This window comes from Neofelis nebulosa, chromosome 11 (genome assembly GCF_028018385.1).
Source record: "Neofelis nebulosa isolate mNeoNeb1 chromosome 11, mNeoNeb1.pri, whole genome shotgun sequence".
Lineage (NCBI taxonomy): Eukaryota > Metazoa > Chordata > Mammalia > Carnivora > Felidae > Neofelis > Neofelis nebulosa.
The window spans coordinates 43,476,825-43,621,003 of record NC_080792.1 but is presented as its reverse complement, the minus strand read 5'-3'; the positions used below and the strand labels follow the sequence as shown (position 1 = coordinate 43,621,003).

The 144,179-nt window shown below is 35.8% G+C and overlaps 1 long non-coding RNA gene across 1 annotated transcript; it reads right to left on the bottom strand.

The window, feature by feature from the left end:
• Positions 1 to 43,975: 43,975 nt before the first annotated feature.
• Positions 43,976 to 138,141, bottom strand: LOC131490244 (uncharacterized). Its single transcript, XR_009251000.1, has 9 exons — positions 137,915 to 138,141; positions 132,194 to 132,339; positions 110,273 to 110,373; positions 85,141 to 85,191; positions 84,425 to 84,461; positions 57,748 to 57,788; positions 50,361 to 50,576; positions 46,730 to 46,813; positions 43,976 to 44,102 (listed from the first exon to the last, which is right to left on the bottom strand). It is a non-coding gene; the product is annotated as an uncharacterized LOC131490244 (long non-coding RNA).
• Between the last annotated feature and the right edge of the window lie 6,038 nt (positions 138,142 to 144,179).

Genomic DNA, 144,179 nt, shown 5'->3' with positions numbered 1-144,179 from the left:
ATTAATGAATGTTTGTTTTTCTTGTTTTTGGTTTTGCTCTGTTTTTTTTGGGGGGGGTGGGGATTAATTTTACATTTTCTGTAATATTTTATTTTTACTTAATTTCAAATGTACAGAGCAGCTGCAAGAATAGTGAAAAAAAATCCTAGATGCCCTGCTGAGAGTTTAACTAATCTACTCCATGGTATCGCTGCCTTGGCATCCATTTTGTTTGGCCAAGTGGCCTGAAGGGACCTTGAACTGACACTAGCCCCTCGAGCAACTGCATGCCCTAGATAGCAGTCTGCAGACTCACATGCAAATGCAAGTTCCTGTTGTGACTTCCTCAACAGCCCCTGGGATCAAGTCTCCCTCACCTCTCAGGGCCTTTCCCTTGTGTACCCCTAACATAAGACTTTTAAAGAGTTTACCAAAACCCTGCTCTTTTTGGTTTGAATCCATCATCCGGGACAGCCTAGGAACCCCAAAGCATTCTACCCACAGACCCTAATAAAGACATGTGCCCTCCCGTAGCCCCTCAACTGTGCCACGTACTTCCTCCAGGACCTGTGAATAATAAACTTCACTATTTTAATTTTTCTTGTAGTCTTTTGTTGAATGGATGATGACTATCTGGCACGCTGTGCTCTATTTAACGAATGTTAATTTAACAAAGTCATAACATACCCATTACCCAAAACCAGTAATTATTTATATGTTACCCTTGGTTTTATCATCTTTTTTTGTCTCTCTCTCTGTTTATGTGTGTGTCTGTAATCATATCATCTTTGGCCATATATTTGACATACATATAAACATACAGTATACATACAAACATGCATATAATTTTTGGCTATAAAGTTGACAGTTTAGATAAAATGGGAAAATCCCCAGAAGAGCAAAACTTACCCAAACTGAGTCACAAAGAAGTAGAAAATAAAAATATTCTTTAACTATTAAGGAAATTGAATCTGTAATTGAAAGAAGTCCAGCAATAAAATCTCTAGACTAGATAATGGCTGCAGTGATGAGATTTCCAAACATTTATGGAATACATAAAACAATATTACGCAAACTTGTCCAGAGAGTTAAAAAAGACGAAACACTATTCACCTTGTTTTATAAGGTTGCTCCAACTTTCATAGCAAATGACAAATTTAGCGTAATTATTTTTATAAACATAAAGGAGAATCTTAAGTAAATTAGTAAATTGACTTCTTAGGAAATATAATCAGCAATATACAAAAGATCATATATAAGACTGAGATGAGATTATTTCAAAAATGCAAGCTTTTATTTTTTTTTTTTTAATTTTATCTCATTTAATTCACTAGAGCAAAATGGAAGTCCTGAAACAAAATCCCCCTCCTTCTGGTTAGAAGGCAAACTTTATTTAGTTTTACTTTTTTTTAAGTTTGCATTTCTTTTCTAATGTTTAATTATTTTAGAGAGAGAGAGAGAGAGAGAGAGAGAGAGAGAGAGACAGTGGGAGAGGGGCAGAGAGATGGGGAGACAGAATCCCAAGCAGGCTCCATACTGTCAGCACAGAGACCAATGTTGGGCTCAAACTCAGAACTGTGAGATGATGGCCTGAGCAGAAATCAACAGTAGGACACTTAACTGACTGAGCCCCCCAGGTGCCCCTAAGCTTTATTTTTTTATTGAATGTAACATACATATAGAGAAGAGCACAAATTGACTCGTGCATTTTCACGAAGTGAACACACATGTGCACCTAGCACCGAAATCAGGAACCAGGACAGTACCAGTACCATGGAAGCTCCCCAATGTCTTCTCTCCCGGTAATCTGAAGGTAAACACAATCCCCCTCATTTATTTTCCCCTAGCCTCACTGAGATATTATTGACATATGTAACTATTGACATACGATCGTTTTTTAAATTGAGATATAATTGACATATAACATTGTATTAGTTTAGGTAATCAAAATGATTACCACATTAGTTAACATCCATCACTACTTACAGATACATATTTTTTCCTTGAGATTAGGAATTTTGAGATCTCTTTGCAACATTCGAATGTATAATACAGTATTGTTAACTATAGTCACAGTGTTGTACATTACATCCCTGGGACTTATTTGCCTTACAACTGGGAGTCTGTACCTATTGACTCTGTACAATTGTGGATTGTACCACATCCAACCATTTCTCCCACTTCACTTCCCATCCCCTCACCTCTGGCAACAACCAGTGTGTTCTCTGTTCTCAGTCTGTTGTCATTTTGTGTTTGTTTGCTTGTTTGTTTAGATTCCATATATAAATGAGATCATAAGGGGTTGTCTTTCTCTGGCTTATTTCACTTAACATAATGCCTTCAAAGTCTATCCAATTTTTTACAAATGCCTGGGTTTTCTTTATTTTTTATGGATGACTATATATACAATCACATTTTTTCCTATCCATTCATTGTCAATGTACACTTCAGTTATTTCCCGGTTTGGGCTACTGTAAACAATGCTGCAATGAACATGGGGTAGAGATATCTTTTTGAGAGAGTGAGTTTTTTATCCATCAAATAAATATCCAGAGGAAGAATTGCTGAATCATATGATGGGTTTATTTTTAATTTTTTGAGGAATCTCTATATGCTTTCCATAGTGACTGTAAATTAGTATTTATGTTCCTGCCAAGAGACACAAGGATTGGCTTTACTCCACAACCTCAGGAACACTTGTTATTTGTTTTTGGTAAAAGCCATTCTAACAAGTGTGAAGTTGCATTTTATTGTGAGTTTCATTTGCATTTTCCTGATGATTAGTGATGTTGAACATCATTTCACTTGTCTGCTGGCCAATTGTATGTCTTCTTTATAAAAATCTCTATTTAGATCCTATACAAATATTTATTTATTTATGTATTTATTTATTTAATTAAAAAATTTAATATGAAATTTATTGTCATATTGGTTTCCATACAAAACCAGTGCTCATCCCAACAGGTAGCCTCCTATACTAATTTTTAAATTAAATCTTGGTTTTTGTTTTTGTTTTGCTATTGAGCTGTATGAGTGTTTTAAATATATTTTCAGTATCAGTCCTTTATGAGATACATGAATTGAAAATACTTTCTCCCATTCAATAAGTTGTATTTTGCTGTGCAGAAACTTTTTGGTTTGATGTAGTTCCACTTACTTGTTTTTGCTGTTGTTGCAAGGATATTTTTTTTTAATAATTGAAAAAGTAATCAATATAATTCACCAAGTATGACCACCTGGGTGGCTCAGTGAGTTGAGAGTCCACTCTTGGTTGGGACTCAGGTCATGTTCTCATGGTTCACAAGATCAAGATTGAGCCCCACATCAGGCTCTGCATTGACAATGCAGATGCTGCCTGGGATTCTCTCTCTCTCTCTCTCTCTCCCTCTCTCTCTGCCCCTCCCTTGTGCACATATGAGTGCATGTGCTCTCTTGGTCTCTCTCTGTCTCTCTCAAAATAAATAAACTTTAAATATATATATATATATATATATATATATATATATACACACACACACACATATATACATATATATGTATATATGTATATGCAAGTATATATATGTGTATATATATGTATTTATATATATATACACATATGTATATATATATATATATGTATATAATTCACCAAATAATGAGAAAAATCATAATGAAATGTCAATAGATGTAGGACAAAAAAGTGATAACAGTTGAATATCCATTTATAATTTAAAATTACCTGGCACTAAGAATAGGAGGTAGTTTCTTAATCTAATAAGTATATATATCTTATGTATATATGGTATTTAATGATGAGATATTAAAAGCTTCTATCTGAGATCTTTAACAACACAGGTACTCATTATCACTGCTTCTATTTGTCTTGGGTCATAGCCAGTAAAATAAAACTTAAAAGTAAGATGAATTAAAAAGGTAGAAAGAAAACTCATTTAGTGTGTTTAGTGACTTCCTCCTAAAGAGTACAGTATGGGGGCACCTGGGTGACTCAGTCGGTTAAGCCTCCGACTTTGGCTCAGGTCATGATCTCACGGTTTGTGGGTTCGAGCCCCACGTCAGGCTCTGTGCTGACAGCTCAGAGCCTGGAACCTGCTTCAGATTCTGTGTCTCCCTCTCTCTCTGCCCCTCCCCAGGTTGCACTCTGTCTCTCTCTCTCTCTCAAAAATAAATAAAACATTTAAAACAAAATAAAATAAAATAAAATAAAATAGTACAGTATGGAAAGGGGCAAATAAAAGTAACTTTACATATGAAAAACATGGCAAACACTACCCAAGCCAGGTGATCAAGGTCAGTATCAATGGTCATAAATCATTTAGATAGTATGTACCCTTGATATGATGTGATGAAAATACCATTTTTATCTCTGTGGCTTTCCTTCACAAATCTGATAACCCCAATGTAATCATGAGGAAACCATCAGACAAATTCAAATAGAGAGTCATCTAACAAAATACTGTCTAGTACTTCTCAAAATTGTGAGACCTTAAAAACAAGAAAAATCTAAAGAAACTGTCACAGCGTAGAGGAACTTAAGGAGTCATAAAATTACTAAATGTAATATTGTATTTGGGATGGAGGTCCTGGAACAGATAACATACAGGTAAAAACTAAGAAAATCCTAATAAACTATGGACTTACATTAATCATAATGTATCAATATCGGTTCATTAATTATGTGAACTATACCATACTAAACTAAGATATTAATAATAAGAGACAATGCAGTGTATGCAAAACTCTCTGTATTATTTTAACACTTTTTTCTGTAAATCTAAAAGTGTTCTAAAATAAAAAGTTTATTTAAAAATATATGCATAAATTTTACTTACAAAAAAAGTTATGTATTAAAAGGTTGCTTTGTAAATGTAAAGGACATTTCCTCCAGAATAAATGTTATAAATCTAGCTGATCCAGGTATAAGTATATGGTATGAATAAAGCTAAAAACTCATGAAATTGTTGATAACACAACCCCAAAATTGTGAGCTATCCTCAGTCAGTTATACATGACACATCATGAAAAAAGGTATCTTTCAGAAAAGGTAAAATTAATTTTCCGTCATCATTTGTATTATTTAAACTAGAATGGCAATCTTCAAATGGAAACAAAACCATTTTTATCATGCTTGGAAGAGTTGGCTTTTAAAATGAGTTGCATTAAACAGATTTCATTGTTCATCCTCTGGGAGTTTATTTATAACATTATTTATATGTCAACTTGATGTTGTTCTTTCCTCATAAAGCCTACTTAATTTGGAGTTAATTGGGTCATAAAACAAAATACAAACCAAAAGGGAAAGCTTGTTATATTTAGGGATGAAGTTATTTCTAGCAGGTGTTGGTAGAGAAAATTGTTGGCCATAGAAAGTTCAAGCACAAATTGAAACAAGACCTTTTTGTGACATTTATAAAGCATAAATGTTACATAGATTGCAATGAAAATTTAATGAAGACATGTAGAATTACTTCAAAGATTAACAAACTTACATTACTTTGAATAATGACAAATATTACTTATGATCCTTAGCCAGTGTGGTACATGTTGCTATATATTTCTTCAGCTTATAATTTTTATTAATTCTAGCCTTAAATCTAAAACATACATATCATCATCTATCATTTATAACTGCTAAAACTATTTTTTCCTACATAAAAATATGGGACATCTTATTTATTCACATCTTATGACAAAATATAATTATTGGGTATTAGGAAAGGAAACTTCATGTCCTCTTATCATATTTCAGACATTTCCATTCTTTCTACAAGTGGGAAATTTTTGAGGGGACATTTTGTGTCTCTTAGGTCTCCTTATATTAGAAATGAGCTATCACCCACTCAGGTTTATTAGCTGCAGTACATTGTAGTTTATACCTTCCAGCACACAGTTCCACTTCTTCCTTTTAGAAAGACTCAGAATGTTCCAGTTCTGATATTTATTTTATTTTTGTTTTTATTTTTTGAGAGAGAGAGACCATGAGCATGTGTGGAAGAGCAAGCAGGGGAGAGGCAGAGGGAGAGGGAGATAGAGAATCTTAAGCAGGTTCCATGCCCAGTCTAGAGTCCCATGTGGGCTCAAGTGGGGGCTAGATCCCATGAACCATGAGATCATGACCTGGGCCAAAATCAAGAGTCTGACGCTGAACAGACTGAACTACCCCAACCAACGGAACCAGTTCTGATGTCTAAACGGGAGAGATCATTCAGTTATAAGGCTTACCCAATCAGTGTATTTCCAGACTGTTTTTCACAGCTTCTAGTCCAAGGTTGGACATGGTAACCAGATCTAAATAATGGCTTCTTCATAACCATAGTGATTCATTTAGTGATGGGAATGAAACATTGAGCAAAATGATTGTGTGAGAGGTGTGCGGTACCATGATTTTACATCTCTCTTTTGATCTTTGTCTCTCTGCTGCCTCTCTCACCTCTCTATCTGCATATGGATGGGGATCAGGTAGCTCCAAGAATTGTGGATGACCATGTTTCAACCACAAAAGAAGATAGTTGTGAGGTATAATTGAACCCACAAAAAATTGAGCAGAAGTAGGGAAATAAATTCCATTCTTAATGACATCATAGACCTATGGACTTATACCAATCCTGAAGTCCACATGATGCCTAGCCTTCCTAGTTGCATTAGTACTAAAATCCTTCCTGATAAGGTGGTTGATGTTATATACAGTGGTAAGAGATCCAGAGTTCTGATACATCAGTGAATGGATCACAATGAAATATCACTTATATATATGTGCTGTATTTCTCACTTAACCTGTCAGTGCTGAAACAGGGTGAACTCGATTCTCTGTTTCTGCTTCCATGTGTGAAGATTACATGGGCAGAGCCTCTACAGCGATGAGGGAGACCCACAATTTCTCTCCTTCTCTCTACTTTCTAGAAAACCAATATGTGATACAATGAGTTTGGTAAATCAAGTTCTGTCCTGTGCACCCAACTTGCCACAAAGCAGGGTGCACAAATGTAGATTTAGGCAGGGAGTAGGAGACTCCCATTTTAGCCTCAAATCTGAGTCACATGCTCAGATCCAGCTTTATCAGCCCCACCTCTACTTTGAGAATTCTGGTCACTTCCCCTTCTATCACCAATGTGTCTCATGACTCTCACGTGGTCATCAGTTCATTTTGTACAGTTTTTCCATAGTTTAAAACCTAAAGGAAAAAGGGCGTTCAGTTTAAGGCCCATTCCTACACAATAAATTTATTTTATAATTTTGTACTAAGCTCAAAGAACTAATAACTGCAAAGGTACATAATGTATCAGCTACAGTTTTGGGATGTAAGGGTGGCCAACCACATTTGTGGTTCCCCTCCTCTAATGTATCTCTTTTTCTATGCTGGATAACAGGGGAAGGATGAACAACCGAGAAGGTATTTCATAATAGTGACAGTTGGCCTCTTTGAGTGTCATCTACTAGGTAGACACAGTGCTCCAACCTATGCATATTTTCCTATCCTCACAGTAACTACTCCAGATTTGTTCAAAAAGGTTAAATAACTCGGTCAATAGCAAGGGAGTTTCACAGAGCTTGCCTCTCAGAACAAGCCTGAATTTCTACTGCGTTACTTGGAACAATAGAGACTTAAACATTTTTGTGCCTGCTGACTTTCTCATCCCCTAAGTATCATCAGTGAACGCCTTAGAACATATTGAATCTTTCACTTTCTTAAATTTCCCACAGCAACGCCCTAGTTATAACTCTCCTCATCTCTCATCTGAATTGCTGTTAGAACCTCCTTGAAGTTTTCATGCCTCTATAGGTTCCCTTCATCTATAAACTTCAATTCCATTCACTTACTGCTTGTATAACTTGGAGTAAAATACAAAACTCTTATGAATGCTTTTTCCCCAGATGTAAATTACATTTTACAGTTTTAACATAGGATTAGGGCCAGGTTTAAAAAAACAGAATTGCCAGGGACATTGATTGGCACTCAACAAATGTTATTTTGATTTTTTTCCTCTCCTTATACAAGAGTTCTAAAGCTTAACTGCTGAAGACTCGTCTTACTCAGAATACTTTGGCAAATCCATATAACATACAAAATAAAACGCATGCTCTTTAGATTGGCATTCATGATTCCCTGCCATGAATAATGATCCCTTTACAACCGTACTACTTGTGGTTCTCAGATCATACCACTCATGACATGCCTTATACAGTGAGAGGTATTTTTAAATCTGCCTGGAGTTTTGTTTTTCTCTTCCTGTTAAAATCCAACTTATCCTTCAATGTTTACCTTATATTTCTTTTCCTTCAAAGCCTTTCTTAACCTCTAGACTAATTATATCCTCTGTATCCCCAAAAAACTTGATTTTTTGGGTTCATTTTGATTTTGATTACATTTCCACTCCTAGAGTATATCTTCACTTTCCTCCTGTACATTGTTCCTAATAATTCCCTGATTAATATTTTTTGATTTCTGTTATGAAAAATATGCTTTAAAGAGTATGAAAAATTATCTGAATAATATTTAGCAGTCTTAAATGTGATGAAAATCAGATACAAGAAAATGTATCTTTCTGGAGAAGGAAAGACATCAACTAAGATCTCAGATTAAAGACTAATTTCCTTTACTGCGTTGTATGGAAGAAAAAGCTCATGATATGTTAATCTTCTTTTACACACAAATACCTGGACTTTGAATAATATTTTTTAAATGTTTTGAGAATTTTGGAAAACTTTCTGTACATTTGTGGGTCAGTGAGGACACAGCGTCTATAAGACTACTTCAGAACCACAGAGAAGCATGGAGACATCAAATTTATCTGACTGACAGTATCAGCCTCCTCTGAAGTTTGAGTATATAGCCACATGGAAAGAGTCTACTTATTTAATAAAATTATGAACATAAAAGCATTTTAAAATGCTGGTCTATACCCCATTTGAAGATAAAAATTATATCTGATACATTCCTCCACAGTATATGCACTGTAAGAAGTTAAACAACTGGCATGTAATATATTCATTCTCTTTATGAGGGGTAGGGTCCGGGGAAAGGAAAGAAAGAAAGGTCCTTGTCAGAACTTCAAGCAAATGTCCAATGCTATATTCTCAGAGGAAGAGACCTGATCTGTTGAACGCCTTTAACAGAACATCTCTGGGTAAAAGATTAACTAGATCCAGAATCTATAAGGCATAGCTCCTTGGAGAATCAGTAAGCTATATACTCTCTGGGGTATGAAAAGGAGATTTTTCATAATTTAAATGACTTCTGTGTGAAGTAACCACATGAAAATTACTTAGAAATCTCATTTATTATTCTGGGCCAGAGGTATATGTCCAATGCAAGAAGAATATTTTATTCACCATTTTAAATTGTTTTGTGAAGGAGAAATGTTATGATGTTTGATCTTCCATAGCATTGAAAATGAAAATCTTGATATTTTAATTTCTTCAGAAAAGATTAAAACTTTATGTAACTGACAATTCAGAAATAAAAATATAAGTTGATCCAGGAGCCACAAATCCTGAGGTAAATATTACCCTTTAAAAAAAATTTAACGTTTATTTTTGAGAGACAGCGAGAGAGAAACAGAATGTGAGCGGGGAAGAAGCAGAGAGAGAGAGGGAGACACAGAATCTGAAACAGGCTCCAGGCTCTGAGCTGTCAGCACAGAGCCCAATGCGGGGCTCAAATTCACAAACTGTGAGATCATGACCTGAGCCAAAGTCAGAGGCTTAACTGACTGAGCCACCCAGGTGCCCCTGCTGTTTTTTTGTTTTTTTTTTTTTGTTTTTTTGTTTTTTTGAGAGAGAGCGAGAGAGAGAGAGAGAGAGAGAGAGAGAGAGAGAGAGAGAGAAAGCATGAATGGGGGAGAGGGGCGGGGGGAGGGAGCATCTTAGACTCCTGCTCAACTTGGAGCCCAATCCAGGTCGATCTCATGACCTGACCTGAAATCAGGAGTGGGATGCCCAACTGAGCCACCCAGGCACCCAAATGTTACCATTTTTAAATTACTACTTACTAGGGACTGATTATAAAGTAGAACATGAGTTTGGACTTTTAAATTGGTCTGAAAATCACGTGTAGGAACACATCCAAAAATTTTTATTTTGCATTTCAAATTTACCTTTTTATTTTTTCCCAAGGAATTCAACAAGTCAATTTTTGCCTACAAGGACTCTATGAGCCTACCTGACTCCTGGGGATAGTACTATTTCTTCTAAATAAAACATGTGGCTTAGCTTTTTTTTTTCTTTAACATGTTTATAATACCTCCTGATTTATTTTACTAGGAAAATATCTTTAATTAACAATAAAAATATAATATTTCCCCAAACATTATGCATTTTGAATGAAACATGAATAACATGTACATGAGTTAGACCTATTGATAATATTTCACATAGACCATCACATCCTAATGAGTGAGTATATCCACTTACGGTAAAGGTAAATCAATGCCTCCAGCAAAGGTATGCATATATGTCAGCCCACTTGAATTATGCATTTAGTATATAACTCAAGAGTTTCCTAAACCCTTCATCAAAACTGGCACGGGAGAAAAATTGGCTCAGTATTTCTGTTGAAACTGGAAAAACAAAAGCCTACTTTCCACCAATAATAAAGTGAGATCAGGTGAAGTAGGTAATATTTTATATTTTGTATCTACTTTGACATTTTTATTTAAGAAATGGCATATCATCATAGGAATTTAAACATTAAAATACACTATAGAGATTAAGCCTTGTGAGAAGGAGAGTACGGTTTAGGATCCACTTATAAGAAATATAAAAAGTGGATTGTGACTTCTGCTTCAGAGTAAGGTATAGAAACAAGGATTGGATGTACTCTTCCCCTGAAGCAACTTAGAAAAATAAGACAAATTATATGAAACAATGGTTTTTAATACACTAAACATCATGCGACTAACAGTGTTCCTTGAAAGAGCAGAAACAAGGGAGGCGGGCCCTGTGATTGCTAGAGTTTACTGCCTTCAGCGGGAAGGGCTTGAGGAAGGAAACCCAAGCATAGCCCATTGGACTCCCAAAGTTGAGAAGATGGGGCTGAAAGTCCAAGTGATCAAAGAGGCTAGAGTTTGCAGAAGCGAGAGCTGGAAAGGAGAAAGCTGTAGTGAGAGTTGTAAAGACAGAATCTGCCTTGAGTTTTCAGTAGAGTACTGATCAGTGCATACTTGTCCGGAAACTACCACAGGCTGGGAAAAGAATTTTACAACACAGACAGAAAGGTAGCTGGTGCTCATAAAGAGCTGGAAATAGTGCCTGTTTTCATCAGCCACTCTAGAAAACCTTATAATTCACTGGACATTGGACACAATATACACATTAGTATCTTACTTTAGTATTGGGGCATAATTAGCCCTAGACTTTATGTTGTTCTAGTCCTAATTAATGAGTCTTTAATTTTTTTTACATTTATTCACTTTTGAGAGGCAGAATGAGACAGAGCATGAGCGGGGGAAGGACAGAGAGTGAAGGAGACACAGAATCTGAAGCAGGCTCCAGGTTCTGAGCAAGCATTCAGCATAAAGCATGGGACTTGAACCCACAAACTGTGAGATGATGAGCTGAGCCGAAGTAAGATGCTCAATGGACTGAGCCACCCAGGTGTCCCAGGTCCTAATTAATGAATCTTAAAAGCAAAACCAGAAAGGAGGAAGCTACTTCCAAGTAACTTAACTGCATCCCAGAAAAAAACGCTCTAGAATATTTATAGGAATAAAAGAAACCAGCACTCAAGAAAGTAAAATTATCAGTATCTGCAAAGGAAAACACCTTTTTCTCTGTACAACTCACATTTCTGACACTAGATGTGTGGGTTTTTCCAAACCAAGTAATTCTCCAAATCTTGGTACAGAGTGAATGTCCTACCAATTTAACTCAATTTTGACACTAACTGCCTAGAATTAGTGCAGACCCCGTAGGTTAAGGTATTAGTCCTATAAGACTGCCCCCCTCCCCTCACTTCAGATGTTAATTGCAAGTCCCAGATTGTCATCTGTATTTTTAACAGACCAGCTATAAATTGGGGAGTTCCCACAACTAACTTCCTTAAGTTCAAGAATTTGCTAAAATGCCTCAGAGAACTCAGGGAAATGACTGACTTACTGTTACTGGATTATTATAAAGGATACATCCCAGAACAACCAGATAGAAGAAATGCATAAGACAAGGTATGGTTGCAGGGGGCAGGAATGATGGAACTTCCATGTATTCTCTGGGTGTGCCACCCTCACAGCACCTTGACATTTTCACTGAACTCCAGTAGCTCTTTGAACCCCTTCTATTAGGGTTTTTATTGAGGTTGCATTATGTAGGCACAATTAACTAAATCACTGGCAATTAGTGATTAACTCAAATTCCAGCCCCTCTCCCTTCTCTGGAGGGGCAGTGAGGAGGGCTGAGTATTTCAACCCTCTAACGACATGGCTGCTTCCCCAGACTGTCAGCACCTTTGTCATTAGGAGCTTTCCAAAAGTCACCTCATTACCTTATTGACATAAACTTAGGTGTGGTTGAAAGAGGCTTATTATGAAAAGCAAGAGGTGCTCCTCTCACTTTCATTACTCAGGAAATCCTAAGGATTTTAGGATCTCTATGCCAGGAACTGGATGTGAAGACCAAATATTTCTCATATCACCAAATATTTCTTGTATCACAACCTGGCATCCAATCAAAGATCATCAGGCTTATTAAGAAGCAGGAAAATACAAATATATTCTCTGTGACAGAATTATGCTAGAAATCAGTAATAATATCTGAAAAATCTCTAAAATATTTGGAAATAAAAAACATGCTTCTAATATTTCATGGATCAAGAAGTAAGTGACTCAGAAAATTAGATATATTTTCAATTGAATGAAAATAAAGACATAATTTATCAAAATTCCAAAGCTTTGGAAGCTCTTAGAAGGAAATTAATAGAATTAAATCATTAATTTATATGTGGATGTGGCATGTAGGTTAAGAAGAGACTTCACAGAAAGAATGTAGAAATACTCAACTGGTTTTGTTTCATCTCTTTTCACAAGTGTAAAAATTCTCCAAAGGATGAACAAATATCTATAAAAGAATATTCAATTTATAGGAAAACCTGTAACAGTTTAAATAATTTCAAGTCTTCAGACTCAGGATCAAAATATATGGAAAGAATATAATTTGAAGATGTCATTGAAAAATCACATTCTTAATCCTAGAGAATATTTGGAGAAAGGAAGAGATGATAAAAATAAATTAAGCTTTAAAACCTGACAATGTGTAAACTGTAGAGGCCAAGGGCAGGATGGTCCAAGATGGAGCATTTTGGTATGAACATTATTTTGAGTTAAAAGTAATCAAAACTCAGCAGATGCGAGAAAATCTCTCTTCTTGGTCCTCAACAAATTTACATCGGAAAGGAGAGCCTGTACCAGGAAGAGAGTTATTAACAGAGGCTCCTGTTCATCTAAGAAACTTATCTCTTCATGATAGGGGAATCTTTGTTTTTCAGAACATCTTTCTCCTGCTGGCATCCTTCCTCTCCTTTGCATCCTCTGACCCTACCCCTCTCCTTAGCTCAAATAAGGAGCCTCATTGTCTCTGGAATCTCGTGTCTGTGTGGATTCTCCATAGTACACTATTAAATTTGATTTTCTCCTGTTAAACTGTCTTGGGTAAATTTGATTCTAAGTCAAGCTGGAAGGGCCTTGAAAGGTAGAGGAAGGTCTTCCTTCTCAACAGGAAGGAATAACTAATCCTAAAGGAAGAAACAAAGATTCTAGAAGTAGAGGAAAGTAGACTATGCAAAAGCCTGGCAAATTTGAGAATGAATTAATTCTGAAATGATTATTTGTAAGTACTTTTACAAAAGAAGGTACAGAGTTCTTAATATGTCATTATTAACATACATTTCACTTTTTAATATGGGTAGCCAACATATAATTAAGGAAAGAACTTTAGAATATACATTTTCACTAAGTAATAATTCTTAAGAGCAGAAAATAAATGTGGATTATAATAATTACTATATTAAAAATATTAATGGTAAAAATATTTTCAGCCAATAAAGGTAATTCAATTTTCCACTTTACTGTGTTGTCTTTTGGTCAATCACTAAAGTGATGTTAACCTGAATGGAAGTCTCTATGGCATAATATATAAGGTTCAATATCAAATACCAGTCATGAGTTTTGGAATTTTTATCTATGTGACTTCTAATGTATTTATAAGCACCTTGTTTACAATAGTTTCCATTTAATTTCATAGCTCCTAATTTATACTAAGATAATATTAGAATCAATAATAGGTAAATAAATAAATGTGATATGAAATTGTGTTTACTCAAAATAGGTTAATATAAATTCTGAAATATTCATTTCTCTATTAGCATAATACAAAAAATTTTAATAATATTTGAAATTACCTCATTTTTCCCTCATGACATTACTTGAAAGCTCAGAATTTTAGAACAGCATTTTTGGGTTTCTCTGATGTGGTAGGATTATAGGAAGATTACTAAAATAACATAAATATACAATATTATTATATATGGATTTTTCTATGGTAACTTTTTAATAGAACATTATTATACATAACAAATTAAATATTCCTTGAAAGAGTAAGTTAACTTCAGGAAAGCAAATAATTTTTATTAAGAATAAAAATATACATTTTATATTTTATTATAAATAAATGTAAAAAATCCAAGCAAGTTTCTTATTTACCCTTATAATAATACATGACTTCTAAGGACATGTCATCATTTATATATTTAACTTTTTACTCAGTCACTCAAGTATTAAAAATATCTATTGGAAATGAAAATCAAAATACGAAGTTCACTTACTCTTTGTGCAAAATCCTCCTTCTAATATACTTACTTCACATGATCAGGTTTTCTGTAAGTCCTGAAAGACAAAGGTATAGAAAGCAAGAGAAATAACCAATTGGTACAGGTAATAATAGAGTCGCTTGTGCTGTTATTTACAGATACAAGCACTCTTGTAGTTGCCACCTTCCATGCTGACAAGAACACAGGTCTGCTGCTGGGATATAGTTATTGTTTTGTTCTTTAAATATAGCTATAACATCATTTCTGATACATATCCTTCTATGATTATAACAAAGAAGATATATGAGAAGCCATTTATCTATATCGTGACTCTGGTAACACTCTTGCCTGTTGCCACAGAAACCCAGATCATGGTCATTCATTTCTATGAAAATAGGAAATAGGAGAATATTAAGACTTGCAGCTCCATTCTTTAGTTCTTGTTTCATGTTGACACAAAATCAGATCATTACTTGTTTTGACTGCCTTGTTTACATTACTTATATCTGATAGCCAACCATCATTTGTGTTTTACTCCATAAAAAGTATGTCTTGGCAATTTGCACATCAGCAAATGTAATTGAGCACATAACGTATTGAATTTTCCTCTAAAAATACATGCTGGACAGTTTCTTGTAATTCTAATGACTGCATCATTATATTGTAAAAATTATGATGCGATCTGATATATATACATAACCATTCAAAGCTAATACCTTAGAAGTTTTTAAAAACTCTTCATTGACTGTACCTTCAACTAGATTAAATTCATTTTTACTCCCCTTGGCAATAGAGGGTTTGTGGGTCACGATAACTGGATAACTTTTTCTGATTGCTTTTATTGTGCTTCACATAACTAAAAAGTGTGAAAAGAAGGCTTGCATTCAGCTTGGCTTCGTATTTTAGAGAAGTTTGTATTTGTCAGCAAGTCTTTTTGCTGTCTATTGTTTGAAGGCTAAAACATAAATCTTTCAATAGAGATAAAAATTGTTTACATCGGTGACCCATTTTCTTTGTTGCTAATGATATAAAAGCTCCTGGAAATTAGCAATTAAGACAGGCTACATAACAGTGAGTATATACCATACTATACATATTGTTTTGATCATCTTGCATTTTTACTTAGGAAACGATGTGACCATAAACTAAAATAAAAGTAAATCTTACTAAAGCCCTTTGTGTAAGAAAATTTTAGTATGGAAAAAAATAGAATTTATACATTTTTAATTAATTTTTATTTTTTTTAAATGTTTATTTATTTTTGAGAGAGAGAGAAACAGGGTGCAAGCAGGGGAAGAGCAGAGGAGAGGGAGACAGATTCTGAAGCAGGCTCCAGACTCTGAGCTGTCAGCACAGAGCCCGACCCAGAGCTCAAACTCACAAACTGTGAGGTCAGGACCTGAGCTGAAGTCAGTCGGTTAACCACCCATACACCCTTTATACATTTTTAAAAATTACAACTTTATTTAGCTAATTTGATCTTCAAGTCACCTCAGTTGTTTAATTTTTTTTAATTGTTGCAAAATTATATCTAATGAAATGCACAGGTATTAAGAGTACAGTTTGATGGGTTTTGAGGAATGTACAGTCATGCAACCAGTATCTAATCAAAATATTGAATTCTACTATGACACTAAAAGTTCCTTCTGTGCCTTTCCAGTTAATCCTCATCCATGCTCCTGCCTAGACTCAACCACTGTTCCTATTTCTTCCCCACAAGTTAGTTTTGTTCTTCGATACTTTCATGAAAGTGGAATCATATACTAGGCACATGTTTTGCTCAACATGTTTTTGAGATTTGCATATGTTATGTGAAATCTTCTTTTGTTATTGCTGTATACTGTGCCTTTGTATAAATATACCAGAATGTATTGCTCTAATCATGTGTTAATATACATTTGTGTTGTGTTGTTTCCATTTTTTTCTTTTTTATTGCCATTACAAACAAAGCTGTATTGAACATTCTTGTTAAAAGTGTTTATGACAAATACAAATTTAATTTCCCTGGGAAATTATTACCTGGAAATTATTACTTTGGAAGTTAAATACCTGGAAGGCTCACCGGTTAGTTATTTATAGCCTCTCAGTTCCAAATTCGAAAATTTGGCCTGCTTTGTGAAAGTGGATCTGGGCCAATTAAATATTTTTCCTTGGTCATTTTTACCATGTTAAGTTTTGTCAATAGAGGGCGCTAGAGAAGCATTGCAGGAGGAAGGTTTGCCTCTGGGTTCCAGTTAGCTTCTCTGCCTGTTTCCGCAGTGTGGACAGTTTCTCCAGCCTTTGCCTTCTGCAACACACGGAGCTTCCCCAGCACCGGATTCCTGCTGAATGGCAGACAGAGGCAGTCAAACCGACTCCTCTGGTGGCACACGAACCTGGTCAGTTTCGTAGGACAGTGTCTCCAGTGAGATACCTTTCCATGAACAAGTTTCCTCAGAACTTTGTTAAAACAACTGTATTGAGGCATAATTTATATTAAAAAAAAAATCCTTCACATATTTAATATGTATAGTTTGAGGAGTTTGGAAATATGCATATACCTGTAATCCCATGACCCCAATCAAGGTCATACACAAAACCGTTATGCCAAGTGAAATAAGTCACAGAAGAACAGATATGGCATGATTCCACTTATGGTGAGACATCTAACGTAGTCAAACTTATAAAAGCAGAAAATAGAATGGTGGTTGCCAGGGGGTGGGGAGAGCAGGAAGTAGGAGATTGTCCAATGGGTATAAAATTGTACTTGTTATAAGATTGAATGAATTATAGAGAAATGCTGTACAACATATTGTCTAAGTTAACAATATGCTGTTGTGTTTTTACCCAAGACTCGTGAGGAGTCCGTTTCCACCAAGTTCCACTGACATGAAAGGGTAACACTCTTCTGCCATCCAGTGAGCACCCTACTGAGTCTTCCCCCGAGAGGTGGGCATCACGTTTTTCGGGTGCTTATCTAAGCCCTAGGAGTAGTGGCTGCTCCTTCCATGTGCTGTTCCTGTGTTCTTTGGAGTTGTCTTTACTTGTCTAGTCTCTAATCCCTTGATATATTTAATCATTTTCCATTACACTTTCCTCGTCCAAATTTCTCATGATTTCTTTCCTCTGCTTGAACCAAGACTGACACAGAGGAGAATAACCAGATCTGATAGTAAGTACAAGTTTATTAGAAACTGCCAAGTGATTTCCTAAATTGGTTGTATCATTTTATTTATTTTTTGTTTTTGTTTTTGTTTTTGTTTTTTTTTTTTTTTGGTTGTATCATTTTAAACGTCCATCAAAAATATAGGAGTTTTCTGGATACCCCATATCCTCTGTAGCATTAGGTATTTTGCTGTCTTTTAAATTTTAACCATTTTAATGTGTGTGTAATGGCTGTTGTAGTTTGACTTTGCAATCCCTGAAGACCAATAACATTGAATATGTTTTCCTGTGCTTGTTGATCATTTATTTATATGATATCCTTTGTGAAATGCTTTCCAAGTTCTTTTCTCATTTTAAAAAAATAGGTTACCTTTTTATTACTGGCTTATGGGAATCTTTATGCTAGGCCACTGTGAATATTTTCTGCTACTCTGTGTCTCGCTTTTTAAATTTCTCAGCTATCTTTTGAGAAGCAATTTTTTTTGAGAGAGAGAGAGGAAAAAAAAAGAGGGTGCACCTACAAGTGAGGGAGGGGCACAGGCAGAGAAAGAGAGAGAGAGAGACTCTTAAGCAAGCTCCACACCCATCGAGGAGCCCCCCTGGAGGCTTCATCTCAGGATGGTGAGATCATGACCTAAGCAGAAATGAAGAGTCTGACGCTTAACTGACTGAGCTACTCAGTTGTCCAGAGGAGCAGACATTTTTTTTTTTTAAGACACATTTATTCAGACTATTACGTTTAGCAATCAACAACATGGGTGCCAAAAAAATTAATTAATTAATTAAACCCTTTGTTGGAATGCTTTACACTTTCCACAGATTAAAAATTAAAATAACTTGTTACATAGTTAGTCATAAATACAGCCAAGTTCCTTGCCCATACACACAAGTGTTGTCTAAAACATGTCTCCTTGGTAGCAGCTAGTCCCTGCCACCATTGTGCTTGGCTGAGTTCACAAATCTGTTGTAACCTGTCGCTTCCGTGCCACTTCTCTGACTCTCCTCTCTCTTGCTAAGCTTTGTTTCCTGGCAGTAATTAAGACCTTCTGCCACTGCCACAGCTACTGCTGCTGTTGGAACCACCACAGCCACCTTGGTTTCATGGTCTGGCAAAGTATTGGCCTCCACCACCATAGGGGCCAGAGTTTCTGCCTCCAAAATTTCCTCCTTTCATGGGTCCAAAATGTGAAGATGGACTGCTGTAATTGCCAATATCATTATAGCTTCTGCTACCTCCAAAGTTGCTTACTACCAAATCCATTATAGCCATCCTCACTGCCACCATATTTACCAACACTTCAACTGCCGCCAAAGCCACCTTACCCACTGAAGTTTCCTTCATGACCCAAGTTGCCTTCCCGTGAAAACCACCTCCATGACCACCACTGAACTTTCCAGAACTACTTCAACCTCTTTGGCTGAATTAAACCCTAGCCATCTCTTGCTAGAGCTATTCTGGCTTTGCAGTTGTGGTCATTCACAGTATGGTATTTTTGAACGACAATCTTATCTACAGAGTCATGCTCATCAAATGTTACGAAAGCAAAGCCTCTCTTTTTGTCACTGCCTCTGTCAGTCATGATTTCAATCACTTTAATTTTCCCATACTGTTCAAAATAATCTCTTAGATGATGTTCTTCAGTGTCTTCTTTAATGCCACCAACAAAAATGTTTTTCACAGTTACTTGAGTACCGGGTCTTTGAGAATCTTCTCTTGAGACAGCCCTCTTTGGCTCTACAACTCTTCCATCCACCTTGTGTGGCCTTGCATTCATGGCTGCATCCACCTCTCCCACAGTGGCATATGTGACAAATCCAAAGAACTCTGGAGCACTTGGTGTTTGGATTTCTCATTACCACACAGTCAGCAAGCATTCCCCATTGCTTGGAATGGCTCCTTAGACTCTTATGGGTTGTTTCAAAGCTCAAACCTTCAGTGAAGAGCTTCCACAGCTGCTTATGCTCTTTGGTAAAGTTTGATTTAGACATGATGGTGGCGGGAAGGCAGACTTAACCATGCTTACTCAACGGTATCCATGTGCAGAAAGCCAAAAGCAGACATTATTAATATTACTGAAGAGCGGGGGGAGACTGCGTGGCTCAGTTGGCTAAGTGTCTGACTTCAGCTCAGGTTATGATCTTGCAGTTCACAGTCCGATCTCCACATCAGGCTCTGTGCTGACAGCTCAGAGCCTGGAGTCTGCTTCAGATTCTGTGTCTCCTTCTGTCTCTGTACCTCCCCCATTCATGCTCTCTCTCTCTCTCTTTCAAAAATAAATAAACTTTAAAAAAATTACAAAAATATTAATGAAGGGAAGTTTACAAATTTTTAAATTTTTAGTTAATTTTTTTTAGGTCATTTTCCTTAAGAAATTTTGCCTACAATGAGATCACAAAGCTATTCTACTATGTTTTCTTCCAGGTGCTTTATACTTCACCTTTTAAATTTTAGGACTACCTCAAATCAATTAATCTAATTAAGCACTCAACTGAATAAACCAATTGGTTAGATTAATTGATTAAGCTCTCTAAATTCATGCTTGTGTGCAGTGTAAATAATGGTCAAAATTTGGGTGTTTCCTCCATATTGCTGTCTAGTTGATCTAGCACGATGTAATGAAAAGACTTTGCTTTTTTCACTGAGTTGCATTGAGAACTTTTAATTCCTTTTCTTCCCTTATTGCCATTGGCTATATTAGCAGTGCAATTCTGAATAGAAGTCATAAGACTAGGCATCTTGTTTTAACCTCAATTTCAGGGTAAAAACATTCAATATTTTACTGTGAGTGTTTGGGTTGGTTTTTTTGTGTTTTTTTTTTTTTTTTGCTATATTATAATGAGGTATAAATGACATACTGTAAACTGCATATAATACAAGGTACCATGTGGTACCAAAGTACCATGGACATATGTATATAGCTGTGAGGTCTTTAGTAAACATATCCATCACCCTCAAAAGTGTCTATGTAATCCATCCCTTCTATATCTTCCATACTTACTCCTAAGCAACTATAGATCTATTTTCTGTCAGTATTCATAAATTTGCGCTTTCTAGAATTTTATATAACTGGGGCAGTATTGTATATGATCTTTTTTTGTCTGTATACTATCATTCAACACAATTATAGCTCCATCCACATTGTTGCATGTATCAATAGTTCGTTGTTTTATTGCTGAATAATATTCCATTATATGGATATACCATAATTTGTTCATCCATTGATCTTTTGATGAATATCCAGGTGCTTCCAATTTTGTTTTTATTATAAATAAAGCTGCTATGAACTTTCATGTATAAGTTTTGGTATGGATGTATGCTTTCTTTTCTCTTAGGTAAATGCCTAGTAGTTGAATGGTTAGGTCAGGTAGGTTTATGCTGAACTTCTTAAGAAACTTATCAGATCCTTATATCATCCCAATTTTATTATTATTTCCAAAAGGACTAAAGATTTGAATGTGGAATTATAACTTCAGAGGTTACAGAAGACAACATGGAGACTGTATAATCTTGGAGTGGGGAAATGACTTCTTTAAACAAGATATAGAGAGCCTAAAGCATAAAAGTTTGAGCCTTTTCCTTGCACTAAAATGAAAAACAATCTATTAATCAGAACACTAAAAGTTAATCACAAAGTTGAAGAAGATATCTGTGTAGTGTGCACATACACCCACACCCACGCAAATATATATCTACAATAGATTATAATCTATATCATATATAATAAATTATTACAGAAGATATAAAAATAATTCATACACATGGCAAAGCAAAAGATAAACCAACTAATGCTCAAAATATTTTGACAGGCACTTCAAAGAAGAGGATATATGAACGTCCTCCACCAAAAGTGTTAAAAAATATTAACTGGCAAATTGGTATTGAAAAACTACAATAAAATGAAATTTCATCATCAAATTGGCAAAAAATAAAATGTCAAGAATATAAAATTTTGATGAGGATGTAGAGAAACTAAGACTGCTAATGAGAATATAAATTAGAACAATCACTTTGAAAAATAAATTAGTACAGTCTCATAAAGCTGAAGATGTGCATAGACACTATTCCAGGAATCCATCCTAGGAATTTACCCTGGAGAAAACTTCAGCATGTGCACCAGAAGACATACCAAAGAATATTCATGGCAGCATTGTTTGTAAAAACAAATTGAAGCAAAACACAACACAAATTGAAGCAAAACACAACACAAATTGAAGCATTGTTTGTAAAAACAAATTGAAGCAAAACACAACACAAATTGAAGCAAAACAAGATGTTATCAATAGGAGAATAATGCATTTAACAGTAGTCCTACAAAGAATGCTACACAGAAATGAAAATAAATGAAATGCATCTATATACATAAAGGTCTGAGAAATATAAAATGTAGTAAAAATGCAAGCCACTTGGCTTATACAGCTAATACCATTTATAAAAATATCAGAAAAATAAAAAAAACTAAATAAGTGATAAAGTATACAAAGCCTTGTATCCTTGTATGTATTTAATATGTAATATGTATATGATATAAAACATATTATACTTTAATATAATATATAAAATGTTTAAGTAGTATGTAGTATAATATATATTATATAATTATTTGATATTATACACAAATTATATAATTTAATATATTAAATATAAATATATATTAAATTTATATATTTTTAATCTATATTTATTTATAGATTTACTTAATTTATATTTATTTAAATATAGATTAAAAATAGATTAAAAATAAAAATAGATTAAAATGAAGACAATGGAGTAATTTTTTTCAAAATTTCAAGGAAAATTTAAACATAGATTATTATATATGGCTAAATTCCTATGTAAATATGAGAGTGAAGTAAATATTCTCTGAGTGAAAATGCTTTAGAATTTTCATCACAAAAAAAGTCTGTTTTTGAAAATAGCAATCTTGAAGGAAGCGTTTCAACAATAAAGAAAGTTGTCTACATTAGGAATACTAAGCCATGGCGATTAAGCATGAATTAAAAGTAGAGAAATTTGTTACAAAATAAATGAAGTAGAATTATATGTAGAAAAACAAGTAAATTTCAAGTTCTTAACCCTAAGTGAAGCAAATTAAGACTAAGAATGATAAAGAATAGAATAATGAATATGCTCACCTAATACCACGTAAAAAGAGTGCATGATCTTCAAGTGTTAATATATATTGTGCTAACCATATGTAAGAATGTGCTAAATTCTTTAGTGTGTATGTCTGTTGGCATGAGAAAAATCAAGGAGGAAAAAAGCATCAAGATGGCAGGAGAGTATCACAGGTGTGGAAGACAGAGAAAAGGAAAGAAGTCTTGTGTGCCCGTGAAATGAGTTAATCACACTCAATTATGTGTATCTTAAGTTAAAAATAGCCAGTGGAATAATGAATCTATGGAGATGGACAATGAGCAAGTAAAAGAGAAGCAAGATATCACATGGAAAATTAATCAGGCCACATGATGAGAAGCCTTTCTTGCCTTAGGGCAAATGGGATTCAGTGGATTTTTTTGAAGGAGAAGTAAGGTGTAGAGTCTCATTTTAATAAAAATCACTCCTTTGTGACATGGAGAAAGTCTTATAAGATATGAGAAAAGAGCTTAGGGCACAACTCCGGGAACAACAAATTTAAAGGCTAGATGAGACAGAAGAGTCTTTGAGAAACAAAGAGAGGTGAGCGTAAAGGTCTGAGAGTGGGAGGAACAAAGGACAGGATGGGGTTCCCTGGGTTAAGGGTGCTTGCAGGGCAGAGAATGATCAACAATGTGCCTGGTGCCTCAGAAACATAAGGGCTGCTTTTGGACCTTCGGATTTTGTAGTTAGAAGGCTATGGGTGAATTCTTCCCCTGCAGTTTCACTGTTTTGATGTGGAAGCCTTATTTTGTGATTCAGTGTGTTAAAAAGGAAGAAAAGGTCCAAAATAGAGTCACTAGCGCTAAGCCCGCATCACCAAACCAAGGCTCAATACCTAACCTAATTCAGCTTCAGCTTTCCCCAGGAATGTACTCTTAACCTGTCAGTTTGGAATTTTCTGGTCAGCACCAGTGAGGCACTGCCTCATAGGCCCTCCCTATTCCCCAAAGGTAGCTGAGGTAATCTGCTCTTTCCTTATCCCTTCCAGTTTGTATAGCTCCTTGGAGTTCCTTCCAGCTTGCTAGATGAGATGCTGCCCACTTCCTGAGTTGTAGAATAAAGCCTATTAAATTATCCAATTTATTCAGCTGAATTTTATTTTTTAATAGATGGAAGTGGGATTTGAAGAAGTAGCCATGGTAAATAGAATAAATTTAGTTTTATCTGAAAGCAAGAGGCAGAGGGAGGAAGCGATTCAAGGGTAAAGGAAATTGAAGGTAATAACTTGCTGTTTTAAAATAGAATTTCCTACTTATTCCCAGAGTACATTTTTTAAAAGTCTGAAGGATTCATTGTGTTTGCCTTGCTAATGATAAATTTAAGTATTTATCTTTGGATGTAATCTCAACTAGCTGATGAGCTCTTGGAGGCCATGGATTATATTTTATTCATTATTTTAATCCCCATAGCATATGATTTCTACATGTCTAAAAATCAAGAACTTGAAAAATTTTAACTCATCACCATATAGTATTTCATCTTTAAAATGATTCTCAAGTATTTTATCTTCTCTTTGTTTTCAATGTTTATTTATTTTGAGGGGTAGCAAGTGAGGGAGGGGCAGAGAGAGAGAGAGAGAGAGAGAGAGAGAGAATCCCAAGTAGGCTCCATGCTGTCATGGGGCTTGATCTCATGAACCGTGAAATCATGACCTGAGCTGAAATCAAGAGTCCCCAAAGTAATAATTTCCAGGTGATAATTTCCAAAGAAAATTAAAATTTATATTTATTCATAAACACTTTTACCAAGGATGTTCAGCACACCTTTGTGTGTAATAACAGTAAAAGAAAAAAAAAAATGGAAACAACACAACACAAAATGTATATTAACACAAGATTAGGTCAATGCATTCTGGTATATTTATACAAAGGCACAGTATCCAGCAATAACTGAGCCACCCAGGTGTCCCTCAAGTATTTTACCTTGAGTAGCAAATCTTGTTGGTAGTAAAGTGTGGCCTACCCCAAGTACGTCTTTCCAATGAGAGGCAGCACAGTATAGAGCAGTGGTTTCCAAAGTGTGGTCCCCTCCTGGGAACCTGTTAGAAATGCAAACTCAGGGGGCCCTATCTAGACACAGTGAGTAGAAACTCTGGGGCCTGGGCCCAGCAGTCTGTTTTCTTTCAACCCCTGGAGTTGATTCTAATTCGCCCTACCATTTGAAGACCACCCATGAAAAGCAACAGCAACAACAAAAAATCCTTGGATTTAACCAAACCTGTTTGTCACATACAACCACATGCAGTCAGTGTGTTATTAAGAACTCTAGAATGGAGTTTCCTTAAGCAAGGGGTGAGGGGGGTGGGGGCACCTTGAAGAGTCATGATGAGAAGCCAGTGACACAGTGGGTGGAAGCATTTATCCTACTCTCTGCTACAATGTCGATATTCAATGTGTATTTTCCTTAAATGTGTATTTAAGATACAATGTATTGCTATTATGCAATTATGTTGTCCTAGAGAAATTTAGAAATAACATGGTTAAAAGTTGGGGCGGGGGGAGTATGGGAATTGATGTAAGCTGAGCATTTGCTTTCATCTGGCAATTGTCCTGGGTTTTTTCCTAGTGTCATCTACGTTTGAAACAAGGTCTGTTTCACTTCAAAGTCTATTTTATTTTTAGCATCAGTCCAGGTACCTTTGTGCCAAGAATGAGTTCATTAATTCCAAAAACAAACAAAACAAAAAGATTTCTATAAGGAATTCCAGATTTTCACTTCAAAATGTCAAATTATTTTTAAACAGGGGTGCATTTAGGGATGGGGACAGAAATATGCTATAGCAAATGCTCTAATAGCAAATTTCTAAATAAGGAAGATATATCTCATATTTGGGGAAAATAAAGGCACTGATGCTTGTTTGCCCTGTAAATGCGTTTTATTATCTGGATAGGAATCGAGAGATAAAGGGATCAATCACAGGGAAAGGCATGCATTTTTCAGAGCTTTGTCTCTTTCTATTGTTCAGCTTTAGCAAGAGTATTAAAACAGCTCCCTATAAACAGCACTTATTCATACTGTTCACACTTTCATATAGCTTTCTCCCATCCTCTATCTTTAAATGCAAGGTCAGCTCTGTACTGTTATGAAGAAAACTGTTTTGGAATCACACCTCCCCCTCTCTTTCATGCCTCAGATATAACTCTGAGCCCTGTTCTTGAATTGACATACATTTAAAAACAATTCAGTCATGGACTGATCAGCTGATCTAGTGACACAGACCACAGCTTGCTCTTGCCATTGTTTCTTTGTTGCTGGTGGGCTTTTGTTTGAATCCTGCAGCATCAGCCCTGACTGCAATAATTGATTGACTGAGCTATGCCACGGGGCACAACACAACAAAGGAAGAAAAATATGAACAGTTAGCGAAAGAAGCCCTGGGAAAAGACATAAATAAAGGTAGTGTACCCAAATACTGCAGTGTTTGTAGAATCCTCACCGAAGCAAGGAAACCAGGTGACGGTATCTTTATTTTAATGTTTGGGAGGTGAATTCAAGGAGAGACATTGTGTTCCAAGAGGCCTGGTAAGCCTTCAGATGATCATTTCCTAAACTAATGGGACAAACACACCCACATATAGATAAATTCTGAACCTCAATGGCCTTTACAGTTTGTACTTCTTAGATAATATGGTAAGGAATATTTTAGAAAAGTCTATGGTAGACAATAGCCATCAAGTCAATAAATACAGACTGGCTACATCTCTGGTAACATTAGCATATAAATCCATTTGTGTGAACCATTCAGAACTCAGCATTTAGCCTTTTCCATGAATTTGAATAAGACTTACTAAAATCCTTTAAACTTTCAGTGAGGTTTGTGTGTACCTGAGGAAATCACAGCCTTTTAAAAATCTCAGGATGGGAAAGCACCTTAAAGGTCAGATTACCCCGTTACCTTGTAATGAGTTGTTTGGGAAAACGCAGTGTTATCAAGTTATGTCTATGGTAAACTCACACACAGTTGCTAATTGGGCAGAAGCTTAGCATCTGAGGCACTTTAATTGATGACAATTCATAGAGCAAGTTTCAGACAAAATTATTTAAACAGTGAAAAAGATCATTTTGAGCTCTCTGCCTTTTGCAAGAGGACACAGAGTTTATATTGTATTGAATGAGGAGATTTCTTTAAAATGTTCTTGTTTATACCTAAGTGGGCTGGTTTCTGAAGACTTTTCTTCCATCCTCCCATTTTTCCTTCCTTTTTTCTATTCTCTCACTATCCCTCCTTCCTTCTTTTCTACAGGATAAAAGCCAGGTAAGAGCTAATTACGGAACTCATCTCAGGAATTGTTTAGAAACACACCTAATAAAGCTATTTAGTCTAAAATATGAGGAGAGAGAGTTGGCTGGGTAAGACTGCTTTACATAAGAATTTCACAGGATTTGTGTGTGGATATAGTCCACTGGGAGACTGAGAAGAGCCCGGAAAAATTGCTTTGAAATATCTACCTGTGAAGACCTGGGTCAATTAAGCATCTGACTCTTGATTTTGGCTCAGGTGATGATCTCATGGTTTGTGGGCTTGTTAGTTCGAGGCCCACATCAGGCTCTGTGCTGACAGAGCCTGCTTGGGATTTTCTCTTTCTTCCTCTCTCTCTGCCCCTCCCCCCCATCTTAAATAAATAAACTTAAAAAGGGGAGAGAAACGCCTACCTGTGAAAAATTCCCAAAGACTACGATAGTTACAGATTTTGACCAGTGATATTTCAAAATTTAAAAATGTTTGCTGTAATATAATGCCTATTTCATCAAGATTTTAATAAAGTATGAAATCATCTTTTGTTAAGTGGTTAAGTGGGGTTGAATGAAGAAAAAACAAACAAACAAAAATCTGGGCTTTATCTCTGTTAACACAGTGCAGAACCAAAACTCACAGATAATGAGAAATGATTGAGATCAAGATTTTAGCAGATTTTACATTTATTGAGGAAAAGGGTCAAACATTGTGTTATGGACTTCCATCAAGTTTTTCCTTATACTCTATAAAGAAGGATGATTATTTTTCTCATATTCTACAGTGAGAAATTAGAAACATAAAGAAATTAAGTCATATCCAGAAAGGCACATGGGTAGTAAGTAATGCGAATGTGCTTCAAGCCAGGGGAGTCTGACATCAAACACAAAAAATAGATAAAATGTTAAAAAATTTAGAATAGAAAGGAAAAGAAAAGAAAAGAAAAGAGAAGACAGAGAAGAGAAGAAGAGAAGAGAAGAAAAAAAAGAAAAGAAAAAAGAAAAAAAGAAAAGAAGAGAAGATAGAATAAATGAATGAATTGTGGACTAAATGTTTATGTTCTTGAGAGATTCATATGTTGAAACCATAGTTCTCTAACACATTAGACATTAGGCTTTAAGAAGTGGGGCCTCTGGGAGGTGATTAGGATTACAGGAGGTCTTGAGAGTAGAGGCCCAATAAATGGGGTTAGGGTCCTTAAAGGAGTCATTAAAGAGCTTGCTTCCCCTTTCTGCTCTCCACCTTGTGAGGACACAATGAGAAGTCAGCAGTCTGTATCCCAGAAGAATGCTGTCACCAAAATTCAACCCTGTTGAATTGATCTTGGACTTGATCTTGGACTTCCAAGAAATAAATTCTTGGAACTCCGGAACTCTGAGAACTCTGGGTTCTGAGAACCCTCGAACTGTGAGAAATAAATTTCTGTTGTTTATAAGCCACCTTGTCTACATTATTTTGTTATAGCATCCTAAACTTGGATAGATAATAAACAGATAGGTATTTGTTAAATATTTTTTCCAAATAAAATGTTATTCTGATTTCATAAAATTATGATTAATATGTGTTATAGATACATAATGCATTTTTAAAACATAGACATTATGTGCTCTGTAATATAACTGCTCCCACCTGGAGTGGTGGTTTAATGACTAACTTAATCTTTATAGTTCTGACATATTGTATTATTAATTCACAAAAAGAAGTGGTAATGCATTTAAAAGGCCTTTGTTTGCTAAATGAATCCAAACTGTGTAATAGTAAGAGGTACTATTTCTTCAATCTGTAGTATGTAACTTGGATCCTAATTACATGTCTGCCAATCTGTTTTGGTCCTAGGATGAGATTTCATTCCTTAAATGCTAAATTAATGATTACAAAAGGAATATGGAAATTGCAAAGACATGCATTTTTTTAAGTTTACTTATTTTTGAGAGAGAGAGCTCATGCACATGTGCAGTGGGGGAGGGGCAGAGAGAGAGGGAGAGAGAGAGGATCCCAACAGGCTCTGCACTGTCAGAGTGAAGCCCAATGTGGGGCTTAAACTCATGAACCTTGAGATCATGACCTAAGCTGAAATCAAGAGTTGGACACCTAACTGACTGAGCCACTCAGGCACCCCAGTATGTGCATTTATTGATCACGTGGCTCTCAGAAGTGTTTTGGTAGTCTAAAGTAAAAGGTTTATCTATTGACTTTTTCTTGGTTTTGTTTTTAATATCTTTTATTTTTCTGCTCCCAGGTGCTATACGCATTGAAAGTCTTAGCTTTTTACAAATTCATGTTCTTTACTAAAGGAATTAGAAATAGTTTACTTTAAGAATCAACTCCAAAAAAGTCAGTAGATACGATTTAACTTCAAAGAAATTTTATTAAAGTAAAAAGAGAGATGTAAAGTGGCATAAACAATGTAATCTTATTACTTGAAAATAAGTACTTAATTATGCTTCTAGCAGAGATGAAAATACAATAACTGGATTTATCTTCTTTCCTGAAACAATTAAGAAACAGGAATAAAATACATATAATAACATTCTCAAGCCATTGGACATCAAAAATGAAGGCCAGGAATTTCTGAGAGGACACAAACAAGGAGATACCTGTCATCTCCGCGGTTAAATGCCTATGAAAAGTGTCCAGGCCATGAAGTAGAGCCATTAGAGGTGAACAGAGCAGGCCAGAGTCAGAGACTAGCCATCTCCCTGAGTTGAAAGGACTAAGCTGGGTATTCAGGGAAGCCAAGAAGGCTAGAGTTCATTGGCCAGAGTATGGGAGAAGAGAGACTAAAATAGAAAGTGGAGATTTGCAGTGTTCTTTCCAGTATTTAGTTGAGTACTGATTAGCATTTACACATCAGGAAAGTGCCTGAGGCTGGGAAAGAACCACATGGAAAGACTGAGGGAATGCTAACTCCAGCTCATACAAAGCTGGGAATAGTGCCTGCTCCCTAAGCCACATTAGATGGACATTCTTATAATTCAGGAGGTGTTGGTTAGACTATTGAGAATGGTTTTGTCTGCTGGAAGAGAGTAGTTAGTCCTAGACTAATGTGTAATATGTAATTAGAAGGAGAGGCAGAAAAATATTAGAAGAAGTAATAGGCCACAATTTTTAACCTTTGATAAAAGTTGTTATGTGCATGTGAAGTAACACAGTATCACTTTCACATATATTCAGTTAACTTGCAAATGAATACAATAAATCCATGACAAATAAAATGAAATTTTATGAAAATTTATAATTAATGAGGAAAAAATGTTATAAAATTTAATCATAAAAATGGACAATCCAAAAGAAGAAAGGAAAAAAAGATATAGAAATATAGACAAATAGAAGAATGATAGATTTAAATACAATTATATCAATAATCATATTAAATATAAATGTCCTGAATATCTCAATTAAAAGGCAGAGATTATTAGATTGGATAGAAATGCAAGACCCAACTCTCCATGTATCCTACAACAAATCTAGTTTAAACATAAAGTATAGATAGTTGAAAAGGAAAGGAAACGAAAGGAAAGGAAATGAAAGGAAAGAAAGGAAAAAAAAATATGGACCATCCCAAAGCTGATCATGAACACTGGAGTGACTATATTGATATAGACATTGCCAATCTCAAAATAAAGACTATTCCAGGGTTAAAGAAAGAAATTTCGTAAGAGTATATAAGCATCCTAAATGTTTATGCACCAAATAACACAGCTTCAAAGTATATGAAGCAATAACCGATAGAATGTAAATAAATAAATAAAATCAAAGATTTAAAACCTCTCCCTAAGTAATCAAGAAAAGAGAGAAAAAAATAGTAAGATAACATAGACTTGACTACTATAGACCAACATGATCTGATGGGTATTATAGAATACTCCACTCAAAAAGAGCAGAATATACATCCTTTTAAATTGCCAGAAAGTATGTGTAAGTAGACCACATTTGGGACATAGAAAAATTCTCAGTAGATTTTTAAAAATTTAAGATATACGGGGGCACCTGGGTGGCTCAGTCAGTTAAGCTTCTGACTCTTGATTTTGGCTCATGTCATGACCTCATAGTTCCTGAAATCGAGCCCCACATTGGGCTCTGTGCTGATGGTGTGGGGTCTGCTTAGGATTCTCTCTCTCTCTCTCTCTGTCTCTCTCTTTTAAGCACACACTCCCTCTCTCCCTCTCAAAATAAATAAACACTTTGAAAAAATTTAAGACATAGTAAGTTGTCTGACCATAATAAACTTAATTAGAAATCAACAACAACATAAGATTTCTGAAAGTCCTCAAATGATTGGAAGTTTAATAACACCATTTTCTATAACCCATAAGTCAAAGAACTCAAAGGGAAGTTAGAAAGTATTTTTGAATGTAATGAAATTGAAAACACAACATATCAAAATTTATGTGATACAGGTAAAGTAGAAATTAGAGGGAAAATTATTTTTTTTATTTATTTAAAAAAAAATTTAATGTTTGTTTATTTTTGAGAGAGAAACACAGAGTGTGAGCAAGGGAGGGGCAGAGAGAGAGGGAGACACAGAATCGGAGGCAGGCTCCAGGCTGTGAAGTGTGCACCAAGCCCAACCCAGGACCAAACTCACGAACCACCAGATCGTGACCTGAACCAAAGTCTGATGCTTAAACAAACGAGCCACCCAGGCGCCCCTACTTTTTTAATTTTTTAAAAAATATGTATTTATTTTGAGAGAGAGAGATAGAGCATGAGTTGAGGAACGGCAGAGAGAGAGGGAGAGAACAAGTGCCAAGCTGGCACCTCACTGTCAGAGCAGAGCCTGACTCAGGGCTCAAACCCATGTATCGTGAGATCACGACCTGAACCAAAATGAAGAGTCAGACACTTAACTGACTGGGCCATTCAGATGCCGCTAGAGGGAAATTTATAACACTAAACACCTAACTGAATAAAAGAAGTCTCCAATCACTGACCTAGGCATCTAATTTAAAAGCAAGAAAAAAAAGAGTAAACAAAACCAAAATACTCAATACAATTAAATTGAAGATCAGAGTGAAAATCAGTGAAACTGAAAACAAAACCTACACAAAAAATAGAGAAACTTAATGAAATCAAAACTTGGTTCTTTAAAATAAAATCAATAATATTGATAACTGTCTGGCCAGACTGATCAAGAAAAAACAGAGAAAGTATATGAATCATCAATGTTAATAATGAAAGATGGGGTGCCTGGGTGGCTCAGTTGGTTGAGCATGGACTTTGGCTCAGGTCTCACAGTTTGTGAGTTCGAGCCCTGCATTGGGCGCACTGCTGTCAGTACAGAGCCTGCTTCGGGTCCTCTGTCCCCCTCTCTCTCTGACCTTCCCCTGCTTCTGCTCCCTCTCTCAAAAATAAATAAATCATTAAAAAAAAGAATGAAAGAAGTGATTTTACTACATATTCTAATATTACAAAGCATAATATAGAAATCTTTAAAAACATTCAAATACCTATATATATATATATTTTTATAAAATGGACAAATTTCTTGCAGGAGACAAATTACCAAAGTCCATCCAAGAATAAATCAGTAATCTGAATAGCACTATACCTATGAGATACACTGAATTTATAGCTTAAAATTTTTAACAACAACAGAAAAATAACAAAACCTCTTGGCTGAGGTGGTGTCTCACTACAATGTCTCCCAAATAGTACCAGTTTTAGCCAAACGCCCCCCCCACCCCGAATTGAAGAGGAAGCAATCTAACTCAATTCATTATGTGCAAACTGCATTACTTTCATACCAAAACGAGATGGAGATATTCTAAGAAAAATGTATATATCAAAATTCCTCATGTATATAAATGCAAAAAAAGGCGAAAACTTCAGACAATAAAATTCAACAATGTATAAAGCTGAAGAAAAAATCCTTTTCATGATAAAAAAAAATGTTTTAGCAAACTAAGAAGAAAAGTTTCTCAATCTTATAAAGGATGTCGAAAAATCCTACAGCTAATGTCATCCTTAATGAGGAAACATTAATTGTTTTCCTCCTAAGATTAGTGTGTTTGCTGTCTCCACTTGTAAAAATTGTACTGGGGCTTCTAGTCGGTATGATAAAGCAATTAACATAAATAAGTGTCATTCAGATTGGAAATAAAGAAGTAAACTTGTCTTTATGTACTTCAAAAGTGATCATTTATATAGAAAATCATATGGAATCTACAAAAGTACTAAGTAGGAAGTGACTTTAGGAAGGATGCAGTACGAAAGACTGATGGAGTTGTGACAGATAGCGAATCAGTAATTGGTTGTGCATGGCCGAGCAAGAAGCGATGGGAGAGAGAAACTCTGAGGGACGTGAGGCAACTTTGGAGGTGAGGGCATGTTTATTGTTTTGACTACATTGATGTTTTCAGAGGCATACATGTATGTGCAAACTAGTCAGATTGTTCAGTCCAAATATGTCCAGACTAAATTCAGAGGTTGCCACCATACTTAGATGGAGAGTTCTATGGCATCTACCCCTTAGTTCAGCATGTTTATTAAAACTTTAGGAAAGAGGGGTTGAGAGTACATTTCATTACCTTGCTAAGGGTAATTAACCTGTAATCCAGGAAAATATGTCTGGATTTGGTAAATGCAGGCATTGAGATATAGATATAGGTAGACTTTTGAAATAGGTTTAAACATAATATTCATGTCCCAAAGTTGTGAAAATTAAAGAAGTTAATGCCATTCAAGTATTTAGAATATTAGCTATCCCAAGGTCAGTCTTCAAATTCTAGATGTTATTTTTGATCAGCTTGGTTCCTTTATGTGTTCATAGCAATTTTTAAATATTTATAATAAATATTTTAAAGGATTTTTCATCTCCTCTTAATCCAACTTTATCCACTTGGTTGATAGTAGTCTTAACCGTCTGTCTCAAAATTAGTATTGTAATATACTAAATGTACCTAAGTAATCTGGAGAATGTATCTTTTATATTATCTATTGTTAATAAATTATTTTGATTGCTAAAAGTTTCCTTTGAGATTCTATTCACCTTATTGCCTTTCTACTTATAGAAGTTTCAAATTTCAAACGAGTTTTGGTATAAATTTAGAACCTTAGACTCTCTCAAGATAGTAGATAATTATATGGCTGAAGTTTAGTTTTTTTAATGGAGATATACTATATTCACAGTACAGTGAGAGAAGAGAAATTGATCCAGAAAACTTTACCAAACCTAGTTCAAAATATTGTTTCATCATTTTTGTTCCCTATTTGTCTTAATATTTTTCATTATGTGGTGTTGGAAGAGATCATCTGTAAATAATGCAAATATTTATTTATAATATATAACCAATCAGGAAGCAAGAGAATAAATATCTACAGCTTTAGTCACTACTTGAAAATTAAATGTTATATTGGTAAGATGATTATCTATAGGAAAGTTTGATAAGCGTCTTACTAAATGAAGAAATAAATATATTTTGCCTCTCTGCCTATTTTTCTTTCTCTCTCTCTCTCTGTGTATACATGCATATACCTACATATACACACATGTACTCATATATATATATGTATAAAAAGAATGTACAAACCAGATATATAAAAACTGCATATATTTAGCTATATACAAACTATAAATATATACAGACATATTAATGCACATTTTACATATGCATGTAATATATTACACTGCATTTGTGTACAAATTCTGATACATCAGTGCATATATACATGTACACATCCATATGTACAAATATGTATATGTACATGCCATAATTGGTGTAAGATGTAATAATAAAACAGTTTTAATTTACTGTCTACCGGCACGTAAACTGTCCTTGATTATTTTTTAACTACATAAGAAACTATATAGTTAGAACTGGTTGACAGGATAAAGGAGGTAAATATGAATTGATACATGTGGACTTGGTCAATGCAAATTTTGCAAGCTGCACATAAATTTTGTAAACCTAATGATTCTTGAAAACCGTTTCCAAGGCTGTTTATGTCTCATGTGGAAATCTAAATGGGATCTTACAGGAACTGGATTAAAGAATTTAGCTCTTGTCAAATATTGCTGGTCTCTGCTTTTTAATTTTTCTCCCCCTCATGCCTTTAATACATGCTTAGCCATACTAGGCCAAAAGTAGAACTCTCTAGCTGATATTTTTTTCTTCCTATTGTGCAAAGGAATTCTTCTTTAATGCTTACATGGTTATTTGAGTCTTGCTGTAGAATGCTGTGTACCGCAGTTTTGCTTTGAAATGAGTGATCTTTTTTTTGTTTCAAGGTAAACAATTTTCTGCACTACTTTTGTTGCTCATTGTTAGAAGTCATCCTATTGCTTAGTTGTAAAAGGAGATTTAAAAAAGAAATCACTGCGAACAACTAGCTGTTTGATCATCAACGCTTCCTTTTTTTTTTTCTTCCTCCTTTTGTATTGGTCTTAGCTCCTGTCTGTCCTCTATGACACGTCAGTGTATGACTAGCTGGTACCACTCACAGTGGACGCAACTTAATCTTTGTTAGAAAAGCACCCTGTTTCTCAGAAGTCACACAAACATCTTAGGACGAATGGTCGATTGAATTGTTTTTGCCAGCAGTTGTACATATCTGACCGCATGCTTTCTTTGTGAAGGATTTGGAATTTTTTTCCCCCTTTCAATTTAGAGGGTATAATCAGGCTTGATTTCTCCCTGTGTGAACACGCTTTGTTCTTTGGGTATTTTCTACAGAAAGAGTCAATTTCAGTCCCGAGTTTATCTTTTAGTAGGAAAACCTCGTTATCGTTCAGGATTTTACAAGCAGAGATAATACTCTTGCTTTCCACTTCCAACGGGAGCTTTGTCTTCTGGACACTGAATAAAATGATTGTATTTCATAGATGGCATTTCACCTTATTATTGACATCATTTCTTCCATTAGAGTCTGTATACGTATTAAAACTGGGGGAAGGATTTGGTAAGAGACTGGTATAAGCCAACTGAAAAGGCATGTAGTCCCCTGCTGAGAGCCTTGTCTAACACACTTCCTGTAACTTGAGAGAAAACTGGCAATTGTTGTTCTTTCGGAGCAAGTTTAAAGTAATCATTGATTAAGGATATTTCAATGACAGTGGGTGTTCTCCAAATACAAGGCAGGGATAGGATTAGAGGCATACAAAATATTTCATCTGTTGAGTAAATGAAAGTTTAAAGCAGGGACAAATATATAAGGACTTTTCATTATTATGGTTGAACTAAGTGTATGTTGGGAGGGCACCTGGGTGGCTTTGTCGGTTAAGTGTCCGACTTTGGCTCAGGTCATGATCTTGTGGTCTATGAGTTCAAGCCCCACATCGGACTCAGTACTGACACCTCAGAGCCTGAAGCCTACTTTGGATTCTGTGTCTCCTTCTCTCTCTGCCCCTCCCCCACTTGTGCTCTGTCTCTCTCCCCAAAATAAATAAACATTGAAAAAAATTTAAAAAAAGAAATAAGTGCATTTTTAAAGATTATTTATTTGGAGAGAGAGAGAGAGAGGAGAGAGAGAGAGGTGGGGGGGGAGGAGGCAGAGAGAATCTGAAGCAGGTTCCACAGTGTAACTGCAGAGCCTGACATGGGGCTCAAACTCATGAACTATGAGACCATGACCTGAGCTGAAATCAAGAGGTGGTCGTTTAACTGACTGAGCCACCCAGGTGCCCCCCAAATAAGTGTATTTTAGTCAAGCTATATGAATGGATAACATGGAAAAGAATATCCTTCTCTGATTAAGCATTAACCCTTATATGTATTTATAACTATTTTGAATATATTTTTATAGGACTCATAAGTTAGATTTATGTACTTGTGCTTAGAGATTGTTCAGTAAAATATAATGGTATTTATTTTTTACTAAAAAATTTAATTAAGGTATAGTTGACAATGTTACATCAGTTTCAAGTGCATAACATGGGGATTTGACAAGTCTACATGTTATGCTATGCTCAGCACAAGTATTGCTCCCATCTCTCAGCATACGGCACTATTACGATACTGTATTTTTTTTTTTTAATTTTTTTTTCAACGTTTTTTATTTATTTTTGGGACAGAGAGAGACAGAGCATGAACGGGGGAGGGGCAGAGAGAGAGGGAGACACAGAATCGGAAACAGGCTCCAGGCTCCGAGCCATCAGCCCAGAGCCTGACGCGGGGCTCGAACTCACGGACCGCGAGATCGTGACCTGGCTGAAGTCGGACGCTTAACCGACTGCGCCACCCAGGCGCCCCTACGATACTGTATTTTACAGTAGAGAATGGAAGGCCCAATGTTGACTTATTTAAAAACCCAAAATTAAAAAAATATATGAAAAAAATATTTGGAAATGGAGAAAATCTCAAATAGTTTTATGATATTTGGATTACTTTAACAAATGAACATAAACTTAACACAAAAATAAGAAAATAATACATTATTATGAAAAATGCCCGAGTTTTCTTGTGAGTTGGTTCCACTAGAAAGATTTAAAATGGCACCCCATGATAAAATTTTGGAATAGAGACTATTGAAAGGGGATGACAGAGGAAACCGCAAAGGTTTGATTTGCAATTGGCATGCTTTTAAAAGGATTAAAACATTCATAATCAGAATATTTGTTACAAATGTGTGCAAAGATATCACTCCATCTCTGTACTTAATGTTCAATTTGAGTAATGTTCTCTGTTTATGTGCTTTATCAGAAAATAACTATACCATTTTCATCACTAAACATCCATATTTAAATACACATTTGTTTCAATGCTACCATCATGGTTTTTTGCCAAAGATTATTTACATGACAACAAAAGAAAAATTCTTACTGTAGCCAAAGCATTTTCATTTTCTTTGCCATGTGCAGATGTCTATAATATTCCTTCAGATAAATGCTTTCTGTCAAAATGGTAATTTTGTGTTCTCTTAGTGAAAACTGCTTTGAAAAAAAAATGAATTTAATTTTACTTCTTTGGAACATGCGAGCAGGTTATTTCTGCATTTCTCCCACTTGGTATTCCCCACCAGTCCTTTCTGATGTCTTAACTGTGTTTTTGCACAATTTCTTTTTTTAGACATACTTCCTTATAAATCTGTTACCCATGACTCTCCATTACTGGGTTAAGTATTTGTTTTAATCTTCTACACTAATGGAGCGCCAACCATTTTTAGTAAGTTGTTAGTAATGTGTTTTTACAAATTATAAGAATGCTATACATTTTTGTTAGCTATAGCAAACAATTATCTATAATTTATTAATTTTATTAATATTGTTCATGTAGCTAAATTTATAAGAAGCCCCCATGAGATAGTAATATCATTTTTTCATTTGCAGTACTCTTAGACAAATTACATTTTCTGTCTGTAATATTAGCAGATGAAACAGAATTGAAAAAAAAACAGAATTGATATCTAGCTTGCAATAATACATGAAATAAAATGGAGGAAATTAGAAGAAGTTTTGAACCAGAGTAAGAGAAGAATCATATATCTTTGGGGTTCTGTCACTTTCTTTTTGGTAACTCTGAAAGTTCAGATAGATATAAAGCTAGGAGGGATATTTAAAAATACAAGACAGTGATTCTCTTCTCTCTCATTAAGTATAAATAATACATAATCAGTTACACATTTGCATGGATGGGGATAATTGAAAGTATGTGTAGTAAAGAATTTCTGACTGTAACCAAATTAACAAAATCTATTAGTAGGCCCTATGATATGAATTTAGCTTATTACAGAGTAAACTGTTTTTCTCTTTCTTTCTTTCTTTCCTTCTTTCTTTCTTTTGTTAATGTTTATTTTTGAGAGAGAGATAGAGAGATAATGAGCAGGGGAGTGGGGGAGAAAGAGGAAGACACAGAATCCGAAGCAGGCTCCAGGCTCCGAGCTGTCAGCACAGAGCCTGAGGTGGGGCTCGAACTCACCAACTGTGAGATCGTGACCTGAGGCGAAGTGGGATGTTTAACCAACTGAGCCACCCAGGTGCCCCCAGAGTAAACTGTTTCTGATAACACTCATTAGGTTGAGAGTTTTTAGACAATATATGAAACTATGTTTTCATTAATCCTGACTTAAACAATAAATACATTTTACCTAACGTTCAGTCTTCATTTTGGAAAAATTACCATGTTCATTATCATTTATAATTCAGATTCCTTGTTAAACTTTTTATTTTGAGGTAACTGTAGATTTACATCCACTTTCAGGAATTAAGACAGAGAGATTTCATGTATCCTTTACCCAGTTGCCCTGGATGGTAATATCTTGCAAAACTTTAGCATAATATTACAACCAATTCTGACATTGATACAGTCAGGATACACATGCCCATCACTATGATGATCCTTGTTGTTGTCCTTTTATAGCCACAACTACCTCCTAGACTCAACTCCTGGCAATTACTAATCTGTTCTCAACTTCTATTAATGTGTTATATCCAAAATGCTAAATAAATGGAATTTTACAAGGTGACATACATTCTGGCTTTTTTTTTTTTCACTCAGCATAATTTTTTGGAGATGTATCTAGGTTGTTGCATTAACATAAGTTTTCATTTTTCTGGGATAAATGCCCAGGAGTGTAATCCCTGGCTCATATGATAGCTGCATGTTTAATTTTTAAGCAAACTGCCAAACTGGTTTTTAGAGTGTACCATTTTCCATCACCGCAAGTAATGTATGAGTGATACACATCCTCTGCACTCTCAACAGCATTTGGTGTTGTCACTGGTGTTTATTTTAACCATTCTGATAGGTGTGTGGTCATAGCTCAGTGTGATTCAATTTGCATTTCTCTAATGGCTAACGATGTCAAACATCTTTTCGTGTATTTCTTTGCCATCTGCATACCTTCTTCAGTGAAACATCTCTTTTCATGTCCTTTGTCCTTTATCTACCTGGATTATTATTATTTTTTTAATGTGGTGTTTGGAAAATACTTTATTCTAGATTCTAGTCCTATGTTGGATATGTGGTTTGCAGATATTTTCTCTGGCTCTGTAGCTTGTCTTGTTATCCTCTTGAGAGCGTCTTTTGTGGAACAAAAGGTTTTAGTTTTGATGAAGTGCAATTTATCAAATTTTCCTTTAAAGGATCATACTTTGAGGGTCAAATCTGAGAATTCTTTGCCTTCACCTAGATCTCAGTGGTTTTCCCCTACAACCCCTCGAAAAGTTTTATAGCTTTATGAGTTAAATTTTGAATTAGTTTTGCAAGAGGTAAAGTTTTTTGTGTGTGATTTATTTATTTATTTATTTATTTATTTATTTATATTTGTCTAAAGAAGCCCAAATGTCTCAATACCATTTGTTGAAAAGGCTTCCCTTCCTCCATTGAATTAATTTTGCATTTTTATTAAAAATAAATTGGGCATATTTTTGCATCTTAATTCTGAGTTGTCTATTCTGTTCTACTGATCTGTGTCTATTTCTCACCAATACTACACAGTTTTGAATACAGTAGCTATATGATAAGTTTTGAAATTAGGTATATTTCTCTCTTTATTATTCTTTTTCAAAACTGTTCTAGACATCCTAGTTCATTTACCTTTCCACATATATTTTAGAATAATCTTATTTATATCTTTCAAAAATATTGCTTGGATTTTGGTAAGAATTTTGTGAAATGTATATAGCAATTCATGGAGAATTGGCATCTTTACTGTGTTGAGTTAAGCTTCTGACTCTTGACTTGGGCTCAGGTCATGATCTCACAGTTTGTGGGTTTGAGCCCCACATCTGGCTCTGTGCTGGCAGTTCAAAGACTGGTTGGGATTCTCCCTCTCTGCCTATCTCCGACTTATGCTCTGTCTCTCTCTCAAAATAAATAAATAAACTTCAAAACAAAACAAAACATAGTGTATCTTTCCACTTACTTAGGCCACCTTTCATTTACTTCAACAACATTTTAGAGTTTTTTTAAATATTTTAAATGTTTATTTATTTTTGAGAGAGAGACAGAGAGAGAGAGCACCAGTGCGGAGGGGCAGAGAGAGAGGGAGACAAAATCTGAAGCAACTTCCAGGCTCTGAGCTGTCAGCACAGAGCCCAACGCTGGCTCAAACTTACGAGCTCTGAGATCATGATGGAGCCGAAGTCGGATGTTTAACTGAATGAGCCACCCAGGAGCCCCTATAGTTTTTCGCATAAAATTCCTGTATGTGTTTTGTTAGATTTACATTTATTTCTGGTTTTTTTTTTTTTTGGAGATTATAAATGGCATTGTATTTTAATTTTGGTGTTCTTATATTCATTGCTAACATATAGATAATATAGTTGATTTCTATATTGATTTTGTATCCTGTGACATTGCTGAATATGATGCCTAGGGATATTAGTTCTAGGGATATGTTTCATTAGATTTCTTCAAAATTCCTGCACACACAATCATGTCATATGCAAATATGAATAATTTTTAAAATTCATATGTCTTTTGTTTAGTTTTATTGCATTTGCAAAATCTTCCATTACTATGTTGCATAAGATTAGTGAAAGTAGACATTTCATTAGTGAAAGTAGTATTCCTGTGCTTAGGGGGAAAGCATTCAGTGTTGCTTCTTTAAACATTTGGTAGCATTCTCCGGTGAAACCATCCAGAGAAAAGTCTGCAGACTTTTTTTCTGGAGTTTTTAATTTATGAATTCGATTTCTCAATTAAAAAAAATTAACATTTATTTATTATTGAGAGACAGAGACAGAGCATGAGCATGGGATGGGCAGAGAGAGGGGGAGACACAGAATCCGAAGCGGCTCCACGCTCCGAGCTCTCAACACAGAGCCAGATGCGGGGCCTGAACTCAAACAGCGAGATCATGACCTGAGCTGAAGTCGGATGCTTCACTGAGCCACTCAGGCGCCCCAATTTCTCAAATTTTAAAATGTTTTTATTTTAATTTTTGAGAGAGAGAGAGAGAGAGAGAGAGAGAGAGAGCAAACAGGGAGGGGGAGGAGGGGGGAGCCGAGAGGGAGACACAGAATCCAAAGGAGGCTCCAGGCTCTGAGCTGTTGGCATAGACACTGATGCGGGGCTGAATGCCCAGACCATGAGATCATGACCTGAGCTGAAGTCAGATGCTCAACCGACTGAGCCACCCAGGCGGCCCTATGAATTCAATTTCTGTACTAGCTGTGGATCTATTCAAATCATCTATTTTCTGTAAGGTGAGATTTGGTTGTGCTTTCAAGGAAATGACCCATTTCATCCACGTTGTCCAATTTATACATGTAGAATTGTTCACAGTATTGCCTCATTTCCCTTTTGAGGTTGGCAGAGACTATTGTGATATGCCTTGTTTCCTGATGTTAGTAGTTGTTTGTTACCTTCCTCTGAGATCTTTTTGATTTTTGGTATGACAAGTGATTTTTTTATTAAAACCTAGATATTTTCGGTAATGTATAATTAGCCTCTTCATTTTATTTAAACTTTTTATTTGGTATTCTCTGTATTCTTGCAGAGAAGGCCAGGAAGAGAGTGCCACCTTATTACATCCAGGTTGGGTACAATGCCAAGTTCCCCATTGATAACTGTTGACACTAGGGATGGGAAGGTTCTCCCTCCTGGTACTGGAGGGAGGCAAGAGTTCTGGCTTCCCACAGGGCTACTGCTGCATTATCCATGTTCACAGGTATGGAGTCCCCTATTACTGCTCCCCACATGGCCTCCATTGACACCATTAGGGGTGCAGCCTCATTACCACTGACCAGTGGTGAATGTTCTGACTCTCCACTGACTCTTAGAAAACATCACATACAAGGAAATGAAACAATCATGGGATACAAACCACCTATCAAAAAGAATCATGGAATTCAATGACCTATCAAAAAGAAAGCAGTAAGATAACAACACTGTTTTCAAAATAAAATCATAATGGAGGATTCAAGTGCACACTACACAAAGCTCATCAGATTTGAAGATAAATTAAGGAAATTTAGAGCAGAGATGAAATGGATATAAATTAAACAAACAAACAAACAAATAAAAACAGATCCGAGGGGCACAGTGAGAGATGGCTATGCATTAAATATGATTTCCAGGGGGAGCTGGAGGGCTGAAGGGGTAGTCGGAGTATATGGGAAAGAAGCAATAATCAATAAATAATGGTAATCGAAAATTTAAAGTTTAAAGAGTTTAACGAAAACTTGAAATTTTGGACTTTAAAATTCTATTTCACAAAGAACAAAAGGAAAATAATTTTAAGAATCCATAAAAGTTATGAATTTTAAAATTCACAAAGTATACATTAAGAGAAGTAAAATGTAAGAACATGTAAAAAAAGAAGGGAATTATAATCTACTACTTACAGACAATATACTTTTCTACTTAGAAACTCAAAAAGAATTAGTTCCAAAAATACTTCAATTGGTAAGCAAGTTAAAAGGCCAATCTCAAAATCCATAGAACATTATGTATTATTCATATAATAATAACAAAGATAAAAATCATGTGGTTCTTACTGAGTCCAGAATTTTTGAAGTACTTTATAAGGACTGTCATACAGCAACATTATGAGTTAGTTATTATTATTATTATTATTATTCTCACTTTATAGCTGAAAAATTGAGGCATAGAGAAAGAAAATAACCTCTTCATAGTCACACAGCTGGTAAATGGTACATAAATAGTACATAAAATTTCTTTCCCTATAAACAAGATTAAAATCCACTAGGATTTTGACTCATAGTAACATGAAAATATATTTTATTGGGAAGATGGTATTAATCACAGAAACTGAGAATAGAGAAGAGGAATAGGAACTTGCCGGGACATGTGGGTCTTGGCCCCAAAGACGGTCTTCAGATGCCTCCAGTTTTGCCCCATGAGTCTTTCTTCACAGCATCTGTGAGGAAAAGTCCATTGGTCCAGCTTGGCCCTGTGCCTGCTGCTGGGCTGGTGGTTGGGAGAGGAAGTAGGATAGAAGTCAGTTGATTAAAAGCTACACTACAAACATGCAGAGTTAGATGAGCAGAGTTCTGCAAGGATAAAGGGTGTAAGAAGACAAAAAGTATGTATACATTTGAGACCTGGTCTTTTGGGGGAGATGGCTAGTTGGGTTAGGCACCAGCAGGAGTGTATATCCGTTACGACAATAATGAAGGGATTGATTTCCTGCTGAAACCTGAACATAATATCTGCTTTAAAGATTACATGAGGGCACACTGAAGAGTCTTATGTTTGTAACTTTCTATCTAGGATTCATTTTAAGTGGCTTTTACTCTTTCTATCTTGAATCAAATCAAACAGATGACCCTGAATAGAAGTATACTCCAGAGAATTTGAGGGATCCAAATATTGTTTTTCACTCAGTCAAACAAGGGAATTTTGAAAGTACACTTCTTACAGTACCATCAGTCATGGCGCAGAAGTTTAAAAGTCATGGAAAGAACTGAATGCATAATTAAATTATTGTCAGATTACTGTCATCTGTTTTAATAGTGTTGGGATGCCTTTTGTTGGAGCTACTTTGATATTTATAGTGCCTTTAAAAAAGACCTTGAATTTAAAGATAAACTTCTGAAATAAATGGTTTTTTGTGTAAACTAGGATTTCTCAATCTTGGCACTATTGATATTTTGCGATAGATAATTCTTTGCTGTCTGTGGAGTCTGCCTTGTGCATTATAGGAATATACCAGAATTTCTAGCCTCTACTCATTAAATGCCAGGAGTACTGTTCCAGCTGAGATAATCACAGATGCTTCCAGACATTGTCAAATGTGTCCTTGGGAGCAAATAGTCCCTGGTTGAGAACTACTATTATAGGCAAAAAGAGAGAGAGAGAGACAGAGAGAGAGAGAGAGAGAGAATTCTGGGATCACCTGTTTGGCTCAGTTGGTAGAGCATGGCACTCTTCATCTCCGGGTTATAGGTTCAAGCCCCATGCTGGGGGTAGAGATTACATAAAAATAAATCTTAAAATAAAAAAGAAAGGGAGGCACCTGGGTGGCTCAGTCGGTTAAGTGTCTGACTTTGGCTCAGGTCATGATGTCTCAGTTCATGGGTTTGAGCCCCACATCGGGCTCTGTGCTGACAGCTCAGAGCCTGGAGCCTGTATCAGATTCTGTGTCTCTTTCTCTCTCTCTCTCTCTCTCTCTCTCTCTCTCTCTCTCTCTCTCTCTCCCTCCCTGGATCACTGTCTGTCTGTCTGTCTCTCTCTCTCAAAAATAAATAAATGTTAAAAAAATTATTAAAAAAAAAAGGAAAGGAAGAAATTCTGGACAATGCAATTAACAGAAGACCTTAACTATATATGGTAGAATATTGCCAGAGAAGGCTGAAAGGACAAAGTCTACTGTTCTCAAAAGTGCTAACCTTAATGTTTTGTAGGAACTTGGCATCACACTTTTTGATTTGAAAATCATCCCAGGAAGTGACTCTCAATGTGGATGCACAGTTAGAATAATCTGAAGGACTTAAAAAAATATACTGACACTTAGGCCACAATCTAGAAACATTATATTTGAAATTCTGGTGGTGGAACCAGAGATTTTTATTTTGGAGAAGGTCCCTCAAGAAATTTTAATATACAGCAATATAATATGCACTAATCTAAAGCAACTGTCCTTTAAAGTCCACCAGGACCAAGCCCAGGAATTTAGCACACTTGGATTTTTGCCCGATTATTCACAAGGGTCAAGGAATTGTAGCACATACAGAAGGTGCAAGGACAGAGTGTCTCAGGACACTGCTCCAGTGATTTAAAGTACTAAGAATCTGGTTGATCATTAAACTGCATAAAGGAAAGATACAATTAGCTAAGGTATTCTCTGATAAACTGGTCATCAAAATGCCAATATAATTTTATATGGGTCCAGGCATTGCACCAGTTTACTAGAAAGCTAGATATTACAATTTTACCATCATATAAGACATCCTTGGGAAAGTTTCAATTCTGTTGGTATACAGTTCTACACGAAGGACAGTATAAGTTCTACCAGGACAGTATACTGTTCTGGATTTAACAGCAGGCCTGATTCTATGTCCATCTATACTTAGCCTATGGATCTAACACCACCATATGTTTGGAATCACTTCTGATCATAGGAGGTTTTAAAATAAACAATCAGGAGAACGTATGAACTTTCGGCCAAAGGGACTTAAAATTTTTCAAAAATACTGCGAATGGATATTCTGGGTCAAGTTCCCCAGAAGTAGAGTTTTCCACGTGATTCTTGTTCCAGTGACCTTTTAGGGGCTACTTTCAGAAGACAAGGAGTGAGGAAAACAGGGCATTGCAGAGAAAAAAGACAACAAGCAAGAATGTGGTCTTAGGTGGAGACTTGCTTTAGTTTTATCCTAGAAGGGACACTCTGGGGACCAAATTACAGGGCAGATAAAGGCTCACCTTGAGGCAAGGGGAATCAATTTGTTGATTCCCTTTCAGTCAATCAATGGCTCATTTGTGGGGGGAGAAAAGTCTCCTGAGATTGTGTTTGGCTGAGCGCAATTCTCTGGAGAGTCATCTGGTTTGTTGTCAGCCACATGCACAGTAGCTAGGGGACCAGTGAACCCACTTACCAAGGGGATCTGGGCAGACTACCAGCAGCATTCACTGGTGTGTGCACCGTAATTACTTCTTTTGATGTTTTCTGATGCAGTATACTATTTTAAACATAACGGAATCAGGGAATTAAGACTGGCAATATAACATTAGGTTGTCTGTATTTTTTCATTACCTGAGCTATTTATAATCGAAGCTTCCCTATCATTTTCGGGGAGAATTTTTAGATATAGCCAATGAATGCTGGTGGTAATCAGCTCACTAAAATAAGACCTCCTGGTTCCAAAATAAGAGGTAAATTTTATATGGCTGATTCCTCCTCTTTTTACTGAGAAACAAAAATCCAAAAATGAATATTTCATAGAGCTTTTGTATTCATTTATTCAACAAATATTTATAGAGTACCCTGTATATACTTTATAATGTGATATAATTTGGGGGTATAGAAGTATGGAAAATAGATATTTTCTGGAGACAGTTCTCTTGGAGCTTTTATTATAATTAAGAGAAAAAGGCAACAAACAAATCAAAAGACAATACTTTATTTACCCAAAGACATAAAAACATTAATTCAAAAAAAAATATATACACCCCTAGTTTATTGAAACATTGTTTATAAAATCCAAGATATAAAAACAATATAAGTGTCCAGCAATAGACCAAAGGATACAAAAGATGTGGTGTGGAATATTATGTAGTCATAAAAAAGGATGAGATGGTACCATTTGTGATAATATGAATCGACCTAGAAAGTATTATGCTAAGTGAAATAAATCAGACTGAGAAAGGCAAATAACACATGATTTCACTCATGTGTGGAATCTAAAAAAAGCCAAGTGAATAAACAAAGAAACAAAAAAAGCATAATCAGACCTATAAATACAGAGAACAGACTGATGGTTGCCAGAGGAGAGAGAGGCGGAAGGATAGGCAAAATGGGTGCAGGGGAGTTAGAGACACAGGCTTCTAGTTATGGAATGAATAAGTCACAGGAATAAAAGGCATAGCGTTGGCAATATAGTCGATAATACTCTAACAGTGTTGTATGGTGACAGATGGTAGCTACACTTTTAATGAGCATACCATAATGTATGGAGAAGTCAAATCACCATGTTTTACACCTGAAATTAATGTAATATTGTATATCAACTATATTCAAATAAGAATTTTTTTTAAAAAGATAATACTTTTTAGGTGGCAATAAGCTATAGGGAAAAATAAAGTAGGTAAAAAAGGATGGATACTGGTGGAGATGGGACTGAATTAATGCTATTTTAGATGCTAAGGAAGGCTTTCTGTTAAGTTAACAACTACAGAGAGCTGAATGGAGTAAGCTCTGCAGATACAACATTGCCTGGCCTAGAAGTGTCCTGTTAAAAATACCTAACACAAGGGGCACCTGGGTGGCTCAGTTGGTTAAGCATCCGATCCCAGCTCAGGTCATCATCTCACAGCTCTTGAGTTCGAGCCCCGCATCGGACTCTGTGCTGACAGCTCGGAGCCTGGAGCCTGCTTCGGATTCTGTGCCTCCCTCTCTCTCTGCCCCTCCCCCACTGGTGCTCTGTCTGTCTCTCTCTCTCTCTCTCTCTCTCCCAAAAATAAGTAAGCATTAAAAAAATTAAAAAAATACATAACACAAAATGCCTCAATAAATTCAATGGTGGTTTTCTATCAACAAAATTTAAGGCATGGACAACTATTTTAGTAAACATGGTAAAATAGCAGTAGTTGTCTGTCACATCTGGTCACTAATAAGATGTGTCTGAGCTGTACCGAAGGCGTGGGGACATCAACATAGATATGGTGGTTATTTGAAAAACAAATATATTCACAATCTTTTGTAAGAAACCACCAACAGTATGCAGTAAAGTCTAGTGCATGCTTAATAAAATAAACCCCCTTTATTTAATTATAAATTTACAGGTTGAGTTTGATTAGAATTTAGTGTTTATAAAACAATTTTTTTTTTTGTTAAAGGTTTGGGAGCATAAAAGAGGCTGTTGATTCTAAAAAGCCTCACTTAGAAGGAAGGACATTACAGGTTTGACCTTAGGAAAACAGAAAACAACATGACTACATTTTATGATTATCAAAGGGATGAAGGAGGAAGTCAAATGAAACTGTTCCTAGTATCTCATAAAATGAATAACGCTTTGAATTAAACTGTGGGCAGTGAACTGAATATCAATTTAATTTATTAGTTATGTAGGAACTAAAATTTTAATGATTTACAGCACTTTTCCACTTACTGCCTTATAGACTCTTAAAGCTCCTAGAGCATCCTGATGGGGAAAAAAAGATTTTGGAACCTACTTAAACAAATTTTCAATATGGACAGCCTCAACTACTTAGCGAAGCTTTAAGAAACTCAGTCACCTCAAGAGAAGCTAGTCTTGATGCAGAAATCATAGTGCTATTTCTTTCCTTAATCATGTCTGCTAATGTCTAAAAATGTGTCACAAGCAATAGTATAAGTTGCATGTGGCAGTACTGAGGGATTGTTAGAAACCTTGACTGTTTACCAAAGAGCATAGTTTTGTCTTATTTCGAGAATAATATTAGACTAGCCTAATCATTAATGGAAAGCCAAGCCAAGTTCCTACTGCACTTTCCTTTGTCAAAATTTGAGATCCTTTTATTCCTCACCACCAGATTTCGGAGTGAAATAATGTCCTTGGGAATAAATGGACATATTTAGTTTCTAATAATATCATTTTGTGAGTCAATTATTTAGAGTGTTATGAACAGATGGTTTAATCAGAGAACTGAAGCAAGTAGACTTGCCCTAGTCCTATATCATTGATAATACGTGGCTTCACAGATCTAATGAGACTCCTTGAATTTTGACTTCTGAACCAGAAATTGCATGCTGCTGAAATGGTTACATTTGAAAAAGCTCAGATTGTGTGTGCTGCTGATAGTATATGGGCCTCTCCTCAGGGTTTACTTCAGTAATATGTGTTAAAATAGGTTAAAGAGAAATTGTGACATCTGAATTCTTTCCAGAATCTAAAATATTCCCGTAGGCTTGAAGAAACCTCAAAAAGTACTCTTAAACCAGTGGTCCCAGAATAAATATGTTCATATGCAATGGTAAGCATGCCTGTTATAAATAAACATTTTTTAATTATTGCAAAAAGAACTTTAGGACCTCGGTAGGGAACTCCACTTCACGTTCACATCCTCAAGTCAAATACGTGTGTCTTGAAACGAAATTCTTCTCTAAGTCAGACATATTACCGATGGGGATTCTATTCTACTTTATATTAAAAGTGTGAGTCTGCCCAACAGGATTTTTTTTTTGACAATTCTAGTGTGACTTTTTTGATATTAGAAATAAGTAGCTAAAAGGTCTTCTTGAAAACAATAACAATTGACTCCTGTGTTACTAATTCTAAGTAAGGTGTTCACAATCCTTAAATGAAAGTGTTGGTTAGAGAACATGAATTAGAATCCATGATACCTTTTTGATTGGTAAGTATGCTACTTTTTGTATATTTTTATACCAATTAATGAGATTCCTAAAAACAGATTAAAAGATAAAATAAAATGTGCAGACACCGTAAGCACATTTTTTTTGAGTCACTAAGACATGGTGAGTTTTCATTTTTCTTTCAAATGCTGAAAATCAGAAGGACTATGACTCACCTTTAAAGGATAGATGAGTTTTAAAAATTTGTGAGCAGTTTATGGGGTGCCGGCGTGGCTCAGTCAGTTAAGCATCTGACTTCGGCTCAGGTCATGATGTCACAGTCCGTGAGTTTGAGCCCAGTGACGGGTTCTGTGTTGACAGCTCAGAGCCTGGAGACTGCTTCGGATTCTGTGTCTCTCTCCCCTGCCCCTGCTTGTGCTCAGTCTCTCTTTCTTTCTCAAAAATAAAAAACATTAAACAAAATTAAATATTTATGAGGAGCTTATATAGAATGAAGGATATGACTCTATAGGCTTTTTCAAATTACACCAATTCAGTCTGAATCTATTCAGGCTTGAACATCTAACTACACAACCCTTTGTCAGGTGATACTACTTTTTTATGGGAAGAGAAATCCAAGTTCACTTAACCAGATATTCTGTAAGATATATTTATTAACACTGGGAATAGGGCCTCAGGGAAGTTAAGTTTCGCATCTATATTGAAAGTCAGACGTGTGTGACTAAGATGAGACCAGGAAGCAGGAGGAGGAAGATAAGTGTTTTTGGAGAATAAAGACTCATGTGCCTAATATTCTGAGAGTGTTGTATTTCCAAGTATTTCTAAAAAAAAGGTTAATTTTCAGAAACTTTAAGTGAACACATTAAGCCCTTGGCTAATAAACTCTCAGATAGGAAAAGTGTAAAGGAAAGAAATCAGAAACGTGACCAGGAAACATGGCAGGTGCAAGCTGATCGCTTTGACTACATTTTCAAATAATATTCCTTTGTAAAACTTTACATGCTAGCATAAAATTGGAGAAAGGAGTATGTGTAAAACAGGAGAGGAAAAGGTTAAAGATTAAATTATATATAATTTTCCCTAACGACTTGGATTCCCCTCCCTAGGCTCTCTTGCCCTGGTTTTTAAAACCTCACTATGCCCCTGATTGAAATAATTTGGTTTGAAAAACAGGGTTGAAGACTAAAAACAGCAAGCTTTAAGTGCAAGCAGATCCTATAGTTTTAAACACACTTGTTCATTGTTGTTACTATTGTTTTAACTAAAGACTAACTAAAAACAACAACAACAAAACTAAAGATACAGGGGACAATCCAGGAAAATGTCAGTTGCTCAATATTAGCTCAAGGTTTGGCATTTCCTCCTTCATACTCAGTTATGGCTCTTTTCTCCTTCCCCAAATCCTACACTCTGATATTGACCTTCTAGCTCTTCATACTCTACAGTCAGTGAGTAAAGGGGAAAGGGAAGGTCCTGTGCGTTACCTTCCCCCCACCCCCACCCCAAAGACCAAAGATGACCTTCCAGACAAGTGCATACTTTATTTTGGCTAAAGATTTGGCTTCCAATTCTCAGGCGGTATGTCACAGTGGTGAGCTGAATGGGGCCATATATTATTCCCCAAGGACATTTGCGATCGATCCTCTTGCCTAAGGCCCAAAGTAAAAAAAGCAAAGTGTCACCATTTATTACTTTCGCTAGCATGGTTGGTGTTTTTCAATATGTGATACACGGATCAAAGTTATCTGAATCCCCTAGGATGCAGGCTAAAAGCGCACACACTCAACTCTGTATCCTTCACTTCCACCCCATACACATATAATGAGTCAGAGTCTGTGGAGGTGGTTTCTGAAAGTTTGCAGATTCAACAGTCCATCGAGGTGATTCAGCACACTGAAGGCTGCTGGTAGCTCTGCTCCAAGAGCCCCTCGTTGTGGTGTTTAAGGTCTTGCCCTCAGGCATGAAGTGACCCAAAGACTTATCAAAGGAAAATGGGAGTATTTGTCTAAATCCACCAGCAGTTAAACTCACCTTACTGAGTTGTCACCTAGTGTTTCTTTGTTGTCTGCATCCTCAGGGAAGAATGGAGAAAATGAGTATCAGGCATCGACCTACTCTAAAATTCAAGGGGATACACATGCCCTGTGTCTAGATACTTAAAGATGATAAATGAAGCCAATAAGCTGTTAAATAAAATGTTTCACCTCCTTCTTTGGTAAACATTCCTTTATAATGTCCTGAAAGGTCAGGTCTAGTTCAGAGTTTTCAGATTCCTTGAAGTTGTACGTGGGGTACTTTGTGGCACAGGCAGAGCTGACGGCAGACACATAACCTCCAGCCCATAGCCCACCTTTTCCATCTCAGTCTGCCCAAAACTATACTTCGAGGGGTCTCGCACATATACCAGTGGATACCACATCCTGAAAATATAAGTGCCATTGTCTCTAACCACACGAAGAGCTACTCCATGGCCACGGCCAGTCTTCGGGCCTCACATTTGTCCTTGGAGGAAAAGGCCCTTGCGGCTTGTGGAAGTGAAATATGGGCTACTTTCTGTGGGCTTTCAGAGGTAGTGCAATGGGCTCTTGTAAGCATGTCCCCTTGGCCTCACACCTTCTCATCCTGTGAGAAAGGGGGTGGCTAGTGGAAGGCCAGACCAGGACTTGATAAAGCACAAGCTGCAAGGCAGGGACTCGGAGCTATCTTCTGTGCATGGTTGTTAAAATTTAAATAGTATCTGGTCTAAGTTTCTGACTGATTTATTCATTTATTCAAGTAATTTTTGAGCTGTACAAGTATTAGCTTAAACATTGGGATACATTAGTGAGTAAAACAGACTAAGCCTTTGCTCTTATGGAGCTTATTTTCTAATGGATTCTTGAGTCCCATGTACAAGATACCTAACATCTGCTGTCTGAAGACAGTCTGAACATATCCACTGATAGGCAGTTCAATTTCTTTCATTGTTGGCTACAGTTTTCACCTGACTTTTTTTTCAATTGGATATGTGGACACCTTCCCAAGATAGTAAAAATTCCAGCTGGGAAACCCTTTGTTGTATATGGAAGAAAACACAATTTCAAGGAGATAATACTTTTTCTAAAGCCGGGAAAAAAATAAAGAAAAATGATACTATATTTTGAACTGCTTCTTGATTATGATTCTGCTGTCCCAATTAATGTGATATGCTAAATTTTTTTTAATAAAAGGACAAACCGGGAGTTTTTTAAGAATTTCTAAACTCGTGTAATATTTTAAAAGTTTGTAAACTTAAGTTGGTGGACTCCAGTGATTTGTGAATTGAAAATACTTTAATCGTTGTTTAAAATATACCAAGATATGAGTTATCTATGCAAACAGCAATCACAGTATCCAATTTCATACGAGAAACTGAAGTTAAGATATTTTAAATATGGTAAATAAATCTTCTGGATTAATTGATAACTCTTAAAAAATATCACCAGGCAAACCTGTTGATCCAAAAAAAGCTAAGTTAGTGAGACTTAGTGCAGTAAAGGTAAATAGTCCCCCGGCGGTGTCTTCGCAGTGTTTCAGAAATGAGAACTCTGGGGAGGATATGTATCATGGTTAAGGCCTTGGGTTATTTTAGTAATTTTAAGAAGTTTAGGACCTGGGTTGGGTGAGTTTCAGGTGAGTCTTGCAAGATGGAATACTGGTTGGGATTAATAGAGTTTGTGACATAGTAGTTTTGATTGGCAGGCATACAACAAAAGGGTTTTTAAGTGCATACTGATGAGTAAGTTCATTATCATATTGTCCAGGAACAAGTACTTTTCCAGAAGGTGGTTAGGCTATTTTTACCAAATCCCTGAGTTGTTTAGATTGTTTAACACAAAACCAAGAATGTGTGCTTTGCACCAAAACAAATTAGCATGAAAACAGAAAAGTGTGGTGATTTCAGTTCTTAGTTGAACCTTAATTTTTTTCTTCTAATAAATCACTGTTGTAGAGAAGTTGAAAGTGATTTAGGTATATTTCATTTAGTAAGAAAGGAAACAACAGCCTAATCCTCTTCTCATTTATATGCAAACTATGCCTACACAGTCAAATAATCCAATTAATCTTCCATTTCTATCAGCCATACTGATATTTCATATTTCTATACACTGTTTTTTTTAACCAATATTTCTTTTTTTTTCTTGAATGTCTTGACCTCTAGATAAACCTATGAGTGAAGGAATAGCAAATTCAATAATAAAGAGCACAATCTTGAGAACTCGGATTTATGATTGATTTTGATTTTCTGCTTTTGACCAGGTCTAATCCTGCCATAAGAATGACTTCCTGTAAGTAAGGAAAATAAAGAATTCAAATTTCTTTGCCTCAGACTCTCAGCTTTAGGAAACTACCCAGAAGCTGCCCTTGAGCTAAAATTGATGTGCCAAGAACACCCTTGCACTTCCTTTATTTGACGCTAAAATAAATCTGCATTAGGTACACAAGAGCGGTTAGGAGAACTGGCTCAGCTCTAGCTGCTTTCGAATTCATGTGAACGCAACTTCCTCTGAGATTCATATCCTTCTGTTACTCTTGGTGAGCAATTATCAGTGTTAGGCTGGCTTGTAACAACTTTAAAAACAAGCATTTAGGAAATTGAATCTGGTATTAATCTATTAAGAATGATAAAACTTTCTGTGTTGCCTGGGTGGCTCAGTCAGTTAAACATGATTTTAACTCTAGTCATGATCTCACAGTTCATGAGTTCAAGTCCCACACCAGCTCCATGCTGTCAGCATGGGATTCTGGCTCTCCCTCTCTCTCTCTCTGCCCCTCCCCTGCTTGTGCTCCCTCTCTCTCTCTCTCTCAAAATAAATGAATAAGCTTTAAAAGAAAAGAATGATAAAACTTTCAGCTTGATCTCATTTTGTCACTTTATTTTTATAAACTGCAAACTTTAGTTGTATTTTTTTTTTTTTTGCATGTTTTCAGTAGTGTTGCTGCTTGTTTGGTTTTCCTTTTAAGTCCTTTAACCATAAATAGCTTTTTTTAAATTTTTTTATTTTTTTAATGTTTACACTTGCCTGTTCTAATTTTAATCTGTTCTAATGGTCATGTTAAGAGAATATTGGCATTCGTTTCTAAAATGGGACTATGAGTGTGTTGCAATGTAGTGAGAATTACAGTAGGAGTCAGGCAACCTGAGTTCTAGTCCTGGCAATCAAAAAAGCTAATTGTATAAGTTTGGGAAAACTCTATGGGACTAAAGTTGTTTATTTGAACAAATGAAGGTGTTGGGCTATATGATTGATAAAATTTTCCATGTCTAAAAGGTTTAATTTAGCTTAATTATAAAATATACATAGTAAATTAAATTGCATGTGGAAAAGAATGTTAAGAAACTAAACAGGTGAAATCATGATGCTTTTAGTTTATTATTGATTCTAGGATAATGTAATGGATTTATATACAAAATATGAATGAGAAACCAAACATCAAATTAAAATGAAAATTTTTAAGTTAAATTGAAGACATCAATAGAGATGTGCATATTTGAGAAAACACTTGAAGAAAAAGCTTTAGTTTGTAAAAAATGAATTTAACTCAGCAAATTTAATATACAGAAAAAAAAATGTAATGTTCCTAAATAAAACTCTGGCTTTTTTCTTGCCCTTCTGCTACTGGTGAACTGTACCTGAGCTCTGGAAAACAATGATGGTTAAGAGATCTCCCCAAGGTTTTGTTATCCAGAATCGCCCTTTTCGTGTTATTGGAAAAAGTTTACCTTAACTACTCATGTGAGTTAGATAAGACCTTCCGTCCATCCTTTCTCATGACCCCTCTAAGATGTCCAGATGACTCCCTTGTGTACCTGTGACAGGTCCCAAACAGACTTTTTCCCCTTTTGCCTGAACCTGCTGACTAAACCAGACATAGACCCTCCTCCTTCCCATTCCTTGTCTCATGAATGATTAGCTGAAATTAGAACTGTTTGTCCCCTGCGAAACTAGCTAGACACAAGGATAAACATTTCCATTTTAGCTAACTGACTGAGACTTCCTTGACTGAAAAGAAAACAAAACAAAAAACCAAATGTAGGTCACTCTACCTTGAGCTTTACTCCTCCCTTTAAAAGTCTAGGGTAAAACTCCACAGTTTAGACACTGGTGTTTGGATGTCTCTATTTCAATAGCCTGAATGAAATCAATCTCCTTACTGATTTGTCTTTGACATTGCCTTCTATTTTCTTCCTTTTCCTCATCTCTTTCTCTTTCTCTTGTCGTTATTGGATATCCATAGATGTTCTCAGATTTTATTAAAGGTGAGGTTTGAAGCACAAAGAAGACACTTCTCTTGCCTTCCTGAACAGTTAAGAATCATGAGTAGCAGATGTGCATGTGTCTTCTAAAATGAGAAAAGAAAAGATTAATTATATACTGAGAAGATAATGCTTCTGAACTGAATAGCATTTTAAGGATCACATAGTACTCAGTTATGATCGAATAATTTAGTTTGGATCCATCATTAAGAAAGTTTGGATTTAAGATTCCTGATTATAGGTCCTTTAGAATAGCTGATGTTCAAAATTATCAACTTAAATAAAAGTATTTATATGGGTTTGTGTGTGTGTTTACAACATATTTATTTCTGACTGTAATGTCCTGCGGATTAAAAAGACTCCAAATAGTGCAAAGTCAAATAAAAGGAAACACGTGTGTGTGTGTGTGTGTGTGTGTGTGTGTGTCTGTAATGTATACAATCATATGTAAAGTATTCTAACCATTTTATCAAATTGAGGAAAAAATCCCATATATTTAAATTATTAATAGGTTTACAGTTTTAATGAAGTTCTTCTAGCTTAAGAATTATTCTATTTTATATTTCTTTAATCTATAAAAGTAACCCAGTAATAAAGAAATGCTTATTCAGTTCCTAGAATTCTTGATTTCTATAAATTTAACTCTCCACATGCTACAACTCTATAGCATCTTTACTTCTACAAGATTTATGGATTAGCAGATCTCAAAAGATTTCATTTGAATTGGTAGCAGAAAGATATAAACATTTCTATACTCTTATTATAAAGACAGCCTGCTCTTTCTCCTTGTGAAGGCACATTACTCTAAGTGATGAGTTTCATGGCACTACACAGCATGCTTTCTTGGATCAACACCAGCTCTTCAATCCCAATGCATCTCAGAGTGTATTTTTGATGAATAAATTACCAAACTAATGAGACACACTAAGAGGTTAAGGATTGATCAAGTACTTAATCTTTTTAATGAAGGGCACAGCATGAAACACATTCCTCCAAATAGATACAATAAACAATCTTCTAAAACCTAATTAGAATAAAAATACAAAGAAAGGTGCAAAGTCTTAGGATTTGTCTACCAGATAATAACTTAGCATTTTCTGCAATAATGGAAAAGCTTTAAGTCATCAACCTTATTAATATTTGAATCAGGTGAGTGCCAGAAATGCACTGGGATACAATAACGTTTTGTTTTGTTTTGTTTTGTCTTGTTTTGTTTTGTTTTGTTTTCTGGGTCAGTCTGGAGATAGAAGTTGTGCTTGGCGAAATTGGTAATGATTTATTAGTAAAATAATAACAATAGAGGTGTACATATACTGAATACTTACAATTCTCCCAGCACTGTCATGTCTTACTTCAGTGAATTCTCCTAAAAATCATGAGAGTACAGATGAGAAAACTGAACTCTAGGTAACGTAAGTAGCTTGCCCAAGATCAATACATGGTAGGTGAGAGAAGCTGATTCCAACCCCACACGGTCCAGAGTCATAAACCATTAAAACAAGAAAACCATTAAACTATGTAAAAAAATTTTTTTGTCCTGGGTGTTTTTCCTGCAGAAATAAGTAAAATTACTTTAAGAATATTCCTTTCCTTAGTAATAAACAATTTGGAATGACAGTGATTTCAGTTTAACCCATATGACATTGTCAATGAAACTTCAAAAACATGGGTCAGCTATACCAATTCTGTTTACTCTGGATGTTTGTCATTCTTCAAAGACAGAGATTGTTTCTTATTTTGTTTTGTTTTTTTAAATTTTTTAAAATTTATTTGCTTTTATTACATTCATTTTTTTAAATGTTTACTTATTTTTGGGAGAAAGAGAGACAGAGTACGAACAGGGGAGGGGCGGAGAGAGAGGGAGACACAGAATCTGAAGCAGGCTCCAGGCTCTGAGCTGTCAGCACAGAGCCTGATGAGGGCCTCAGACTCACGAACCATGAGATCATGGCCTGAGCCTAAATTGAACACTTAACTGACTGAACCACCCAGGTGCCCCAAATTTATTTTTTATTAAGGTATAATGAACATACATTATATTAGTTTCAGATGTAAAATATAATGATGTGCTATTTGTATATATTGCAAAATGATCACCATAGTAAGTTTAGTTACCATCTGTCAAACATACATAGTTACAGAATTTTTTTCCTTGTGATGTGAACAATTTTACTCTCTTAGCAACTTTCAAATATGCAATACAGTGCTATTAACTATAGTCACCATGCTGTATATTACATCCCATTGACTTATTTTAAAACTGAAAGTTTGTATCTTTTGACTTCCTTCATCCATTTCAACTACTCTCTACCTCCAGCCTCTGGCAACCATCAATTGGTTCTCTGTATCTATGAACGTGGTTAGATTCCAGATATAAGTGAGATCATATAACATTTATCTTTTTTTTTTTTTTTTTTGTCTGACTTATTTCACTTAGCATTATGCCTTCAAGGTCCATCCATGTTATGGCAAATGGCAAAATTTCCTTCATTTTTATGGCTGAATAATACTCTATTATACACACACATATCATGTTTTCTTTATCCATTCATTTGTCAAAAAAAAAAAAACACAGGTTATTTCTATGTCTTGGCTATTGTAAATAATGCTGCAATGAGCATTAAGGTGCGTATACCTTTTCAAGTTAGTGTTTTTTGTTTTCTTTTTTATTTTTTTTTCCTTAAAAAATTTTTTTTGTTGTTAATTTTGAGAAAGAGAGAGACCGAGTGCAAGCAGGGGAGGGGTAGAGAAAGAGGGAGATCCAGAATCCGAAGCAGGCTCCAGGCTCTGAGCTGTCATCACATAGCCAGACGCAGGGCTCAAATTCGGGAACCGTGAGACCATGACCTGGGCCAAAGTCTCATGCTTAACCAACTGAGCCACCCAGGTGCCCCAAGTGTTTTTGTTTTCTTGAGATAAATACTCAGAAGTGGAATGGCTGGATCATATGGTATTTCTATTTTTACTTTCTTGAGGAACCTCCGTACTGTTTTCCACAGTGGTTACACCAATTTATATTCCCATCAAGGGTTTTCTTTTTTCCATATCCTCACCATTATTTATTATCTCTTGTCTCTTTGATAGTGTCCATTCTGACTGAGGTGAGGTGTTAGCTCCTTAGGAGTTTGATTTGCATTTCGTTGATGACTAATGATGTTGAATATCTTTTTTAAAAGTTTTTATTTATTTATTCACTTAAATAATCTCTACACACAACATGGGACTTGAACACAAGACTCTGAGATCAAAAGTCACATGCTCCTCTGTGCCAACCAGACACACCAATGATGTTGAATATCTTTTCATATATCTGCTGGCCATCTCTGTCTTCTTTGGAAAAATGTCTCTTCAGATCCTCTGCCCATTTTTTATATCAGATTGCTTGTTTTTTTTTTTTCTTTTTTGCTAGTGTATTGTATGACCTCTTTATATATTTAAGACATTAACTCCTTATCAGATATGTGACTTGCAAATATTTTCTTCCATTCACTATGTTGCTTTTTCATTTTATTGGTGGCTTCTTTTGTTGTGCTGAAGTTTTTTTAGTTTGATGTATTTCCACTCACTCATTTTTGCTTTTGTTGCCTTTGCTTTTGGTGTCAAATCCGAAAAATCATTGCCAAACCTAAGTCAAAAAGTTTACTGCTCATGTTTCCTTCTAGGAGTTTTATGGTTTTAGGTCTCACATTGAAGTTTTTAATCCATTTTGAATTAATTTTTGTGCATGGTGTAAGACAGTCCATTTATATTCTTTTGAATATGGTTGTCGTATTTTCCCTGCACCATTTATTGAAAAGATTATTCTCTCCCCACTGTATATTTTTGGCTTCTTTGTTGTAAATTCATTGGCCATGTATAGTTTATTTTGGGTTCTCTATTCTGTTCCATCAATCTCTGTGTCTGTTTAAAGGACAATGCCATATTGTTTTGATTACTATAGCTTTGCAATATAGTTTGAAATTAAGGAGCATGATGCCTCTAGCTTTGTTCTTCTTTCTCAAGATTGCTTTGGCTATTTGGGGTCATTTGTAGAATAATAGCTTTTTAATATATTTTAGTATGTCTTCATATCTTTTGGGTCCATGAAAATTCCTTCAAAATATGGCTTTGGAGCTTCTACAGAACTTGCTGGACTTTGAGAAGATTTAGCAAGTATTTTGGAAATCTTCTAAGTATATACTTACAGTGTGAATCAGTGAGGCATCTGTGACCTTGTGACCTGGATTTAGTCTTTTGGGTATCAGTTATTTTTGACATAATTTGGAATTTAATCAAATTTTTGAGTTCATAGTTACTTTCATTTGAATTTAAAATTATGCTGTATAACTTTATTGAGAGGCTTAGGGAAATATAAGGAATACATCATTTTTTTTCACAATACATCTTTAAACAATGGCAATAACTCAAGGGATCAAGTGACACATTCAATCAAGAAACCCATCTGGATTAAAAATATATATATACAGCAAAAGAGGTGGCACTTGAGAAGACTAAATCTAAATAAGAGCCTAACATTTGGGTTGGTGATGTACGAACTTACATAATGCTTCGTTTTTCAAGTACAGAGTAATAGATTATTACTTATTATTATCGTTAATTGTGCCGTGACACTGTTACATAATACACACCGAAGTCATAAACTCTTATGCTTTAAATTTCACACCATCTGCTTGAGTTGAAAACTTAGAGTATATTGCTAACCGGATCTGTTCCAGATATCACCATGGTATTTAACAAGTCACAATTGTGTAATTCAGTTTTCATTCCATAGACTGTGGAATATTTTGTAAATCAATTTAACAAAGGGCTGTGGCCTAATGGTGGGGGGCATCAGGGGTTTTGCTCACTACTGATAAAAAACACGTGAGATAGGCCATCCAACAGGTAACAGGCAGAGAAATTAAACTAAACTGGATTTACCCAAAGTTGTACTGATCTCAAATTCAAATTTTAAATGTGCCTTTTTAGGGGCACCTGGGTGGCTCTCAGCTGGTTAAATGTCCCACTTGGGCTCAGGTCACGATTTCACGATTTGTGGGTTCGAGCCCCCATCAGGCTCTGTGCTGACAGCTCAGAGCCTGGAGCCTGTTTCAGATTCTGTGTCTCTTTCACTCTCTCCCCTTCCCCCATTCATGCTCTGTCTCTGTCTCTCTCAAAAATAAATAAACATTACCAAAAAAAATTGATTAATTAAAATAAATTCATAAACAAATGTGTTTTTTTATAAAAAAAATCAGATCTCTATCCAGTGGACTGGTATCTTCCCAATACACCTTAAATCACTGATTAATGTTGAATTTCAATGGTGTGGTTCAAGGAATAAGGGCTGCAGTTTCAACTAGAAGTAACTGTGGTGTGCCCTTGCTGTCTTTGTTCTAGCAAGAGGCCACCAGGTGCTTAGAAAGAAATCTGCTTTTAGGAGAAAGATGGACCTAATTTATTATAGTTAAAAATACAATTAAATACATATTTCCAATAGTCTTGAAACAGCCATCACATTGCCTCAGAGACAAGTATTTGGTTTTCATGTAAAATAATTTGTTTCCATGGAGAATAATAATTCATACTCTTGGATACAAAATCTTATTTAGTGAGTCATTTTCTCTTGTTTGTGACTCTGTGCTTTGGAAGAGTTACATTAGAACTGCTAATCAGTTTATCGCCGTAGAATACTAGAATTCCAGCAATGACTTCTAGTGTAAACTTATTTTCAAACTGTGCTCTAAGAAGTACTAGTGATTCAGTGAGGACCATACTGAGACCGATGGACAAATAGCTGACCTGCCCCCGTCCATACTGGGCGGCCAAAGCAGACGCTCCTTGAACAGAAAGCTAAAATACCAAACCCGAACTCCAAGAAACTTTAAGCCCTCTGAGTTAGAATAGTAAGTAGAGGAACAGTCATGGTATAACCTATATTCATTTCATTATCTTAAAACATTTCTTTCTGGAAGCATATGAGTGTATTAGACAAGTTGTTAGAAGATTTGAGTTAAACATCTGGTTTTGTATTTATCTCGATGTATGAACTTTGAGGGCTAAGCCTCCACATCTGTGAAAAAAGAATGTTGGATCATTCAAATCACCTCTAGCTTTAATATGAAAAATTTTAATAAAGTTAACACCAATGATTACAAACAAGTTGCATTTGTCCTTTGGAGATTAGATTGTAACTCAGTTTTCCTTTATTACTAATAAATAATTACCTCACATGACACTGTTAGTCAACATGACATCTAATATCTGTATGTGAAATTAAAGCTTTCAATTATTCAGATATTTATAAATACCCTCATGTTTGTTTCCAGTGAATGGTATTTGTGACTAGAATTATTTCATTCTAAACTAAGAAGTTCTCGGGCCCACTGAACTATCAGTAGTGTCTGAAGCAGTTACTAGCTTCTGTAGAAGCCTGAAAGAACTTAAAGAATTCATAAACTTTTCAAAGGTGTCCAATTATCTTTGTAGAGCACTCCGCAATTAAAAACCAAATTTAATTATATATAATTTACAGTTTCATTAATTAACAAATTTATAATTGTTTTTGAAAAACTTCCTTGCACACAGTTATGGAAAACATAGATAATGTTTTCTTTTCTCAAAACATGTGACTATACTTATTAATTTGTGGATTTTTATGACTATAAAACTTAGCATTTTTTTCTTTCCCATTTTGCCTTTTAGGACTCTAAGTAATGAGAGGTAATGAGACTTGGCCATAAGTATGTTAAATCATTAAAACTCTAAATTTAGTATGTTTTCCTTTTAAAGGTCTACAATACTATTTTACAAAAAAAAAATTAACATTTGGTGTTAAATTTTCCCTTTTCCCTTTATCTGAAAATAGCACAAACCATAAGTGTATACAGTTCAGTGAATCTTTACCAAGTGAAGGCACCCCTATAAACATATCAGAAAATAGAATATTTCCAGGAGCATGGAAAACCTTGTCAGTGTTCCCACCAGTCACTGCCCATCTCCACGGGTGATCTCCATCAAAAATGTAATATCATAGAAGACTACCTTATTTTAAACTTTATAAAAACAGACTGTGCAGCAACCCTCTGTCGTGTGTGACCTCCCTGGCTCCGCAGTTTGTTTTTTAATTTGTCCATGAATTTGTCAATAAGTGTGAATTGTTGGTGTGTATCTTTTGATAGTCAATAATTGGAAAATAGTAGTTAAACTGTTTGGGGAAAAAATGTTCTTACAAGTGATACACAAATGTCTGTTCCTCATTGTTATATATTATCTCCATCTTAAACAGGATTTTCCATACTAATATAATAAAGCTTCACTGAAAATAAATGATGTATAATCTGAGAATAATCTATCCATAACTATATGTAACAGGGTTTCTCTTCCCACATCTTTCAATTTCAATCTTTATCTTAAAGATTTCACAAAATATAGTTTCTTTCCTCACATAAATAATAAGACATGCTGAATATTTGGGACCAAAAAGAATTTCATAGATGTGGCTTTTGAATTATAGAAGAAAGCTAATCAAATAGATGATATGTTATGCTAATTCCAGATTGGTATTTATACATGTTGTCTTTTTCACCTTGTATTTTGAATGTATGCCAATTTCATTTCCATTGCTTGACTCTGTCTAGGTTCTTTGGGTGGGGAGGCATCTATTTTTGTATCTCTCAATATTAGAATACCTGTAAAACAAAGTACACTCTTACTGTTTCTGTTTGAAATGTATAAAATGCCGACATCTCCATTTTTCCAAATCATGCAATAATAAGTAGTCAAAATCTCTATTTTTGCATTTAATCTATAAAAAGATACCTTTAATACTGATTTTTGCCCTTGATTTTAAATTCTATTATTTCTGAGGCATAAGAGTATTTTTTGTTCTGTGTAATATAATTACCTGTGTTATTCCCTTTAGAGTAAATGAACATTTTTGAAATATTCTTGAATTTTCAAACCAATAACCAAAGCTAAAGTACGAGATTTTCTTTTGCCAATAGGAAAAAGTCTAAGAGAAACTGGTAACTTTACCCTAATCTTTAAATCAATACAGAACCATAGCCTAAGATTACTGAATTCTGTTGGATTGATAGGTAATACTCCAGAATGCATCATGGCTGACAACTTTTGCCTTGGAAACAGAAAACAGGCCAATGGGCCAGAAAAAAGAAAAAAGAAAAAAAGGATAATCAACTAAGTAATTCCACCTCATAAGAGAAAATGATGAGATATATTAAATTCAATCTTTAGGCATTTTATTGCTAACTCTCAGAGTGTCAATATAACAAAGTAAATATAGTTTCTAGTTCTTTTTCTTTTTTTAATTTGGTGTAGTTCAGTCTATAGAATAAATTGGAGGAGAAAATAAAAGGAACTATCTCTCATTTCTTTTAGTCATAGTTGGTTTGAAATTGTTCCACGAGGCAGACAGACATTTTGTCGGTAGAATTGGATCTAAGTGACTCAGTAGTTTTTGTTCTACAAGGAGAATCTTTATTCAAATTCCCAGCCCTGTGTTTGTCTTTTTATATCACTTAGCTTAAAGGTATTTAACATCCTCCAAGCATCAGTGACCAGCATGTGCAAATACCATGTGTAAATTTCCCTTTCGGTCTGGGAAGTTATTGGTTAAAATCATCCAGGAAGTATGGTAGAGATTAGTTTCCTTGTCCAGTCTTTCTTCTAAATGGCAGCCATGCTTGAGCTGTGCAGCAGAGGAAAAAGCAGAAAAATCAGAGAAGCCAGCAAGCAGATGGCTTAATTGTCAAGTCCATCCTATCCATCACTGGACCATGTGCTATTTTGGCAGTCCAGGAAATGTTATTTCTAGGAACAGCGGGAGCTGCTGTTAAAGGCAGCAAATACATTTTTGTGGTAACGCCATTGGCCAGTAACATTTAATGTCACAGCTAGAGATAACAAAATTTTATACCACAGGTAGTAGTATTAGGTATTTAACATCACAGGTAATGGTATTAAATATCTGCTATCACATGTAGTGATACAGATACCTTTGCATCTTACTCCATCCTTAAGAAACGGTGGAACACCCACACATCCTTATGTGCCTTTAAAACCATTTTCAAAATGTAAGATATACTTATGGGTTTGATAAACATCATTATAACAATTATAGACACACTAAATTTCACTGGTAATTTCAATTTTTAACTTGAAAGCTATTAGTAATGTCTATTTTTTCCAGGATGATGGAAACTTACAATAGAGAACTATATTTGATCATAATCTGATAACATTCAAATATTCATGGTACATACCGGTTCACACAAAATGACTGATGGTAATCAGGTTGAAATGAAAGCTTCATTTTTGTCAATAATTGGATTTATATTGAGTAATAGGAAACCAAAGTGTTGAAGAGAGTAATATTATATCACTGAAAGAATCTATGTTTCATATATTTTTGCTGTTGTGCTTGAAGAAAGAGAGAGAATATATTAAGGATACTACTTTTAAAGTTCAGTTTGGCAAAGTAGTTACTATAAACACATTTGTTTTTAAAAAAGTAAGATTTAGGGGTGCCTAAGTGGCTCTGTAAGTTGGGCGTCTGACTTCAGCTTAGGTCATGATCTCACAGCCTGTGAGTTCGAGCCCCATGTCAGGCTCTGTGCTGACCACTCAGAGCCTGGAGCCTGCTTCAGATTCTGTGTCTCCCTCTCTCTCTGCCCTTCCCCTGCTCATGCTCTGTCTCTCACTTCTCTCAAAAATAAAACATTAAAAAAATTTTTTTAAATAAGGTTTACATATATAATTACTGCCTACAGATATTTAAGAGCTTTATAGAAGAGCTAGCCAACTTTTGGAAGGAGGGAAGAAAATATCTGTATATATGAATGGTATAGGGACACTTCGGTGGCTCAGTCAGTTATCATCAGACTCTTGATTTTGGTTTAGGTCATGACCTCATCATTCATGAGATCAAGCTCCTCGTTGGGCTTTGCGCTGATAGTGTGAAGTCTGCTTGGGATTCTCTCTCTCCTTCTCCTTCTGCTCCTTCCCCGCTCACGTGCTCTCTCTCAAAATAAATAAATAAATGAAATAAATTTTAGTATAGAATGGTGTATAAACTGTTGTGTCTATTTACTTGGCAAACATCACTTACTTTCCTCTAACAAGAATTTCATGTTTATATGGTTCCATAATCACCACACAGAGGAGGGCCATTATAATGAAAAATACGACTAGTATACAAAAATACCATTAAAAGGAGGTTTTAAAGTTTTTTACATTTTTTAAAGTTTATTTATTTATTTTGAGAGAGAGAAAGAGAGCAGAAGAGGGGCAGAGAGAGAGAGGGAGAGAGAGAATCCCAAGCAGGCACTGTGGTGTCAGAAGAGAGCCTGACTTGGGGCTCAATTTCATGAACGATGAGAACTAAATCAAAAGTCGGAAACTTAACGGATTGAGCCACCCAGGCACCCCAAGTTTTTACATTTTGAAAAACATTCTACCAATTCCTATTTCTGAAATATGAAGTCATATCTGCTAACTTAAATATAAATATTTCAATTTGTAAGTTTCCTTAATTTAAAAAGGTATCAGTTAAAAAAAAATTTTTTTTGCAGATAGTCTCCTTTGTTCCCTTAAAACAGTTAAGTTAGTCCAAAAGCTATGATGATTTTAGTGAGGAAGAACAGGGAATTGATTACTTTAAGCTTCCACACCTGAACTTGGAGGTCAAGGACAGTTGTGAAACAGAGGAGCAAGTGTTAGCTGTGTGTTAGGCATCTTTACGTAACTAAATCCAAGGTGCCTCATTCTCCAGGTAATGGGGTCTAACTTCCCTTCTCTTACCCAATCACGCTGAGCAGAGCCCTGTCTTCTATTCATCCTCCCAGAAGCAGTCCCTGAGGCAAGAATTCAGGTGCAAGTGATTTGTTAAGGAAATTCCCCTGGGAGGAAGCAGGAGAGGCATTTGCCTAAGCCTGTGGCATCAGTTGAACCCCAGATTCCGCCCCAGCCCTCAGGGAGCTCTGTAATGGTAATAACCCAGGGACTGTCCAGGCTTGAGGCAAAGGAGCAGAGCCTCTGTATTCTCATACTAGTCAGTCAGCCATACTGTTAGGGATGGTGGCTGGGCGGTGGGGGAATAATTTCCCCTGTACTTCTGGCTCCCCATAAGGGTAAGAGATCCTCAGCAAGTAGCAAATACAGTCAGCTGCAAAGTGCACTGAAGCTGGGACAAGGTTACAGAGATCGTCCACCAGTCCGATTAGGAGGGCGCCATCAGTGTCTGCTAGAGCTCCATCTTGCAGGAGTATGTAGGTCCAGCTCTCCCTCAATTATTTCTGAGGAATCCCAGTAAGAGCCTATCTCTTCCTGGCTGTCGCTTGTTTCCTGTCCCTTCACTGTACCTCCTCTGGTTATGCCAGTGTGCTCTCCTGACCATCTGGTGACTGCTGCTCCAAGCTGTAACCCTTCTTCCCTAGTTAGCTATGACTTGAGGGTGGACACAATCCCTTCTCTTTAATCACAACAACAGGGACTACAAGGCTGTGTGGTGAATAGACTTAAGTAAATATTTAAGATAAAGTAACAGAATTACAAAGCAGAAAAGGAAAACCTAACTGGTTCCTGTGTGCTATGGTTCTGCTGTTCCTTAGAGTGATGAGCCCTGGGCTTTCTCCCCGTTCTGCCTCTGAGTTCTTGAGATCTAACTTGCCCTCTATCCCCAAATAAGATAACAATACCCCTCTGACTTGGCACATTTAACAAACCATGCTTAAGGCACTATAAGAAGTTTTTTTTTAAGTTATAAATATTTTTTCATAGAAAAAAAAGATCATTATAACATCATTTATTAAACAGAAATCTGAGAGTCCAGTCTCAAGTATGTTTGTGTAGAATAATCGCTATATTCTTACTCTTTAAAGGAATAGTGGCTATAGCCTTGCCTTACCTCTGCACCACTAAATATTTGTGTGAAAGGCTTGCCTAAGACATTTTAGCTTAGACCCTAGAATGCAGAAACTGTTGCTTTTTAAATATTAGCTCTGGGGGCACCTACCTGGTTCAGTCGCTAGAGCATGCAACTAACTCTTGATCTCAGCTGCTTTCTCCCTGCCCTACTATACAGTACATTTAGTTTACATGTCATTGTAAATTATCTTATAGAAGAGGAAGGTAAGCCTGAAGACTTTAAGGAATTTTTAGAAGTCACATGATTATTACATGGCAGAACTAGTCTCCCATCATGCATCACTCATCTTGAAATACATCTTTTACACTATTCCGCTCTTTTATTTAAGAAAAGGTTTTATAGTGACAAATGTTGTCTTATGTTTGTATACCATCTTGTGGGGGCTTTAGAGATCATTTGACACACAGTGTGGCCTCTTAGGATGTTTTGAAACACCATTCTCTGGTAGAAGAATGTTTATGAATCCTGCCTTACTGAGCGACAGGAGCTAGACCTGGCCTTTCCAGGCTTCCTAATAGCTCGGGCACAAGAATACAATCCAGGAACCGGAAACTCACATTTGAGGCTTTGCTACAGAAGAACAATGTAAAGAAGCAAACAGGCCCCACAGGACCCACCTTTGATAGAGGGTGGTGGTAAAAGTGGCTGGCTTTTATGGGTAGCACAGGTGAAGATTCTGGCATTCAGTTCCAAGGGTCAATTCTGTAAGCAATGCATTCATTTCCAAATTATTAATTTGGGGATAAAATTCATGCTTACTTCGGTGGGTGTTTAAGAGAATTAAATGATAACGCATGGACAGTGCTTAAACTTATGCATAGCACAGAATATGCACTCAATATGTTAGCTTTTATGGAGATGATGATGATGATGATGGTCTCATTCTTCTTAAATCCTTCAATGGTTCCCCAGATTTCTCCAGATAGAGATCCAACTCCATAGCTTATGCCACAAAGCCCTTCAGGAGCAGGGCTTTGCCTCCTTTCTTTGCAAACCATTCCTTTCTCCACACAAGATATAGAGATTTTCATGAGTTACATCTACCTACTTCCAGTTTCTGAATATATGATATTTTTAAAAGTCTCAGTGCCTTCATGCATCTATCCTTTCCCAGAATTGCCCTATTCTGGCTATGAAATTGTTTTTCAAACAAAAACATTTCCAGGAAGATTTTGCTTACCAAATTTGAATTAATGCTCCTTCCACTCTCATAGTGTGGTATCTGTTTCTCCATCTCAGCATTTAATACAGTATAAAGCCCTTTGGACTTAAAGATTTGTCACACTCCTACTGTCAAGGAGAGTACAGAATATGTCTTACTTGAATGGTTCCCCATACCATTTAATCTTAGAGAACATTATTGAATCAAAACAGTTTAATTGGAGACTTTTGGTAGAACAAGTAGGGAGACCCTGAATCAAAACAGTTAAATTGATGAAGGCAACATCCACTCCCTTCTGAAATTATTGAATAACCTATTATTTACTGCTAAACGTGTGCAGATCTTCGCTTGTTAAACACAATAGTTGAATTCATCAACCTATCTCCACATAGCCACTGCTCTCTCCCTCCCTTTTCCATGAGTTTTCTATACTCACTGTGTCTACTTACTTCTTCATCTCCAATTATCCTTCAGCCCATTCTAATCTGGATTCACCATCATCTCCACCACAACACCAGGCAGTTGTCACCAAGGTCACCAATAATCTCCAGGTGAGTAAATCTAATGAACTTTATCCATATCTTTACTTGCTAGACTTTTTACCTACATTGAATAATGTTGAAGCATTCCCTTCCCTTTGTAACTATGTTCCAACACTCTCCTGGTATTTCCCCTCGCCTATTTGTACCCTACTTCCCAAGCTCAGCCTCTTCTATTGTCTTTAAAACTTAGAATTCTTTATGATATGATCTGAGGCCTGTATCTCTTTTTGTTTGTTATCCAAAGAAACCTCTTCTAAGACTATGCCTTTAATATGCTCCAGATACTGTTGATATCCGGAGCCTAGACCAGTGACACACTGTCAATTTTTCCTTGCTCAGTGTATGATTGAGTAAATGAGCAAACATCAGAAAACTAGATCGAGTGACTTTTTGTGGTGTACTGGGCCTTAGGATGAGCACAAAAGAGTCCAATAATGCTTTGGAAATAATGGAGAACCACTGTAACTATATGACTAGAATCTCTCATGAGTTTAGAGCTTGTGGTCTCTGAAAAATATTTATCTATGAGAGGTATATTATTTGATAGCTCATTCCATCAGGAAGCTCTGTTCATAGTTTAAAGCTCATGCTCTGTTTATGACCTCTTAGGCTGAGCTGAATTGGCCATGCATACTTATACAACAGAAATCCCGAGTTTTAATTTCAGGCCTACGGTGCAGAAAAGAAACAATAGGAAAGGCTTCCTATTGTTAGCAGAAGGTGGAATTTTCCCCAGGGAAGCAGTAGGTTTTGTGGTAAATGGGGACTCGTGGAAGAGTGTGGCATTTTGTGTAGGTTGGGCAATGTGCAAATCGGAGAAGGAAGGATCAAGAGCAAAAAGAATAAAGACACTTCTTTATAATGTCTGTTATGTAACACGTAGACATTATGCTATATTTTGTGCTAGAGAGCTCACACTTCAACTTTAAGGGCAGTGAATTGTCCTAAATGAGAATGTACACTTTAGGGGATCTCACTAGCAAAATATCAAAAAGTCCATACTCCAAAACTGTATATATACTATATGTAGGTGCTATATAAATATTGTATATATTTATACCTATACATATATGTTTATATATACATATAATATATAATATATACATATATATGTACATGTATAATACTTCAATATTATATAATGTAAGAGAACAGACACACATAAGAAACCAAATCTTCTGATTTCCCCAGAAATAACCAGAATCTCCTGTTTGTTGAGGACACAGTAGAATATAGAAATACTGAGGTTACATTACCCTAACATTTAGAACATGTCTAAGACCTAGAGGATGCCGTAAGCCTGGTATGTATTTGACAAACGCCTTTGGATGAACAGATGATGCATTTAGCTTTTAGTTTTTAAGATCAGTATTATTCCTTTTGTGAATTCTAACACAGAAGGGAGTCCTCACTAGTATTTCACCTGAGTGCTCAGGGCTGGCAATCGGGTGAGTGCTTAAATATGTTTACTGGGTATATGAATGTTTACTGGGAGAAAAAAAAATCAATGACTGAATAAATTAAAAAATAGCCACTAGTTTCTAAACACTAAAGTGCATAATGATGGGACAAAAAAAAAATACTATGCTGAACTGATGAAACATATATTCTTTAAGAAGCACACTTACGGCTTTTTGTATTGCTAAATAAGTTGGATTATAATAAAATAATGCATCTCAAAATTTCATATATATTATGCTTACACAATTAAGGTTGGGATAAATTTTAAAATATTGAAAAACAGTTAAGATCGAATTGCTAATGTGAAGCTAAGAGAGAAAAGGAAAGGTTTCTCCTCGGAAAGATTCATTTTATTATAGGTAGTGCCTTAGCCCAGGGATCCATGTAACAGTAATTTTAAATTTTTTTTTTTCAACATTTTTTATTTATTTTTGGGACAGAGAGAGACAGAGCATGAACGGGGGAGCGGCAGAGAGAGAGGGAGACACAGAATCGGAAACAGGCTCCAGGCTCCGAGCCATCAGCCCAGAGCCTGACGCGGGGCGCGAACTCACGGACCGCGAGATCGTGACCTGGCTGAAGTCGGACGCTTAACCGACTGCGCCACCCAGGCGCCCCGTCCATGTAACAGTAATTTTAAAGCTGTTGTTTTGATTGTGTACTGTTGAAGTCATTTACAAATAAAGTCGTTACCAGTCTCTTGAACAATGGAAGAGATAATACATTTAGAAAGTAAAGAGTTAGTTAGTGATGTCATCTATGGATACTAAGTGAACAGTGTAGATCATTCTTGAGCACTACCTTCCTTGGAGCATCAATTAGACTTAATATTCTAGACTAAGAGTCTAGAAAAATAATTATTGCCCAGAGGTTGAAAGTTGCTTAATATAATGGAATTAACACAAACTAATCTCACAGGAGACTCACATATAAAAAAGAATCCAATGAGTAGTTTCACATTACATCACTACACAGACTTGCCCAGTATTAGAAATTTTAGAAAACTTGAATTTGTTATAAAGGAGTTACTTGGTATATGTGAAAACACAACCGAGAAAGTAGAACTTACAAGGATGTCCTTTTTCTATCTAGGATGAATTATCCCCTGTTACAACAGAGGATATACCTGCAGTGATTAGAAAGTTCTTGTCCACCAGGTAAGGCAGGAAGGGATAGAAAGATTATGATACTAAGTATATATTTCAGTTTATATAGAGGATTGAAAAGGGAATGAGCTTAAATGGCATGCATTGTCTATATCCCTGTAATTGATGAAGTAGTCCATAGTTTGATTGGCTTAAGTTCCACTTCTAAATTTAGGAAACATATCACACTAATCAGAGAATTCATAGAGGTATATTTTATCTACCAAAAAACTCAGGGAGCACAATATAATTTCATTGTCATTGCTCTAGCGTGAAGACTCATTCTTAGACTTATGGCCCTTTTGGCTCTGTCATGGTTATATATGTTCTCCCTAACTAACGCCAATGACTCTTCCCTACAGAGATAACTTACCTGGAAATGTTTCTGAATGCTTCCGTTAAGTCAATCGATACATATAGTACATCGATTCTCTAACTTTGGTGAATATAAATATCATCCAAAATATGTAGTAGAATCTCCTAGTTCCTGAAGAAACTCCATAGTTTCTCATTCTAAAGTTCAGGAATCTGAACTTTTAACAAGCAACTCAAACAGTATTAGGTAAGTAGTCCAAGAAACAGGATTTGTGAAAATTCTCACGTAGTGATGTCACTGTATCCTGGAGTGTGTATCAATCCCACTGCCCTTTGATGTTGGCTGTGCTGGGAATCCCATGGATGGGTTGGCATCCCATTCCCATGAGATGCCTAACTGGGTTATGCTGGAGCTAATGATCCAGCCAGAAGGGTCAACTGGTGCCCACTGGTACAGTCACTGGTGTGTCAGACCAGCACATGTTCTGACAGGGAAGGCAACTATACTCATCAAGGCTGCCATGATGTACTGAGTGATTAGTATTTCAATATTTACCCCTGCTAATAGCACTTCTTGGTCTATTTCCTGAAGGAGAACCCTTTCTGACTTGCCTCTGAAGCAAACTTACTTTTTTCTCTCTCTGGGGAAATATTGCTACTCAGATATCCCAAGAAGCAAGGCAAATCTTTTTCCAAGTCAGTAATAGAGTCTTATGATTTCTTTATAGGTAGGGTTCACATATGTGTGGCTAAAGTTTGACGATCAAATAACTCAGTTTCTTCCAGAGGCCAAATGGCCAAAAAATATCATATATATGTATATATATATGATATGTATATATCATATATATATACATATATAATATATATATCATATCATATAAAAATATCATATATATATATATGATTTAGAATTTAAGAATTTTCCTAAATATGAATTGTCATAAAACAAGAAAACAAGAAATAGTATTAGGAGAGGCAGCAGATTGCTTTGTTCTTTTTGTGTTGTGTATCACAGAAAGAAAAAAGTTAAGCATTTACCTCTCTGAGATATATGAGATAATAGCTCATTGAGGGTGAAGCATGGTGGGAGTACATGGGTATCAAAAGCCCATCCAGCCTAGTGAACCTATTTATTTGTTCTTTTCCTGTGTTTAGATGTGGCAGTGATGAATGCTATTTTCACACAATACAATGCCTGTAGCTGGCACTGGGACCACATTTTTTAATGAGCTGGGAGCAGCCATCTACTTTCATATCTTGGCTACTGTTCTACTTAACACAGACCTTGAAAAAAGCACATTTAGTTAATAATTGTTTAATCACATTTCATAAATGTGGTTTGCGGAAAGCTGTGCTCAAAAAAGTCTAATTTAGGCTATAAATTGTGTGTATTTAACTTGATTTCAACAATCTATACTATTTTATTTTGTAATATCTGCTTCTGAACATATAAAGCTCCCCTCTTGTTTTCTTGCTTTTTAGATTTCAGCCTTTGATTTAGATTGTTACTTTAACCTGCTCCAACTACTTACCTAAAGTGATTATTTTTATGATACACATGGAACCACTTGTATATCCAAATGCTAATTAGGCATACCTATATATTTACATATATATTTATAAATATGTGTAGATATTTTATTTTTTTATTTTATTTTTTTTAATTTATTTTTGGGACAGAGAGAGACAGAGCATGAACGGGGGAGGGGCAGAGAGAGAGGGAGACACAGAATCGGAAACAGGCTCCAGGCTCCGAGCCATCAGCCCAGAGCCTGACGCGGGGCTCGAACTCACGGACCGCGAGATCGTGACCTGGCTGAAGTCGGACGCTTAACCGACTGCGCCACCCAGGCGCCCCATAGATATTTTAAATTGAGGTAAGATTGCTATATAACATTATACTGGTTTCAAGTGTATCACCTAAAATTTGATTTTTGTATACACTACAAAGAGATCACCACAATAAGTGTAGTTAACATTCGTCACCGTACAATTGACCCCTTTCTCCCATGTTGCTCAACCCCAACTCCCTTCCCTTCTGGTGACTGCCAATCTTCTCTGTATCTATGAGTTCTATTTGGATTGTTTTGTTTTTTATACTCTACATAATTGAAATTATATGGTATTTCTTCCTCTGTATCACTTATTTCACTTAAAATAATGCCCTCAAGTTCTATTCATATTGTCACAAATGACAAGACTTCATTCATTTTTATGGCTGAGTAGTATTCTGGTGTGTGTGTGTGTGTGTGTGTGTGTGTGTGAGTGTGTGAGTATAATCACATATCCTTTATTCATTCATCTATTGATCGACATTTATGTTGTTTCCATATCTTGGTTATTGTATATAATGCTACAGTAAACATAGGAGTGCATGTATCTTTTTAATTTCATGTTTTCATTTTGTTTGGACAAATATTCAGAAGTGTAATAAATGGATCATATGGTAATTCCACTTCTAATTTTTTGAGGAATGACCATACTGTTTTCCATAGTGGCTGCACCAGTTTACATTCTCACCAGCAATATACAAGGGATTTTTTTCTACAAATCCTCATCAACATTTGTTATTTCTTATCTTTTTGATAATAGCTATTCTAATAGTTATACGGTGATATCTCATTGTAGCTATATGTGGTTATGCATCTGTGATGATTAGAGATGTTGAACATCTTTTGTGTGCCTGTGACCACCTATATATTTTCTTTAGAAAAATGTCTATTTAGATCCTCTGCCCATTTTTAAGTTGGACTGTTTGCTTTTTCACTATTGTCTGCATTATTTATATATTTTGGATATTCACCTTTTTTATCAGATACATAGTTTGAAATTTTTTTCTCCCATTCAGTAGGTTGCCTTTCCATTTTGATGATTACTTTCTTTGGTATGCAAAAACTTTTTAGTTGGATGTAGTCTTATTTGTTTATGTTGTTGTTGTTGCCATTGTTTTTGTGTCAAATCAAAAAAAACTGTCATGAAGACAGATGTTAAGTAGTTTACTGCCTGTATTTTCTCCAAACAGTTTTATGGTTTCAGGTCTTACATTCAAGTGTAATCAATTTTGAGTCAACTTTTATGCATGGTGTAAGATAGTAATCAAATTTCATTCTTTTGTATGTATCTTTCCAGTTATCCCAACATTATTTATTGAAAATGCCATCCTTTCTTCATTATGTATTCTTGGCTCCAGGTAAGCATGGATTTATTTCTGGGCTCTCTTTTCTGTTCTATTGATCTATGTGTTTTTATCTCAATACCATATTATTTTGATTACTATAGCTTTGTAGTAAAGTTTGAAGTTAGGGAGCATAATGCCTCCACCTTTGTTCTTTCTCAAGACTGCTTTGGCTCTTTGTTGTATTTTGTGGTTCCATACAAATTTGAGAATTATTTGTTCTAGTTCTGTGAAAAATAGCATTGGAATTTTGATAGGGATTTCATTGAATCTGTAGATTGCTTGAGTAGTATGGACATTTTAACAATATTAATTCATTCAATCCATGAACGTGGAATATCTTTTCATTTATTTATCTTTTCTTCAATTTCTTTCATCATTAGGATCTGTCCTGGAGAATGTTCCATGTGCACTTGAGAAGACTGTGTATTCTGTTGCTTTCAGATATAATGTTCTGTATATATCTATTAAGTGCATATGATTTAATGTTTCAGTTAAAGCTGATATTTCTTTGTCAATTTTCTGTCTGGATGATCTATGCATTGATGTAAGTGGGGTATTAAAGTCCCCTATTATTATTTTACTGTTGTCAATTTCCCCCTTTAGGTCTATTAATATTTGTTTTATATATTTAGGTGCTTCTATCTTGGGTATGTAAAAATTTAAAGATGTTATTTATTCCTGTTGGATGGATCCCTTTATCATTATGCAATGCCCTTTTATTAAAATTTTTTTAAATGTTTATTTATTATTGAAGGAGAGACAGGGTGTGAGTGGGGGAGGGGCAGAGAGAGAAGGAGACACAGAATCTGAAGCAGGCTCCAGACTCTGAGCTGTCAGCACAGAGCTCAACGTGGGTCTCAAACTCATAAGCCATGAGATCATGACCTGAGTAAAGGTAGGTCACTTAGCTGACTGAGACACCCAGGTGCCCCCACAATCTTTTCTTTTTTAAAGTTTATTTTGTGTGATATAAGTATAGATATGTCTACTTTCTTTTTGTAAAGAAAATGTGTCCATTTGCATGGAATACCTTTTCCATCCCTACTTTTGTCTTTTAACCTTCATAGTAGTTGTATAAGTGGTTAATCTATTACCTTTACTAGATTTGCCTTTACCAGTGGCATTTTTATTTTCATTTTTTGTATGTTACTTGTTAGAGCTTCTTTTTCAGCTTAAAGAATTCCCTTTAATATCTCTTGCTAGACTGGTTTAGTGGTGATGAACTCCTTTAGCTTTTGCTTGTCTGGAAAACTCTTTATCTTTCTTTCAATTTTGAATGATAAACTTGCTGGGTAGAGTATTTTTGGTTGGAAGTTTTTGCTCTCAGCACTTTGAATATATTATGTCACTCTTTTCTGGCCTGCAATATCTGCTGAAAAACCAGCTGACAAACTTATTGGAGTTCCCTTGTATATAACAAGTTGTTTATCTCTTGCTGCTTTTAAGTGTCTCTCTTTTTCTTTAGACTTTGACATTTTAACTATAATGTGTCTTGGTGTGGACCTCTTTGGCTTTATCTAAGTAGGAACTTTTTGTACTCCTTGAAAATGAATGTCAGTCTTCTTCTCTAGGTTAGGGAAGTTTTCAGCCTTATTTCTTCAGATAAGTTCTCTACCACTTCTCTCTCTTCCTTGTGGTATCCCAATAATAATAATGTTATTTCATTTGATGTTGTCTTAAATGTTTCTTAAGCTAACTTCACTTTTTTTTTTAATGAGAGAGAGAGAGAGAGAGAATGGGGGAAGAGGAGAGGGAGAGAGCATGGAGCCCAATGTGGGGCTCAGTCCCACAACTCTGGGATCATGACCTAAGCCAAAATCAAAAGTCAGATACTCAACTGACTGAGCCACCCAAGTGCCCCAAACTACCTTCATTTTTTAAAATTCTTTTTTGTTTTCTGCTCTGTTTGGGTGAGCCCTATTGTTCTATCTTCCAGGCCACTGATCTATTCTTCTGCTTCATTTAGCCTGCTGTTGAAGCCCTCTACTGTATTTTGCAGTTCAGTTATTATATTCTTCAGCTCTGTGACTTCTGTATGATACTTTCTTGGTGTTTTGTTTTGTTTTGTTTTTGTCTTTTTCTTGAAGTTCTCACCATGTTCATCCATTCTCCTGAGATTGGTGAACCTCTTTATGACCATTGTTTTGAACTCTATTAGATAAATTACTCCATTTCATTGAGGGTTTTTCTTGGGGTTTCATCTTGTTTTTTCATTTGGAACATATTCCTCTGTTACCTTATTTTGCTTGACTCTTTCTCTCTGTTTCTATGTATTGGACAAAACAGCTACCTCTCCTCCATCTTGAAGAGTGGCCTTGTGTAGGCAATGAACTTTATCATTCAACCTTGCTGCAGCTCTTGGTTATCTTTCAAATCTTTGTGATTGTCTAAGCTGCCCGACTTATTCTGAATAGTTCCCAGTTGTTATAGGTGTGCCAAGCCTTGTCAGTGTTCCAAAGGGAGAGATCTCAGTCAGCATCTAGTTTCAAGCTTATTGGAAGCCAGACTCTCAGGCAGCAGTTTTTAAAGTATGCACACAGGAACACTTGGGTGGATCAGTTGGTTAAGCATCTGACTTCAGCTCAGGTCAAGATCTCAGGGTTCATGGGTTCAGGCCCTGCATCAGGCATTGTGCTGACAGCTCAGAGCCTGGAGCCTACTTTGCATTCTGTATCTCCCTCTCTCTCTACCCCTCCTCCACTCATGCTATGTCTCTCTCAAAAATAAAATAAACATTAAAAAAATAAAATATGCAAACATATATTGTCCGGTGAAACTACCATCATAACCTCTACTGGCCTTCAGACCAGGTGATTTGAATATATCTTCTTGGTTACAGTGCAAAAATTGGAGCTCCTGACAACTGGATAAGCTCTTTTCTGAGAGGTACCAGTGAGATCGACAGAGGCCCAGGGAGAGTGTGACAATGGTATCCCTTGGCCTATGTTCCCTGAGATCACCTCTGTTAGCCCCTAGATGTGTGGTAAATCTGTATTTGCCCTTCAGCCTGAAGCTCCAGGACAAATAGGCCTTTTTCACTGGAAGAATGGGAGTTCAGCCTGCTGTCTGTGTTGTGCCCTGGGGATGGTAGTTTGCCAAGAACTGTCTTTCTGATTGTTTTAGTCCAGACACATAACCCCTTCCCCTCCCCTAATCACTAGAGTCAGGTGACCAAGGGGTGTCCCCTGTGTGGACTACATAAATCTTCTGGCTTTAGCAAGCCCACTGGTGCTAGCAAGGGGGTAATGAAAAGGCAAAATTGGTGTCAACCAATGCCTTTGCATTCAGAGAAAGTCCCAACTGATCCCTGCACCCCTGGCAGATGCTTTGGGATTAGCTAAAAAATCTCCTTCATGTTTGGTCCAGGTGTTTTTCAAACTGTTGCTTTTGTACTGGTTCTCAGGGTGAGTGAATCTGTGCATAAGCCCTTTGAGAATGGACTTTCCATTCCCCACAGACTTTTGTGTCTCCTGGCCCCATTGGTTTTCTAAGCTGGATGTTTTAAGGGATAGCCCCTCCAGTGTGGGCCCCAAGGTTGAGCTGCCTGATGTAGGAAAAAAACTCCTTGGTCCTCAAGGATAAACTCCATAACTGTGATATCCTTCCTGGTTGTGGGTCACTACACCAGGGTAAGACTGTGTCTCTGGTTCTCCAACCCCTTTCAATGTGGTCTTGTTAATCTTTGTTGTGCATGAGCTGTTCTAGTAGTTTTCAGGTCTTTCTCAGAGGGAATTCATCCATATGAAGCTGTAGATTTGGTGTGTTTGTGGGAGGAGGTAAGTTCAGGATCTTTTTATTCTGCCATCTTGAGCCTCCCCTCTCCTTTCCATTTAATGAGACTTAATATTTATCTCTGTATTTTGTGGTTTAAAATTCTATCTGATAACAAAGAGGCACAGTGTAGGAATGCATGGTGAACATTCATATAGGGTGTATTGTTTTTCCTGGTGGCACATAACATTTTAAAGAGAGAGATAACTTGGGGCGCCTGGGTGGCGCAGTCGGTTAAGCGTCCGACTTCAGCCAGGTCACGATCTCGCGGTCTGTGAGTTCGAGCCCCGCGTCGGGCTCTGGGCTGATGGCTCGGAGCCTGTTTCCGATTCTGTGTCTCCCTCTCTCTCTGCCCCTCCCCCGTTCATGCTCTGTCTCTCTCTGTCCCAAAAATAAATAAAAACGTTGGAAAAAAAAAAATAAATTAAAGAGAGAGATAACTGTTAAAAAGGGGAAAAAAAAACAAAATAAAAAAGAAATCTACAACTCTTTTGTGCATTTTGAAAATCAAACAATAGTGCAAAATAAACATAAGAATAAAACTAAATTTTTTTTCTAGAAAAGTTTTTTTTTCCAGAAACTTCGTCCTCCTTTTATCTTCTATTCTAACAGTTCATTAGAGCATTGCAGTTTGTTTTTGCTCATTGGTTTGAAGCTGACAGAAATATTTTAAAGTCTTCCATTAGTGGGCTATACATTTTTCCTTTTTCACATATTCATCATCACAATTTTGAAGTCTGGGTATTGGAAGAGTTTTAGGACATAACTGAATGGGTCTCTTAAAATTTCCCTGAAGGCAATGTTGTTCTGACGTGGCTGATGGTAAACCTCGACTCATTGATATAATGGTATCTGTGCTGGGCAATAAACAATGACTTTAATCAAGATTCTAAATGTTCTTCAGATTAAATTGCTTTCCAGGGTTCTCTGATTTTATAGAGTGAGAGTGGGTGTATCTGTTTCTATTTTGTAGTTTCATTCCCCTAGATGGTATTTCTTTTAACTCTCAAAGCTGTAAAAGAAACTAAGACAAAAATCTTGCTATTTACCTAGTGATCGCTTTTTGTTTCTCAACCCGAAGTACATCAATGTTATTAATAGTAGAAAGGAAACAAATGTGCTCTAGTTTTTCCTTTTCATTATCATTTCTTTTGAACAGATAGGAGGAATATTACACAAAGGCAAATTTGGTTACTAGTCATGTGATAACTTATCTGAACAAATACATGTTGGTTGGTTGAATGGCGTCACCTTAAAAGACAAGGCTCTGATTTCACTCAGGCTGCAGTTGTCCTGTGTAGCTATGATCCAAAATTTTAGAATTGTTTTCAGAACCAGAGGTAGATTTTTATGCTTTCTTTTTATTTTTTTTTCCATTATTTCCTTCCTCCTTCCCACCATCCTTTCTTCTCCTTCTTTAAAAATCGACACCTCCTCACCAAGAGCAAGTTGTTAGATATTTTCCAGATGACCACTGATTTTATTTCTGAGTTAAAATTTTCACTCTGGAAAAGCATTGTCTGTATGTGATTGATTCCATAAAATACAAGTGTGCAAAATATAAAAATATTTTAGAAGTTTGCAAACCTCAACACATATTGGCATGAACCAGCCACTGGTGAAGTTAAATGAGATTACCACAGATTTTTCTTTTTTAATCTTATTGAGGTTGATGACAACATCAGTAAAACTCTAATTACTTAGTTTATTTCTTTCTTTGTTGAATATTAAGTTTAAATGTTTTTGAAGAATTTTTTCAATAACAAAATACAGTTAAGTGTTAAAAAAGGACCTTAATGAGTTCTTTGGACCTTTCAAATTTATAGCAACTGGACATTCTTAGACTTTTAAAAAACTGTGTTTCAGATTTAGCTAGTAGTTAAAAGGCTTTTATTTAAGAAACTTTATAAAGTTGAGAAACTTTTTTCAAAGAGCAGCAATTTTTTTAGCTAATATTTTTCTCTTTGACTATTATTAAACCATGACCTTAGAAAGACCAGTTTCTTTTTCTTTTGAGATCTACCAATGAAGAGGCAATCCTCTGTTTATGGTACAAAGGAAACAATGTCCTCTGGAGAACAGCAGGTGAGAGACTGTCATTTTCTGAGAGTCTAGTACAAATGAGTCATTAAGATGGAAGTCCTTATTATGGTATTTATACCTTCAATGAAAATAGCAAGTAGAAATTTTTTCATAAAAAAAAAAATTACACCTAAGTCACTCCTTGTCTACACATTGCTTTAAAATTTTTGTCTAGGTCAAGTGGATATCCTTAGAAAAGTTATCATTCATTTCCTTTTCACATCTTCAAGGTTTTTATTGTTCATCTATTTAATACCTCTTTGATTTTATCTAATATATCTCCAGGGCTTAGGACAATGTCTTATACATAGTAGGAGTTTAAAAATATATATTTGAATGCATGAATATATGTGTGTATCTATTTATAGATCTATCTTAATAAATTTATGACAGCATTCAGATATAGTATATGACAAAAAGAGAGTATCTAGAAATTAGGGACATTTAATCAGGACTAAACAAATCTCTTTTCTTATGCAAATTCAACTTTAACTTTGCTTTCTTTCACTGAAGTTCTTTTCCAACCCCATTTCTTGCATCCTTTCCTTTTGCCTGTTGCTGTTTTACTCACTAGCTTCTTATATTACTTCTTTATTCATACCACTTCTTTTCATAGGAATTGCTGAATAATACAGGCATGTGAAATACTGACCCAGTTCATTACCTTCATTCATATTGAAATGTATTACTGAGTTACAGGTCACAGAAATGATTGGTGAATAGAAGCTGTTGTATGGTTACATTTCTATGCATCGAAAGATAAATATAGCACATAGTACCAGAAAGCAGGGAAATATAATCAAGGATTTCATACATGGCCATTACTATTCAAGTGGAAAACCATTTCTGAAATGTAAAATGTTAGTCTGACTCTATCACTGATAAATAAATAATAAATGAATACTTCCTTCATCAAAATGGTTTATAAATCAATATTTTGAGTATCAAATATCAATATAAAGTATTCCATAATTTACACATGGGTATTTATTGAAATAATTAATAAATATTAACCTTGTTTTTTTTAAGGGTGTATATATTTTAACCTATTGAACTAAATGATACTTGCAGAAAGACTTCATTCTCTTTTAGTTAACGTAAGTTTATTCATTTTTTGTGTTTTAAACAAAGATCAATTATTATTCATGTGATATAAGGAAAATTTTCTTCAAATGAGTAAGAAAAAACACTTAACTATGTTTGATGTACAATATAATTAAGAATATCAACACAAATAAATTCAAATAATTTGTTTAGAAAGAAAAATATTGAATGTTTTAAAAAAACAGATGTGTTTACATATATAACATATACCACTTGACGATATATTTGGTTTGTAAGTATTCTGATCTCTTAGCAGAAGGTAGTTACTATATAAAGAGTTGTATTCATTTGAAAGGCAAGTAGAGCTGGTATTTAAATGCAATTAATCATATGTTGGCGAATGTATCAAATTCAAACCTCAAAGTCCATACAGCTTTCCACTGTAGGATTATGGAAAGAATGGGCACAGTGAACAGGGGGGAAATATCCCCTGTCTGTCTTGCTCTTTTGTCTAGAGACTCTGAACTCAAAGTTCCTTGCCTAATCAGGAAATTCCACACCTGAGCAGGTACCGTAAGATGGTTTTTAATGCAAGAATTGAACCCATTTACTTCCTTCCTTGATTCTATTTAAATTATATTGACCCAAGAGAGAAAGATGTAATTTGGTTAGGTTGTAATTATTTTTTTTTAATATTAATTCGAAAATTATGTGGCAATTACCTGTGGAAAATATGAAGTGTTTACATCTGTTAGTACTTTGGAGATTAAGCCTGAAGTTATTCTCCAGGGAAGAGTCGCCAAGAAGCTTTGGAGGATATTTTTTTTTCCCTTTAAATTTCTAACCCTTCACAGTCTTTCAAGACAGATTTCTGAAATAAATTTTAAGGCTCTGAAATGATTAGCAGAAATGCAAAAAATGATCATAATTCAGCAGTTGATCTGCTATGATCAAGGACATGGTGTCCATTTTGAACATTTCTTTTAGGGGGTGGGGTGTGGTAGTGCTGTTACTCATTCTTGATTAAAAAATACAAGAAAAAATAGAAAAGTTAGCATAACTCAGTGAGGTTTGTTTACTCAAAAGTGCAATACAACACACCGGTTTATTTGCAAAGTCATTCTCACATAATTAGATGATATTGCTTATATTCAAAATTCATAAACTCCTAGGGAGCTTTAAAATTTTTAAAACGTTGCTAACCTGAATATAAATTTTTCCCCCTTCACAGTCAGTTCTTCCCAAGGAATTTGAGGGAGAAGGTCACATTTGCCCAAAAAGGCTGATTTTACTTTAGTGGATGTAAAAACCTATCTCAAAAAGCTCTTGAGATGTAATTTAGAAGTTTTTAAGAAGCAGCAGAAAACACTTACCAATAATGTTGAAGGACCCATCTTTTCTTTTAACCACCTGAAATCAGAAGTCTTATTATAAAAAGGAATAGACACTAGGGTGATCATGTTCAGGGTGTGGGCAAAAACAAAATAATTTTTTTAATCTGTCCCAAAATATAAATTCTAAAGATAAAAGTAATCAGAGAGGGGTAACTGTTTCCAATATTCTGAACTGACTATAAAATTAGTACAAAGAAATCTTTCTTAAGATTTATGTGTTGTTTACAGACAAAAGAGGGAGGTAAGGAGTTTTGAATTGAATTCAAAGGTAAGGAGTATTGAATGTGACCTAGAGAAAGCAATCTTTCCTTTCCTCAGTAGCCTCCATGTGATCCTATCACTAAACACTGGTTTCAGGTTTCTGAAGTTAATTGCTTCCATTTATTTATTTCAGAAATACCTAGATTCTATAAAGCTTAAATAGTTATCAAATATGAAGATACTGAGTCAAATCAAGTCCAATTAATAGTTTTAGAATACAATGCATATAACAACCAAAAAGATTCCTATTTTCTGAGCTAATGATTACTAATCTAGGTCAACCTGGGATAGAGAAAAAAATAAATACACCACCAAAGATCAGTTAATGTAATACACATCAAACAAAATATTATAAGATAAGCAAAAGAAATAAAGAGCATACACTTGAGATTGGGAAAATCATATTTGAAATTCCAACCATTTCCCCCACTCACAATGTGGATTTTGAAATGCTTCATGTTCTTTCAAATGCTCATTTTCTTCATCTATAAAATAGGATATTAAAATAATGACAAACATTCAGTATGTTGAACCTTATAGCAATGGCTTTGCTTATAATTTCTTCATTTCAAAAGGATTAAAGTACTATAGTTATAATCTTACAAAGATTTTATCATCTTAATTTAATTCTATAAGCTAGCAAATAACTCACATTCTTAATGAGGGGTACAGATAACAGTTATTTTTATACATTTTGGATAAATCTTCCCTTAGAATTGCAGAATATATCCATATATATAGGTATGCACAGAAACATGCACACATACACATATGCATGCTTGTATTATAAATATAATTGTTCTTACAGGAGTTCTGGAAGTGACATCACAGTTGTATAATTTTATAATGTTTGATACATTCAGAAATTATTCCTCATGAGAAGAAGATGTATTTAGACTCAAATCCATAACATATTTGCTTCTGGAATATATCTCAAAATGACTCCTATAAACATACTCACTTTTTGGTTTTGGGGTTTTGGTTTTGGGGTTTTTTGTTTGGGTGGTTGGTTGTTTTTTGCCATATTTTCTTTGACTCTTTTGTTGTTTTTGTGGGGAAATGACAGCATTTTTCATCATTACGTTCATATCACAGTCTGACAAATCTCATTTCTACATCTACATTTTAATACACTGATTTTTAAAATGGACCTATACCTTTCCAATAGACACTACTTTTTTTTCTGTTTGATTTTTCTAGTTTTGCTGCTTACTTTTGCTACAAATTTATTGAGTCTGGCTCACAGATGTATTTTACCTGGTAAGGAGATTGGCATGTGTCTCTGTGTTCCTGTTTGCAAATATAAAGGTACAAATAAACACATATATGTGTAAGCCATGGTTAGTTGGGGCATGCATTGTCCAGGTCAACACGGGCCCTGCCTCTCTCTGTTACCTTATTGTGACATGCCTCACACTCTGTCTTCCAGAAGATAAGTTTCAGCTGCATCTTTAGAGGCCTCCAGATTAACAGAACCATTTCTTAAATCACTGCTGTTGCCACATTGGGACACAGTGGTTTTCGTGTTCTCCAACAATTTTTCTGCTTGCTTTTGCTGCTGAACTTATTGCTTAAATATGTGGCAGTTTTTATTTATGTATGCATTTATTTATTTAGTGTGTGTGTTTTCTTATTAATTTTTTTCTATATGCTAGTGATATGCATTTTTACTTCTCCTCTTCTTGGGGGTTCACAATCCTATTGTTCACACTTTTATTTTTAAATATAATTTATTGTCAAGTTAGCTAACATACAGCGTATACAGTGTGCTTTTGGTTTCAGGGGTAGATTCCGTGATTCATCACTTACATACAACATCCAGTGCTCATCCCAACAAGAGCCCTCCTCAATGCCCATCACCTATTTTCCTTTCTCCCCCACCCTCCCCATCAACCCTCAGTTTGTTCTCTGTATTTGAGTCTCTTACGGTTTGCCTCTCTCTATGTTTGAAACTATTTTTTCCCCTTCCATTCCCCCATGGTCTTCTGTTAAGTTTCTCAAGTTCCACATATGAGTGAAAACATATATCTGTCTTTCTCTAACTTATTTCACTTAGCATAATACCCTCCATTTCGGGGCGCCTGGGTGGCGCAGTCGGTTAAGCGTCCGACTTCAGCCAGGTCACGATCTCGCGGTCCGTGAGTTCGAGCCCCGCGTCAGGCTCTGGGCTGATGGCTCGGAGCCTGGAGCCTGTTTCCGACTCTGTGTCTCCCTCTCTCTCTGCCCCTCCCCCGTTCATGCTCTGTCTCTCTCTCTGTCCCAAAAATAAAAATAAAAAACGTTGAAAAAAAAAAAAAAAAAAAATAATACCCTCCATTTCCATCCACATTGTTGCAAATGGCAGAATTTCATTCTTTCTCATCGCCAAGTAGTAGTCCATTGTATATATAAACCAAATCTTCTTTATCCATTCATCAGTTGATGGACATTTGAGCTCTTTTCATAACTTGGCTATTGTTGAAGGCGCTGCTGTAAACATTGGCAGTTATTTATTTTTAAAACAATGCAGATTAGGGGCGCCTGGGTGGCGCAGTCGGTTAAGCGTCCGACTTCAGCCAGGTCACGATCTCGCAGTCCGTGAGTTCGAGCCCCGCGTCAGGCTCTGGGCGGATGGCTCGGAGCCTGGAGCCTGTTTCCGATTCTGTGTCTCCCTCTCTCTCTGCCCCTCCCCCGTTCATGCTCTGTCTCTCTCTGTCCCAAAAATAAATAAAAAACGTTGGAAAAAAAAATTAAAACAATGCAGATTAACTTCATGGACTAATAGAGATCTTGGGCTATGCAACATATAACTAAGTCTACGTAAAATAGTCAAGAGGCTTTTATTCTTATGACGTTGCATTTGTGAACAAAATAGTTAACCTTTGCCTTTAAAGTACTTTTATTTATTTTTTTTTTTTTTCAACGTTTTTTATTTATTTTTGGGACAGGGAGAGACAGAGCATGAACGGGGGAGGGGCAGAGAGAGAGGGAGACACAGAATCGGAAACAGGCTCCAGGCTCCGAGCCATCAGCCCAGAGCCTGACGCGGGGCTCGAACTCACGGACCGCGAGATCGTGATCTGGCTGAAGTCGGACGCTTAACCGACTGCGCCACCCAGGCGCCCCTTTAAAGTACTTTTAAAGGAGAAGTTACGGCATTTCGAAATTTTTATGTGTATCTAACATAAAAATGAAGAACTAAACTTCACAAATTTTGGACTAACCATTTTACATGTGTTTGCCCTTTGTGAAAATGTGCCATTATTGTCACCTTGCAAGAGCACATTCAATCAACTCTAGTTATTATAAAAATGACAAGCAGATAGCATTGGTTATTTCTATGCTTTGTGTGGACTTGTGCTTGGTCTCCTTCCAAGAACTCTTCTAAGGGTCAATAGATTTTTAAAATTGTTATTTATAAATCTTGGCTTTTTCTTAAATAGTAGTTATAGCACAATATATATCCTTTGAGTTTTAATGTGTAAGGAAAGAAAAGACTATATGCAAATATAAAAATATACGCATATGTGTATATATACAATATATGTATTTATATGTACATATGTGTATGAATATGTATATAGACATATACATGTATATATATATATGTATCTTTTGCATTGGATTGGAATTAAATATTGTTTCTAATGACTTGTTATAGAAGCATGGCAATTTGAAAAGTCTAGGAGGGTGGGTTGGAGGCGTTGGTGTTAGATCTGTCAAGAGATTGAGGGAATTGAAACTGATGCTGACAGTGGAATTTCAAACAAGTGAACACATGAATGGACTCTAATTTTTATAAAGTTTGGTCAATATAGAAGAAAATATTAGCTACAGCCTGATGGAAAAGCAGGGATTTCACACAGCATCAGAAATCTAGGTCATGCTATCATTTACTGCCTTCCAAGTAAACAGCCAAGAAATGTGTGCAAGGAAAAAAAGACTAAAGCTTAGGTTTCAAGGTAAAATATGAGTCTCTAGAGAAGGTGTTTGGCTACCAGGTAGGGTTTTAGTCCTCGTCAGAGGGTGGGATGGAAAATGGTAAGCATGTGGGCAGTTACTGAGGGCTCTATACTACATACTGTGCTCGATGCAGGTGATTGAGATTGAATTTGCAACAGGGGTTGAGAGAAAGTCTCAGCAAATGGGAGCCATGAGCTCCTCGGAAACGGAGAGCTGAGAGTCAGGGAGCCTTGTGCCCGAAAAACCACACACAGGATGGAGATGGAGGGGGCAGAATGCCAAGCCCTCTAAGTGAGATACTCATGTCCTGGGGCTGCTTCCTGCGTTAGTCAGTAAGAGTTCAGAAACTGAGTCCAAACTGGCCTACAAGTAGGGATTTTTTTTAATGTTTATTCATTTTTGAGAGAGAGAGCGCGCATTCATGGGCACACATGCAAGCAGGGGAGGGGCAGAGAGATGAAGAGAGAATCCCAAGTAGGCTCTGCACTGTCAGCACAGAGCCTGACTGGGGGCTCGAGCCCACAAACCAGGAGATCATGACCTGAGCCGAAATCAGAAGTTGGAAGCTTAACTGACTGAGCCATCCAGGTGCCCCGACAAGTAGGATATTAAGTGGAGCCTAATCATTGAGGAGCTGGAAAAAGCAACCTAATAAATATGTTTGATATTTAGTATCTAAAACAATGAGGTTTAAATTAGGAATGCTTTAGATTAATAAGTGCACATTTAAAAAAAATCATGAATATCAGTCTTTTATGTAATTTCAGTCATAACTCCTACCCTATGGAATAGATGTATGCCTAAAGTATATATGTAAATAATTAATGTTTTAATAAATTGATTTGTATTTTAAGTGAGCAAAGAAACTCACTGTTTAAAAAATATCAAGTGAGGGGTGGCTCAGTTGGTTAAGCAACCACCTCTTAATTTTGGCTCAGGTCACAATATCAGGGTTCATGAGTTTGAGGCCCACCCTGTCAGCACATAGTCTGGGATTCTCTGCCTCTTTGACCCTTCTCTGCCTATACATGTGCACATGCATGCTTGTGCATGTTCTCTCTCAAAAATAAATAAACATCAAAAAAATAAAATATATCAAATGAGGTCATTAGAAATTTGAACTTTGTTCTTCAATGACTTTATCTTTTTATAGCGGTTTGCAATTTACAATAAACATTTTCACTTCTGTTGTCAGCCTTGAATCCCATAGCTCCATAGATTACACAAGTGAGTGAATTAGGTGCAATTTTGGAAGGATCAGGGAGTGGGAAATATGCCCATTGTCACAAGCTTCTAAAAGTTAGCTCTGGACCTTGGGCTATCGTCCTCCCCTCCGCTCCCCTTTCATAAATAACACACTACCTCTATGCTTTGTAAAACTGTGTTTTTACTTCCCATGTTACAGTCAGTTGTTGGGATCTTATTAGTGAGAGAGGCCACCTCATTTGGTAACAGCAATGGTTTTGTCCACCCTCTGGTAAGTGGCACAGCTGCTTGGAGTTTGAGGTTCGACTCTTCCGTCTGTAACCTTTGTTACTCATGTTCTCACTCAATACTCTGACACTGATTCTGGGCTCTGGAGAACCCTCCCTTAAACTGTGTGTCAATTTTCCATGGAGCTTTAATCGTACATACTAGGGCACCCTGTAAAATTGCCCATGAATGGGTAGGGTTGGTGGACTTTTCCTCTCTTCCCATTCTAATTCTCTTGCTACCACATAGATTCCTTACATGCCATTATTTATATCTCCCTACCATTCTGAAATAATACACTTCCAAGCCTCTGTTCTTACACTGTCTCAACAGATGAGGATGGACTGTGCTACGTCTGGTTTTAGATGGGCCCATAGTCCTCCTTTTGCTAAGCTGCCCTGCTTGACTCAATGATTTCCACGTTCAATAAGCATGCCTCAAAGATAGGCTCTATGGCTTAAGTTTTATATATATATATATATATATATATATATATATACTATACAAAGTCACCAGCAAAATGGACCAACCTTAATCTTTTCCTTCAATATTAACCTTTAAGGTAAATAAGACAATTATTATTTTCTTGCTTTAATTTATTCACTAAATTTGTTACTGGACAACTTAAAAAAGTTTTATTATTGCTCTTTGAAATGTTACAGGGCTACTTTATAAAATAGGTTAAATGCAAACTGTGAGCTGATTTGCAGAAACAAGCTGCCACATACAAGAATGATTCCTTTGGAGAAATTCCTAACAGATTCCAAATAATTCAGTTCTAAATTCAAAAGGAAAATCAACCTATTCGCAGCTTCAAGATTCCTTGTATTTGGTTGTTTTGAAATGAAGCACACCTGCTTGACTCAAATTACTAGTACCATACTTATCATTTCTTTGGACTCTTGCAGCTGAGTTTACAAATACTACCTGTTCAGTGGAAGTCACTTATAGCACTGAGGTGGGTAAAGTGAAATACTGTCACCTTAGAAGGTTTTGTTGCTCCATCATGCTTTAGTTGAATTCACGTATTGTGTTTCAGAAAACGAGGCCTGACCTATGGAATCCCAGAATTCCCATAATAACCAAGAGTCATAATCTACCTTGAAGTAGAATGTATTTGAAAAGAAAATATGCCATTCAATTGAAATATTTTTACATTGAAATGGGGAAAAGATAGAGGAAAGAAATTAATGGGATTAAATTCAAACTACAGGCTATTTGAGAAAGCTATGTATATGACCAGCAATTTTAGAAAAAGGCTATTATGGAAAAGGAGACTAGTAGTTTTGGAGAAAATAATAGAAGAACATTAACAAGTCTGAATATTTGTTTAAAAATCCAGATGATAGAAGCAAATGGAGAAATTTGGGTGACAATGAAAGCGACATAAGTGTAGGAATAAGGGACAAAGTAGTAGACTAACAGAAAAGAACATGCACGATACTTCCTTAAGAGACAAGGTTTGACAGCGATTGAGGAAATCCATGCAGGAGCTTCATTTTTTTCTTTTTTGAAAGCAGACAATCTGACAAATTTTTGTCTTGTCAATTTTATCTCTTACAAGCAATGAGAAAATATATATGGACTGTCAGTGTTTAGATTGGAGAAGATTCAGAGGTATCATGATGCCTGTCTTTAAATAGAGGAAGATGTATTATGTGAAAAAGGGAGTACTTAGCCTAACACACACAAGTCCGGAGGCTATAAATAGAACCAATGTACAGAAATTCACAGGGAGTTAAATTTAACTTAATAAATGCATTTGCTGTTCTTTTTCTTTTTAATTTTTTTTAATGTTTATTTATTTTTGACAGAGAGAGAGAGAGAGAGCATGAACAGGGGAGGGGAAGAGAGAGAGGGAGACACAGAATCTGGAGCAGACTCCAGGCTCTGAGCTGTCAGCACAGAGCCCCACGCAGGGCTTGAATTCACAGACTGCAAGATCATAACCTGAGCTGAAGTGGGACGCCCAACCGACTGAGCCGCCCAGGCGCCCCGCAATTGCTGTTCTTGATTTATTTATTATTAATGAGTGGGAATATGTAACAATGGAATAGGCATTCCAGTGAGGAAGCAGGATGGTAGTCATGGATTTATTTGTGACTTGAAAGTCTAAATAGGTGAAGTGTCTGCGACTAAAGGACACTAATCTTTATTAAAAGGGAAGAAATTTCTGCTACTACTAATAATTATAACTAAAATTGATTGAATGCTCACTATAAATCACGCACTATTTTAAACTATTATTAACTTATTAGAGAAGAGCAATGGTCACCAAATATGTTGACAATAATCAAGAGAAAACTGGTACAGGATGCTACTTGAGAATGTCATGTTGAGAACTCTTGATGAGGGAAAAAAAGATAGCTGTCAATATTGGCTGCTTGAGCTACAAAAAGGAATGTGGAGTGGATACCTGTAATTTTAAGAAGATATTAGTAACTTCAAGAAGGCACTTTTGATATTAATATTGAAAAGAATCTAAACAAACCTAAAAGTCGGTAAGGACTCTGGATATAGTAATTATAATTCAGGATTTCAGATCAACAGTCAAAGATAGTAGAGAGTTGCAGGAAGATAATTAGGACATTGGAATTTTAAAAAAGCTTTTGGGGTTTAATAAACCCAGGTAGAATAAATGAACTCAATTGGCTTCTATCACACTCTATGTGTGTTTCCTTCTAACAAATACTACTATTTACATGTCTAAAATTAAAGTATGAGATATGACTATCTTAAGATCATGTTTGACTAGATACTATGCCATTATTTCCTCGCACGATCATTGAAAATGCATCTTCCATATATTTTTAATCTAAATAAGCATTCTGTTTCCATGGCACCATTAAAATCATATTTATATGGCAGATGATTTAGGTATTGTAAATGATGTTCTGCCTACAGCACTTTGCTTTACTTATAAGAAATAGAAACTTATTCTATCTCAAATTGAAAACCGAGGTGGGAATGTTGTAAACAATCAACGGGCATTATCAATGATATTCATGGGAAAGTAATCCAGTACAAGGGAATATCCTAGGAGCTGAATTAAGAAATCAAGTAGGTGGAAGCAAATTCTTTTTCTTTACCAAAAAATCTAATTTTTATTTGCTTTCATATAACTGACTAATTTGATTCTGCTTTATGAACATTTCAAACATAGAAATAACAACGGGAAATAACAGAAGTGCTTCTTGCTGTTTTCTAAAGAATCATCTTAATGGAAGTAGCTTTTGCTTATACATTTTTAAAGATATAAATTATAACATAATCACCACTTACATGATTAGTAGTTGCACATTCAAATATGCATTTTTTAACCAAGTAAATAGAATCTCTACTTCTCATAATCTGTACTTCTCATAATGTCTTTTCTTTAGAGATCACATATACTTAAGTTCTTCTTGAGGATCAAAAATTTTAATTTGAAATATTTTTTTTTCTTTCATTCGAATAGGTTGCACAGTCTTTGCATAATCTTAGGCTCTAAACTGCACCCAATATCTTGTAAATATTTAAACATAAAATTATGCCTTCACAGTATTTGTAATTAGTAGGTATATGAAATGTTAATTTCCGAAGGAGGATGTCAGAATTTGTGAGTAGCATACATTGCTGCTTTTCTGCATATTCTCAACTCTTATTATAGTGGTAGGACCCACCTACATAGAGGTAAGAATTTGAAATGCAAGAGATTAAATGATCTAACTTTGAACAGAAATAAATCATTATGAGGTTTTGACAAATGTTTTTTGGAAAATGTATTCAAGCCACTGTAACTTATACTGGGCAGTTATGCTCATTAGAGGTATGTCACCCCATTTAAGAAAAGAAATAATTAGAAGCTATAAGTAAAAGAATAGTTTTCAATAATCTATTGTTTAAAGTTGTAACTAGAGCAATTATATAGGTTTTATATACCTTTTCTCCTCTGGCAGAAATATGATTGTTCATAATTCATTGTTTGTTTTTTTAGCTTCTGTGTTACTTTGAAGAAATGTTTTAATACTTTACCCTTTAGTCTTATAAAGCTATCTACATAAAACACAGTAAACAAAATATGTCATGGTGAAATGTTGAAAGTATTTCCTTTAAAATTAGAAACAAGAAATAGGTTACTGTTATCACAACATTTTCAATTTTTGGTGTTCAGTGCAGAGAGGCAAAGAAAAAAACTGTATGTGGGCTGGGAAAAACAAACAAACAAACAAACAACACACAACCAAAAACCTGTCAATGTTGGCAGATCATGTCAATGTGAATTAAAAATAATGTCATAGAATACACAGATAAATTATCAGAATGTATAGCAAGGAATCAGAGTGTTGAATACAGATTTAATAACTAGAAATCAAAATCATTACATACAAATTTACCTGAAGTTAAAAAATAGTAAGAAAACTTAAATCCCACTTCAAATGAAAAAAAATACAAGCTATCTAGGAATTTATTGTACAAAAGCCAGACAAAAATTTATTGTATAAAAGTTGTATAATTCTTTTGAAAATAAAAAACAATTTAATTGAGAAAAAATTTAAATGTAATAAATCAGGAATATACCAGATTCATAGCTTAAAATACTCAATAATCCAAAAATATAAATTCTCTCAAAGTTGATCTATAGATGCAATGCAGTTCTAATCAAAATCCAATATGTGTGCATTTAACTTGATAATTTTATTTATTTTTTTAATTTCTAAATGTTTATTTAATTTTGAGAGAGAGAGACAGAGAGACAGAGAGAGACAAAGCATGTGTACAAGCAGGGGAGGGGCTGAGAGACAGAGAATTCAAACAGGCTCCATGCTGTCAAGTGCAGACCCCGATGCAGGGCTCAATTTCACAAACTATGTGATCATGACTTGAGCCAAAGTCAAGAGTTGGACATTTAACCAACTGAGTTACCCAGGCACTCCTAAATCGATAATTTTAATGCAAAGTTTATATGAAATGGAAAGAAAGTAGAGTATACGGGATGATTTTAAAGAACATATGGTGAGACTTGTCTTTCAAAGGTATCATGACTTAGGATAAAATCATCATGATCAAAAGAGTGTGGTATTTATGTAAAGATAGACAAAGCAGAAAACAGACATCAAAGATAATTGTGTGTGCATGCACGCACACACACACAACTTTATGTAAGTGGATCAAATGGAAAGAGTTACTTTTGCCATGTTCTGGAATGAGTGATTACATCAATGTAAGGGGAGGATTTAATTTTTTTTTACCATGACAAATATAAGTTCCAGGTAGACTGAAAACCTAAATATGAAAGAACAACCTGTATACAACCTATAGGAGAATATTTTCACTCACAACCTTCAAAAAGAAATGGATGTATTAACTGGGCAACAAAACAAAACAAAAATTCATGAGGAAAAGAATTACTGAAATCAAGTTAAAACAATTCCCCCCCAAAATAATTTCTATATATCAAAGCGTACAACAAAAGCAGTGTAAAGTCATACCATATTTGCAACACATACAAAACATTTTCAGAATATATGAACTTCAGTGAATCTGTATAAGAAAAAGGCAAAAATCTAATAGTATTGGGAAGAGTTTTGTCCAGACACTTCACAGAAGAGAAGGTCCAGTTGGGCCACAAGCAGATGAAGTATTAATCAAAGACATGAAAATATAATTATTTTCTTACACATATTTTCTTCATTAGAAAGACTGTGAGTGACACACTTTCTAAGTCCGTAGAAACTTGAAATTGTCCCATGTCTTCTAGCATTTACTTTTGTAGATAATTAGTCTTGAAGTATTTTCTCTTCAAAAACAACCTAATTTTTTTGTCTGGAAGATTGTACACTAATTTTTCTCACCCTTTAATTTGAAATGTTACAAGGCTATGACTTATTTTCCAGGTACTTAGTGAGGTGTTTCTACATATAAATTTGAGTCTCTTATACTGGGAATTTTTTAAAACATATTTTTCTTTATTTCTTCTGTTTTTTTTTTTTTTTCGTATTTACCCCATATGGACTCTTATATATAAGATTTCCCAAATTAGCTCTCCCCATCTCTTTTATTTAATTCCTAACTTCCATCTGTTCGCCTTTAATTATTCTTCTAAGTTCAGAGAATTTCCTGGGATTCTCTTTTGATGTAATAATTTTCTATCCTGGCTAATTCAATCTATTATTCACTTCTTTAAAAACAAAATAACAGCCTTGCAATATGATTTGCATCTCCAAGAACTCCCTCGTTTTGTTATTGCCCCATTTTTATAAGAGCCAGTTCTAGATTTACAGATGCAACATGCTTTCTAATTTTTCCCAAAAGAATTCTTTTCTTTTTCTTATAATGACTGTTTTTATAAAGCATTATTTGCTCTCAATTCTCATTTTATCCTATTCTTTCCCATGCTGAGTGTTTTTATATTACTGATTTTTTCCCCTTTTCTTCCTTGCCCTTATATGGAAAGGTCTGCATATGTTGGCACTGTGAGAGAGTTGAGTCCTTATCCAACATTGTTATTACTGATCAATTCCTTAGTTTTGGATATAAATCTAATTATTTGGATACATTGTAAAATTTCTTTTTTATGTTAAGTATTAAATTTTCTGGACAGTGTTTGGCTTTGGGCAGAGAGAGATAGTTTTGGAACAGAGAGTTTATTCCTGTTTTAGAAACTGCCTTCTTACGTATGCGTTGGCAGTCCAAAGACAGATAAAGCGCAGAGTCCCCCTCTCTACCTGGCCACCTGGCTTATGTGAGTTTTCTCGTTTTCCCCATTCCACCCAACAAACCGCCTCCATAAATTCATTCCCTGATCCATGCAGATTAAGGATGACTTGTGGGCTCAAGCAGGGTCACAATGTATCCTTATGCCTTGATATCCTGTTTTTATCTCCTTCGGATATATACCCAAAAGTGGGATTGCTGAATCAATCATATGGTGGTTTTATTTTTGATTTTTTGATGAACCTCCGTACTATTTTCCATAGGGTAGTCTAAGTTACATTCACAACAACGGTGCACAATGGTTCCCTTTTCTCCATATCCTCTCCTATACTTGTTATCCTTTTGTCTTCTTAATGATGGGCATTCTAGCAGGTATGAGGTGATATCACATTGTGGCTTTGATTTGCATTTCCCCAATGATTAGTGATTCTGAGCACCTTTTAACGTACATGTCACCATTTGGAAGTATTCTTTTGGAAAAATTTGTATTCAGATTCTCTGCCCATTTTTTTTTTTTGAATCAAATTATTTGCAGTTTTGCAATTGAGTTGTATGAGGTTTTTTTTATATATATATATATTTTGGATATTAAAACCCCTTATCGGATATGTGATTTGTAAATATTTTTTCCCATTCTATACACTGACTCTTCTTTTTGTTGATTGTGACTTTTACTATGTAGAAGCTTTTTTGTATGATGTAGTGCCATTTACTAATTTTTGCTTTTGCTGCTTGTGCTTTTAGTGTCATATCCAAAAGGTTGTTGCCAAGATAAATGTCAAGGAACTTATTTCCTATGTTTTCTTCTAGAATTTCAGTTTCAGATCTTATGTTTAAGTCTTTAATCCACTTCAAGTTAATTTTTGTAAGTGGGGTAAGGTATGGGTCCAACTTCATTCCTCTGCCTGTGTTGTCTAGTTTTCCCAACACAATTTATTGGAGAGAACTATCCTTTCCCCAATGAAGATTTTTGGTCCCTTTGTCAAATTTTAATTAACTGTATATGCAAGCATTTGTTTCTGAGCTATTGGTTCTGTTTCATTGGTCTGTGTGTCTATTTTAATGTAAATATTATACTCTTTTCATTACTATAGCTAGCGTGATGCCTCCAGTTTTCTTATTTTTCTCAGAATTGCTTTAGCTATTATGGGTCTTTGTGATTCCACACAAATTTTAAGATTCTGTTTTCTATTACAGTGAAAAAAATGCCATTATCTTCTCAGCTTTTGTTTAGGAAATTCTTTATCTCTTTTTCATTTCTGAAGGACAGCTTTGTTGGATAAAGTATTCTTGGTCAGCTATTTCTTTTCTCTTTAATCACTGAATGTATTGCCCTACCCTCCTGACTTATAAGATTTCTGCTGAGAAATCTTCTGATAGCCTTATGGGTGTTCTTTTGTAAGTTACAAGCTTTTCTTCTCTTGATTCTCTTCAGATTCTTTCTTTGCCTTTAACTTTTGACAGTTGCATTATAACATGTCTTGGAGAGAATCTTTTTAATTAATTTTACTTGATTACCTGTGAGTTTCATGAATTTGGATATCCAAACATTTCCTAATATTTGAATGTTTTCAGCCATTTTATCCTTAAAAAAAGAAGGAGATAGGAACAGAAAAAAAAAATTTAAGACACAATGGCTGAAAACTACTCAAATATAAGGAAAGGTTTATTTATTTATTTATTTATTTATGAGGTAAATACCTCACAAATAATTCAAAATAACTGTTTTAAGGAAATCAGTGAGCTACAAGAAAATACAGAAAGGCAATTCAATAAAATCAGGAAAATGATGTATGAACAAAATGAGAAATTTAACAGATAAAAATCATGAAAAAGAATCAAAGAGAAACTGTAGAGCCAAAGAAGATAATGAATTACATTGAAAAAACAAAAAAACATAAAACAGAGCATCAATAAATCAAAAAGAAGAAAGAATCTGTGAGATAGAAGACAGGAACTTTGAAATTATTCAGTCAGAGGAAAACAAAGAAAAAAGAATGAAGAGAGTGAATAACACTAGCATAATCTAGGAAATACCATCAAGGGACAACTTTGTGGATTATTGGAGTTCCAGAAGGACTCCTATAATATCTATATGAATTATTTGTGTTAAGATAACTCTAAACTTCTTTTGATGTTTACCTTATGAATTTTCTTTTTTTAACTCTTAATTGCATTATATTTTTTTCAAGTCAGGAAGTATTTTTTATTTTCCCTAAAGATATATGTGTAAATATTTTTATTTACTTCATATATGAAGGATTATTCAAATCGCTATAGAATTCTGTTGCAGAAGATAAGGTTTACTTACTTTTATTTACTTTTTATTTTATTTTGTTTTCTAAGTTTTCAAAGTCTATTTCCTGCTTGGGGTTTGGTAGGGTTTATACTTTATTATGTAATTCAAAACCCGTGTTAGTTATTTCTCGGTGGGAAATTTTTGTATAACTGGTGTTCAATAAATATATTTAATAGTTACTCTCAAGATCCACTTTTAAGTCAGAAAATATTTTTCTGTTGCAATTTTATAATTTCTTACATTCTACCTTTGCATATTTTATCTGAATTTTTAATTATTTGTACATGTAATGTTTTTTCTTTGTGTTCTATGTAAAGCATCATCTTTCCTATTTTTTTTTTTTGTACTTCTAGATACGTTTTACATTCTGAAAGCGTTCCTCCACCTCCTTCAAGAGCTTAAAAGGGAAATGTATTTTCCATTTCCTATTCACTCTTTCCTTTAGGATGCCACATAAAACATACCAGAAAGATTGGTGGTTGCCTGGAGACATGGCAGCTACAGAGATGGGAAGAATGGATTATAACAAATACAAAGAACTTTGGGAGATAATGGATAGTTTCATCAAATTGATTATGTCAATCATTTTATGGTTGTATACATATGTACATTTTATTGGGTCAACTATACCTCAATAAAGATGTCAAGGATAAGGAAAGGGCTTGATTATTGAATAGAATATATAAGTAAGGCTTATGCTATCTCTTTATTGAAGATTTGCAATGAGCATTACTATAGTCAGTGTTTGAAATACTCTGCCTCTAAAAGTCTGTTTTACTTTGTTTGAACTAACATTTTTCAAATGCATTTTGTTTTATTTTATTTTATTTTATTTTATTATTTTATTTATTTATTTGGAAAGAGAGAGAAAGAGTACATATGAGCCAGGGAAGGGCAGAGAGGGAGAGAGATAAGCCCAAGCAGGGTCCCCACTGTGTAGAGCCCCACACAAGGCTTGAACTCACAAACTGAGAGATTATGACCTGAGCCAAAACCAAGAGTCAGACTCTTAACCACCGGAGCCACCAGGCAGCCCTCAAATTGATTTTATATTGGGATCAATTTTCCTTTTCACACATTGCCTCTAACTTGCTCAAGTACTACTAGCATTCCACGGATCTCAGTTTGAGATCTGGTTTGAGCTGTAAGCAATGGAACTAAGTCTGATTGTGAATTTGTTATGGAAAATATTGCCAGGATTATCAAATATAGCACTAGAGAGAATAAAGCTCTAATCTTATACTAGGGGTGGCTTCTGGAGTCCTTAATTGGATGTATACTCGGGGAATGTTAGCAAATTATCCAAGTAGGTATTAACAACAAAGTTACATCACAGGATGACAGTTAAGGTCTGGAAGGTAAGCAACCAAGAAACATCCATAGGAAGTAGAAAGAAATGGTAAAGTGTAAAGAAAAAAAAAAAAAAAGAAAACATAGGCAGGTCAATAGGTCTAAGGCTCTGAGATATTTTTGTAAGGGATCAATTCCGGGCTTAACCAGAATAAGACCAATGGGTAGAGTTAGGAATGTGATTGTATTTGAGAGAAGACTTAAGTGAAAATTTGAGCATATTCTGAAAGACTGCATATTTTCAAAAAGATCTGCATAGGTATTTCTAGAATTTACAATTGTGTGATGACACAATTTTCCTGATAAATGCTATTTATACTGTGGACAAGTCTTTATTTGTGTATATCGATTTCTAAAATTACTAAAAATGGTACCATCAAGAGTTAAACCAACAGTCTTCTATCAAGCTTTGATGAGACATCTCTGAAGACTTTAAGTTCATTCAGTGTTAAATAAAAAGACAGGTTGCAGACAAAATTGCAAACATTATCTGACTCTTCTGACTACCTCCCTTTCAAAATGTGTTCCTGTACTCAATTGTGATTACTCCAGGATAGATAAATGATGAGCCTGACAAACAATAAAATATTAAGGTATTTTTGGTTTTACTTGGCAAAATGTGATTTTACCAAATCTGTCTTTAATATATTTTTTTTAAAATTTATTTATATATTTTTAGAGAGATAAAGACAGCACGAGTGGGGGAGGAGCAGAGAGATGGAGACAGAGAATCCCAAGCAGGTTCTGCACTGTCAGCACAGAGCCTGATGTTGGGCTGGAACTCACAATACCATGAGATTATGACCTGAGCTGAAACTGAGAGTAGAATGTTTACCCGATTGAGCCACCCAGGCACTCCTAAATCTGTCTTTACTATTAAACTGCAGAAGCAAATAAGGGAAAATTGGTATCTGGTAAAACAACTCTGGAGTTGGGTAGGTTGGGTAGAATAACATACCTTCCTATTTTAACTTCACTGATAAATCTTTGCTCTTCAATATAGGATCAGAGACACTTTCTGACTAAGACTTCCTTGTTTACAGCAAAACACCAAAATGTTGATATGCTTGTCTTTTTATTTATTGCTTTTCTACTAGAAGGATCATAAACATCGTGTCTTAGCCTGGGTTTCCTAGACTCACAGGCCTAGATAAGGAATCAGTTACAAGCTATTATTATTTTTTTTAATGTTTATTTATTTTTGAGAGACAGAGAGACAGAGTGTAAGCCGGGGACGGGCAGAGAGAGAGAGGGAGACACAGAATCTGAAGCAGGCTCCAGGCTCTGGGCTATCAGCACACAGCCTGATGTGGGACTCGAACACACAAACTGTGAAATCATGACCTGAGCTGAAGTCAGACGCTTAACGAACTAAGCCACCCAGGCTCCCGAACAAGCTATTTGTTAAGGCAGTACTCCCAGGAGAAACCCACATGGGATTGGGGAAAGCAAGATGCAAGATGGGAAGAAACCAAAAGTGAGGTTGCAGGCAAAGTACTAGTCTCAGCCTGATTCTTCAGGGAAGCTCTGGAATGTAAATTAGACCTCAGAATTTGTCCCAAGTTCATTAGAGGGAGCTGGGCTTTGTAACTGCATACCAGCTATCTTTGGTTAAGAGCTATCCTGGAGGCACTTAAATTCCCAGGTACCTGTGTCTCCCCTCACTTGTGAGCAGAGCAGCTTTAATAGCTCAAGGACATTCCTCCAAACAAAAATTGAGGATGTAGGATGAAGGAAGCAAAGCACACAGAAGCTGAGAGAATGGGGGATCCTGCCCGAGTAGATGGTGTCGACTACACGTGTTTTTGGTGAACTATGTGAGGTCGGTCATGATGCAGTGAAGTACCAGGGGCATTTCCTGCTAGTACTGTTTTAAAATGAAATTTAAAATGCATTCATTAGTTTTGGTGACAAGTATACACTATCCATTTATAAGTCGTACATCTTTACATTTTTCTGTGTGTTCCTGAGAAGAAAGAGAAAGAGAAAAATGACAGAAAAATTGGTTTTTCCACTGCGAACAAGGAGATTCTTTCTTAAGAGCAGTGTGTTTTATAAAATGCCAAAACTTTGCAATTTATGAATATTTTCTTACTGGCTTATTATAAGCAATGGTTGGGCTTATTATAAGCAATGGTTGGGCTGATAACTTGTTACTATTATAATTAACTTCCACTTTCCTTATAAATAGAGTAGATCAGAGGTTCCATAATTGAGAACTTTTTGCAACTGGCTGTCAGGCTTCCTATTGGGAGGATGCAATGAAGAATTTTTTTTTTTTTAATCCTGTACTCTTTAAAGCAGCAGTTTTTAGATTCCAACCCCACTGCCTCCTACATCAAAATTGTTTGGGGAGTTTTTGAAACCTTCGTGAGTCTTATCCTTGAATATTAATTCAAATTTCTGATGGTCTGATCCTCAACATGCCTTGTTCAAAAGATCCCCCAGTGATCCCTATATACACTTACAGGTGAAAACCTGTGTGGTAAATGGTAGCTATGCTATATCCAGATGTTACTTTTTTTTTTAGAAATAAGAGCTACTAGGAAGAGATTTGCTGAAGGTGCAGGAGTTCAGAAGTAAAGCTCTGGTCTATTGCTTGTTATCTTCTGTTTTGTAATGGCTGCCTAGATATTTTCCCTACTTTTAGCACTGCTTCTGTTCCAATATAATTTCCATTTCTGCTGACAAATCACTCTTAAGCTCTAACTATAATCATGCTTTCCTTTCCCCCCCCAAATCCCGATCCCCATGCTTACTAAATCCAGGCCAAATGCCTTAATGTGGTCCTCAAGGACCTTCAAATATAGCTCCCACAATGTATTTTCAGTCTTATCTTTCAGTGCATTCTTAGGGATCCAACCAAGTTCATCTGTTCACACCCACTTATATAGTTTACACATTTTAAAATCTGACTCTTTGCCTTTTATCTTACATATCAGTATCTTATCATCCTATAGCTACCTCAAGGCCCAGAACAAATGTCATCTTTCGTAGCTAAAAGGGGCTGCTCTAACCTGTGCTCTCTCCTAATAACCATTAAAAGAATTTCAGATTTTGTCAGTCATGTGTACTTTAATGGTCCTATCTTATGGGTATTTGGGCTTACCTTTATTTCCCCTGTTTATTATTGTAAGGTCCTCCTCATTGAACTGTCAACCCAATTAATTTGTCAATACAAATTTGTATCTATCAGTTTCTTGCATTTGTCTTTTTATGTAGTCATGCTCAGCAGATAGTTATATCAATAAAATAGTTGTTAGGTTATAGAGCCTACAAAGGATATCTAGGATTAGCTTACACAGCTGACAATTCATTTCAGTTTTATAAATAAGTAAGTTCACTAATCGTATGGCCATCTATGCCCCTCCATACATAATCCAAATAAGCCATCCCTCAAACTCTTCCATATAAACATACATTCTAAGAAAATACATCCTACTTACCAGGCACAGATTATTCAGAAGAAAAATCCACTGGCCTTATTCCTATTTCTTTTCTTTTAACCTTATTGCTACTCTGAATATTAACCATATTAAAATTACATTGATTACAGTTCTGTGCTAAATGCTCTATTTCTACTTCTATAAGAATCCTGAAGACTTTAACTGTTCAACATTATTATCTTGAACAGGTTCTGTTAGCTCTTCTATTGTCCAGCCTACCTCTATAGCCTGAACCTTATCCCGTGGGTCATACTATACATACAGACCCTTAGAATAAATGGGCGACCAGAAAGGAACTCAGCTGGAAGAGGCTTGAGCTTGCTGAATAGTGAGAACAACCGTGTATTTGCATTAGGTGAAGATTATTGATCTTTTTTCAAAAGCAATATGGAAGTTTGGAAAGTATTTTAGTGTAAGGTTTGTAACAGGAGAGCAAGGATCTTAGAAGTTGACATTATATGCAATTAAAGACATCGTTTCTGTATCAGCTCAATGATTTATTAGCTTTGTGAACTTGCAGGAGTCAATGAACTTTCTGAATCTTAGTTTTCTCATCCAGTATTTGGGATAATGACACCTGGACTTCATGTTGTCAACACTGAACGTTTACTTAAGTGCATAGAGATTCAGGATTTAATTCTAGAATGATTCACAAATGGAAGAAAACACTAAAGTGTTTTTAAAGTGACATTTTTCTCATGTAGCATATAAACAAGTTTTTTATCAGAACCATTTTGGGGACTCCGTTAAGAAGTTCTTTTGGACTAAACCATAAACTTCATGTTTGTCAAAAAAGTTGCAACACATATTAAAAATTATTTAATCCCAATTTTAGGAGTATGCATGCATTCTACTGCTCTGATTTTGGAAGGCAATTAGGTGGGGTGTCTATGTGGCTCAGTTGGTTGAGTGTCAGCTTGAGTCAGCTCAGGTTACTATCTCTTGAGTCGGCTCAGGTTACTATCTCACAAATCATGATCTCATGGATCATCTCAAGGGTCATGTGTTCAAGCCCTGCCTAGAGGTCTGTGCTGACGGTGTGGAGAACTGCTTGGGATTTCTCTCTCTCCTCTCTCTGGCCCTCCCATGCTTGCACTCTTTGTCTCTCAAAAACAAAAAATAAACAAAACATAAAAAAATTAATAGTAAATAAAAAAGGCAGATAAAAGATAAAATTTGGTACATTAATGTACATTAATCTTATATTGGCTATGTCAATTTTTATTTTATTTTTTTAAATTTTTTTAACATTTATTTATTTTTGAGACAGAGAGAGACAGAGCATGAACAGGGGAGGGTCAGAGAAAGAGGGAGACACAGAATCTGAAACAGGCTCCAGGCTCTGAGCTGTCAGCACAGAGCCTGATGTGGGGCTTGAACCCACGGACCACGAGATCATGACCTGAGCCGAAGTCAGACGCTAAACTGACTGAGCCACCCAGGCGCCCTGGCTATGTCAATTTTTAGTTGCCCTTGTGTGAGTAGCTTTAACAGAAATATAACTCAAGTGTTCTTAGCATTTTCTTTACTTTAGAAATAGCTACTGTGAGGAGTAAAAATGTGTTTTAAAAAGTTGCCAACATTAATGAAAGCTAACAGAAAGACTTCCTGTTAGTTTAAAGAAAAAAATAGTGAGATTCTTCTAAGGAAGTAAAAATATAAAGTTAATATTATCAGTTTAGTTGAGTTAAATTATTAGAAATATAATAAATGAGCAAACGGTATACTTTCCACTGTGTATATGAATTCTTCTACCAATTCTGAGTGTATACTATGCTTTCCATACCTCAGCTTCTTTTGGAAGGTCACCTACAATCTTTTAAAAAAGATTTAATGTTTATTTATTTTTGAGAGTGAGACAGAGAGACAGAGCACAAGAGGGGAAGAGACAGAGAGGGAGACACAGAATCTGAAGCAGGCTCCAGGCTCTGAGCTGTCAGCACAGAGCCTGACACGAGGCTCGAACTCACAGACTGTGAGATCATAACCTGAGCTGAAGTTAGATGCTTAACCAACTGAGCCACCCAGGCACCCCAGAAAGTCACCTATATTTTCAGTGTGATTTATATGCATACCCCTTCTGGAAAGACCCAGAACTCTGAAAGCACTTCCATCACAATCCACTTCATATTGCCTCCTTCAACTTTATATCTCCAACACAAGACATTATTGGCTAGAAGTAGATGCTGAATACATAATAAATACATTTATTGATGATTCATCAATAAAATAAATGTATTTTGAAGAAAAAGTACTATGACCTTTTGACCTGTTAATTTTTCCATGTTTAGAAATATGATTTAGAGGTGCCTGGTTGGCTCAGTTAGTTAAGAAATCAACTTGGCTCAGGTCATGCTCTCACAGTCTGTGAATTTGAACCCCACATTGGGCTCTGTGCTGTCAACTCAGAGCCTAGAGCCTGCTTCAGATTCTCTGTCTCCCTCTCTCTCTGCCCCTCCCCAATCTGTCTCTCTGTCTCTCCCTCAAAAATAAATACACATTTAAAAAATAGAAATACGATTTAAAAAGCTACTGGAAAGCATCTAGTATGGTAAATCACAGAGCTGTGTCCTCTTGGGGTACAGAGGTGCAAAAGAAATGGCCTCTGCTTTCCAGTTTTTAATCTAATAGGACAACAGAGACATTGTGAACACATAGCTATGGTGTAAGACATTACATACTGTGTGGTGTGTGTGTCCCTCCTTCCCTCTTTCCTTCCTTCCTTCCTTCCTTCCTTCCTTCCTTCCTTCCTTCCTTCCTTTCTTGCTTATGGAGAGCATCACAATCAATGAGAGAAAATTTGAAGAAAGAAAAATCACTCTACTCATTGAGATAATCAAAGGGTGTCATTTAAGCATAAAGATTGCTCCAATAGAGGTAGGAGTGGAAAGAAGTAAGGGTTGGCATGAACAAAGCATTGTAGACAAAATAGGGGACACATGCTTCTGAAACAGTGAACAGCACAGTTTGATTGGAACTGATGTGTCAGAAAGATAACTGCTGTTAGGAAAACTGAGGAAAGAGCAATCCCATTTTTGAGAGCCTTAAGATTATAAGGTTAAATCTCCCTTCTGAATGCCTTACCCATGGATCCAACTAACTTCTAGAAATCTTTATAGGATGTTTCACTTCAAATTCATCATGCTCAAAAGACAAAGGAAGCTGATGACAATTTTTGAGGAGGTAATTACCTGGTGACTGATTCAATATGAGAGAAAGGAAGAATGTGGTAACTTTATTGTTAGAAAGTAGTATTTGAAATTGAGAAGTCCCATGTGGGGTCTAAAATAAGGAAATATGAGGACAGCATGAGAAAGATTAGTATCCTCAGGAGACATCCAAGCACAGCAACAGAGCATGATGGATGAGCTCAGAAAGAGTTTGAAAAAGGTTTAATTGAAGGCAGTAGGGATGAGAGGTTTGTGGCCAGAGATCCAACTGGTTAACAGAGATATAAAGAAGGGTGTTTTTCAGATGGGAGAGAAAGGTGCCTGGATGACGTAGTGAAGTGTTGTGTGGTGGGGGTAAGAAGGTGAAAGCACAGGTTCAGTGAGGGGATGCAAAATGTAAACATCCAAGTATAGTGAAGCACAGCATAGATCATTACTTAGTGTGTCATTTTGATTAGGAAAAATGTAATTGCTTTAATGATTAGTGATAGAAAGGGAAAACAGAGTATAATCACTATGTTGCATTATTTAAAACTTTTTTGTAGCACAAAAGTGACTTTAATATTATACTTATGGAGAACTAAATAAACATTCCTCCAAAAGGATATCAAAATGTCCAATAGACACATTAAAAGATACTCGACATTACAAATCATCAAGGAAATGCAAATCAAAACCACAATGAGCTATCATGTCACACCTGTTAGAATGGTTATCATCAAGAAGACAGGAGACCTGTTGGTGTCGGTGAGGATGTTGTGAAAAGGAACAGTTACACATTGTTGGTGGGAATGTAAATTGGTCCAACCACTATTGAAAACAACAGGGAGTTTCCTCAAAAAATTAAAAATAGATTTAGAATACAATCCAGCAATTCCACTTCTGGGTGTACCCAAAGAAAATGAACATGGGATTTTATGAGATATATGCACTCTCGTGTTTATTGCAGCGTTATTCACAAGTGAAAATGTGGAGACAACCCAAATGCCCATCAACGGATGAATGGATAAAAAATATGTGGTACATTTACACAATGTATTCCATTCCATTCAGCCGTAAGAAGGAAAGATAACCTTCCATTTGTGACAACATGGATGGACCTTAATTAAGCACATTGTGCTAAGCAAGGTAAGCAGAGAAAGGTAAGTACTGTGTAATTATCACTTATATGTGGAATCTTAAAAGTTAAACCTTTATAAAGGATAGTAAAATGGTTGTTACCAGGGGCTGGGAGGGGAGGAAAAGAGTGATGGTTTTAAGGGTACAAATCTGTAATGAGTAGTAAATAAGCCACAGACATCTAATGCACAATATAATGAATATAAGTAATAATATTGTACTACAATTATGCAATATGATAAATATCTCTACATAAGCTATCATTACAATATATAAATGTATTGAAGGAATGCCATCCTGTACACCTTAAACTTATACGATGTTCCATGTCAAAGTTATTCAATTAAAAATGGTCCTATGGAAAAATGTATAGAAAAATAAGGAAAGGAATATGAATGAGGTAAACTACACACCAGCAAAGGTTGGCTCCTTCTAGTAATTGTAATTGTTTAAATTCAGTATTTGCTTCACCAAGGTGAAGCTTATAGTAGTTTTTAACTTATTTTCTTGAAAATGAGGACACATCTTGAAAAGAACTGCAATCCTTCAAATCATACTTGCTATTTAAATTTTACATGACCTCTCCACAGAGCAGTAGTGAGAAATTAAATATACATTTTTCTCACAACTGCACATGTAAATACATACATTTAATACATTAAATAGAAGTAGAAGCATAGTCTTATGAATAATCTGAAACAAACCAATATTGATAACATTCTCATAAATCATTCTTTTGTTCATTAATTAATTATCTGTGAGTTATCATTAGTCAAATAAAATTTCTTTTGCCCTTCAGCATAAGATAGAAATATTTCTTTTTTTTTTCTTTTTAAAAAAAATTTTTTTTAACATTTATTTATTTTTGAGACAGAGGGAGACAGAGCATGAATGGGGGAGGGTCAGAGAGAGGGAGACACAGAATCTGAAACAGGCTCCAGGCTCTGAGCTGTCAGCACAGAGCCCGACGCGGGGCTCGAACTCACGGACCGTAAGATCGTGACCTGAGCCGAAGTCGGCCGCTTAACCGACTGAGCCACCCAGGTGCCCCAAGATAGAAATATTTCTATCGTGCCAAAATGCCTGTTACATACAGTGAAACTTCCAAAAAGTCGAGAAGCCCATAATTTATAGAATGAACTTTATGATGTGCCTGAATTACTGTGCCTGAAAGACCTCTACATTCCTCTCATATTGCCTTATGCCTACAACATTTTGTGGGACTCCACTCTTAGACTCTTTCTTAAGGCATCCTTAATTCCCTTTTAGATTCATATTTTCAATTTATTTACCATTACCACCATCATCCATATTTTCCTGCCCTGGGTCCAATAACTTAGAGTAGCCTTTTGTTTTGCAAGATGACAAATACAGCATTCTTTCTCCCATGTCTTCCATGGAACAATTATTTATTAGTTTTCTCCTACATTCCTTATATTCTCCTTGTCCTATACATATCTATTAAACAGTGATATTTGCTAGATTTTGTATTTGTGGCTTCTCATGCCATAGTTTTCTTGGCTGACCATTTCATTTCTATGCTTCTGCTCCCACCTCTGTTCTTATGGCCCTCAATTTTATAGAGCTCTCTCCTGAGCTCTAACATATATTGCAAACCACTTACTAATTCATCTTTTTTAGATATCTATAAGGCCCTTCTAATTTAACATGCCCATCATTGAACCAAGTGTGTTTCTTCACAACACCTTTCCTCTTCCTCTCCTTTACTGACTGATCCTTCCCTTTTTTCTCTGTTTACTTCCACAGATATGGAATGCCAGGGGATATGATAAGAAATAAGTTAAACGTAGTTCATGCCTCATCGGGGTAACAGTCAAACGGAATAAAATGATTTTTTGATAAATATGGTGGTCAGATGATAAAGAAAATTGACATAATGTGAACGTGAAAAGATAAGCTGTTGTAATAACAGTGTTGATGATATTCTCTATCAATTTGGCAGTAGCTTGTGGTTACTGACATTTTGAATGTTAAAATGCCTTCATAACCAAATCTCTTTCCCAGTAGAATACTGATAGCGCCTCCCTTCACCCCACCCCTGCCTTCTTACCTGTAAGTATTGGACAGAGATGTCAACAGAAAATTGTATTAGATGTCCTCCTTCTGCGTTCTACAAAATTATGAAGGACATGCAGTTGGTCCAAAAGGTCTCTAAAGTAAAAAACAAAACAAAACAAAACAAAACCAATTAAAAGTACAAAGTTAGAGTGAGCAGGAAAATCCACCTCTTGCGAAAATTTTCTACTAAAGCTCTACATTAGCATTGGTTAAATGAGAATTACTGGTTGTTTATGTACCTGATTGAAATGTTTGCCAGTTGATGCTTTTGTAGAGCAAACGTAGGCAACCACTGTACTGCCACATTTAATTAATTTTTTTAATTGGGACACATTTTTGAAACACTAAACTTTGAAAGTATCCCATTTGTTTTCTACCACACCATTAGCCCTTAGGCTTTATTCAAAGATGAGGAAATAGCTTTAAACCTTTAAGGGTAGGTCAGTCCTCATTCCTCCTCATTTGTCAAGGGACTTGTGTTGATTAGAATATGTGGACTGTGATAAACTGAGAATAGCTTAAGGGCAAAAACCTTCTGGAACATGCTGGTTGCCTAAGAACTAGAGATTACATCATTTTTATTCTGCTCTCTCTCTCTCTCTCTCTCTCTCTCTCTCTCTCTCTCTTTTTGCCAGGATGCTGAAGCCAAGCACTAAATGAAAGCACATTCACTATCCTTTAAATGTGCTTTAAATTAACTATGTTAGATTAGGTTTGTAATCAATTCACTTCTAAGGATTTCAATGTTAATGTGCTTTCAAACCAAGTGGGATTGTCCCTGATAGGGTAAATTTGCTATCAGTTTGATACCCCAGGCAAGTTGATGTAATAATGTATGTATCTTGAGGTACTCACTCACTACTGCTAGAGTCCCCATCATTGGCTTAATTGGATTAATCTCAGGAAAAGCAGAGATTAAAGAAATTTGGTTTTTGTTTTAACTTTAGTTCTCTGATTAGGTAAGATTTTTCTGAGTCTGCAGGCCCATAAAAGAGCTTCATGCTTTCTGTCCAGATGTGAGATGCAATGAAAAGTTTCAGTGAGGATTTGATGGCTTGTCCCTCTTCCCCAATACAATTCATTCTTTCTTCATAGGTAACAACCATTCTGAAGCTATTGGTCTTTTCTTGTCTATGTATGTATCCATGAACAATACACAGTATGTGTTTCAAAGTTAAACAGATATCATAATGAACATAATTTTGTACAACATTGTTATTGAGATTTACATGTACTGATATAGAGATCTAGTGTGTTACTTACATTTTTTACCAAAATTTAGTTTCCCATTTTACAAATACACCATTATTCCATTATCCATTTCCCTATTTGTGAACAGTTAGGTTGTCTCCAATTCTGTGCAAACACTGTTAACATGAACAACTTTATACATGTCTCCTTGTACACATATGTAATACTTTTTGGAAAGTGTATACAGTCCTCAGAAATGAAGTTGCCATGTACATTTGTATCTTTACCTTTTTTGCTCTTTGTTTTCATGGGCTATGTTTTTGAGGCCTCCATTTTCAGAAATATCCTCCTAGTGTTTGGTTCCTTTGGCCAGATTACATAAGTTCTTGTTATTCCTTGTTTGTTTTTAATAAAGGTCTATTTTGTTTTCATTACTCTTCCTGTTCAGGTTTTTTATTGTTGTTTGTTTTGTTTTGTTTTGACTGATATTTGACTGACACATTTTTGCCACCATTTGCTTTCAACATATCTGCCTCATTATGTTTGAATGTGACATTTATAAACAGCATAATGATGGATTTTTAAAAATCCTACTTGGGAATTCTTGCCTTTTAAGGGACCAATCTTTTTTTTGTTTGTTTGTTTGTTTACTTTTGAGACAGAGAGAGACAGAGCATACGGGGGAGAGTCAGAGAGAGGGAGACACAGAATCTGAAACAGGCTCCAGGCTCTGAGCTGTCAGAACAGAGCCCGACGCGGGGCTTGAACTCACTGACTGCGAGATCATGACCCGAGCCGAAGTTGGCCACTTAACTGACTGAGCCACCCAGGAGCCCCGGGACCAATCATTTTTATTTAATTCACTTACATTTATCATTTTTACTGATATACTTCATATTAATTCTACTATTTTATTTTCTATCTTTTACTTATTGAGAGTTTTCTTTGCTACGTCTTAGTCTTTCTATTCTTCTATGAAATTTAACAACTTTTATTTATTTCATTTTTCCTTTTGTACTAATTATGAGGCTATACAATCCATCTCTATTTGATAGTGAGTCTATTTTCCAATCCACATAATTGAATTAAATCTAAAATTTACCAATATTTCTACCCTTCTTATGGAGAACACATGGACCTTAGAACATGTTACCTCTGATTACACCCCTCTCATTTTAGAAAGTATTTTTTTTCTTGTGATATTTTAGATCCATGTTTTTAATGATCCTCAATTACTTGTAAATTTCATTCACCTGTAATTTTCGTAATTGACTTGTCATTGTTTATGTGTAACACTGTCCTTTGGGGTTCGCTTTCTTTTTTGCAGAAATATGTTTAGTTGTTATGAAACTGAATTTTGTATGAATGGAAAATACCTGGCCTGTTATTATTTTTTGGGCCTGAAATTACACCTTGTCCTCGGTTTTTATGACAATATCTGGGTTATTGATTCCACACCGACAGCTGAATCACATTGAAGATAATACTACATTGGCCCTTATTGTTATTTTCTGTAAGAATCGTCTCAATACAATGGCGGCTTCTTTGAAGGAAATCTGTGTTTTTGTTATTGTTGCTGTTCTTTAGATATTCTTCTTTCCTACACTGTTTTTCAGTTTCACTACAATGCATTTAGTTCTTAGTTTATTTATTTTATTGAAACTTATGGTTTTCTGGTATTTATGACTTTCAACATTTCTGGCAAACTCTCAGTAATTTTCTCATTAAATAATTCTTCTTCCTATTTCTTTTCTTTCTCCTTGGATCACATATTTAATCTATGTAGCAATTTCTCATTCTCGTTTCCACATTTTAATTAATCTTTCATATTTTTCATCTATGTTTCTTTGTGCTGATTTATGGATGATTTTCTCAGCTCCAACTTTTGCCCACTGAGTGTTTAATTGCAATGGTATTTTTCATTTCTACAAGTTCATTTTGATTCTTTTCTATACTTGGTTTTTCCTTTAAAAAATTCTTTATCATTTTTAATCCTTCTTTCATGTCTTCAGTTTCTTTAAATATACACGTTTTGTAATCTTTTTCAGAATTACTCTTATATGAAATTGTTGAGAATGAACCTATACCTTATTATGCATGCTCCCTCTCACTCCTTTGGATGTTTTTGCTTGTGTGATTCTAGCTGTTTTCTTTTGAGCTAATTTTAGTTGTCTTTTTTTTTTTTTAAAGTTATAGAGTGAATTTGCATTTTTAAAAATTCTAATGAATAATCTAGGGTTTTCACTGACCTGGGACTTGTCTGAAAGATAAATTATCATTTTATGAATTTGGTTTCCATGCCCTTGTATAAATTTGGAACCTACTCTTGTGTCTGGGATAATCTTAGTTTTATGAAATTTCTTTTCCCCACATGGAGTCTGGGGCAGAGACAAGTCCCCAGAGATAGTAAAAGGATTTTTTTTTTTTTTTTAATTTTAAGGATAGGATGCTTTTCTTAACTTTAAGTTTCTCTAGCATGCTCAGATCAAAGTTTACATATCCCCTTCCCAAGTGGGATTCCCAGGTTCATAAAGCCTATATCCAGATCTAAAATAATCTTTATAAAACATGATGATCATCTTACCACAAAGTTTCAACCTATGTTTAAACATTTCAGCAAGCTTCCTGTTATTTTTCTGAAGGCTAAATATGTTCAACTTTGCGTATGAATTCTTTCTAGGTCTTCTACTTATTCCTTCTTCCTGGTATCTTTTTATTTCCACCTTCACACTCTATATTCCAGTTACACTTGACTTCTTTTAGTTTCTTGAATATGCCATGCTCTTTCTTGCTTCTGGGTCTTAATCAGCTCTTTCTACTTCATAGGCTATACCTTTCCCTTCCCTTCCTAAGATAACTCTTTTTTCTTTCTTTTAGATTCTCCCTAACTATGCCATAACTGTATGCCTAACTATAGCATGGAGTTTTCATAACCCATGTGCTTCTTTATCTTAAAATTTACCATCTACTATTGAAATATCCTATTTAATTGTCTTCTTTTCTAGACTATACACTCAATGAGGGCAGGAAAAATAGCTACCATATTTACTACTGTATATCTAATGCCAATAAACTTTCTATACATAGTAAATATTCAATTCTTACTTGTTTTATAAAACAAAAAAAATGTATACATTGAATAAATGAATAAATAATGGCTTTAATTTTTTTGTTTTGTTTTGTTTTGGTTTTCGTTGTCCCATTATAATACTGTTGAATCTGGTTAACTTTCAATTAACTAAACTTCAATCTAATTTTATATACAAAGTTGCTTGCTTTATCCTATATATGAAATATGTTATAGAAATATACATGGATTTGCATGTAGAAATATATTATCTAGGGGTGCCTGGGTAGCTTAGTTGGTTAAGCGTCTGACTTTAGCTCAGGTCATGATCTCACGGTTCGTGGGCTCAAATCCCACACCAGGCTCTGTGCTGATAGCTCCGAGCCTGGAGCCTGCTTCGGATTCTGTGTCTCCCTCCTCTGCCCCTCTCCTGCTCATGCTCTGTCTCTCTCTCACAAAAACAAATAAACGTTAAAAAAATTAAGAAAAAAAAGAAACGTATTATCTATAGCTATCTGAAGTTAATTCAGTTCTCAGTAATTCCACTAAAGTGATTTGTTCTGGTGGTTATAATTTAATTTCATGTACATTCTTTTCTTTTTAATGTTTATTTATATTTGAGAGAAAAAGAGACAAAGTGCCAGCAGGGAAAGGGCAGAAAGAGAGGGAGACACAGAATCCAAAGCAGGCTCCAGAGCCTCGAACTCATGAACTGCAAGATCATGACCTGAGCTAAAGTCAGAGGCTTAACCAACTGAACCACTCAGGCATTCTTCATATAAATTCTCAAGGATTCTTAAACTATACAATCTGCCTGGTTCATTGGCCAAACTTTGGGCTAATCCTATGCTCTTATCTTACCAGTCCACTCTGTTTTGATCATAGCAGTGGAGAAGCTGAAACCATGTTAATATTTTATTGTACCAATTAAACTGCTAACAATAATCTGTGAATATGGGTAAGAGAAGTGGGTTTTCTTACTGGGAAAAGAGAAATAAATTTTCTCTGAGGAGAGTTAAAGCCATCCTCAGTGGAAGATGCAAGGAGGCAGATACTGCATATATGATCCCCTGCTGGTACAGGCCTATCACTGCAGGAAGAAATTCTGAAATGAAATAACAGAGGCAGTCTTCATGCTGCCTTACCAGGGGGGGACCTGGATTAGCTGTCAAGAACACTTGACCTGAAGTTCTAAGTGGAAAAAACAAAAAAAAAGCAAGTAAACATCAGTGTACATCTGCTTACATTTATTAAAGGGGGAGATAATGGTACTCTTTTAATCAATTATTCTGCAATGCATTTTAAAATACAAAAAAATATATATACTGTAAGTGGAAAATGCAGAAATATGTGTTTGTTATCTAGGCTCTCAATAACAGGTTGGGATTCTTTCATGTGGAGAGAAGAGGTATTTTTCTTCATAGTTTTCAGAACTTTGTTGTTAATGTCCACACTGAAAGAAGGCACACCCCAGTGCATTCATTCTCTGTATATACTGCATATGTACTTTTGAAATTTACTGAGAAAACAAAAATGGAAACAAACAAACAAAAAAAAAAAACCCCAAACCTGTGGCTGAATTTCGTCCTAAAAGAACTGGGAACTAAAAGAGCAGCAAGTCTGCAAGTTTTCTGTTCCTCAGACCTGTTCAGAGTAAATATACTCTTGACTTTAGGATTTTAAATTCCATTCTGCTCTAACCTTGTGTTATAAAACAAAAGATAGCAAGTTGATTGCAGTCTAGCAGTGTTCTTTTGTTTCCATATGTTACCAGCAAGCTGTATTTAAAACATCATTTTTTTTTTTTTATGGAACAACACCCAGTGCTTGAATTCCTACACAATTTTGAGTAGTATTAAGCAGAAAGCCAGACCTTTAAATGTCTCTGAATATAGTAATGTGTCCTGTTAGAAAACTGATATAGTATTCTTCTAACATCCCTAAAACACTTGTCAGGGTGGCAAAAGTGATTTGCTCTATGGAAATTCTCTGACCACAAAATCCAGGCTGATGTCTTACGGGAAATGTGTTGAGTTATTTTTACATAGAATTCTATGCATTTTATGTTGTGTTCTTCTTTCATTCTGTAGAGAGTGCCAGAATAAATTTGAAGTGCTTTTTGTATGAGATGAATCCATCTGTTTTCTAAACACTGCCTCTGTGAAAACTGTTTTTAATTTAGTAAACAAGTACAATTACATTGTAAGCTTCAAAATGAAAGGGGCAGCAATATAATAGTAAATCAATGTTAGATTAATTTGAGGAATGGAAGTTATGTAGCATTGCCAGATGAACTCTAGACTTTAGATTTGATGTGTATGTGTGTGTGTGGAAGGGGATTGCCAAGCCTGTTAAAATGAAAGCAAATTGGTATTTTCTTTCATTTTTTGAGCTTATATATCCACTGTAATTAATTATGGAAAGTATTACAAGATCCAAAGGCTTGGATAAGAATGGTTTGGAATATTTCTAGAATTAGCTAAGTTGATAATACTGAGTATCTTAGATACAAATGATTTTTGTTTCTTTAAAGAATCCTCTCATTAATTTAATTAACACTTGAGCAATTTAAGGAGCTCACAAAGCTAACACATAATATGATTATGGATATACCAGTGTTTGCTTTTTTTTTTTTTAAGTGTATTCATTTATTTTGAGAAAGTGGGGAGGGACAGAGAGAGGGAGGGAAAGAATCCAAGCAGGCTCTATGCTGTCAGTGCAGAGCCCGAGGTGGGGCTCGATCCCAAGAACCCAAGAACCGCGAGATCATGACCTGAGCCAAAATAAGAGTCGGATGTTCAACTGACTGAGCCACCCAGGTGCCTCTATACCAGTAATTTGAATAGGGATATCAACTGCCATTAGATAATGATCTGTCCATTTTATAGGTAATTTCCCCCAAATTACTGAGTTTAGACGTAAAAGCCTTACAGTAGCCTGGAGAAGAAAGGCTTTCCATCTGCATTTCATGAGTATTCCATAGTGTTTAATAGCATCTGCCTTGGAGTGACTTTTCCTGGGTTCCCACTTTAGCTCAACCACTTAATAACTTTATAACTTTAAATCCTATGTGTTACTTAGTTTTGTTATCCTTCAATTACTTTTTCTTTTCTTTCTTTCTTTTTTTCTTTCTTTTTTTTTTTTTTTTTTTTTTTGTTTGGAAAATGAAGATATTGAGAGTGTCCACATACAGCTCTTAGCACAGTGCCTGGAAAAGTAAATGCTGACTAAAGTATATAGTGTTAATTTGTGTTATTATTTAACCAAACAATTATAATGGCAGGCTTCTCTCAGAAATCAGAACTCCCCACACTATGTTTTCCTTGGACTTTATATAATAACTCTTTTTCAGTGGTTACAAACTTGAAATTCATGAGTGTGAAATAACACACACAAAAATATTTTCATTTTTATATAAATGCTACTTTTCAGACCTTTTCCATTTTGGTACAATTTTTAACCTATCAGGATTGCTTTATATATCATTGTAAACCTATCTTTATTTCTCTGTCAAAACATCAGACTGAAATGGGGAATTTCCAGGTCCTGAAAGCATCCTTGATTACTTCCTTAATAGAATTTGGACACTATTTTTATTGTTGTTTAACTTTATAGGAAAGTCCAACATATAGTTTTCCTCTTTGGATTTAAAGGTAGCATTTGCAAAGTAAAAGAGTAAATAAAATTTTCTCTGATTCTTTATCAGGGAGCCTGAAAGTCTGTATTGATTTTGCCACAAGTGCGTTTCATAGCCTGTGATGATAAATTGATTTGGGGACTGTCCACGTTGCAACATCTTTGCACACAGCCAGTTTTACTGACAACAACGCTGCTCTGGAGACCCCAAGAGCTATGATCTCTGACTTGGGGACTTTCATCCCTTGTCATCTAAAATGTCATTTCAGAAACATTCATCATAAGTCTGTCACTGGACAAAAAAATGGGCCACTGTGATACTCACTCAAATAGGCACAGTTTTGCAGCTTGTGTGACAGGTCCTGCTGTTGGCTACTTGAGATTATGGAGAGGTTCAGACATGTCAGATGCAGAATGGGGCAGACATGAGATTGCAGCTGGAATGGCACTGTGCCTGCCCACTGAGGCTGCTCGTAACGCAAAGGGATGATAGAAGAGTAAGAGGGCTCCTCGCTGCTTGTGTTGCAAATATCAAGTGGCTTACATTACTTGAGGCATATAGCTTGCGCCGTTACTATTAGGACACTTTTGATTTGGGAGCAGAACCCACCCTGTGTTCAAGGATTCAAGGATTCAAGGATATGCTATAAGGCATATCACACAAGCCATATTTGCCGCGTCTGTAAGCGTGCATGGTGGTTCAGTGCAGTAGAGGCTCACCCAAATCATCAGATGCCTTTCAGGGCCACATAGACCTATTACGTCCATTCTCTTATGATGAAACAGCACTTTCTGTACCATTACTATCACCAGCAATCCTGGTCTGTCCGTTTTATCAAACTTACACTATGTGAATTCCTCATTAATATTTGAGACAGATGTATTTCCCAGGGGAATAAGTTTATGAGGATAGAAATTAATGCAGCCTTGATAACTTCATAGAATATTTTGTGTCATCCTTCTCTATCTGAGCCTTTAATGTTAACGTAGGGACAGTTTTCAGTTGTTGCTACACTGGGCTCCTCCCACTTGCCTACCTTCTCTTCAGGTGAGATGACTTTCACGTTGGAACTAGAATCTGTTCCATCAGTATTAATCATTCTCCAATCTTTCTTTTTTTATCTCACAAATTATTAATTTCTGAATGTAATCTCAACATACCTAACCAGGGACTTAAAGAACTCACAGTCAGACTCTTCATATAAGCTAGGCTTATTTTGTTGTTTGTTTTTATCTAACACATTTTCCTTCCTTTAACCAAAAGACATTTAAGTACATTTTGGTAAGTCATGAGTTAATTCTAAATTCAAGTTCCAAAAAAACACATATCTCTACCTGCAAAATTTAAGCAAACCTTGAATGTTGCTAGTGACTGAAAACATTACTGAAGTTAGGGCTTTCTCTCAGTAAATTCTCTAAAAACTAAGCTGCCTTCTTCCTTCAGTGATCCTACTAATGCCTATTGATTTGTTGATAAAGAAGGAAATATTTGGCCTCTATCATTTTGTAATAAGGAAGGAAAGACAGACATCTTGGTGGGAAATTAATAAATGATGTGCTGCAAGAAAGAACTTAGGCTTCCCAGTGACAACCTCATAGATTGTCTGCCACTTAACTTATAAAGCGCGTTCAACGTTTATGGAGAAAGCTTTCTCTATTCATGTTAGATGAAGAGTTTGGGGCCTGAGAAAAAATAGAGCCTACCTAGATCCTACATTCCTCAGCGTTCCTTTGAGAATTCAGGAGGTTAGCCAAGGCATGATGTTTAAATCCACTGATACTTGCAGACAGTTCATTTAATAGTCCTTGTCTTTAAATTTTACTGCTTTTGAACTGTTTTCAATTTCCCATTATACCATGGCATACGATTATTTGTGCATTACTACACTGGAAGCTCCTCAAGGGCACGTTTTAAAAAAGAAGTAGTAGTGTTATTCATACTTGTCTTGTAGCACACTGTATCTTTCAATTTACAGTTTTGAGTTAAAATCGATTGAAGCTAGAAACTATGTTAAAAGAATCAAAGTTCATAATGAATTGCTCAGGGAGGAAATATAGGACCTACCTTGCTTAAATGTTTTCTGTTTCTCTTATTTGCCTTAAATAAAGGTATATCTGACTAATTTGGGTTATTTTCCTCTCTGTATTGCCAATATATGTCAGCAAAGGAAACCACCCAACAGCTAAGGTAGATACTATCAGCAGCACACTCAAAACTCTGGGGAAGTTCAGGCTTATTCTATCCCCAGGGAAAAGGAAACCTGGTTATATTCAAGTGTGTGATTTCTATTCTAGGCATGAGCATTTATACCACTCTACTAGGGGAAGCTGTTAGAGCCAGAAGTAGGAGCATAAATGGAACAGGTCTGGATGGATGTCTGTTGGATCATATCCACATGACCCATCTCGTTGTAGCCTGTGTCATAGCCAGGCTTGAGGATCCCTTCTGTTGGTGACGGATGACCACTGCCCACAGAAGGCCAAAAATGAACCAAGATGAGGTCAGGATAGGTGAACTGGGGAAAGCCACTTAACCACGAGTCTAGACTAGACAGGAAGAACTCTCAGGACCCATCTGAGATTTAAATGTTCATGATGACAAAAAATACACTAGCCTCCAATATCCTGCTTTCTTATACTCTAGTCCTAACAGCAACTCGTAAGGCTAAAAAAAAGGGATTCCTTGTCTTAGACTTGTCACTGAATCAAAGTTCTAGTAACTATTTCCTACTCCTACTCCTTATTTGACCCATTTCTGAAAATGAACAGAAAATGAGCAATAATGGTGATCTCAGGACAGAGGTAATATGATAAAATATGTAAGGAAGCAGGTATGTGGTTTTATATTTGTTTTATTCTAACATATTCCAAATTCCTCTCTTCCTTTACTCTCTCTTAGTGTTCTCCTCTCAAACTTTAGGCCCTTTCTTAAAAAGAAAGATTGTTCTAGGGTGCCTGGGTGGCTCAGTCACTTAAGCAACCAACTTTGGCTCAGGTCATGATCTCATGGTTTGAGAGTTTAAGCCCTGTATTGGGCTCGCTGCTGTCAGCACAGAGCTTGCTTCAAATCCTCTGCCCCCTCTCTCTCTGCCCCACCCCCCACTTACACACTCTCTCTGTCTCTCAAAATAAATAAATAAACTTAAAAAAATTGTTCTAAATTGAGTTAATCTACAGGTAAGAGGTTATGTTTCAGGGATTATTCCTAGCTACAAAAAAGTGCTCAAAGGTGCTTTTTTTGACTTTCTAGAAGCTTGAAATTACGCACTTAAAAATATACTTACTGACTTGTATATAAAATTCATGTTAAAATATATAACATATATATGCATGGTTACACACATTTCCACATTGCATATCTCTATTACAAAAGAAGTACTTAGAATCAATCTGAAATTTCTCATGAAGCTACGTTTGATACTTTACAAAATGCTAAAAAAGAAAAGAAAATCCAGTGTATCTAGAATCCTAATTTGAGCAGCTAAACCAGTCACTTTATAGCTACAGTTGACTTCAGCAAACATCTTACTTTTCCAAGTACTAACACCTCTACTACCTGCCAGGGGGCTCATTGCTTATTTGCTTCTTTTGTCTGAAGACAGGAACCTGAAAGTAATTGCCTAATTAAGATAGTACTGGGGAGACGTAGTGAGCAAAACTAAGTGAAATTAGATAATTGCTCTCAATCTTGACTGCACACTGGGAATCAACCTGGGAAGGTTTAAAAAATGTATGCTTATGAGAATGCAAGTTGGTGCAGCCACTCTGGAAAACAGTATGGAGGTTCCTCAAAAAACTGAAAATAGAACTACTGTAGGACCCAGCAATTGCACTACTAGGCATTTGTCTATGAGATACAGGTGTGCTGTTTCAAAAGGACACATGCACCCCCATGTTTATAGCAGCAATATCAACAGTAGCCAAAGTCTGGAAAGAGCCCAAATGTCCATTGATGGATGGATGGATAAAGAAGATGTGGTATATATATACAATGGAGTATTACTTGGCAATCAAAAAGAATGAAATCTTGCCATTTGCAACCACATGGATGGAACTGGAAGGTATTATGCTAAGTGAAATTAGTCAGAGAAAGACAAAAATCATATGACTTCACTCATATGAGGACCTTAAGAGACAAAACAGATGAACATAAGGGAAGGGAAGCAAAAATAACATAAAAACAGGGAGGGGGACAAAACAGAAGGGACTCATAAATATGGAGAACAAACTGAGGGTTACTGGAGGGGTTGCGGAGGGGGGATGGGCTAAATGGGTAAGGGGTACTGAGGAATCTACTCCGGAAATCATTGTTGCACTATATGCTAACTAATTTGGATGTAAATTTTTTAAAAATAAAAAATAAAATAAAATAAAAAATAGAAGGTTCTAATCCAAGTTAAAAACAATATGCTCCATCCCCAAAGATTCCTTTATAATTGAAATGGGGGGGGGGCCCAAGTCTTGGGATTCTAAAAGCTCCCTAGGTCATGTTAATGCAGGCAAGGCTACAGACCACTGAATTCGAACTTGAGAGATATCATACCTCATCAGTTAATCTTTACTTAGCAACAGTATTTTCACCAGATCCTCTGTGGGACTTGGAAATAATATAGACTATATATATATATATATATATATATATATATATATATTCTTTAAAATATGACACGTAACTCCTATAGAGGTTGGAGAATAAAGGAATTCTACAGAAAGGAGGAAATACTAGAGTTCCTTGTATTTCTGAATGTACCCATTATTTATGTTATTTTCTAATGAATTATAATTGCAGTGATGTTATTTGGAACAAGGAGTGCTCCTCTTTTGCTACACAACGTTACCATTATAAATGGTTTAAAGATGAAGATTGGAGATTAGGGTGCTATTGTATTTATAGCTGTTCATTTGATCTTTTCTTCTTTACTATTCTAGTAATAACCAGGGAGAAGGAGTTCATGGGAAAGTGTACAGCAGGCATTCAATTATATATATTTTATATAGGCAGGAGGTAGCTGGGGTAGAGAACATGTATGTCAGGAGCAAACTATCTGACTTGAATCCCTGTTTCTGCTTATTCTATAAGTATCCTAGGAGACTTGCTTAGCTTACACACTTACTATTTTCAATTTCATAGGATCAAGAGGGAAGTTAACTTGGTCAATTTTAAGCATTTAGAATATCGCAAGTCCTTAATAAGAACCAGATATCATTAAATGGTTTGTAAACTTTAAAGAATTATAAAACAACAACATGCTTTTAACATTGGAGCCCCAAGGTAAAGTACCAACTCTATATCTAGATCTAATATAGTATGTCATATATTATAGTATCTCTGCCTTTTTTGTAGTGAATCAAAGGAAAATTGATAGTTTTATTGCTTTTAACAGTGTAAACAATAGTTATCCATGAAAATGATTTTGCAAAATCCAGGAAATAAGCAAATTTGGATGACATTAATTAGGCGATGAAAACGTTACAGTACTTTGTAGAACCTTTAATCTGATTGTCAAATAGGGTTTTTTGTTTGTTCGTTTAAGCAAATAGCAGGTAAGTTTCATATTTTAAACATAAGCAAACTGCTATTTCAAAAAGATTTTTTAAAGGAATATTTAAATGTTATGTTTTTAACTTTGAGGAAACAGTTCATTAAAAAATAAAACTTGGAACGCCTGGGTGGCTCAGTCGGTTGAACATCTGACTTCAGCTCAGGTCATGATTTCATGGTTCATGGGTTTGAACCCCACATCGGGCTCTGTGCTGACAGCTTAGAGCCTGGAGCCTGTTTCAGATTCTGTGTCTGCCTCTCTCTCTCTGCCCCTCCCCTGCTCGTGCTGTCTCTCTCTCAAAAATAAATAACATTACAAAAAAAAAAAAAAAAAAAAGTAAAACTTGTTTGGAAGTATAAAAGATAAAAAAAAAAACGTATAAAGTTGAACAATCAATGAATCCAAATTTAAGTGCTTATCTTTTGCCTTTTTATGGTAAAAATGAACTGTCCTGTAACTACACTGTCAGCTCCGATTAGTCCTCATTACTAAGCTATTCTGTTCCTCTAAGCAAGTTAATGAAAAGTAAAGAGTTTCACTCTTGAATTCTAAAGTATCTTATTGTTTTATTTTATTTTATTTTTTTGAGAAAAGATGTTAAACAGAACTCTTCTGAAAGGCCAATTGTCCTGGTTTTTGTTTTTGTTTTTTTTTCCCCTTCCACTTTAAAAGCAGACTGGCTGTGCCATTTTATTTGTGTCAAGTAGTCTTTGCTTCCCATTTCCATTTTCTTCAGCTACTAATGCTATCTTGCGGCAATGCTGTTCAGTGGGCCCAGGGGAGCCAAGTGTCAGTTTTTCCAGATGGCAAGCTGCCAGTCGACAGTAGACTGTTGAAAGTCACCGAGGGAATTCATTTCATTGCAAAACCAAAGAACATCATTTCATGCACACCTTGTACATGATCAGCTCCCAACAGCTGACGAGTAGCCACTAAAAAGGGACAGATGGAGAAAGACAGAGAGGAGAGAGACAGAGAGGAGAGAGACACAGAGGAGAGAGAAGGAGGGAGGGAGAGACACATGCCATTTTAGTGAGTTTAGCCCATGTTCTAGACTATTATACAGTGACATACTGTGTTTTGCAAACAAAGTTTTTCAACATTACTGCCAATTTAGAGGAACTTCTCTCCTAATAGCTGGAACAAAATTCTCAATTTGCCCTAATTAAAATACTAGTTTTGGGGAATGAGGTTTTCTCCTTCATCTTTAAACTGAACATTAAAAATAGTTAAATCACTTTATATGGTCTTTAAATTGCATTCTCTCTTCCAGAATTGTTAACTCTTTTTGCCTGAAGAGAAAAAAATGTCAATGTATAAATATAATATCAGAGTGGAATAGAAAGTGGTTTTTCTATAGTAAATATGTTGGCTATTATAAGGTTTGTATTTAAATGGAAAGTATTATGAGTTCTACCAATGGGGAATGCTAACGGAGAAATATGTTACTTTTTAACAGTTATGTTAGTGGAAACTCAGAGCATGGGGAACTGTCTGATCTAAAATATTATTTTACGAATTGAACAGTTATATCTACAGGTAGAAAGTTGAGATTGCAAAGCACTGTAAATAATAGGATGCAGGAAAATATGGTATATAAATTATGAAGCTAAGAGACAGATTCCTGCTTCAAATTCACTAGTTACCAGGGATCTCGGGCAGCCTCTCTGGGTTTAATCTGTAGACGAATCAGTTTGGTTTGCTTCTCTGAATATCTCCCTTCTCTTAGGGGATAGAGTTATTTGGTTAAACTCCAAGTTAAACACTTGTCTGAGTAAGGGTTACATTGTGATAGTTTTGTTACTATAACACATCTTCATTTTATGATAGCACAACAATTTCTTTATGGAGGAGGAATTCAGAAAGGTAATGTTTTTCTGACTGTTACTATGAACATTGACAACTTGTAGCATGTGTATATACTGACTAAACACACTGCTAACACCGGCATCCAAGTGCTTCTGCTGTGATTATTGTTATCCTTACATGTTTTTAGCATCTTCAAATGTCTTTAATCAAGTATTCCCTGAATTTTATGCATCTAAGAATTAAAGAAGTAATTATTTTACTGAAAAGGAATTATTTTAATTCACAATTAAAAGTGAAATTGTATTTGTCATAATGGGCGGTGACAGAGACAAGATTATTTTTCAGGTAGCCTGAAGCTAGACTATATTTTAAAACATATTTTAAATGTATTCTAAAATATATTCTAAAAGTAATAATATATAGATTATCTGTTGTATTTAGTACCTTTTACCATGGCAAATTTTGAATTACAATTTTGAATCTTCTTTTTTTTTAATGTTTATTTATTTTTGACAGACAGAGAGAGAGAGAGAGAGAGAGAATGAGCTGGGGAGGGGCAGAGAGAGGCAGACACAGAATCCAAAGCAGGCTCCAGGCTCCAAGCTCCAGGCTGTCAGCACAGAGTCCGACGCAGGGCTTGAACTCACAGAAGCCAGATGATGACCTGAGCTGAAGTCCCACGCTCAACCGACTGAGCCACCCAGGCACCCCTACAATTTTGAATCTTCTTTAAGAGCTTTAAGAGCTTTATGGCAAGATTTAAAAAAAAAAAAAAAAAAGTAGCCAAAAATGTTTTGAATTTTAAAAACTCTACTTGATAGTCACTATTTTGCTAATTTTCCCATTCCTTTATCTAGACTCCCCAAAATGTAGAACGCTTGTTCAGGTCCTATGAAATTTATTTTTTTTTTTTAATTTTTTTTTTTCAACGTTTTTTATTTATTTTTGGGACAGAGAGAGACAGAGCATGAACGGGGAGGGGCAGAGAGAGAGGGAGACACAGAATCGGAAACAGGCTCCAGGCTCCGAGCCTCAGCCCAGAGCCTGACGCGGGGCTCGAACTCACGGACCGCGAGATCGTGACCTGGCTGAAGTCGGACGCTTAACCGACTGCGCCACCCAGGCGCCCCAGGTCCTATGAAATTTAAAGAAAAGCAATCATTCACCCTGCTTTTCATAAGCTTAAGGTCTCAAAAAGGACAAGGTAGTCCTTGGTGTCCACAAATACATACCATAATCATATAAACCAGCTGTATACATTTTTTAAAATTATGATTAAAAGATAATTAATTCTATATTCTAAATATAGAGTTTTTCGATGTGGAATCTTTGATGAGTAATTGGAGAACAAGATTCTTTCTAAGTTTATTTATTCTGAGAGAGAGAGAGAGAGAGAGAGAAAGCCCATGAGCAGGGGAGGGGCAGAGAGAGAGCCAGAGCGAAAATCCCAAGTCAAGAAGTCAAGAGTTGGATGCTCAAACAGCTGCCCCCGGGGCACAAGGTTTTAAGGAAAATCAGCTGTTTTCCTAATAAGAGAAGCAGAGGGGAGTTTGTTATGAATTTGAAAGCTGAACATACATAGCCCTGTATTACAGGGGAGAAATCTACAGCTCACGTACACTAACTAGCTTTCCCAAGATTCAAGGGCGACAGCACAAGGGCTGCGTAGATGCCGGAGGGTCCTGAGCCTAGTGTGAGACTCCCTGCACTATTCCCCAGAGAGGACAGACTTTGTGTGATTGGGAGTATTTAAAGTAAAATAAATCAGTCCTTCATTGCTTTTGTCTTCAGTATTGCAAAAACAGCGGCTCCTGCGTAGCAGGAACGTGAGCAAAAGTGCAGGGCTGAGGCCAGGGGTCAGTGTAGATCCCCTGGAGGAGCTCAGGGAGCCCAGGAGGAAATGTGAAAATCTGAGGGTGGGAGTACTGGGTGTTCTAGGAGACAGACTAGAGCAGCCAAGCACCTATTTCTCAATGTCTTGGGGCAGACTGTCTAGATTTCCTCATCACTGCTCCACGCAGGTGTACAAGTAGGGTGATCTCCAGGGAGCCACGCTTCTCCAAGACTTTTATACACTTTTTAATTAACATAATATTAAGTGCTTCATGTGTTATTAATATAATAATCAGTTTTCTCTGTAACAGGAACTGAGCTCAGCACCCCTTCTCAACCCAAATGGATGCTACCATTACCCTTTGAAAGGAAAGGAACAAAGGTGTGAGTCTTTGAAACTTTCTCAGGTCAAACTGCTAATAAGCAGCAGGTCTGGGAATTCAACCCTGTGCTGACTGACAGGAAACCTTTGCTCTTAACAACTACAGGAATATCGTACATAAAACGTATGCTGTGCATAAATTAATTTCATTGGTTATAAATAGAAAAAAAGAAAAATGATTCTGCTCTGTTTGAAAAGTATGTTGGATCCAAAAAGTGTATTTGGCTTTTCAAACTAAGATTTCGTGAGATTTTAATTTGCTATGTGAATTATATTACCAAAAGAATGGAGGAATAATGTATGTTGCATTGTGGAAACTTGCTTGACCATGTGGCACTTTGGCTGAAGTTAATTCTTTTTTCTAATTCATTCATTTGTTTCTAAGTTACTATCTATTTACTTTCTTGTCTCTTCCACACATCTAAGTCTTAAATCAGAGCCAGGTCAGACTGTTCTGGGTCATGGTAAACATATACAAGGTGACTGAGAGATATTTCTTCAAAAATAGATCCACATAGCACTCGGATAGTTTGGTTGCTATTGTCTTATTTTAAAAGCGCCTTGTCCTTTGGTAACTGAAGAAGTCAAAATCTACTTTGCAGATTTTTCCTGGTAAAATTATCATTATCTATTAGCTGAAATAATGTGCTACACTGAATATTTAAAAATTTTTTTGTCAACTAAAGTGAATACTTCTCGATGGCAGGAATATTTCATATTGATGTTTCTCTATGCAAATGGTAGAACCTCAATATTTTCTGAATATTACTTCTTTCTATTCCCCTCCTAAATTGAGTGTCTATTTGAACACTTCTATATAAACTATATGTATTTTTTTCTTTCCATCATTAAGATTATTTGCCAGGTATTCCTACATGAGGTTTTAGATTATCAGAGATCTTCTCAAGGAGGATTTGCTAATGGACCCAGCTTTCATAGGGCTCTTCAGTTGGTAAAGAAAAGGACTTGGAATTTATTTTCCCTTAGCAAAGGGTATTTTCTAAACTACATTTTTTTCTTATTGTAACAGATAACAATTTGAGGTATCACAGCATCCGCTCACACTAGGAAGTCGAGGGGAAAGGAGATTACAGTTATCCAGCTTGGATGTGACGGGCCATGATGCTGGGAACGGAAAGGAAATATCAGCTTCAAGCAGTGGTGTAAATAGGGTGGTGTGGTCACACCGGTTACAGACACAGAAGGAGAGAACAGGGCCAAAAGTATTTGCTCTGGGTGCCTTCCTACAATTCATCCCATCTGTTCTGCGATGACACTTGTTAGTCACCATTGCAGAGTGGCCCTGCTTCACTTTGACCTTATCTGCTCATCAGTGGTCCCACGTTTCTCCCAATAGCCTTGTACACATCTAATGAATCACCTGTGCAGGGTCATTTTTTCTTGAGTCCCTGAGAAGTTATCTCTGTTTCTGCCCTGCTCCAACCCCAGTGCAGAATGAATGTTTTCTTAAGATCCTGAACCAGTCAAGGATTTAATAGATATAATCATATTGATCCTAAGAATCGTCAGTTTACAGGAGTGCCTGGTGACTCAGTCAGTTAATCATCCAACTCTTGATTTCAGCTCAGGTCATGATCTCACGGCTCATGCTGAGCCTGCTTGGGATTCTGTCTCTCCCTCTCTCTCTGTCCCTCCCCTTCTGATGCATAATCACAATCTGTCTCTCTCTCTCAAAAATAAATATTTAAAAACAAAGAATCATTAATTTATAGCTTTTTGTATTTACTGGCTTGTACTAAACTGACTAAATTTTCATTTTCTCTAGTTTTTCTCTCAATTCTATGCTTTAAAAAAAAAATCTATATAGTGCCTAAATAAATTCTGACCACTTCTGTCTCCCGTGGTGGCACCAGCTATATTTGTGAGGGTCAAATAGTTAATAGATGCCCGTTCACTAAAGCCACTCAATGATATGTCCCAAATCTACATCTTTTGAAAAAACAGTTTTTTTGTTGTTGTTATTGTTTTTTTTTTTTTTTTAATTTCCAAATTTCCTTTATTAGCCGCGGAGGTTGAGTAAGATTTCGAGAATCATGCATGACAATATTCATTATGCAAAATGAAGTTAACTGTGATACTTGAACGATGAGAAGGATGTGCTTGGTGTACTTTCTTTCTTTGTGGTTCTTCAATTGGTTCTGAAAGTAATTTCAGAAGAAGAATTTTCAAAAGGTAGCATCATCTGAATAACCAGTGGTTAGACTTTCAGAATCATTATTTCTGAGTATGAATGTATTTATTTGTATACATAAGTCCAGTCCCAGAATTAAATTACTAACGACAAACCTAGTAAAAATAGTAAATTATCAGAGATCTCCCCAGGTAAGCGGTATCCACTTACGTACAGTGGTGACATTTTACCAGACTCCCACCAGAAGCTGCAGTTTTAGCCAATCTAATGCCTTGGCTTACTCGTGTCTGCCTGGACAAGTAGTGAGGTGACAGAATGCCAGAGGTGGAAACCTCAGCTCAGAGAAAGCAGTGTTTTCTTCCCTGTCAGGGCTGCTCTCATTGTTGATGCTAATTCTAACTTGGCTCCTGCTGATCACTGGCAAAGGGATCTGATACTGTTTGACTTTCAATTTGGGGAAATATTTTAGAATTTGCCTGGGGGCAGAAAGCACACATTATAACTGGTTTCGTGCCAGCAGAATGAGAAGTTGTCGATACATGTTTGTTGAATCAAATTGATTTGAATTGAACACCCACTGGATGCAATTAGTGTTATGACAGGGAAGAGAAGCTTTGCGGCAATTACTCAATATTTGTGGATCACCTACTATACACACTAGTCTGCTATGAAAGAGAGAGCAAAGTTGACGTTTCTGACCTCCAAAAGCTTCCTATCATGCGTGGGATGAGAGTGAGACAGAAATCCTGACTTCCTTCTAAGCATACAACTATACTGAGTGACAGCAGAGTCAAGGATCACCATGTTCTAGATGACGTTATAGAGACATTTCAAACAATGTTTCAGGCCAAGGCTGTAAATACATGCCCATGGTATAAAATACATTATACCAGTTATATATACTTCCTTAGTAGCATTGTCATGCATGTGAATATTTACCTATCATTTAACATAAAGCTTGCCATCTAGTAACTTTTCAACAGTAGACAATCTTGCAGAATCAGACTAGAGGCTTCTCTGCCATTTGCTAGCTGCAGTGCTTTCTTATGAACATGCATTTGGAAAACAACCAAGGAAACCATGGCAGAGCAAGGCTATTACCCCACAGAACTCATCTAAGTCATCACTTATGAAACAGTGGAATTAAGCATTGGGTATTTTCTATGTCTTTATGGGCTACATTTTCCTTATCTGGTTATTGTGTAGTCGCTCTGTAAGAGAATTTAGAAAGTACCTCTTCAAAGTCCCAAATGAGAACGGAAAACATAATTGGAAGGCATCTCTGGTATAAAAGAGAGAGGCAGGGAATTGCAGGAAAGGAAGTGAGAGTCAAATATTGCCCAGCATTCTCTGTCAAAGTAAAAGACATCTTTAGACATCCTCTCCAAGCCCAAAGAACAATATCAAATGTCTGTTCAGACCATTGTAAGAGTCCAGGAATTAGATAAGATACTTCTTCATCTAAGAGTCGGGTAACTAGTTTGGGTAAATATGGTGATTATATGTTATTATTTTTTTTTTTAATAAAAGTAGATGCGCTTGACTAAAAGTCTTTTTTCACTGATTTCAGTCACTTAGAATTTTAATCCATTTACTCACTGACTTAAAAAACAACCTCTGTTTTTTGTGGGTTTTCTTTTTTTTTTAATTGGGCTTGGTAAAGTCAAGTGATTCTCCATGAATCAGATTTTCCCTAAGTCAAGTACCAATGTTATCTGTTTTTCTTCACTTTTTCTGTCTTCCTCCCATTTCAACCTCCACTTATATGCAATTAATTTCCTCAGGCCCATCAGGTCACTGACTGAAAAATTTGTCAACAGAGGTCCTCTTCTGCCCTATTTCTACGCTGTGTGTCTGATGTTACCCTCTCCTCTTTATTTGTTACTACATTTTTCCACTGGTAGTTTCCCTCTCCTCCTTCAGATTTAGATCTGATCTTAGTGAAACTTTCACTTACTGCATTGTAGTAGCCAGACTCAGAGATATTACCCATTCATCCCCACTCCTGGTATCCTTACCTTTGTGTAATTTTCTCCCAGATTGTACCAGAGTTTGTGTGATCAACAGAGTATAGCAGAAGTGAAGGGTATATCATTGCCAAGTTTGGCTTCTAAAGACTACTGCTTCTATCTTGGTTTTGTGTATTTGCATGTGTGTGCATGTGTGTTTTTGAGTGTTGTCACTTGCTCTCAGGGAGGTGAGCTGCCATATTATAAGAACACTCAGACACCCTGTGTAAAGGACCATGTGATGAAGGATGGTGCCTTTGGGCCAATAACCAGAAAAGAATGGAAGCTTACCAATAAGAACTTGAGTGAACTTAGATGCTGATTCTTCAGCCTTGGTTGAGTCTTGAGACGACTGAAGTCTTGGTCTACATAACCTTATGAGAGGACCTGAGCCAGAACCATCCACTCAGGCTGTTCCAGAATTCCAGACTCAGAAACTGTATGAGATAACAAATATTTGTTAAAACTTGCTATATTGGGGGGCGGGGGTGATTTGTTACATAACAATAGAAGCAATACAAGCATAATGTGTACTTACAGCAGGACCTCATCACTTTGTCATCTCTTCTTTTGAGAAATGGAAGTTAAGACATACTTCCTACATCTTGGATTCAACACACTAGAGTTGACTCTTAGGTTTTGCTAAAACTACTGCATGGTGGGATTCTCTACCTTTCATGTTAGTCCAGAATTTAGGGCTGACCTTTGGCTTTCATCGTCATCTCAGAGGAAGGAAAGCTGAATTATCTGGTACTAGACTATCCTCAAAAACTGGGTCATACACTTAACTACTCTGCTTGATAGAGGGTTGGGTATATGTGTAGAGGAGAATACAGTTGTACAACCAAGTTTTAGCATGCTTTATTTAGGCCAGAATCTATTTTTCTTGTCCCTTCTTATCATTGCAACGAATAATACTCCACAGATAGAGCTGATTCTCATTTTTGTTCTATAAAGTCATGGCAAACCCTGGATTAGCAAATACTGCACCATTGCTCCTAGGGGAAACAGAAGGTTAGATTCCTGCAAGATTCCTGGTCATATTTTCTTAATTGATCAACATATAACCTTGTTTTATGTGTATTTCTCTGTAGGAACTTTATTCAACATACACAGGCATATCTCATTTTATTGTGCTCCCCTTTATTGCACTTCACAGAATTACGTTTTCCATCAGTTGAAGGTTTATGGCAACCCCAGGTCAAAGAAGTCTATTGCCACCATCGTTCCAATAGCAATTTGCTTACTTCAAGTTCCTGTGTCACATTTTGGTGACGCTTGTCATATTTCAAACTTTTTTGTTTTTTTAATATCTGTTATGGTGATCTGTAACCAGTGATTATGATTCATTAAATGCTTAGGTGATAGTTAACATATTTTAGCTATGAAATATTTTTTAATTAAAGTATGCACATTGTTTTTTAAGGCATAAAGCTACTATACACTAGACTATGGTTTAGTGTACTTTTATATGCATGGGGAAAGCAAAAAAAAATATTTCGCTTGGCTTTATAATGATATTTGCTTTATTGCAGTTGTCTGGAACTGAAACTGCAATATCTCCAAGGCATGCCTGTGCTGTTGACCCATTAACATTGAACTCGCAAGTGACGTCGCTGTAACTCATGCCTGAACAAAAAGTATTTAACGTATATTTTCTTTGTAAGGCATATCACAGCTTTCTTGCACTAATCAACATTACATAGCATTTCAGTACTATACTTGAGGGCTATTATAAACAATGCAATGACCAATCAAAAAAACACAAATGTGCAAACGTTTGGCACTAAATAGATTGTGAAAAGGGCACTTTTTGTAGTATGAGAGCTGAAACAAGAAGGCAGAGTACTGTCTTGTTCAACCTCAGCTAGGAATAGGCACATTGGGCAACTCAGTCTTTCACCACCTTGCAAATGTCTGCAATGTGCCTTGGGAATGACTTGCAAAAGTGCCTTGAGTACTGGTTTTGAGGTTGCAAATGAATGTTACCAAGTAGGCAAATTTGCAAATACGGAATCCACAAATAATGAGGCTCGACTGTTATTTACTTTGTTCCTCATATATCCCTAGTGGTAAATGTGACAGAGTCTTTGTCATAAATTTACCTGCTCTCTAGTGGATATGAAAAATTATAAAAGGCAATATCTGCTTTGCTGCACTGGCTCCCGAACACTTTAGTTAACCTGAATACCTACTGTCATCCAGTATCACACTGATTTGGAGGGGTGGAGATCAACCATTCTGAAGCTGGAACAGATGGGACCCTTTATCCAGTGAGGCTGGACAGCATGCTGCTCTGTACCATCAGACTCTGTACCTGGATAGAATCACTGATAACCACCTCTACCTGCCCAGCAGTTTCTGTTTTCACACACTCCCAACACTCAATATCCAATATCAGTAGATACAACAATATAGATCTTTATCAAACAAACAGATTTCTTCTTTCTTACCCCTTCAAAACCTTCTCTGCCACCTATCTCCACAACAACTAGGAAACTTATACACGAATCTAATCAGAGTTGCCTAATTATAAAATTACCTACAGAGCATACTGAAAAAAAAATCAACTTCTCCCAAAATATGTAACAGAATTTCCAGGCAAAGGCCTTAAAATTCTATATTCTTATCAAATATTCTATAATGATTTTTATGATTAGGCAAGTTCTCAGCCTTAACATTTCTCTAAACAGTTGAAAACTTGAAAAAGGATAAATAAAAGAAAATAAGTTACCTGACTGAAGATTTCTTTTAGGTCCACTTGAACCCAGGTTTTTAATTGAAATGAGCTATCAGAAAGGCTCAGCTTTAAACAATTTTCACATAAGTAATAGTTAAGAACATCCTAACAGAATTAAATAAGTTATCAGAAGTATGTCCTATGGTCCTGAGGTGGCAATAGTTGTTGTAAAATAGTTAATATATTCGATTTGAGACTCTAGACTCACTGTTTCTAGTGCTTTCTTGATCTTACCCAAAGGCATCAATGGAACATTTTTAGCAACTACAACAAAACTACTACTTGCCTGATAACAATGATAAGACAGAAGGGCACAATTAATATTAGATGAATTTCCATTGTAGATATACTAATATGTAAAACAAACAAAATAACAGAGGCATCAAAAAAGTGATGAACTGATGAATGAAACAATTGATGAATTTAGATTATATTATTATATTATTACATTACACTTATTTATTTCATGTAAATTATAATTGCCCAGTCATGTTAAAGACTATTTTCTGAACTAGAAAAAAAGTAAACTGAGATAGTCTTGAATAATGTATCCCATATCTGCAGGCTTCTATGATTTTTTTAAGCTTACTAAGAAAACAAAACAAAACAAACCATCCTCTTTTTTTTTTCTAATTTGTATTATTTACTTCTTAACAGTATCTATTTTCCTTTATATCCATTACCTGCCCCCCCCCCGCCCCCCATTGCATGTTGATCATTAATTTAAGACCTTATTTACATCCTTGAGCTGTGGTGTCAATTTATACTGCTCTAGCTACTCCTTTGAAACACATCATGGAAAGGTGCTGTGTTAATAAAGAGCTCTATTTTTACTGAATCTCAGAGTCCGGCCTCTCATGGATCACTTTCCTCTAGGGATAATTAGTGCAAATTAGTGATCCTCAAACTCTGGTGCAAATCTGAATCTTCTCTAGCACTTCTTAAAAACAGCTGCTACAGCTGTATCTTAGCTTCTGAGTAAGATCCTGAGTGTGGGATCTAAGCACGGGAAGCAGAGGGTGCATCGTAAGGAGAATCAAGAGTGAACTTTGCCACTCTTAGACTTACCCACATTCATAAGAAAGGCATGTGCACACACATTTTGCTGTCCCTGGCTGCACTGACTTTAATTTTGGCTTCTTAATATACCTAACCCTGCCAGCCCAAATTTCTACTCCTAATAGCTGAAGGTATACATTGCCATTAATTCATAGAATTTATTTGCTCCATTTTGATGACCATTAAATCATGCAGGGTTTTCACCTAAGAAATTTAATTTAATTTATGCATGCTATTAAAAGAATAGGTGTGAATTAGTTAATATGATATCATTTACAGGATGGGAAGGTCCATTTTAATTTGTCTGAGAAAATGCCTTAAACAAAAGACTACATTAATAAAGAGAATTCCACGTTGTGAGCTAGAGTGTTGAAGTGATTCTTTTATCTTGATTAGAGTCTTTTGAGTCTTCAAATCGGATCCAGAAATTGGTCTCCTATTTTCCCTCTGTGCATGGCTAATCTATTATCACTTTTTGAAACACATCCTTTAAGAAGCCTACCTCAATTGTTTGGTATTATTTCATAAGTCTCCTCCCTTCAGGGTAATTTAATCTCTTCCTTTTTAAATCATACCAAGCAATGCAATAATCAAAATGTTATGTATGAATGAAAATGGTTTTGCAGCCTTTCGTTCCATTATAAGAATAGTGAAAGAAAACTGAATGCAAGAAATATATTCACATGTTCTAAAAAACTGCATAGCATAGATTGGATGCTGAATGTGATTTGCCATTAAAACAAATCAATAATGAAACCTTTTAAACATTGAAGCAATCAAACACAGGTGAATAACATTAATTGGAAATCGTGATATACTTTATAAATCAAAGATGGCAAATCAATAACAAGGTTGAAGGTGTACCTGTGGTGATCCTTCTTGGTTGCATTCTCCTGACAAGTGACCACATAATATTGATTGGGAAGAAGCTTATACTGAATAGATGGCATAAACTGATGTTTGGGTCATTCACGGCTTATGGCCACAAAGAAGAATGAGACCCAAGGAATCAGTCCCTTTATGTGTACATAATTACATAAGCAAACAAGAAATACTCATGTGAGCATAGTGGTATTGTTAATTAAATGGTCAGTTTATGTTGGATTGTATGGAATTAAAAACAGGAACCTGTGTCATTAATCATGGAATCTTGGAAAGGTACTTTAGAGACCCTAATTCAACATTCTTATTTTATAGTGTGGAAACAAAGAGAGCAGATAAATGATTTGATCACGTTAAAACAATAAGTAATATCTAAATCTAGAAGCCAAGACAATACTCTCTCTGTTTCTGATGCATGTATACCAATGTCTAGGAATTAAACACATACACACATCTAATTAAATAATATTTCTATTGCAAAGTGTATTTTGGGAGTTGGTTCAATGGAATTTGGATTCTATTTTACCAGAAATAAAATTTTACTTAATAAAAGCTAAATCTCCAGAGAAATCCATAAAAGTTTTCATGCCATCTTTCCTTCTACAGTTGGAAGGAGAACTGGCAAAACTTTTTCATTCCTGTAACTTTAAGAATAAAACATTAAAATCTAAAGTGTTTCATTATAAATTTATATAGTCACAGTGAATAAAACTTCTCGTATGTTTTCTAGGTTGACATTCTACAGTATGTGTCTACACTTTCCACTAATGCAAAATTTCAAATTCAGTAAGGGTGAGATAGAGCCTGGAATTGTGCTTTAAGGAACCCCAGTTAATATATATTTCAAGATACTTTGCATTATATATAGATTCCTTCATGTTCTTAAAAAGGAATGCCCTTGGGGCGCCTGGGTGGCTCAGTCGGTTGAGCGTCCGACTTCGGCCCAGGTCATGATCTCATGTCCGTGAGTTCAAGCCCCGCGTCGGGCTCTGTGCTGACAGCTCGGAGCCTGGAGCCTGTTTCAGATTCTGTGTCTCCCTGTCTCTCTGGCCCTCCCGCATTCATGCTCTGTCTCTCTCTGTCTCAAAAATAAATAAACGTTAAAAAAAAATTAATAAAAAAAAAGGAATGCCCTTTATTTCTTTCTCTTACAATCCCAATTAGCTATTTCCCTCAGCTTTCAAAACAAATAAAATGACTCATAGTCATCTTCTAATACATATTTTAAATTATCATGGAGAATTTTATGCTTCCAGTGTTCCATTCCCAAACTCTAATGCGAGTTTAGTCACCTCCAACCTTAATTCCCACTAACTCTATGTATCACTTACCTATTGCTTTGTAACAACCCCAAAACCCAGTGGCTTGAAACAGCCATTTATTTAGCTCACGTTCTTTACAATTTGAAGTGGTCTCGGATGGGTTGTTCTATTGGTCTCAACAAAGATCACTTACGTGAATACAGTCACCTGCCAGTCAGTTGGAAGGCTCTGCTGCTTGGATTGGCTGGCAATAGTGGGTGATGACAGAAGTGACTGGGCCACATGTAGGCTATCAAACAGCAGACATCCAGGGCTTTGTCACATGGTGGTGGTGGTGGGAATTCAAAGAGCACAAGTAGACGGGAAACCTATTGTGCAATAATTTTTTTTTAGTCTCTGCTTGCATCATAGTGCTAATGTTCCACTGGCCAATAAAAAGTGGTATAAGCCAACCCGGAATCAAGGAACAAATTAATTGGCTCCATTTCTTAAAAGGAAGATCTGCAAAATCACACCACCAGAGCATAGGTGCAGGGATGAGAAGAGTTTGTCATCATATTTGCAATCTATCATATATTGATCCTGCTTATGACTACTTTGTTGCCAGGATAGAATGTTAGAAAATTAAATAACTAGATCAAAGCCCCACACCTAGTCAATTTTAGGGAAATATTCAAGCCAAGATATATTTGACTCCAAAGGTATCAAGTCCATCTTATGACAGACCTTAAATACATCTCATACCTCTTCCTTCTTTCATCTTCATTTGTAGGTCAAGCCATCATCTCTGACCTGGATATAATCTCCTTCCAACTGATCTTCTTGTTTCCATCTCCCCTACCTGCAATACATTTTCAGTGACATAAACTGAATGATATTTTAAAACGTAAATGAAATTATGTTATTTCCCTAATTAAAACATTCCAATAATTATCATCCTCCTACTTAGAAAATAAAAATTCCAAGTCCTTATCTTGTGTATAAAACCATAGAAGATCTTCTTCCTTGCTTTGCTTTCTGTACATACATCATTATATCCTGCCCAGGGTTCATTATGCTTGAGCTACACTGGCCTGTTTATTGTTTCTCTAATATATTGAGTTTATTCTCTTTAAACACCTTTATTTTTGCTGTCCCTGAAGACAGAACTTCTGAAAGGAAGACTCTTCTCTCTTGGACTACATGGCTCTCTTTCATTAGGCAGGCTCGTTGACAATGTCAACCTCATAGAAAGGACTTTCTTAACTGTTTTCTGTAAAGTAGCCATGCTTTTCCCTGGGACCTTAAAAAAGGAAATTTATTACATTAATATTGGGGTGGGAACTAAGGAATGTCAGTCAATATAATACATATTAGTAATTATCTTGCACGTTTGTTTATTTGTATAACATCTATTTTCTTGCTATCCTTGTAAACCAAATAATAGTAGAGACCGTGTCTATCATAATCACTGAGACATTCTAAATGACACAATATTTGTTGAATTAGGAAATGACATGCTTCAGATCTTGGAAAAAGCCATGAAAAATAACAGGGCTCTTTCCACATCTTTGGCAGCTTTCAGTAATGAGCTGAAGGCTAACTGTTCCAAAGCTCATTCTCCTAAGAATTTTTCTTTGATGAGAGTCTCTACACTATTGTTGTACATGATTCCAAAAGGATTAAAGCTTTCATCTTTAGGGTATTTAGGCCAGGTATGACTTAAGGGATATCTACATAACCGAAGTGGAAACAATAGTCTTTGAAATTAATTTTCTCTAACATTTAAATGATATTATACCCCTACAAGGTATGCAAAGGGGAAATGATAAAGATTGAAGAATATCAAAGACCTGAGTAGTGGAAGGAAGTAAATATTGAGAGGAGAAACATGAAAGACTTGTAGATTTAGTGACACAGAAGACAAACTACATTGACTTGCTTTGATTAACCCTATTTTCCTTTAACTTGGTAAAGATAAAAATATAAGCTACATCTGGAGTATTTTTGTCATTCCTGACTCAAAATATAGGCAGCTGTGTTTCAGATGATTTATGAATATTTTTAACACAGATTGTGTAAAGGATTTCAGTCTCAGTGGAATAAAGTATGCTTGACAGAGTTATAACTAGAAGGGCTGTTAAGAATAGAGTTATGGAGATTAAGGAATATGTCCTAGATTTATAAGAGTATATACCAAATAGTCTTACAATTACCTTAGAAAATTGGTTAAAAAAAAGAAAATAAATGTTTAAACTACAAAATATACCATCTTCTATTTTAGTGTGGCTTTTTGGGGTATTTTTAAAGAAATGTTGTTTGGACATGGTAACAAAATGACATCCTTGAGATTGTTTATGTTGGAATACTGACGTTTCCAGGAGATTTGTGATATATCAAAATGTCTAAAAGAGTCTATTTTAGACATTGACTAGACAGAACATATATCTAGCTTAGCTGAATTCTCAGTTGAATAATGCAGTATACTTTATATATTTACTATATACTATGTGTCGATGTATATATGTTATATATACGTATGTGTATGTGTTTATTTTTGAAAATTTTATTTTTATTGGAATGGTAATATCCTGATCCTAGACTTATTCAAATCTTTGTAGAACTATATTTTTAAAAATGAATAATTTTAAAATCTGGTTCTGTTTTCATGTGTTCAGACCCCTGAATATTGCAGCAATTGAAATGTAAATATATACTCAAGTGGATTAAGAATATTAAAAAAAGAGGGGCGCCTGGGTGGCGCAGTCGGTTAAGCGTCCGACTTCAGCCAGGTCACGATCTCGCGGTCCGTGAGTTCGAGCCCCGCGTCAGGCTCTGGGCTGATGGCTCAGAGCCTGGAGCCTGTTTCTGATTCTGTGTCTCCCTCTCTCTCTGCCCCTCCCCCGTTCATGCTATGTCTCTCTCTGTCCCAAAAATAAATTAAAAAAAAAAAAACGTTGAAAAAAAAAAGAATATTAAAAAAAGAATATTTAAGAATCAACATATTTACTCATTTATATGCTGAAGCTGGGCTTATTGAACACCTACTACATGGAGGGAGTACATAAGTGACTGTGCATAACATAAGATTAGAAGACAAATTTCTTTTTAAAAAGTTTTTTTTTTTTTTATTTCAGAGAAAGAGAGCACCTGTGAGCAGGGGAAAGGGAGAAACAGAGAGAATCTTAAGCAGGCTCCATGCCCAGCACAGAGCCTGACACAGGTCTCAAGCCCATGACCCTGAGATCATGACCTGAGCCAAAATCCAGAGTCAAATGCTCAACCGAGCCACCCAGGTGCCCCATAAGTAAATTATTTTTTTAATAAAGATAATATCTATGCACAAATCAGTAAAGCATAAGATGGAAAACATGATTTAATTGCACACCGGATAATTTAGATGCTATATAAATTTATATCTCAATACATTCTGTTAAAAACACTATGTACAAAGTGATATTTACAGAACCATGACTAATCAAGGTAGATTCTTTGAAGGCTGATATCAGCTGGTAGGCATGGGCACACTGTGCTGTTTTTTGCTTTTGTTATCTATTCTTTTTGGGGTGTTCTCTGTTATTTTTTTTTAATTTTTTTTAACGTTTATTTATTTTTGAGACAGAGAGAGACAGAGCATGCACGGGGGAGGGTTAGAGAGAGAGGGAGACACAGAATCTGAAACAGGCTCCAGGCTCTGAGCAGTCAGCACAGAGCCCGACGCGGGGCTCGAACTCACATACCGTGAGATCGTGACCTGAGCCGAAGTCGGACGCTTAACCGACTGAGCCACCCAGGCGCCCCTGTTCTCTGTTATTTTTAAAAAATATTTATTTTGAGAGAGAGAAAGAGGTAGAGAAAGAGGGAGAGATGATCCCATGCAGGTTCCATGTTGTCAGCACAGAGCCTAATGTGGGGTTTGATCTCATGAATGATGAGATCATGACCTGAGCCAAAATCAAGAGTTGGACCCTTAACCAACTGAGCCACCCAGGTGTCCCTGGGGTGTCTGTTCTGACTGGTTACTGTAGAGGCTTCGCCAGTTATTAAGTATTGGATCATCATCATTCCATGAGGAGAGTTTGGAGTACGAAATTTAATATATTAAATGTTCTAACAAAAAAGAGAACAACATGAAATAATAGATGGGTTATTGAGAATAAAAAAGGAAACTATTAAAAAAGAATCAAATAGAAGTGTGAGAAATAAAAAAAACACCAATAACAAAGTTTAAGACTATCACTTACAGGCTCATAAGTGTACCAAGTACAGCTGAATAAACAATCAGTGAACTTGAATATAGCAACATGATGTAGAAAGCACAAACAGAAATAAACACACACATATACACACAACAGAGAATCCAAGACAGATTTATAATAAATGGTCTAACCAACAGAGTTGGCAACCTTGTAAGAGGAATGAAAGAGAGTATAAGGCCAAAGAAATATTTGAAGAAAAAATACCCAAGAATTTTCTCTAATTAATGAAAGATATCAAACCACAGATATAAGAAGCTAAGGAAATATCAAATAAGATAAATACCAAATAAACCACATCCAAGTATAAGATAGTCAAATAAAAACAAAAGACTGAGAAAATCTTGAAGGAGGCCAGGGGGAAAAAAATCACCTACAGAGGAATAAAACCTACTACAGATTCAGGGTACCTGGGTGGCTCAGTTGGTTAAATGTCTGACTCTTGATTTCAGCTCAGGTCATAATTTCCTGGTTCATGAGTTCAAGCCCCACATCGGGCTCTGTGCTGACAGTATGGAGCCTGCTTGGGATTCTCTCTCTCCCTCGCTGCCCCCTCCACACCACTTGTGTTCTCTCTCTCTGAAAACAAGTAAATAAACTTTAAAAAAAAATTAAAAATAACATAAATACTACAGACTTGGAGTGACATCTTTAAAGCAAAAAAAAAAAAAAAAAAAAGTCAAGCCAGTTTTGAAATAGCCTTTAAAAGTGAAGCAAAATAAAGTCTCAGCAGATAAAACCTGAGGGAACTTGTTGTGAGTAAATCAGTGCTATTAGAGATGTTAATAGTTCTTCAACAGGAAGAATATGAAACCATACAGAAACTTTAATGTTCACAAGCAAATGAAGTAATTGGAATTATAATAAATAATGGTAAAATAAACTTTTAAAAATATTTTCAATTATTCTGAAATATAACTGATTATATAAAACATAAATAATAGCAATGTATCATATGTTTATGGCATATAAAAAGAGCATCTTACAACAATATTAACACAAAAGACACAATAAAAAACAGAATATGTTTTTTAAGATTCTTTTTTTTTTTTTTTTTTTAATTTTTTTTTTTTTTCAACGTTTTTTATTTATTTTTGGGACAGAGAGAGACAGAGCATGAACGGGGGAGGGGCAGAGAGAGAGGGAGACACAGAATCGGAAACAGGCTCCAGGCTCCGAGCCATCAGCCCAGAGCCTGACGCGGGGCTCGAACTCACGGACCGCGAGATCGTGACCTGGCTGAAGTCGGACGCTTAACCGACTGCGCCACCCAGGCGCCCCTAAGATTCTTAATATATAAAGTGGTATAATATTGTCTAAAGTGATGGGAAAATTGCATTAACTAAAGATGTAATTATAAACTGACGCAAACAATAAAACTTTAAAAAAAAGAAGTATTAACAACGTCAATGGAGAAGATAATATAAAACAATAAAAAATGCTCACTCCAAGAGAAGGCAGGAAAAGGGGGAGGGGAGAACCAAAAACAGAAGAGAGAGAATACCTACTAAGATTTGAATCCAACACTATCAGAAGTGTCACACAAATATGAACTAACTGAACCACCAATAAAAGGCAGATTGGATAGAAAAGCAAGGCACACATCTATTCTTCAAAAGAAACTCCTTTTAGGGGTGCCTGGGTGGCTCAGTCAGTTGAGCGTCTGGCTCTTGATCTCAGCTCAGGTCATGATCTCACAGGTCATGGGATTGAGCCCTGAGTCTGTCTGGCTCCACGCTGAGCATGGAGACTGCTTGGAATTCTCTCTCTCTCTCTCTCTCTCTCTCTCTCTCTCTCCCCCCCCCCCCAAAAATGAATGAATAAACTCTATTGTTTTTAATTCTTTTTTAATGTTTCTTTATTTTTGACAGAGAGAGAGAGACAGAGCATGAGCGGGGCAGGGGCAGAGAGAGAGGGAGACACAGAATCTGAAGCAGGCTCCAGGCTCTGAGCTGTCAGCACAAAGCCCGATGCGGGGCTTGAACTCACAGACTACGAGATCGTGACCTGAGCTGAAGTCGGACGCTCAACTGATTGAGCCATTCAGGCGCCCGTATAAACTTTAAACAGAAAAGAAACTCATTTTAATACAAAGGTAT